Here is a 144,179-nt window from a genome sequence, read left to right as displayed (position 1 = left end):
AAAATACAGGAAACAATCATTGAGTCACTTTAAAAATGAATACCAAACTTGGAGGTCAAATTAAATACTCAATTTCCTGTGAAATTGTAGAGCTCTGAAACATATAGAATAATGTCAGTAGTTTAACACACATGATTTGTTTCACGTGTTTCGGTAGCAAATTTGGTGGTGTTCATTGAACGTACTGATACGAAATACATTATAATAAACCCAGTAATACCTCCATTCCGGACTACTAATACAAACTCAACAAAAATTAAAAAAAGGAAAAGAAGAAGGAAACAAAGAAAAGGATAAATGAATGAGTGCTATTTTACTGCTAATATCTATTAGAAAAAGTCAATATTAGAAGTCCAAACTGTATCATAATGAAAAGTTACAAATTTTGAAAACAAAAATTAGATGTTCTTTATAAACGTAAAAGACCTTGCATGTTTCACATTGAAAACGTGAATAAAATACATTGAATTATAGGATGGAAACGAACTTTTTGTCAAACTAATATAAATAAAATCTTCTCTTGAATCACCAAAAAAGGGACCATTTTCTAGTGATCTCTGAAGATTTATCTGTTCTGAACATCCAGTCTCGATTTCACCTATTGTGAATATAACTTTCTAATTCGAACAGATAGAATGAACGCGCCAGAGCTTAAGTGGACCATTGCATCAGTTGGGTGATGTGGATTGGTTATGGACCGACATTGCGTCGAAGATTCGAACCCGTACTGACCCAGTGATTCGATTGAGACACGGTAACCTGGAGGACAAAGAACAGATTTACGAGAGAGAGAGAGAAGCAATAATAGAGAGAGAGAAGTAATAAATAGGAGACGAAGATAAAGATGACTAGACACAGAGAGAAAGACGAATTTATAATTGAACACTACTTATCATTATACTGTATGACAAGGAACGCATACACTCTTTACTCGTATTCTCACAAGTGATGCTTTGTAAGTTCTCCAACGGGAGATCAATCTCTGTTTGTAGCCATTATTTTATGAGAAAAAGAATTTACTTGATGAGGAATCGAACCGAGATCTTCCAGTTGCAAATCCAGCACGCTTCCGCTACTCCACAGATTACTTTACCCAAAACATGTTTAACAAATGGTTTAGTGTTTCTTTCTAAGATCAATAATATGAAAAGTGGATACTTCAGGTTATTGAATGGGTTCGATCCGTCCTAGTAATTCCTGTAAATGTCTGCTCATCCACAACCAATATTCGTAAATTGTTTCCATCGTGATACAGGTGTGTGCATCCTCCTCCTTAACGATTCCTCATTTAGTATGAAAAGTCAATCTTCGATTCCTCACGATCGCTTTGTGAAAAAACAAAGGTTGGCCTAAAGAAGGTTTGAACCTATGTAGCCTAGCTGCACTACTCATGAGTCCCACACGTTACCCCTACGCTAACTTGGCAGCTCAAAACATAAGCCAAATATTACTAAGTTCAGCCGTGATGTTTGGAACGAACTAGTTTCTTTCTGTAATGCTATTTACACCACAGTACACGCCGAAATTAATTTATTCGACGACCTGGAGACAAGATAGTGCCTACCAATAAATTAAATAACACACAATCCAGGAAAAATTTCAGAAATAATAACAAGTTACGCATTAATTTCCCAGTGCACATTCAAAAGTACGCTAATAATAATAATAATAATAATAATAATAATAATAATAATAATAATAATAATAATAATAATAATAAAATCATAGCCATACCTTTATCAGAATTTCAGGCTTAGTCAATAAACGAATTCAACGTGGTCTCTATTCGAAGCTCTATTTAATCGAATCCGATAGAAATACAAAGAGAAACTTCGAGAACAGGTAAAAGAAAAATGTTACCTTGGTGGGATTAGAAGTAACTTTTAGGAGTTCTTTACAATTTACAAACAAATGCCTTAGACAGTTTTTTCTTTTCTTTAACTTTACTGATTCACCGAACGTATCTGAGTAACTTGTCTCTATTTTCTACTCGGTTATACACGTTTTCAATCATTTCCGTTAATCTTGAACGACAGGAACACGAATACAAAAACATCTAAGAGAATTAAGATTCCAAACTCCCCCACCGGGAATCGAACCCGAGACCCCATACACCTTAGGCACACGTGCTAGCCACTAGACCAGCGGGGAAAGCAAGTGAAATGCATTTTGTAGTATCTGAAGTTTACACCTATTTCATCCTGCTGTAATAATGTTTACCGTATTCGTTACTTTGAAGAATGATATATGTTATTCATATAGGTCCCATTACATATTCGTCCGTAAATATTATATAAATTATCAGAATTATTCATGATCTTCCATGGAAATTCACTGGCGCATGCACAGTAGACAGACAGTGTAATTGAAAGGTGAGTTTAACAGATATATATTTCGCCGACATTATTTAATAGCTATGTAGAAGAGATAGCAAAAATGAGTTTTCATAATGAAGATGGAATTTCGGTAGGAGATAGAATTATGAGGTGTATACGGTTTGGGGTTGATATCATTGTTGTTGCAGAATCTAAAAAGAAAATTAATAAAATGTAGAAAACTTGAGAAAGGCTTCTGAAGAATATGGGATGAAAATAAATGTTAGAAAGACAAAATCCATGGTGATTGAAACGAAGCGATCGGTGTCAAATATAGAAGTAGGAGCGGAAGAAACAAAAAGGTGACTAGTTTTTGATGTCTGAGTAGTATTATTAGTGATATGACATGCGAACGTGAAATAAAAGCAAGGATAGAAATGGCGAAAGAAGCCTTTAGGATGAAGAAAATACTAGTCTGTGGGGCCTTAGAGTTGAAAAAAGACTCATAAAATGCTTCGTGTACTGTATTTTACTGTATTTATAGGACAGAAACATGGACATTACGCAGAAATGATGAGAAACAATTGGAGGCTTTCGAAATATGTGCGTGGAGAAGAATGGAGAGAAATAGCTGGGTCGAGAGGAAAACGAATGAGAGGGTTGGAAATGGAAGGAGAAAAATATTATTAAGAAGAGGAAGAGAAACTGGTTGGAATATTGGTTAAGAAGGAACTGTATCATGAGGGATGTGCTAGAGGGTATGGTGGCAGGAAAGAGAGGGAAGGGACGAATTAGACTATATAGAAACATAGTTAGGCTATTGGCGATATCAAAACAAAAAAATCGTTTGAGAAGATGGAGAGGTTAACAGAAGATTGTGGAACATGGCAGCTTCTCAGCTGCGGTAAGTGACCCGCTGGTAATGGCGGAATAATTCTGACACAGTAAAAACAGAAAGATCCACTTTACTGTCATTTCTAATACGAACCACAATGCAAATTTCTACAAGTTGTTAAAATGCCTAGCTCTAAAGGCTGTAGAGAACTATCTGTTAGTCTGCGAGGAGAAATTATAGTCGAGTAAAAGTGGAACAAACTCTCTTTCAGATCGCTTGGGTTTTGGGCTGTGACAAAAAAGCAGTGAAGAAATTGATTTAGCGGTATGAGAAATAATAATAATAATAATAATAATAATAATAATAATAATAATAATAATAATAATAATAATAATAATAATAATAATAATAATTTATTTCACAATTCATTTCTGCCAGCAGCTTTCGTCCCCTTACTCCCACTTCATGCTTACTCAGAAGGAAGCTGCGCGTCCCCAGGTTGGGAACCACTACTTTCCATTAAGGAATTCTGATAGCCTGTTAGAAATTTGCATTCTGACTAATATCAGTAAACTGCATTCTTCTGTTTCTACTGCGCATGCACCAGTGAATTTCCATGGAAGATCATGATTAATTCTGATAATTTATATAATATTTACGGACGAATATGTAATAGAACCTATATGAATAACGTATATCATTCCTCAAAGTAACGAATACGGTAAACATTATTACAGCAGGATGAAATAGGTGTAAACTTCAGATATTACAAAATGCATTTTACTTGCTTTCCCCGCTGGTCTAGTGGCTAGCACGTGTGCCTAATCTGTATGGGATCCCGGGTTCGATTCCCGGTGGGGGAGTTTGGAATCTTAATTCTCTTAGATGTTTTTGTATTCGTGTTCCTGTCGTTCAAGATTAACGGAAATGATTGAAAACGTGTATAACCGAGTAGAAAATAGAGACAAGTTACTCAGATACGTTCGGTGAATCAGTAAAGTTAAAGAAAAGAAAAAACTGTCTAAGGCATTTGTTTGTAAATTGTAAAGAACTCCTAAAAGTTACTTCTAATCCCACCAAGGTAACATTTTTCTTTTACCTGTTCTCGAAGTTTCTCTTTGTATTTCTATCGGATTCGATTAAATAGAGCTTCGAATAGAGACCACGTTGAATTCGTTTATTGACTAAGCCTGAAATTCTGATAAAGGTATGGCTATGATTTTATTATTATTATTATTATTATTATTATTATTATTATTATTATTATTATTATTATTATTATTAGCGTACTTTTGAATGTGCACTGGGAAATTAATGCGTAACTTGTTATTATTTCTGAAATTTTTCCTGGATTGTGTGTTATTTAATTTATTGGTAGGCACTATCTTGTCTCCAGGTCGTCGAATAAATTAATTTCGGCGTGTACTGTGGTGTAAATAGCATTACAGAAAGAAACTAGTTCGTTCCAAACATCACGGCTGAACTTAGTAATATTTGGCTTATGTTTTGAGCTGCCAAGTTAGCGTAGGGGTAACGTGTGGGACTCATGAGTAGTGCAGCTAGGCTACATAGGTTCAAACCTTCTTCAGGCCAACCTTTGTTTTTTCACAAAGCGATCGTGAGGAATCGAAGATTGACTTTTCATACTAAATGAGGAATCGTTAAGGAGGAGGATGCACACACCTGTATCACGATGGAAACAATTTACGAATATTGGTTGTGGATGAGCAGACAACATTTACAGGAATTACTAGGACGGATCGAACCCATTCAATAACCTGAAGTATCCACTTTTCATATTATTGATCTTAGAAAGAAACACTAAACCATTTGTTAAACATGTTTTGGGTAAAGTAATCTGTGGAGTAGGGGTAGCGTGCTGGATTTGCAACTGGAAGATCTCGGTTCGATTCCCCATCAAGTAAATTCTTTTTCTCATAAAATAATGGCTACAAACAGAGATTGATCTCCCGTTGGAGAACTTACAAAGCATCACTTGTGAGAATACGAGTAAAGAGTGTATGCGTTCCTTGTCATACAGTATAATGATAAGTAGTGTTCATTTATAAATTCGTCTTTCTCTCTGTGTCTAGTCATCTTTATCTTCATCTCCTATTTATTACTTCTCTCTCTCTATTATTGATTCTCTCTCTCTCTCGTAAATCTGTTCTTTGTCCTCCAGGTTACCGTGTTTCAATCGAATCACTGGGTCAGTATGGGTTCGAATCTCCGACGCAGTGTCGGTCCATAACCAATCCACATCACCCAACTGATGCAATGGTCCACTTAAGCTCTGGCGCGTTCATTCTATCTGTTCGAATTAGAAAGTTATATTCACAATAGGTGAAATCGAGACTGGATGTTCAGAACTGATAAATCTTCAGAGATGACTAGAAAATGGTCCCTTTTCTGCTGATTCAGGAGAAGATTTTATTTATATTAGTTTGACAAAAAGTTCGTTTCCATCCTATAATTCAATGTATTTTATTCACGTTTTCAATGTGAAACATGCAAGGTCTGTTACGTTTATAAAGAACATCTAATTTTTGTTTTCAAAATTTGTAACTTTTCATTATGATACAGTTTGGACTTCTAATATTGACTCTTTCTAATAGATATTCGCAGTAAAATAGCACTCATTCATTTATCCTTTTCTTTATTTCCTTCTTCTTTTCCTTTTTTTTATTTTTTTTGAGTTTGTATTAGTAGTCCGGAATGGAGGTATTACTGGGTTTATTATAATGTATTTCATATCAGTACGTTCAATGAACACTACCGAATTTGCTACCGAAACACGTGAAACAAATCATGTGTGTTAAACTACTGACATTATTCTATATGTTTCAGAGTTCTACAGTTTCACAGGAAATTGAGTATTTAATTTGACCTCCAAGTTTGGTATTCATTTTGAAAGTGACTTAATGATTGTTTCCTGTATTTTCTATGTATTCGAATAGTCCTGAAGAAATATATAATCTAAACTTATATATTCCTGTTGGATTTCTGGAAACGGAACTTTATAATGTTAGGTTCTTTTTTAAAATACTTTTAAATTCCTTATTTTATCTGTGTTCAGTTTTTTTTTCTTCTTCTTCTCTCCCCTTTCCTCTCTCTATCTCAGTTCTGTATGTCTGTCTAAAAGGCATACACCGCTTTCAACTGTTCATTCTGTGTGTGTTTAAGTCTCTTCCTACATATCTTATTAATCTTGTTTCGTCTCGGTTTGATTGTTTCATTTTGTGTATACTAATATATGTATATTTTGAAATAAGAATTGCACTCATCTTTTTTGCTGATTTTAGTATGGGAGTGAGGAAAGGAGGAGTGAGATGGGATGTTTTTACCAGACACAATTATGGGATAAGAAGGGGTATATTGGGTGGCCTAACTGCAAGGCGTTAGGTGTCGCATTTTTTTTGATGCGGAGTGTACCATGGAAATTGTTTGGAAAAATTCTGTGATCATATAAGTTGCTTGGCTAGCGCATCCCTACATTGAATATCCCTTTGTGGAATTCTTGCAGTTTCCTTGAAAATCGAAGCATCGTGGTGATGATTGAATTCTTCCGTAACTTTTTCTGGACAGTTGTAGACTTGTTTCTTGCAGCAATTCCTTTTTATGCACTTCTGTTTCTGTCTGGCGGTTCTATTTTCTTTTAAATCAGTGTTGTGTTTCACAGACTGGAATTTCCCTGTAACTCTGGGTACTAGCACAAAATTAGGTACAATAATTGTCGATACTTTTACAATATTTTTCAGTTTCGTCACACATGCTCTCACTAACCGGGTAAAACAAGCTACTCTTATTGAAATTCTGTTCAGGTCTCTAATATTTGTATATATCATAGTCACATCACTACACTCATGGATAAAGTGAGTATTAATAACAACTGCAAAAGTTTCACACCATGCATGGGCAATAAAAGACGATCTTAAATTGCAACACATGTTATATATAATACTTAGAAACGTACATAGTATCAACTATTCTTCATACTATATTGTTCACCCTAAATATTATTCTACAAACGCGTTCAAATGACTAGACCCAACATTCAGTTTCTGAATATTTTACTGTTCGTACAATATTACGTGAGAAAATACGTTCACACTTAGTCCAAATAACTACTTTGTAAATCTATCCTAATTTCTAGTGGGTGTGGCATATGCTTTTCAATATCAATAAAACAAATGCGTACGTAACATTCAAATACAATTGCTATAAAGTGTGTATATCAAAATTGGAAACAAAAAATGAAATGGAATACTTACAAGAAAACTATTCTCTCACACAAAGATTAATATTTCTTATGAAATCCCTTATTCTTTATTAAGTCTTTTATCCTTTGTGGCATCCTATGTATGAGTTTAACACATTTTACCTTCAATTCAGTCTCGTGATACCATAAACTGTTGATCTCCTTGATCAATTGAAGTTTGGTTCTAATGTGTTTCTTCTCTAGCCTTTCTTTCTTGAAGCTCCAAAAGTTTTCAATCGCGTTCATATCAGGACTAGTGCCTGGCCACGGAAGAACATTAATTTCGTTGTCCTCGAACAATTTTGTCACAGCTTTGGCCCGGTGACATGGGGATCCATCATGCATAAAGATGAATTGTACATCATCAAACCATAGTGCAGTCTGGGAAATCAGTTCTTCTTGAAGAACTTGTAGGTATTGGTCGTGCTTTATTGTTCTCTCTACTATATACAGTCTTCCAGGCCCGAAAACAGATATCACACCCCAGTCCATGACTGAAGTAGGATGCTTCACGGTTTATTAAAGACATTCCAACTTGAATTCCTCCCAGGACAACGTCGCACATATTGTGAACACTCATCAGACACAAAAATACCTGATTCATTACTGAAACACATTATTCTCCAATTGTCAGCAGTCCAATATTCTTTGCCTCGTGCCCATTCGAGGCGCTTTTTGCCGTGATTGGAGTAGACTCTAATTTTTGTTTTATTTCTTGACCGTGTGCTTTTATTCCCTCGGCACAAAAACTTCTTCGAACACTTTCAAGCAAAATGTCTGCGCCATAGTTAGCCATTCTTATGCTTAAGTGTAATTAGAAGTTGCACTTCTGTTTCCCAGAGCCAATCTTTTTAGTTTTCGGATACCTGTTAGCTTTGGATTTCGCCTACACTTCCCAACCCTATTTTGGCCCTTGTTCATTTCAACAGAGATTCTACTCACAGATTTTTGTTCTATCCCAACTCTACTAGCAATGTATTGTAGTGTATCTTATTTCCACCAGCAGTATTTTGTTAACTTCCATTTTACGCGGAGAAAGGTCTTTTGCTTTTCCCATTATGCTGCAATTACAGGACTACACAGAATAAAAGATTGATACACGGAACACGTCACAATCATTTTAAACTGGCCCATTCGAACTGTTGAATGCTTTGAATGTCTTTAACTTCTTACGACAGCAACCACAACACTTCAGACTGTAACTTGTTGATAGGAACCTCAATAACTATCTACAACTGAAACACCACTTTCAGAATTTCCTTCATTCACTAATACCATCTGCTGTTCAACTTTGACATCACCACTTCAACTATACAGTAAACAAATGAAGAATCCTATATTGGTGGTTTAACAATTAACTCAAATGTTATAGAACTCTGAAATTAGGACTCCTATATTTTACATTTTTCGAGCGTGAGTCTGATAATTTGAACACGTCTGTATTATTCTTTAAAAAAAATTGTCAGTTAATCAATTTTCTCACATATTAATGTTTGCTTCAATCATTCATTGCAGTTTGATTTAAGTAACTGTTTCTGATGTAAGAGATTGGAGTTTCACTCTTTGTGGTAGCTCTTGTGGCTCATAAACCACGTAAGTTCATTGTCTCATGTCACAAATAAGTTCTAAGATTAAATCAGGTTAAATGTCAATGCAAATATCATGGTTGCAAGGTGTTATGTAGTAGAGATCTCAAAACTAAAAACTTAATATAATTTTAATAAGACCATGTACAAAATATAGTTTTTTCAGTTATTGGTTTGCTGTACGTTAGGTCCAAAAGCTACAGGATTTACACATGTAACCTACGTCTTTACGTTTTTTCCCCTCGGTGCAGATGTAAAGAAATGACGTCTCTGTTGATTTTGTCTTTAATGTTCCATTACAGCATAGGAACTAATACACATGTACCCAAGTTCATAACACCGACTCCTACCAGAATTATCGAAAGCTTGTACACTAACCACACAGCTGGAATCAGGGTCGGATTAAAGGGGGTTTAGGGAGGATAAAGCTCCAGGTGGACAGGGGCCTCCACTCGGATCAGAATCTCAACTGGCTCTCTAAAAAGAATCATGAAGATACAATCATCATCATAAAATAAAACATCCCAAAAAATATGAAACACTTTCCCTTGAATGATAAGGGAAATTATTACATCTGGTACATTCATCTACTAAATAGAAACCGAATAGTAATTTAGTTTCCCAGAAAATATTCAGAAATTTCAAATAAGATTTAGGGGTGAACTTCAGGTTCTCCTTCTCTTTAAACGAAAAGAATTTCCATGTTGTAGTAACTTATTCGTGAATAACTCTGCTATAAAAACAACGACACTGACAAACAAACCAAAAACAAGTATACAAAATGCACCTAATAAGTCTGAAGTACCAAACGCTCGAAATTGACATTTAGTTTTTCTCCTGGCTGAGTTCACAGCGATTAAATATAAAATGTCTTGGTGCCACTTTTCAATAAGACCAGCATAGTCGCATACTTTAATAATCCTTTCAAATACATCAACAAATGGAGAACCTCTCCGAATGCGGTATAAACCATGATAATATGCAACATGCTCTGAAACTATATGCATCAATGCATTTCCGTTATAATCAATAAATGAATCCGTTTGCATGATGTATTCTGAAACACCTTTACCCACGTGAAACCATAGTTCTTTGTTTTAATTACTTTTTCATATCCTTCCATCACAGAATTGACCTCTACATAGTTATCATATATGGCCGTGATAACCGGGTTTGAAGAACCTTGAAAATATTCATTAGTTCCACGTATTCCACCAATCATAATTCCAGACTTCACCATTTGCTCCAAAGTTTCAATTTCAGGATATTTCTTAGGAAATGTCAGGAACCCAAACAAGGCAGCCAGGTAACAATTAAAGAGAACAAAAGCTGGGAGCAACCATGCTAAAAATACAGCGCGTATTATTGGAATATTTTCTGGGTCTCTAATTGAAATTCCCAACAGAACACTCAGATTTCGTAGGAAAGTGACCATAATGGATTCCTTTGTACGCAAAATAAATCTTCTTGTTATATACATGGTAATAGAACACACTACGTATGAAACGAATGTTGCTGTCCAAGTGATGGGTTCGAATGGAAAATAAATATTCAACCAATGAGGATAAAAACCACCAGCAGGAACAACGAATACTCCATAAATGAAGCGTCTAGCAAGTATTTGTTCAAATATATCAAAGTAATTTCCAGGAGTATATAAAAACGTTATATCTCCTTCATATACTCTATTAATAAGGTCTATGACCGTGCCTGTTGCTGTACCGTTAGGAAACGCTTGATACCACTCCGTTATACTATTAACACGTTTTAACTGTAAAGAAAAATTGAGTTTCTCAGAGAATGTCTGCATGATTTTCCCACTCATACCTCTCAAGTGAAGTGTTCCATTGGCATTTATCTCAAGGACCTGGAAAGGTGGCATATTCATGCTTGTAAGTGCCAAAGGACACCCATGGAGGTTCTTCACTTTCTCTGGGAATAGGTTGACAGTAACGTTGTTGATATTAGGTTCAGATGCATACAGGAGAGTATTCTTCACTTCAGGACCACAAGTATCAACAAACGGAAAATAAGTGTAAGTGGAAAGAGTATGGTTAGATACTTCTGAGTGATAAACGATGACAATAATATTTATTATATCTTTCTGATATGATATTTTGAACATGTTATCGATATCATTTTCGCTGTAATTTTGAGTCATCAACACAATAATAAATTGAGATCGTGGATTCCAAAACGATAGGGTTTGAACACGTTCAATTAAAGCCGGGAACGCAGATATCTCTCGCAATAAAAATAGGTACTTCATAAAATGTCTCTCACTTTTTAATTGATCAAAATACTTCACACGTATTTCTTGGGTTGCATTCTCTTTAATACTTATTACAGGTTCTCCATATTTGCTTACAAATAAGTCACTAATTTGCATGATCTCATCCGCTGACGTCACGAGTATTCTACCGCTAGAAAAATGGTCTTTTACAATTCGCGTCACGTAGCCATTGATAGCATTCATTTTCTCTACATCGTCATTCTCTATTTGTATATTTTTCTCCAATGATTTGGCAGAGACCACAATGATAAGCAGGGACAATTGAAAATACAAAGTCATCATTTTCATGAAGCAAACCATCCTGCAAAGAAATTAATAATAATAAACATTATAGAGGTCATAAATAAGTAATACAAAGCTGTCTGATTTTTTGTTTACTGTAGCATTCCATCTTAACACTATTGAAGGAGACGTGTGACTGATAGAATGTTTTGATCAACTTTGCATCGAAAGTCAAATACTCTCTTATCTTGCAGGAAATAGAGGAAGTCAGTATGGTAATGAAACAGGTGTATTCTAATCGCTGGAACCTTACCCTTTGTCAGTTATAACTAAAACTGTATATTGAAACCTCGTTGTTAAGAAGATATAGGGAAAATGAGGTTAATAGGGAGTTACCGTGGTCCAGTATTGTTCAACTTTTTCGGTTTAAGGTGTAGATTTCGAAGAGCTGTCTCCAATGGCATCACCTTTAATTTCTGGAACCGATTGCTTTAAAGTCAAATTAGGGATCAAAAATAAAAAGGGTCCATTTTGGCAGTGCGGACCAGTGACTGACTGGGACGAAATGGGTGTTATTTGATTCGTGTTCACACATACATGAATAACTAATATTTCATTTTCCCGAAAATTCTATTTTGGACCCAAAAATTAATGAAAATCTGCAATTTTGGATCTTGGCTTTTCGTTAATTTTCCGGACCAAAATGGAATTTTTCGGAAAATGGCATATGAATTTGTCATATACGTGTGAATACGAATCTAATAACACCCGTTTCGTCTTAGTTGGGCACTGGGCCACATTGCCCACTGACCTCTAATTTTATTTTTGACCCCTAATTTGACCCTGAAGCGGTCGGTTACAGAAATCAGAAGGAACGCCATTGGGCACAGCTCACCGAAGTCTACATTTTAAATCCAAAAAAGTTATAAAATATGGGGCCAGCTCCCTTTTAGCTGAAATAGGTGTATAATCGCTGTTTCCTTTCCCTTTGGGAGTTGTAATACAAACTATATTTTGAAACCTCGTAATTAAGAAGATATGGCGAAAATGTATATTTTAAGATTATGATTAATCATTACATGCGTGAAGTTATTAACTAGAGATATTCTCCTCCACAAACTAATTAACAGTTTATGAAAGAGACTCTGATACAATGTAATAGTAACAAGTAGTCACAAGTTAGACATATATTAAAAATACAAGCGTCGATTTAGAATATCTTTAATCTATTACAGAAAAATCAACCTCATTTTGTTGGTAATCGATTCCAGGTAAACACTTGAACATATTTTTATTATGAGGGTCATTTAGAGAATCTTTACACACCGTGTGAATGATGAGATAAATTTTAATTCAGCTGCGACCAGAGTTTGGGTTTGAGGGTTGTGTCTGTGTTTACTGTTTTGTGTGGCTGCGTTGTGAGAAATTCAGTGTTTCAATGGAAGGCGAACCTGACTCAGGTCGGATTATAAATAGTAACCAGCATTCCTATATTAAAATCAAAACTCTGCGGGGAAAGAACCCAACTGAAATTTACAATGCTTTGCGGAAGGTTTGTGGAAATAGTATAGTGGATCGTAGCATTTTATCATGATGATCAGCTCGTATCCGTGAAAGTCGTGTAAGCACTACGAACAACCCAAGTTGTAGGAGACTGACTGCAACAGACTACACCTCTGAAGTTCTTATGAATGGCATTTCCAGAGAGGATCGACGTGAAACATGCGAGAAAATTACATAAGAGGCAAGAATGTATGTCACTTCAGTTTACAGAATCATTATTGAAAAGTTAAAGATGAGAAAAATCGCTGCCAAATGGGTTCCGCATCTTCTGAGTGAGGAACAGAAAGCATGTCGCAAGAGAATCGTAGAACAATTTCTTCAACGTTACCTTATAGAAGGAGATCAGTTTCTACAAAGATGTTGCGATGGATAAAACCCGGTTACGAGATTTTGAACCAGATCTGTAGTCTTAGTCTTCACAATGGAAAAGTGCCAGTGAGGTGACCTGAGTGATCAGATAGCTCAACAATGAAGGTGTCGTATCCGGAATACATATTTACCAAAACGTTGAGAAGCTGTCATAAGCAAGAATGGAGATTATATTGAAGGCCTGTAAAGGTTTTTTTGTACAACAAATTATTTACTTTCATAATATCTTTCAGTGTACAGAAGTTTCGAACTGACCCTCGCATTTTTTTTTGGTATGTCATCATCTACCGTAAACTAGGCTTATATCATGTTGTTTCCATTAATATGTATGTCCTAAGGGGTGCAGGAATTTGATTCGATTTTGGATTTAGCGCTCCTTTCAGCACTGAAGTTACATGAGACGTGAAACTGCAGCTTGACGTAGAAACCGAAACATATGAGCTCCCGCCGAGAATCGAACCTGGTTTTTCCATGCAAAAAGGCGCGGTCGTTAACTGCTTAAACACAAAGGGAGATCAAGGAAACATAATCATTCAAGAAATAATGAGTATAACGAACTCTTCAAACTAGGAACATGAACCTTGGTAATCTTCTTCTTGTTCACCTCAACCATAGGTTAGTGGGCAACATGGAAATTTTAGAACTTTTCTCTCGCTTGGGAAAGCTATTTTATGCTTTGATAAGGCCTCTTCTTCGTAACTGCATCTAGATATTCTATTCTTGCTTTTCCTCTTCCTGGTTCTCCTTCTGCCTTTCTCTCTATCAGCACAGTGATCCAATCGAAGTGTCGAATGAAATGGCCAGGTATTATAAACTGCTTATTAAAATAAATGGATACATATCCAGTGTGTTTTGTTTTTTAATATTTATTTATTTACTTACCGACACAACAGACATTACTGCCCAATTACAGTGGCTACAGATGATATTTGAATATATTTTTTAAATTATAATGATGCTAATACGTGAATGCAAAATATTAAATTAAAAGGATACCAATATTTGAAAATAGAATATTAAATTTAAATTAAATAACGCATTTTCCTTAAAAACCTTTTTTCACAAAACACTCAGTACTAGTTTCCTAAACTTTTCCCAACAATTGAATATATCTACATCTTTATAACCCTAAATGATTTTATTGTTATTTTCGCGAATTCTTTATGTAGGTGAAGTATGCATTGCATTTGTACGAGTCTTTCTGCAGTAGAACAGGCCAGTATTTCGCTGCGTGTTTTGAGAGACGGAACCTGGATCATTAGCTTTGTAATTGTGTTTGTATAATCTATTTTGTTGTGTAAAAGTCTATGTAAGAAAATGAGGTCGTTCAACATCCATCTTTGTTCCAGTGTCTGAAGTGTAACGTTACCAAGCAAATTGTCTTACGTTCATATTTGGAGTAAAATCCTCTCCTTTTGTATGTAAGAAAACGTAAATGATTGCTTTGTATCTGCTCGATTTTAAGACTACGTGTTTTTACATAAGTGTGAGACATATTCAAGTTTCTATCTTACGTAAGAAAAGTAAAGAGTTTTGAACGAGTTAACGTTCGTAAATTCTTTTTTTGTTCTAATAAGAAACCCAAGGTTTCTTTATGCATCCTTGGTGATATTTGCGATATGATGCGAAAAGGTTAATTTTTTTGTTAAATATCACACCTAGATATTTAATTTTACTTAAGTTTTTCTAATCTTATTCGGTTGATCGAGTAAGTAAAGTTACGTTTTCTTTTCACGTCTACTTTATGTCATAGTTTTACACTTATTAATATTTACTTCAAATCTATTCCTAGTACAACATTTTAGTATATTGGTCTGATCTTTTTGCAAAAATAGACAGTCATTTATAGATTTCACATCTACAAATATTTTTAAATCATCTGCAAAAAGTATTTTATGAGATTTATGAATATAACGTGGCAGATCATTAATAAATAATACAAACAAAAGAGGCTTAAGATTAGATCCCTGAGGGATTCCAGATTTTACAGGAAAGCTTTTGTTTTATATTCCTTATACATAACGGATTGCCTACGTTCTCGTAAATAAGATCTTAAAAGCATATCATAGGATGCTTAATATCGAACGTGGTAAGCTTTTGAAATAGTATGTCATTATCCAGAGTATCAAACGCTTTATTAAAATCCATTCATGTGACATCTACCTGTCCATTATTGTCCAAGAAAAAAGTCATAAAATCTGAAATGATACTTAAGTTAGTCATCGTGGATCTCTTCTGTTGGGAGTCATGTTGATATATTGAAATTGCCTGATTGTATATGACACTTAGAAATATTTTGTAATTGTTGGTAATACAGCTACTGAACAATCATTTTCTATACTACTTTTGTTGTCGGGAACAAGTATATTATTGACTCTTTTAATATGTCCGCAAATACATTTGTCTTCATCAGGAGGTTAAATAAGGTATATAGCGAATGTTTCACAATATTACTACAACCCTTCACAATGCAATGTGATACGTATATTGTCGGACTCGATTGCTTTATTCTATTTCAGTTTCTGTATTGCTTTTTCAATGCCTATTGTACTAATCTCCATGATATGAAATAAGTTTTGATTGATATTCCCCATGTACGTATTGTTCGTCATGTGAGTTAATACCATTTTTTTTAAGGACGTAGATTCGTTGTAAATAGACTGGAAGTATTGACCGAAAACTTTAGCACTATCATCATTCTTAGTCAGATTCTGTCTGCCATAGATCATGGACTGAGAAGAAAAATGTCACAATTGTTTTTAATGAGGCTGAAAGGTGTTGTGGGTCTTGCGTTACATTATTTTTTTAGCATTAGAGATAAAGAAATTATGTGCTGTTACTGTATCACACTTTATTTCACTATGTAGTTTGCAGTACTCGTTATAATGATATTGGTGATTAGTCTTTCCCTTCCCCTTAAACTACTTCATAGCATTTTGCTATTTAAGTTTTATGTTTTGTATTGTACCTTTAGTAAACCAGCAAGGGAAGCTTATGGTGTCGCCCTTTTCATGGAAAAACACTTCTTGAATGTCATAAATTACTTTAAAGAATGTTTATAGAATTCTTCTACTACTTTATTTGCATTCGCATATTTGTTTTGATATTGTCAGTCTATTTTCGCTAGGAGAAGAAACAAAATAATATTTTATATCTATATTATATGTAAATGTCTGTATGTATGTTTCCCCATAACTCAGGAATGCGTCGAGCAATTTCCCAACTTAGAACACGAATGACTTACAATCTCACTGTTCAACAACGAAAATGTAAATTGAACAAAATCAGCTAATTCTTATTGATTTTGTGGTGCTGAACACGAATTTGAAAGTTATTTTCGAATATTAGCTCTATTTTTCGTCTTACAGGCATGTCTAATAATAACGCTTTAAAACTAAATATATTCGCTTCGTTTGGGGTAAAATGTTACACTGATCCGGCAACACTGGAGAAACTATATGAACGCTTGGTTTCATTGTGTTCCTTATCTCAGTACTGTTCTGCTATTGTTAGAAAAGACAGGTTTATTGCAGTTATCAGCATTTTGTTTGTGACGTTTGTGGAGTGCAGGACATAAAAATACAACTACAAGTACGCAAAAATACTGGTATTTCGAATGTATATTTTTAAATAGTTGTCGGAACTATTTCAAGTGACATTTTGAGAATTTCAATAAACAAAAATGCCGCGAAATTGTTTAAACAGTGCGGATAGCTTCTGCTACATGTGTGGGGAAGTGACATTTTCCTCACAAAAGCAGACTATAACACCACTAATAAGAAAAGCCTATCAATATTACTTTGGTTGCAAATTGGAGACCAAGAAAAATCTTGGCACCCCACATTGTGTGTAACACTTGTGCCAGCAATCTAAGAAATTGGATTAATGGGAAGGGGCGCTCAATGTCTTTTGCAGTGCCCATGATTTGGAGGGAGCCAAGCGACCACATTAGAGACTGTTATTTTTGTATGGTTCCTTCCGTCAAGAAGTTAATTTCCACGGAGGGGAAGCGGGCCTTGATCTATTCTAACATTCCTTCTGCAATGCGCCCTGTTCCACATGGAGAAGGACTACCTGTTCCTGACTCACCTAAAGAATACGATCTTTTTTCTGATGATGATCAAGAATTTGAAGCTGCTGAATCAAGTACTTCGAAGGACCCTACGTTTGTTGTAGAAGAACCTCCATGTGAACCATATAGACTTACTCAAGAGGAACTAAGTGATCTAATCAGATACTTGGACCTCTCGAAAAGCAAAGCCGAAATTTTTGCGTCACGCTTAAAGCAATGGAATTTATTGCAGGAAAAAGTAAATATTTCAGTGTATCGGAATAGGGAGAAGATGTACACTTCATTTTTTACTATGGAAGACACACTTGTGGCATGTACAGATGTAAATGGTCTCATGAGGGCACTTAAAATTAATTACGAACCTACGGAGTGGAGGCTCTTTATAGATTCGTCCAAGGTGAGTTTAAAGGCAGTGCTTTTACATATTGGAAATGAACTTCCTTCAATTCCTGTAGGTTACGCAGTTCATATGAAGGAATCTTATGAAAACTTGAAACGTTTACTTCAAGTCATTAAATATTACGATTTTCAGTGGCTCATTTGTGGTGACCTTAAAGTAATAGCACTGTTGCTAGGTATGCAGTTAGGGTATACAAAGTATTGTTGCTTTATATGTGAATGGGACAGTAGAGATCGTGGATCTCATTACCGCAAAAGTGATTGGAGTACCAGAGAAACTCTTCAGCCGGGAGTAAAAAATGTGCAGCATGAACCACTGGTAGATCGTAACCGAATTTTGCTTCCCCCTCTACATATTAAATTAGGTCTTATGAAAAGTTTTGTTTAGAGCATGAACCAAGAGGATGAGGCCTATAAGTACCTAAGAGGACAATTCCCTCGATTAAGTGATGCCAAAGTTAAAGAGGGTGTTTTCATAGGGCCACAGATTAGGCAAATATTCAAAGATCACAAGTTCGACGAAATTCTCCAAGGTGAGGATAAAGCTGCGTGGGAAAGCTTGAAGAGTGTTTGTTCACAGTTCTTGGGAAGACACCGAGCAACAAATTACAAACAACTGGTAGCAAAGTTGTTATTGTGCTACGAAAATCTTGGTTGCAATATGTCTCTGAAACTCCACTTTCTTCATTCACATCTAGACTTCTTTCCCGAAGATTGTGGAGCAGTAAGTGACGAACATGGTGAGCGTTTCCATCAAGATATTGCAGCCATGGAGAAGAGATATGAGGGAAAGTGGAGTTCTAACATATTGGCCGACTACTGTTGGACTATTGCAAGGGATGCTCCAGATGTAACCTACAAAAGGCAAGCCAAGCGAAGACGCTCAAAATAAAATAAACATAATCCTGTACAAGGGATCACTTGAAACTTTTGTGTACATTGCAGTGTAATTCTTGCACAAAAAGATATTTGTCATATTTTTCATGTTTTGATGTTAGTACTGATTTTTATTACGGAATTGTTAATGTTTAAATTGACCACGGTTACTTTATTTTCTGTATCGCTGTGAAACTGGTATTTGCGCAATTTTGAAAAAGGAAGTACAAGGGTATAGAAAGCTATAGGTTAGGGTACTTCTTAACTCCCCAGCTTATCACATCACAGTGAAGTAGATAAAAAAAAGTGAAATGTAGGTTTTTACAAGGATTATGCTTAAATGTTCTATAAATATTAATACATTTGTATATAAACAGCTACTGTTGTACAAGGGCGTTTTTTTTCACAACCTGAGCTAAGAAAATTATTCTATTATCATTTCCTTTCATATTATGCTTAAATGAATGTAAAAATCACAATTTCAAAGAATTTACATACTTTCGATCAAAATTTGTTGAACAGTGGTATATAATTATTGCAGGGGTTAGATAGCCAAGGGTTTGGGAGAAGGTGATATGTAAAATGATCGAAAACTACCGATCATTAGTATTGAATCCATAGTTTTCTTTGTCGTTTAAGTGAACAATGTCACCAACCATGAGTGTAAGTTCAGTCTCCCATGGGCATGAACTGTGAGAATGAAAATGTCTCAACTGACCAAGATTAGTGTGGGATCCACGGTTTCTGAGATCGCTAAGCTGATTGTCGAGTCTCCCGATGACGTGTAAGCCCAAACAGAAATGGTCACGTCAGCTGACCTGGACAATGACAGAGAAATCGCAGAAGTCATTACACGTCGCTATTTATTCTGTCCAGTTCTTTATCTTGAGACAGGGGCAATGCGAAAAGCGTTGCTCATACCTCTCTCTATATATAAAATGGTATACATGAGGGTGTGAGTAGAAGTATTTACAATCTAGAAACAAGCATTGCAGGGGTTAGACAGACAAGGGGTTTCGGAGAGGGTAATATGAAAATAATTAAAACTTACCTATCCTTCGTTTGGATTCCACAATTTTCGAGATTGTTTACGTGAACAATGATACTAGCGATGACACTAGCAATGACACTAAGCTCAAGCAAGAACGGCCACGTCAGCTGGCCTGGAGAAAGACAGAGGAAACGCCGAAGTCATTGCATGTCATTATATATTCTGCTCAGTTCTTTATTTTGCATTACATAAGGCGTTGTTCATACCTCTATACATATAAAATTGTATACATGAGGGTATATATCAATAGAAGTGCAAAACACCTGGAGCATTCCAATAAAACTTGGGAAAGTATCACTTTCAATCTGAAAAAAATAACCTGGGGGTATTAGTGAGAACATTTAGTGATTGGAAAGGATTTATATATTTAAAAAAACAACTGATATTAGTACCTAATTGTTAGTTTTTATGGTTGCTAAAATTAAATACGACACTCTCGATATAGTTCAAGTAACTCTGCACGCTTTAGTGAGAATAAAATATCCCTAGCTCTTCTAGTGTTGGGGTTAAAGAGGATAACATTTAATGATATTTGACACGATGGATATTAGTGTAATATTTATAGTTTTCGGGTTATTGAGATGGTCAGTGACACTCACGATGTCATTTAAGTCTGAAAAAGTAATAAATTCTTTAAGTTTTACATCCTATGGTTATGCTATGTAGCATAATCGAGACGATGATGGTGAAAATGAATGAAATGGTGGAATGAAGAAACCGGGTATAAATGGTGTTCACTCGCCGTGAAGTGCAAACTGAGATCAGGGATAAACATACCAAAGATAAACGCTTTAACCAGTGAGTCGTCGTGGCCTCCGTTTGAGTCTAATTTAAACACCAATCAGCATTTGGGGTGAAAAGGGTTGGAAAATAAAATATCTAAATTACTGAGATTAGTGTCAAAGCATTAGTTTTTGTCATCCTGAAAACAGCTACCTGATTTTAATAATTTTGTCATGTAGTTAGACCTACCTTCGACTTCAACTTAGAGTTTTATAATACTTATTTACATTGTAGTTAATGCATAAATACAAGAATGAACTGCATAATGGTATTAACATTAAAGTAAACAAGAGAAAATACAATACATTGTAAATGTAAAAAGTACTTTTCTTTTATTCCAGTACTAGTAGTTAAATTAATTCTGGTGACAAGAAGCATTCTTTATATAACTGCTAGGAGCCCGACACATGGAAGTTCATGTCCATGAACCTGGCTCCGCCCACACCCGAATAATTTTAAAACATATGACCAAAATTAGTGCTCAATTAGTGCTGACGACCTGTAGTCTTTAAAAAAAATGTGCTGTTACACAAACGTCAAAAAACAGAAAATATTCTGGGTGGGGCTAGGTACAGCCCCACCCATAAACTGATTGAGATGAAATCCCCACACAAAGATTGCGTTGAACTAGTGCTGACGATACAGTATAGAAAGAAAATTAGTGCTCTTATCAGGAAGCCGAAAGATAGACAAAAATCTTTAATGGCGGCATCTTCAAAGAAAACTATCGATCCCTCATTTTTATGATAAGATAGATATCACTAACTTTCTTTCTATACGACATCGTCAGCATTAATTCAACATCTTGGCGTCAGAGACTCGGGTTCGATTCCCGGTAGGAGCTCATGTGGTTTGGATTCCACGTTAATCAGTAGGTCCACGTCTTTTATAGCCTTGCTGCTGAAAAGGACGCTAAACAAAAAAAAAAGCTAATTCAACACTAACTTCATATATGGTTTTAATCTCAATTGGTTGAGTGAGTGGGACTAGCGTGAACCTAGCCCGACATAGATTTTTTTTTTTTACATTTGTGTAATAGCACAATTTTTGAACACTACAGGTCGTCAGCTCAAATTTTTGGTATATGTTTTAAAATTACTAATCCAAAAACTTAGTATTGGGCAAGATCGCAATTTTTTTATGCATTTTTGGATCATTCCTAAACTGCTTGTTTAATTACAGATTACGGATATATTTGCTAGAGATTAAATATACAAAAAAGGTACAATTTACCTCAGTTCGAATCTCAAACGTTGAATAATGATGAGTCCTAATAGATTTTTTAAAAATATTTTTGAACTAATCTGACATCTTGTTTTCTACTTAAAACATTCCTTCAGAACACAGGGAGACCAAATTCCAAACTTGTTTTTCTTCAACTAAATGTTCGTAAAGTACTAATCAAGAAGCATGTTGTTGGAAATGGTGTTTGTGTGAGTAACTCCAATTGAAGTGACGTTCCCAGTGTTGAATATTTATATCAGCAGGGAACTATTATTTCCTAATGAAGGTTTTGCGCAATACTCCGCTACAAAGAATTTTTCCAAATAATATACGGGTTATGAAGGAATTGTCGCAATAGTTGCACGCGAATGGTTGGTCTCATGATATAATTGCCGTCTCAAACAAAATTCGTTGCTATGCAAGAGGTCACGCATATTATGAAATACTTCTAATTAGTTGATCTATGCATTTTCAGGTCAAGTATGTAACGGACATACTATGTATGTCAAGTATGTAACGGATCATATATCTATACCATGTGATCAAAAGTATCAGGACACCTGGCTGAAAATGACTTACAAATTCGTGGCGACCTCCATCGGTACTGCTGGAATTCAACATGATGTTGACCCATCCTTAGCCTTGATGACAGCTTCCACTCTCCCCAGACAGCACAATCCACGTACAGTACCCATATAGTACATGTACAATTGCATGGATGCAACATGTGCATCATCTGTATAAATGCACGCCTGCACATGTGATGCACATATACGTCAGAAGTCCTATTCAACATCTTCACGTGCACAGGATGTGCAATGCACACTTACACGTCCTGCACAAATGGTTTACACCTGCTGCGCAGGTGATTTACAAGTAGCACGTATTCGATTTACATGTAGTGCACAGGTGATTTACATTTAGGACAGCGGTGATTTACACGTAGCACACAGGTGATTTACATGTAGCACATAAGTGATTTACACGGAGTAACCAGGTGATTTACATGTAGGACAGAGATGATTTATACGTAGTACCCAGATGATTTACATGTAGGACAGAGGTGATTTACACGTAGCACATAGGTGATTTACAGTCAGTACCCAGATGATTTACATGTAGGACAGAGATGATTTACACACAGTATCCAGATGACTTACATGTAGGATCAATCACCGTTCTACATCCAAAAAGTGAAAACTTTTGTAAATTAAAACATTGTAGAGCTTATGGCCCAGCATTATGGAAGTTATCTGGAAACATCCAAATGTAAACTCAAAATCCTCCCAATCACATTAAGTTGTATGGAGACGAAAGAAAACCAAAATTGATTTCTTGATGAATTTAATTGATCTTTTTGTCTACAAAAATTCATTCCTAGAAACCTACAAGGTATGTATCACCTCTGTGACTATACCAGCTTCTATTGCTACATGTGAAAGATCATTCTCATGTTTGAAAAGATTAAAGACATATAAGCAATTCAACGACTGATGATACGGTAAAAAGTTTAGGATTGCTTTATATTGAAGAAAATTACTAAATCGTTAGATCTTGAAGAAGTTGTTGATAAGTTTGCTGCTGCCCGCAAGAATAGAAAGATCCTCTTTTAAGTAGAGCCATGAACCTATAAATTATTTTCTTTGTCTGTAAAAGTGTATTTCTCTGCTTCCACGTAAATCTGCCAGCCACACATATTTTAAACGCCGTGATTAAATAACTACTTACTTATATTAGAAACAAATTGTATTAATGTATCCTAGTTGTTTGAGGTAGTAAATTCTTGCATTTTCACTGTAAAAGAGTAAAATCATGAAGAACAAAGATTAAAACATTCACCTTGAACAAACACACACACACACAATTTTATATACAGGGTGAGATAGAAACAGTCCCAGGTTTCAAATTAGTGTAAATTTAATATGTGAAGGAATATTTTGCTGAAATTTTGAACAGTGATGTTTTTGTAGCAATAATAGAAATCACAAACACTCGATGTGCGCGCCACCTGTAACGCGGGAAATATCGAGGCGGTAATCTAGCTTCAACCACACGTTGTGAAGCATATCCGGTGTGATGGAGTTGACAACATCACTAATGCGTTCTTGGAGATCGTTCAGAGTTGCGGGTAGTGGAGGTGCATACACTTTGTCCTTCACAAATCCCCACAGAAAGAAGTCACAACCAGTGAGGTCAGGTGATCTTGGAGGCCACTTGCAAAGAACTTGATCATTGACTTCAGAGCGCCCTATCCATCGGTTTGGGAGGTTCTCGTTTAGAAACCTGCATACAGCACGATGCCAATTTCGGTGCTCCATCTTCTTGTAGAACGAAGTCGTCTATCTTTCCATTACTAAGTTGCGGAATCAATCAGTTACCTAGCAATGATAAGTAACTTTCACCTGTAATTGTTTGTTCCTGAAAGAAGAACGGACCGTGCACCAGATGCTCTGATACTGCACAAAAAACATTGATTTTTGGTGAGTCACATTCCACACTTACAGTTGCATGAGGATTCTGGGTTCCTCATATCCTTACACTGTGTATATTCATCTTTCCACTTAAGTGAAATGTCGCCTCCTCGCTGAAAATGATCTTCGTCAGAAAGTTTTCGTCGTCCTCCATGAAATTTTGTATAGTCTCACAGAACTCACAGAGCTTTACCTTATCTTGTGGGTATAACTTCTGAACCAACTGAAGTCGGTACGGGTAACATCGCAAATGCTTGCGTAAGATCTTGCTTACTGTTGTTTGTGGGATCTGCAACTCTCTGCTAGCTTTAGGTGTAGACTTCTGTGGGCTGTGTACGAAGGCTGCTCTTACGCGCTCCACAGTTTCCTCGGAGACTGGACGTCGCCCTGAATGTCCTTTTCTTTGATCAGAAATGTACTCCGTCCCAATAAACGTTCCGTGCCATTTCACAATGGATTTGTGAGTGGATCAGCATTAAATTGTCGTTTGAAATCACGCTGCACTCTCACAAAACTGCTTATTTTTGCAAATTGTAAAACGCACCAGCTTCGTTGCTGTGAGGTGAACGCCATTTTCGATGTTACTGCCCTCTAGCTGTCCTGGTCAGAACTAGGATTCTGAAAAGATAGATGGGAAAAATATATATAACGCGTGTGTGTGAATAAAAATTTTCATCCATTGGAGATGGCCCCCTCAAAATTTTCTTCGTCCCTTCATTGGCCCCACCTGAAAAAAATTCTAGCTACGCTACTGGCACCGAGATTGGTCTATACTTTTTGTCTGCTATGCAAGACGAGAATTCGAGTTAAAAGTAAGAGTAGTCCGTGGACTTGTATGGAGTTTAAATATTCCCCATAGATCTATAGATGTTGAAAATAGTTACAATACTTCGGTTTGACTCAAGTTATCCAAATGACAAGAAGAGTACTTAATTTACGCTTTTTAATTACAGAGTATGGACATTATATGCTACTGTATGTAAAATAGATCAAATATACTAGGAAGGTATAACTTACCTCAATTCGAATCCAACACTCTGATTAATGATAAGTGCTAATAGAACTCGAAAAAATGAACTTAATATTGTTGAACTAATGCGACAAATTTTAATCTGCTGAAAATGTTACTTGAGGTCATAAGGAGACCAAATATAAAAGGAGCTTTTCTTCACCTAAATATTCGTCTAGTACTAATATAGGAGTGTGTTGTTAGAGTATGGTGTATGTGTGAGTATTAATATCCACTATGTACAATTATTTTTTATTCACCATGTCAGTTATTCTTTTACTAGTATCATACACTCCAATTAAAGTTATGTTCCCAGTGTTGTATATTTATTATCGAAAAACAGAGAACAATCAATTCGTAATAAGGGTTTTGCGCATTACTCGACTACGAATAATTATTCCAAATAATGCACAAACTATAAAGACAGTGTCACAATAACAACACGCGAACGAATTGTTTGGTGATATAATTACATCTCAAACAAAAACTGTTGCTATACAGAAGCTCACACATATTTGTGAAATACGAATAATTTATGGGTCTAAGCGTTTTGAGGCCACACATCTCAAGGACGTTGTTATGTAGCGAAGAAAAGTATACCATCTAGTATTAGAAATAAAAACTGACAAGGAACGGACCTGACGTGCCATTCTGACATCCGAATGAAACCTAGTCCATTCGATAAACATAACAAAGATATGTTTATTCACAAGAAATTAGATGCCATGGACAACAGAGTAGATATGAGGGAAAAGCGTGAATACAAGCTTTTCCTTCATATCTATTCCGTCTATCAATACAAAACTTGGTACAGTCATTTCTTATCCCATATAGTATTTTTCGGGATACATTTGGAATGCGTGCTCTTACCAGGGGCCACTCCAGAGGGTTCCAAAATTGATGGGAGGGATTTCTGGAGGGAATTTTCCTGACATTCTCCTAATTTTCCATGTTCAAGTACATTAGGGCCCCAATGCGTAACACCTCTGGAAAGCTTGTTTCATGCTGAAGAGAATGAACTATAAACCATGATTTTCCAATGAACAGTGTAGATAGAATGGCTATTTTACTGCGAGTCTATGATTTTGTTTATACTGGCAGAGTTAATGGGCCCCAAGGGCTTACTCGGTTGTCCATGTCAACTAATGTTTGGTGCATAAACATATCTTTATCAAGTTTATCGAATGAACTCGGTTTGATTTGGATATCCGGATGATACGTTCATGTCCGATCCTTGTGAATTTGTGACTAAATTCAAATTCTATATATAATTGATATAATGTTATTTCGGGTCTCTCCTAGAACACCGAGTGTCTTAGCCGTCGCCTCAAATATCATTCTTTTCAGTGAAGAGCTAAAAGCTTTGTTGAACAGGGTCGTATGGAAGTTCACCTAGAAGAGCACATATTTGCAAATGGTGTATATTTACGAATTCATACTAACGTGGAAACCTTTTCTGGTGTCACACGAAATGTGGAACAAGACTATGGTCAATCGATTTGTGTTAGTGAACAAGAAATTCCATAGGCGGATAAAAACCCTCGATCGCAACCGTTCCGTACTTATGAGGGGAACAGTAGGGGCACTGCCAACACAACACGTTGTGGATAACGAGACGAAATATGGCGCGAATTCGATGAAAATATGCATAGAAGCACATACTATGAAAGAAAGTCAAAAAATATCTACACTTTTCATTCTACAGTTTATTTACATGAAGGGTTATACTATGCACATCATTTTTCTACGTAATCTCCCTCCTAATCAATGCACTTGGCCCAACGGTCAACGAGCTAACGTATTCCTTCCAAATAAAAGGCTTTCAGTTGGTCGTGAAGCCACTTTTGCGCCGCATTTTCCACGTCTAAATTTGAGGCAAATTGGTGACCACACAAAGCATCCTTGAGTGCCTCAAACAAGTGAAAGTCTGATCGAGTAAGATATGGGCTGTAGGTAGGCTGTTCCAATAACTCAAATTTCAGCTTGTTGATGGTTTCAATAATGTGATGAGCCACGTGTGGCCGTGCATTGTCATGCAACAACAAAACTTATTTCGACAACAAACCTAGTCGTTTGTTGCGAAATACCGGCTTCAGGTTCTTTTCCAACATTTCCCTTTAACTCGCACTGTTGATCGTCTTTCCCTTTCCCATGAACTCTGCCATTATGAGCCCCTGTAAGTCCCCAAACACAGTTAACATAACCTTTCCTGCGGATTAGGCTCAGTCTTGATTTTTTCTGCGTCGGAGATCCAGGATGTTTCCAGTGCATACTCTGGCGCTTTGATTCTGGCTCTTAGTTATGAACCCATGTTTCATCGCCGGTGACTATTCTGCTTAAAAATGCATCACCTTCGTTGTTGAAGCGAGTGAGTAAGCGTTGACAGACCCTAACACGAGTGAGCATGTGTTCAGCAGCAAGCTTCCTTGTTGCCCACCGTGCACAGACTTTATGAAAACCGAGCTCGTCGTAGATAATTTGTTGGGCAGAGCCATGACTGGTGTTCAAAGCAGATGCTACCTCATCGATAGTGATTCGCCTATTCGCCAGAACCATGTCTTGAGCTTGCTGAATGTTGTCTGTAGTGGAGGTTGATGGCCGTCCTGCTCCCTCTTCATGTGTTACACTTGTTCGACCACTTTTAAACTTCTCGAGCCACAAAAACACAGTTTTACGTGATAGTGCACTTCTCCCATATTGCGATGATAGTCTGCGATACATGTCTGACACTTTCACACCCTACGACCCAAGGAATCGGGTCACTGCTTGTTGTTCCTCTTTGGTGTAAACTTCTAATGGAGCAGCCATGATATATCTGCATCAGAAGAAAGAAAAATAGAGGAATTAAGATTACACTTTCACCGCATTACCACAACAGTATAACAATAAAATATGCGAGAACAGAAGACAATGTGCGCAATGTAAGAAAAGTTATGACAAAAGCGTAGATAATTTTTTATTTTCCCTCGCACAATATGACATTACATTCGACAATACTCTGACAAGTGAGGGCAGAGGCGTAGCACATAACGACAGAAGAGGGGGCGGATAAGAGCAAAAATGGTCATATAATTGAGGAAAATGAAGAAGCAAGACGGCGGGGGAATTGTACAGTAATAATACATGCCCAAGTAATCAACCACAAACTATAGACAACCTGTAGACGTCTACATAAGGCAGGAATGAAAGAAGGAGAGCTATAGAGGGAATTGACCATAGAGTCCGGAAAACTTCTCCACATAACGTCCGATATGAATATACTGTTGTAGTAGTAAGTGGATTTGAAACTAGTATCGGTAGTAGTACAATGTGCAATGTATTGCGCGGAATGTTGTATTGACTTCCGGTATGGTCCCTGATGAGCGGTTTGGACCGTGCAACACGACCCCGTAAGTTCATGTCATGTATTTCGTCGCGGACTGTGATTGTCGAAACAGGGTGGGGGAGGTGCTGATTGAGTTCCTCCGTCACTTGCTCCGCAGTGGCACGACGGTTCTGCGTGACAATGCACTTTAATACCCGGCGTGACCTGTCACTCATGATTTTCTTCCGCTCACTGTTCCGTTTCCCCGATGTGGTTTTCCCGTGTGTTGTGTAGGCCGTCATCATCTTCGACACTGTCCCACGCGACACACCTAACACAGTAGCCACTGCCGTCACACTCACTCCACATAACCGCGCACCAACAATTTGCCCTCTTTGAAAATCTGAGAGGTCTCCCATTTTACACTATCTCCGTCTGCTGCAGACACTGGACACTGCTGTTCCATTGCGCCTGATGTAGTATGGAGACCGACCTAACACACCACCACCAGCGGTCCGGCGCTGCGGGCGCCGACACCACTCCCAACCCATACATGTGACGTGTTGCCAACTACAGGTGTTTCCAATTTTCTGATCACCATCTGTATTACACAATCGCTTTAGTCTTCCGTGGCATAGGTATCCTACAGCATTGTATTTTAAATCTTACGTTTTCTTTATCTCTTTACTGACTACTAATCAAGATTTAAACACACAATTTTGCTGAAATGAAGTAGATCTATTAATTGATGGATACATATCTTATCTTTGGACATTTTTTTCCTCTATAGCCTAACAAAATTGTAAAGTTTGATCGGCTACTGTTAAGAAAGAATATGGGCAACATTGACACCGAGGAAAATATATGGAATGGAAATGAACATACACACATCGAAAGTCATTAGAATATTCTGCAGAAACGCGCTTTTACGGGTCAGAGAAAAACAAAGTGAATGTAAAGAAACCAATAATTTCAAATATTTGGGAAATATTTTTGACAAAAGACTCTTACTGCACCACAGAAATAGATCATGAATTGCCATAGCCAAAGAAGCATTCACCAAGAAAAGATCACTCTTAACTGACAGGCTTAATATTCGATTAAGGAAGAAATTGGTGAAGTGCTATATATGGAGTATTCGACTGTATGGTTCAGAAACATAGACATTACGGAAGTTAGAGAAGAAATATTTGGAGAGCTTAGAAATGTGGTGTTGGAGGAAGGTGGAGAAGATGAAATGGACAGAAAGATAAAAAGCGAAGATGTTTTAAAACGGATAAGAGAGAACAGGATGCTACTAGTTGCCATCCTTCGTAGAAATGCAAATTTTATTGGACACGTCTTGCAAAGAAATTGACTTCTTTATACGGCCACAGAGGGAAAGGTGGAAGGAAAACGAGGAATAGGAAGAAGAAGGACACAATGATCGATGATTTGAAAAACAGAAGAAAATATAGCGAGTTAAAAGAGGAAGCTGAAAATTGAGAAACATGCAATAAACATTTCTATGCCCGAACCTAGAAAATAATAATAATAATAATAAAACTCATTAGTTTCAGGACTAGCAAGCAGGCAGAATCCTTACTACTACTACTACTACTACTACTACTACTACTACTACTACTACTACTAATAATAATAATAATAATAATAATAATAATAATAATAATAATAATAATAATAATAATAATAACGCGCAACGTGTTTCAAACAACATATCTACTTTCAACATGGAGCGATAACAAAAGGAACTATAATTTTGATGGAAAATATATGAGTGTAATGGAGGATAGAATAAATTATTCAAATACAGCAAGTCCTAGATCCCTTTAATTATTAGATGAAAATGATAACAACTCTCTATATGGTATTGTTTGTATGAATAGGTTATTAGCTTACAAAGTAAGCAAGTATTGATGTAAAGCCCGAGCAAAAGCAAAATATTTTTCTCTTTGTCAGTAAGTTCAGAAAATGTAAACTGATTTGACATTTTTTGGGTGTTAGTGGACAGAGAATAACGTTCTTGTTAAGGCTGTATTTTCCAACTATTTATCATATTACTTTGAAAAAGGCACTTAAGAGGTGAGTATGATCTTTTCTTCGGGATCGTATAGACTCAATACTTCGAAGTAATACGCTCAAATAATTATATGGGTTTCTACTGATTTACAATACTGATCTCTTATGAAACATGTATTCTGGGACGAACTACACATGATAAAATTACTCTGAAACGTGTACTGTATTTCTACACACTATGTCGCAAAAATGACTGGACTTTTTTTTTCTTTACACATAGCTACTAGTGCCATCTATTGAAGCTACATATCATCGGAAAGCTGGATATCTGCCCAGCAAAAAAAGACTACAATCATGAGAACCGATTATTGGAGTCTCAAGATGTAGCCAGAACCGTGAGTGTATCTGGTTCCATCTCGTCACATCCAAATACAATGGAGCAAAGTGCTAATTTCGTTTCAAACTAGGTTAAACATTTACACAAACATTGGAAGTGATGAAAGAAGTGTATGGTAAGGAGTGCTTATCTCGTACACGTGTATTCAAGTAGTATACGCGATTACGTGACGGTCAAGAGTCCTTGGAAGACGACACAAAGCCAATTAGACCGATAAACAAAAATTGCGATAAGTTGGTGGAACCCGTGCGTGAAATGATTACCGACGATGGGAATTCGACTGTGAGATAGATGGTGGAGGAATTAAATGCGGCGAAAGACATGATTCACGAAATTTTGACAAAAAAATTTAAAGAAACAGAAAGTCTGTGCTCGATTTGTTCTTTACATCTTACTGCAGACCTGTCGCAATTCGTGACTTTCTGGTTTTAAAAAAATGTGTGCTTCCACATCCTCCGTATGCACCTGATTTAACGCAGTGTGGCTATTTCCTATTCCCAAAATTAAAATTGGAAATGAAAGAAACATGTTATGACAATGTTACACACGTCAACTCAGGGTGACGAGGATCATTCAGGCGATTCCCAAAAAGACCATTTGAAACTCCATGCTAGCGTTGGTTGAATGTGCCCAGCGTTGTATTGGTGCGGAAGGGATGTATTTTGGATAAAAAGAACTAAAATTGGTATCCGACGTACTGTATATATGTATAAAAGAAGGTGTTCTGAGTTAATGATGACTGATGTCAAGGTCTAATTGGAGGAGTCTGCAAAGCTTGCCGTGTAGAGTATGAGAGATAGGCATACCCCACTGATCCCGAAGAGTCTTTTGTCTTGTTTTGTATTTTTGTTGTTGTTTTGTTTATGTTCAAAATCTCCCTTTTATTTTCCAGTACGGGAAGACGAATAAAGAATAAATTATGTTTCAAACTAGCAAAATACATGTTCTTTGCTTGGGGTGAATACGTTTCATTTTGGACATAAAAGGCACAGAAATTGTCACTAACCAACTTATGGACCCCAGAAACATAAATTCGACACTACTATACGCCATGTTCAATTATATTTACCCGTCACCAACTCCCCCTTGAGACTATTAAAGGGTTATAAATTCGGGTTTAAATAGCATTGCAAGTGTCATTCTTCATCTCAGCGACCCCAAAAACTAGGGATTCCACACTATTATGGGACACTTTCGATTATTAGTATATCTCCACCTTCATAAGTTGCGGGCCTGAATTTGGTTGAGTTGAGTTGAATTTGAGTTTAATGTCTCTTTCAGCAGCGAGGCTATATGAGACGTGGACCTACTGATTAACTTGGAATCCGAACCACATGAGCTCCCGCCGGGAATCGAACCCGGGTCTCCCACGCCAAAGGCGCGTACGCTAACCGCTTAGCCACGAAGGAGCTCAGGGCCTGAATTTGGATTTAAACGACATCGGAATTGTAACTGTTCATCTCAGCGACCTTGAAAACTATGGATTTCACACTAACATCGGTCATTTTAAATTATATATATATGGCCGGGTTTAGGGGGTGCAAATGTGCACGTGCACCCCTTCGCCCTTCGTTGTAAATTTCCACTACCTGAAGTGAGAAGCTAGCAGTGAGTTGTGCAAAATAAACAGTTTCAGTCTATTTTCTGAAGGTTGAAGGAAAAGGATTCATCGAGAGCAGATACAGGGCAACTCCTCATTCACACCACAGATGCCTAAAGGCATTTAGAAAACTCAAATTTAATTCAAATGTACTGGTTGTTATTTGGTACACCACCCTGTATATATATATATCCTTTCAATTTCCTAAGTTGTGAGGCTGAATTTGGATTTAAACGGCATCGGAAGTACACTGTTGATCTTAGTACCCCGAAAACTATGGATTTGATACTAGTATCGGTCATTTTCGATCATATTTATATGTATATATATCTCCCCCACCCAGAAGTTGTGCAGTCAAAGGTAAATACTGAAAACCATTCTATGCCCCAACCTTATGTACGTTGAAAATTTAATCGAGATAGGTTGGGAGTTTCAAGCCAGAAAATATATATATTCAAACCACAATCGCATATTATCATACTAGGTCACAAGAGATCACCACTACAACCCAAATTTTAGTAATTAATCCGAATGGTTGATTAGTTGGGGTTTAGCTTCCTTCTCGCCGCCGAGGTTATATAAAACGTGGACCTATAGTTGAAAATCAAATCCAAGCCTTTCTAATGCATTCAAAGTTCAAGGATTTCCCACATCAATAGAACCACGGTCTAAATAAAGTTGTCACAAGACCAGAGGGCAGGGCTCTCAAGCGTATGGAAATTAATAAATAACAATTCTTTTGATTTATTTTACTCTCTTACATGACCTGATTATTACAAGCGGAAGGTCACAAACCACAATCAGCGCATTGAAATACTTTGGAAAATCGTGACGGAGAAATTCAATGTAATTATGCACTTGAACGAATCGACTACGTATGAATTCTGAAACTCCACCATTTCTAATTCATCTATTTCTCATTTATTGGATTGATCAATAAAGCTGTTTTCCGGTACACATATTGATAAGAACATTAAATATAAATGATCTTACTTCAGTCATTATTCTCATGTTACGTACATATGTGTTACCTACAAAAGCAAAGAGAATTATATATGTACCTGGATTTGAATTATAAATAAGTCAAGAAGCTGAAATTAACACATAAGGACCGATGTATAAAGAAATAATGTAACGTGGTGTTTGCTTATCATAAGTCACTTCGCGCATTGAGCTAAATCAATCTGACCTCTACTAAGTCAATAAGTATGGATTAAGATATTGATAGTAATTAGTTCAGTATTCGTTGATGAATGGTAAGTTATTTGTCGTTTTGTCGTTTTGCCTTTCGCTAGAAGCTTTGCATTTTAAAATTATAGCCGAGATTAAAGATATAAGCACTAGTAACTGGAAGCCAATGGAAAAATTTCGAAATGTGATTTGCCATGATTTCGAGGACAAATAATGGAGAACCCCAATACACCTCCTGGAACCTATTCTAATATTCATATTCTAATCCTTAATTTCATGATTATAAAATAAATGTCTTATTTGCGATTCATGATTAAGAGAAAGACTCTGTAAAACGGACAAGACGATACTTGTATTCAGTGGCGTATTTACGATTTTGTTTCGGGGGGGGCTTTGCTAACTTTCGGGGAGGGCTTTGCTTGAAAATGTGAAAATTCTGCAAGATATTTCATATACTTTACTATAGTAAGTAAGATTTCGGGGGAGCCCCCCCCTAAATACGCCACTGCTTTTATTAAATTTTCTATATGTATAGTATTGATATTTGATTTAGATTTGATTTTGAGGTGAGTATGTCATTCAGCAGCGAGGCTATTTTAGATGTGGATCTACTGCTAAAAGTGGGAATCCAACTATCAAAGCTCCCGTCAGGAATGAGTATTATATAAATTTAATTGTGTGCTATAAAATATCAGATCTTCTATGGAAGAAGGTGACATAGAAAAACTATTATCGATTATCATATATTGATGAGATTTTTTTTTTTTTTTAAAAAAAAGAGGTTATTGAAGAAGTATGTTTAGAATACTCTTGCAAATATGGTCTACATTTTTTGATTAGCAATTTATTATAGATATACCACATTGACTTGATACCTAGTCTTCCGTTCCAAGCACTGCTATCGGCTGAAGGAATTCCCTTCCCTTTGGCGTAGACAGCTGCAAGGCTCTCTCGCTTAGCAACAGCTGTACCCTTATTGGCTCAACACATGGATGTGTCGAGGGTGTGAGCTTTAGTTCGCATTTTTGCCACGGCTCAAGACATTTTGGCAGCACTATAGTTCCGGGAGTAAGATACCAAATTACTTTTACATGCACAGGGCGACTTTTAAACTTGAGACTGTAAAATAGCTGGACACATAATGATTGGACAAAATAAATAATTAAATAAATAAATAAATAAATAATAAAAATAAAAGTTATTATTTTGAAGGCTCAAATTCATCAGTCATAAAATCAGCGTTTTGAGAGTGAGGTAGTCGGCAATTTTGAAAACAAATAGGAATCCGTATTTTCTATACAGAGACTGACAAAAACACCTCTTGTATTTGGAGAAGGCGCTGTGTGAGTTGTGGTGGAGAAACGGCGCCGAAGAGGGTACTTACTGATTGATACCGGTACCGGTATACAGTGACGTAAGAACAATGGAGTAAATGCAACAGTTGCTCCAGGGCGCAGAGTAAAATGGCGCAAGGACAAAAAAAAAAAAAAAAAAAAAATACCGAAAGCTATTTCTTATTCAAAGAACGTTTGAAAACATTTCAAAAGATACGCTATCACAATTAGCAGTTAATTGACAACAGCGATATCGGATGCCGATTCAAGAATTTTTGAGGGGGGAGGGCGCCGGTTTGATAAATAAACTTGAAACTTTTTTTTTTTTAATATTTAGTTTCCAAATTAAAAATGTGGGCTGCAGTGCTTCATAATTCGTACCGGGTACTGTATTTTACGGACTATAAGACTCACTTTTTTCTTCGAAAAATTGCCTCCGACATTCAGGTGCGTCTTATACTCGAAATTAATATAAAAGTGTCCAATGTTTCATTTAAAATTCCCGCCAGTCTTAAAAATGGTCATATATATTTGATTTACGGGAAAAGTATCTATCTGGCAACATTGAATTTTCAGATGACGATTTTCAGGGATTTAAAAGTTAGTTCGATTTTATTAACTAAGATTGTTTTTTTAAGTCTTGGCTTTGCAATCTAATAAAAAAAGTGGTAAAAATGTTACGGTATTTTTTAAACAATTAGGGCCTACTTAAAAATGGAGATGTGTCTTATAGACCGTAAAATACAGTATTTGTCTCTGCTCTTCTGAAGTCGGCATTGAGGAAAGTAATGTTGTTCAACACGAGAAATCCAGAATTATTATGATGTGGAAACGCATACATTATTATCTGCAGTGAGTGGAGAACGCACTCAGAATCTTCTTTTGCGAGAAATTTTAAAACTTTTTGCCACAGCCTTTGAACAATCGCTTCATTAAAAACTAATTTATATATTTTACTCCTCATGGAGGGGCGCGCGAAAACTGCGCTCCGTTTCTAGATCCCCACTGGTCGATACCCAGGCAATCGTCACTGAAATGTTTGTCTAGCTAGCTGCCTACTGAAAGTTTTGCATAATCAGTCATGGCAATCAGCGCGCCGCGCCTCCTCCCTGGTTTCACCCCCACCCGGGAATAAAACGAAAGTTGAGCCCGTTTGAAACGTAGTTGACACATAAAACTAACTTGCACTCAATACTTATATTATAAACAATTATATCACTCTAGCTTTAATGTATAAAAGTAGCAGTTTGGATTACGTAAGTACAGTAAACCATTTTTAATTTAATTTTCTATGAAGATAATTCATATTAAGTATGTAGTGATTATTTAGGAGAAAGATAAGTAAATATTTTAGGTTTCTTAATAAAAATAACTTCTATGGCCTATGGAACCCGGAGGTTGAAGGCCGCGTTCACAAAAGCTCTCCACTGACTTCTATCCTTAGCTAATTGCATCCAGTTTCTACTTTCTATTTCAATCTCTGCGAGACCCATCTTAATATTGTCCTCCCATCTGCGCTTAGGTTTTCCGATTGGGCTTCCAGTCAAGACTTTGAAAGCGTTTCTATTTTATTCCATTCTAGCTACATGACCTGCTCACCTAAGCCTCCTAGAGTTGACGACCCTAACAATGTTGGGTAAACCGTATAAATTATGTAGTTCTTCGTTATGAAGTTTCCGCCATTCCCCATTCCCATTCCTCTTGGATCCAAATATTCGTCTCAGGATCTTGTTCTCAAATACTTTCAGTCTATGATCTTCCCTCAGAGTAAGCGACCATGTTTCGCAACCATACAGAACAACAGGCACGATTATTGATTTATATATTTTAAGCTTCAAATTCCTCGACAGAATTTGCGACAACAAGAGATTTTGAACCGAATAGTAACACGAATTCCCTGCTTTTAGTCGACATTTAATATCTTCGTGGATATGATTTTCCTGTGTTAATATTGATCCTAGATATTTGAAACTATCCACTTTATCAAAAGTATTATTTATTATTTTAACGCATCTATAGTTTGCTGTATTACGGTCCCGACGCACTTCCATGTATTTAGTTTTCTCTGCATTTACTTCTAAACCCATGTCCTTGCAAGCGTTTAATAAGATCTCTGTATTTCTTTCTATTGCTCTCCTATCGTCCCCTATTAAATTTACATCATCAGCATATGCCATAACCTGGTGAATACCGTTCAACTCTAGGCCCTGGTTGCTATCTTTGATTTTCCTTATAGCGTATTCCAGAACAAAGTTCAATAATATATATCGTGCGTTTGTTGTGGTTGAGGAGTATGTTCGTAACAGTGTTTCTGTGTTTTTCTACTCAGTGACCACTTCGCATTCGGTTCGAACTTGGCCGATATGATCCTGTTCCGAATAGAAAAACTATTCCAGTTTTGTTATCAACTTTAGAGCAACAGATTCTGCACTGAGAAAAAATCGCCTGTCTGAACTGAAGTGCTGAACATTGTTGGATGGACGGTCTCACATGCACCACATTTTCTTTCGTTATTACTGTCCGAGATCGGCCAGGCGATTTTTTTTTTCTCACTGTACAACCTGTTGCTCTAATGTTTCATACTCAAACTTGAATAGTTTTTTTTTTGTCCAGAACAGAGTCATGTCGGCCAAGTCCGAAGTGGCCGTTGAGTAGTAATCACAGAACCACCATTACCAATATACTCTTCCACAACAAACGTACAATGTTTTCCGCGTCACGCCATTGCGAATACTGAAAATGGTGCGGTGAGAAAAAAAATGTATGTGGCGCAGCTAAATCATATGTTACATTTGTAAATCCTATAGCTTTAGGACTTCACGTACAGCAAACGTATAACTCAAAACGCATGTTTTATAATACTTTCTGTATAGGGGAAACCGGAGCTGGTTGGCAGCAGGGGCTGGTTGGCGAACTACACATAACTCCTCCATTAATTAACATAATGCGCTGTAGCTGATATCATAAAAAGGCGACCTGTGGATGCTGCTGCCACCTTCATACGGAATTTGTAACCTACATATAAGGCCGTCTATTAGATAAAGTGTGTTTATGCCAGTCTGAAGGTTTTTTTATTTTAATTCTCTGTTATAACATCGTAGAATCATCACTTCTTCCAGTATACAGAGGTAAGTAATATAGCATTAGTTAGATCTGAACTTCTTTTTTATGAATATTCAAACAATAACAAGTAAATGCCAAGCAATTGAGGAGCAGTTACGACTTTGTTGCACAACATGTGCTTGAGGTTAGTTGACATATAGCGTTTGGGGCTGGTTGGCAAGTGCACCAACCAAACCTGTGCGGAATTTTAAGTTCTTTTACTTTTATTGTTACGTTGTTTGTTTAATGTTATGTTGTTTACAGTTCTATTAATCTTTTACTTTCATGTTATAGAATAACATGCATGTATTGCATTACTGTCAAACTTTCCACATCGATATAAGACTGGATTTGGTCTCTACTACCTCTGAAACGCAAATGGAAACCATATGCGGCTTAAAGTCTCTTTGTGTGTCTGTCTGTCTATAGATATTTCGCTTACGATAACTTCCGTAAAAATGAATCAATTTAGTTTAAATATGGTAAAGGAGTTTGTGTTAGTGCCGACACAAGAACTCATGTTTTTGGTTGAATTTGGGCCATTAGGTCACTTCCGGAAATAAAGAGCGCGTAAGTGTTATTAACATTTAAGAATCGTCCATTTCCGATAGCTGGCGCCAGGAAAAAAAGCCTGTGCTAATTTCAGAAGGAGAACATCGGCTATCTTAACCGATATGCCTGTAAAGGATGCCTTCGCTGAGAGAGCAGTAAATTGAAGGCAAACCAAAGCTACTGTTCCTTCCATTGAAGCAAATAAGAATCTTTTTGGGAAGAAAAAGAAAAAAAGGAAAACAAAAATCTGATAAAGAGGAAGATTTCTACATTGTGTGCTTGGATGCATACACCAACAGCCGTGGAGGCGAGAATTAGATCCAGTGTGTGTCTTGCAGAGCATGGGCGCATGTAGAGTGCACAGATGATTCAGCATTTTACACATGCCATAATAGTGACTCTGAATTTTTGAATAAGCCTAATTCTCAGTGTTAAGCAAGGATATTATAAATAGAGACTCTGCCCATATGTATCTTAATCCTACTAAATTGATGAAGCCAAAAAACAACCGAGCATAGGCACGTCTGATTGGCTACTCTCGTTTCCGCCATCATCTGATTGGCTACTTTGGTTTCCGCCATGATTGTTGGCTCGAAACACTGCGATTCTATTGGGCGGAGTGGGCAGAGTAGGGGTGGAGAAACTGTGACGTATGGCTACAAGATTTTCTTGTAAGGGCAGATCCTCTATTTTATAAGATCCTTGGTGTCAAGCATAATTTTTTATATGCTCTTTTGTTACAAAAACATAGGCCTAGCCATTGCTTTCTCTTTCTTTGTAAAAAGTAGGAAATAAACTGCGTTTCTTAATAATTCATTTAACAACTATCTTAGTTTCTCTTAACTACTTTATTACAATGTGGTTTGATAATCTTGTAGCTTTCGATGTTATGACAACTAAGCTAGAACGAAATAAAGAAGTTTCATCCTTCGTAATAACACTGATTCTTTTAAATGTTGTGAATAAAAGCCATTTCAGAATTCAAACAAATTACAATGTTTGTTACTGATAAATCCAATCTTTTGTCAGTGTTTTGTTGCTTACGGTTTTCGAGAAATACAGTGTGTAATTGAAAAGTACCGGAACTTTTCCCGCCGCGCGGCTCCCTGGCGTTCGAAAAATGTGAAGGGTGGGGGAAAATGTGCACGGGACCTTCCTCTTTTAAGCGGAACTTGGCCCAGTGCGCTGCGAGCGGCGGTTGAGAAAGCATCGCTGTCCGCGCGAACGTCGTTTTGGTCGTCGGTCACGTTTTCTGAGCGCCGAAAATGGAGTCAAAGATTGACCAACGCTACCCATCAAGTTTGTGTCAAACTAAAAAAGACCTTCACCGAGACCCAGGACCTGCTCAAGGAAGCCTTTGGGAAAGATGTGATGTCCCGTCCGACGGTTGTCCTACGATCCAGGTTCAGGTATTCGCGAACTCGGTCGACGTTTTCATCGGTTTTCGACGTCGACGGCCTCCCAGAGCGTGGTTGGTCATCGGCGTCCTCTCGGTCTTCCCTGAAGGCCTTGTGCCACTCAAAGATCCGAGGCTTCCTTGAGCAGGTCCTGGGAGCCGCGCGGAGGGAAAAGTTCCGGTACTTTTCAATCACACCTTGTATGTTTAAAAAGTATGCTAACTAGCCCCACAATACCAGCCAACCTTTTTTTTAGGGATTAGTTAGCATACTTTATTTTAAAAGAAAGAAAAATTTATTTCTCAAAAACCGTAAGCAACAAAACACAAACAAAAATTGGATTTAGCAGAGGAAACCATGGTCTTTCTATACACGTCCACTACATTGCAATACAGTGCACTTCCTGCTCAGAAAAAATGAAGAATAAAAAGTTCGCCAACTAGCCCCGGTCTCCCCTAAGTGTTCCAACTGTACGTCCTTTCCGTATGAAACAATATAGGCGGTCAGTATCTCACATACAAATGTACATATATAACATATGGCTGACGAAGGTAACTTACATATACGTATGTAATATAAGGAAGACTGTTAGATAATGATTTCTGTAGTAAACAAAAGGATTCCGTATATTTGTAAAATTTACCACTGTGCGGTGACCGGATTTTTCTCAGTGTATGTATACCACTATCGATTGATGCTCCCTCCGCCAACGTAACCCCACCACAATTCCCACAGCGCTCTCTCCAGAAGTGGAGGTCTTTTCGCCGGACCCTGTATATATGTATATTCACAAACTGGAAGAAAGAACAAACAAATAAACACATGCAAGCAAACTCATACGTATGGGATATTGATATTCTGCGTAGAAATAAAGAGAGACATGTGATTGCATGTTTACCTCTTCTGAAGTTTCATGCAGCTGTTATGCAGTATGTTAATAGAGCAATAATACGAGTTTCCAAAAAAAGAAAATGAATAAAGGTAGAAATAAATTATGAGGTAGGACTAAAGCGAGGAACGTAACAGCATTTATTGATACAATACTTTATTGTCCATATTCGATGTTTGACTGACGCTATTTTCACAAACGAAATTCTATTCAAAGTGTACGGTAAGTGATCCTTTCAGACGCCGAAATGTTCAAAAGAACAGCAAATTTTTACACTGTAGGTGAGTCCAATTACAACTTACTAAATATAGTCCTGTTAATAGAAATCCTTCATTTATAAGTACAAGAGTATTAATTGGCAACTGTTGCGTTACTCGTAAACAATTTGGAATCGCCTTGTGGTTAAAAGATGTCCCCTTTGTAACGGGATTGTCCGTTTTTATACAAAGTCATCCGGTGTCCTGCAATAAATATAAAGGATGATAGAAGGTAGAAGATACATTGGCGGGTAGTAAGTGTTGGATTAGCAGAAAGTAGAATAGTGATGGGCCAACCACTTCATCGTATGTAATTGTTTTCTGTTCTATATTATAAACACGTAGTTCACAATGTTATAATACTTTAGCACAGGGTTGGCTAGTTTAAACCAGCTGGTTTTTACAAAATAAAAACTGGTTTAAACTAAGAACAAAGAACAAAAAATGCTTTAAATTGCGTGAACTGCATGGTGACGTTTCTGCATATCAAACCATCTCTGTTAGTTTTATCTCCTTTTTACCTTTTAATCAAGACACCCCATGTTCAATTCTCGGTCGAACCACAACCCTTGTTTCAAGTGTAAACCAAGTAACATTTCGTATGTTACTTTAAGTGAAAGTCTTCTCCTTGATAACCTCGGTAATACGTAAGAATTTTAAGCCTAAACATACGAAACAAAACCAAATTTTATATTTCTGTTTTCCTGAATGCCTATTCTTTTATAAGAAAGCAAAGGCATTTAAATATATTGACAGAAATTGGTAAAATTTATCGACTGCCTATGTAGCTTCTAACATTAGCTTGGATTGGACTTTCAGTCTTAATTTTATTGAATAATATCTACATACTAAACTTGTAATTTAATACCTCAATATTAGCGTACTGATTATTATACGTTGACTGCAAGATTTTACATGCAAAACAATAACGGGATTTTTCCTGTTATTGCTTTGCATTTAACCCTTAAAAGTAATTTGTATCTCCTCAGATACTTCTACGTCATAGCCCAGCATTCGTTGTGCAATGGAAATTCGTGCTTTAAGATGCAATGTATCTCTTCAGCTACGTTATCATTCTGAATACTAATCGGTGCTGCCATCGTATGAGTTTAATTTGGAATGCTATAAATAAGGGACTGTAGTGTTTTGTCAACATGGCGGAAGAAAAGAAAAATACTGCCAGTGGCTCGATAAATAAAATAGTTTTTAGGTGCTATAAGTATTCCAGGTACTATAGGTGCTATAGGTGCTCAAGACCTATTCGTGTATAGGTGCTATAGATGCTCAAGATCTATTCGTGTATAGGTGCTATAGATGCTATAGGTGTATAGGTGCTATGGGTGCTATAGGTGCTCAAGACCTATCCGTGTATAGGTGCTATATGTGCTATAGGTGCTATAGGTGCTTAAGACCTATAGGTGCTCAAGACAAATAGAGGTATTATTTGCAGTGTAATTGGGTGAATTAAGGTCATACTTAACGCCTTGACATCCAACATGATTGTCATCCAACATAAACTTGAGAAATATTTTATATGATTCGATCGATACAAATTTAGAACACAGTAAAGCAGTGATCACCAAACCGTCGATCGCGAACTACTAGTAGCTCGCGGGGATATTTCCGGTAGATTACGTTAATGCTCCGATTCCCTAACATTGATTGTCTAAGTTTATAGGCAATAAACAAACTTAAGATTTATTTTGTTAAAAAAAATGTTGGTAGTTCTTTTGGTTCGTAGCTCACAGTAGAATTTAGAAACGGCTGAAAAGCTTCGTAAGTTTGGCGACCAATTCTCTAAAGAAATGGGAATATATTCTTTGGACATGAAGGAGTTGATACATAACTTCGAAAATTATTTGTCAATAATTCTAAAGCTGTGCCCAAAAATGTGGCTAATGGTTTCCAGTGTTTCTTGCAGACATGTTTTTTGGGGGGCACTGCCCCCCGGAGCTCTGAGAGTACCCCCACCCGCAGAAAACCAAATTAATACCTCTATACTATAATAATAAACAGAATACTACCAGCAGATGCCCCCCGGAACACTAAGTGTGGCCCCCCTGAAACATTTTTTCTGAAAGAACGACTAATGGTTTCGTCAATAAATCTCGTTCAAATTCCAAGTACAAAATAATTACTTAGTCATTTGATTCGATGCTATTTCTCCTATAACTATTTTATCAATGAAGATACAAGAAATAAGGTTATTATAGATTTAATAATCAATTTTCATACTGTACTCGTATGTTGTAGATGAAAAGGAATACGTTACTGAATGTTTTCTATGATTCCGTAATAATAAATGTAAAAACGCATACGTCGATGGAAATTACAATCTCAATACATTTTTTTGTTTCCAATACTTGTTCTTATTAACACATGATTTTAGAAAAAAAATATTAAAAGCTATATTGTACACTGTAACCAATAACCGTGAAAATAAGTGCCTCCTACCATGAAAAATATACGGTTTACCGTTTTTCTAAAATAATGGTAGAAGACCGTTTTCCTGTCACATGCTTGTGTCGGGCATGCGCATTGGAGAGAAAAAACTCATGTTCGAAGCGTGGACTGATGGCGCGTAGGTTCGGATGTGTTGTGCTTTGTTTTGTTTGGTTTCTTTCTTTTGTTTGTTTGTTTGTGTGTTTAGTGTGTGGTTTTCTGGTGTGATATATACAGTACTAGTATTGAAGATATCCTGGAAATTCAACATTAAGCAAGGTATTGTATGAAAAAGCACCATGTTAATATTTGAACTTTGTTCGGTGACAAACAAAACTTTAGTTACCTATCGTGGCAAGCAGTTCGTTCCAAAGTGCAACGATGCGAAACCTAGAAGCTGCTGGATGTATAAACTAAAGTTCTTATGATAATGTAGCCAACTACGAGTGGTGGTGAAGCTAGAATTAGAACCACAATGTTGAAATAATAATAATAATAATAATAATAATAATAATAATAATAATAATAATAATAATAATAATAATAATAATAATAATAATAATAATAATAATAATAATAAAGTGCTTCGTAGTTTACCGTACTTAGTACAGCATTACATAAATTGTGTTGCATCAACTGGAATTCTTCATGTTACAGAAATAAAAGTATACTGTCACTCATGTGTACCCGTAGGAGGGGCAGGGGGTCGCTCCCATAGCTAATGAAAACGTATTAAATTTCTTAATACAAATAAAAAAATATCAAATGTAATAGGGTATATAGTAACCAGGGAGATGAGCCCCCTAGAAAATTTTCATCGGGCGCCCATGCTGTCATTATTTTTTCTGGATAAATGAATTGGTAGATTTGAAAAATATTTCTGTAAATGTTTTTATCTTTAATTTTGTTCTGAGTACCTATAATCTGTTCTGGTGTCTTGTTAACACATTTGAGCGTTTAATAAATATGCAAAAGTTCGATACTCTGGAAGTTTGGTGACCTTTTATTTTTTATTTATTTATTTTTTTGAGCATTGATTCCACTTTTACATAATCATGCAAACACGTATTTATTAATTTGGGATAGCGGATACTAGATACTGTAGGCAGTGTTGTGAGAAGTCATATGGTTTTACACTTGTTTAGTCGTAGTTCTGGTCATTCTAAGTTGTGTTGTCGGGCACCTGCTAGGTTATCTGAAACCGTAATAATGTAACTAGTTGAATGAATCGTTGATTACAATATTTGAGGACTATTAGTCTACTGGTACTCATAGCGAAAATACATGCGATAAAGCTAGTCTTAACACTGCAACAGAATAAAAGGACATGAATTATTGTTCCAACTACATTTTCAAAGCGTGCGAAAACAGCTATGAAATTCAAGATGTAATTTTTTTTGTTTCTTTTTTGTATGTAATATCGAATCCTCTTCTGGTGTTTTGTTCAATACATGACAAAATTGGTAATTTTGAAAAGAAAAAGCAATGTATGTTCAAGATGATATCAGAACAAGGGTTCGACATTACAAACTATGAATTAATTTCAACTTTTATTCTTATGGATATGCACTAGTGCTGTCGAAATCGGTTTTTGAAAAAAACGAAAACCGGTTTTTGAAAAAAGTGAAATTTCATAAAACCGAAATGTCGATTTTGAAAACCGCATTTGCGGTTCCGGTTTCGAAAACCGCTTTTGCGGTTTCGGTTTTGAAAACCGCATTTGCGGTTTTCGGTTTTCAGAAAATCGGTTTTCTCAAAAACCGAAAACCGCAAATGTCACAATAATTCAACAGCACTAATATGCACGTCGTAGGAGCAACGCTTCTTTCGTTCACTTTTGTGTTTTCTTTTGTTAAGTAGTCTTTAACACCAGTGGACCAGCGTGCAATCTAGTTGCATCCATCCAGGAAAAATTATTGCTAGCTAGTGTGTGTACTGATACAGTTTCCAGCAATTCGATGAAACTTGGGTCAATATATATTGCCCAGCAATAATTCTTACTGGATCTAGCAAGAGGGCACGCTGGACCACCAAGGACCTCTAGATAGGAAATCTGTGTGATAATTACTTTAAATCTTGTACGGTAATTACACACCTGTGCTTTTTTTTTTTTAAAAAAAAAAGCGATCCCTAAATTTTATGGTAAATTACCTTAAAATATACAGTACCAAATTTGTTTCTAAACACGGTCAATATTATTTTGCTTCTAAATATACGGTCTGCCGTTTTTATGAAAAAACGGTGGTCCGTAAAATTTAGGGTAATCGGATGGGAGCGAGAGTTGACGGTAATCGGTCAGTAAATTTAAGGCGAAATTTTTTACAGTCTATTTAGAGGTGCTACACTGATTAATCCGCGAACTTAACATTCCTTTGTCTACAAATTATAGATCAACCATTCTCAAGTTGTCGATGTATAACATTGAATGGCTGGTTTACTCTTTAAGGGCTACTGCTCATTGGCGACAAATCAGTTGCGCAACTAACTTGTCACTGTCGCCTACAGTCAGCAACTTCATGGAGACAAAACAGTTTTGTTGCGATATTCTCGCTCACTGGCGGGGGCAACAGAAATGTTGCCGGCATTTGATATAATTTGGCGGGTATAATTATAGAATTTGATATAATTATAGAACTATAATTTGGCATTTTGAAGACAGTAAGATCGACTTCGAAAAATGTGCTATTGCTTGTGTGCTAATGCTGAATTTAAGAAGGGACATAAGAAGAAAAAAGAAGCACTGAGTGTGTCCTATATATAGTGAGAGATTGCTGAAGCGAAAATTTTACACGCTATATAGTGATTTACGCAATTATTCCTCTAATCTCATTCCAGTTTCTTATAACAGCGAAACACACTTTCTCCCACAATTCCTTTTTTAAATCTATATCTGAATATCCTTGCAAACCTATTTTTTTTTTACGTTTCTTATGGTCGTTTCTCTGTTTAATCAATTCATTTTTCATTGTCTTCATCGATAATTAAAGACATATTAGTTTCCATTGCAAACACTTCTTCTCACTCGTTGTACACGGAACGAACTGTTGTGCGAAAAAGCTTATAGAAAACATGTTTTTATCTCGCTGATTGGAGGCACCTCGGCAACTTTTCTGTCGTCGTCGCCTCAGTGAGCGGACTTCTATAAGACCCAATGCTTTTTTGGTTGTTGCGCAACTGTTTCGTCGCTGAGCTGTTGTCCTGCTTGGCGACACCTCGGCAACTTTCCTGTCATCAACGCCTCAGTGAACGAACTCCCATAAATCTCAATGCATATTAGCTAGGGCAACGAGATAGTTGCCCGACAAGAACTTGTCAGTGAGAGATAGGACTAAGGAAAGAAGACAGTAATACAATAAGAAGTGGAAGAGAACAAGTTTTGCCGGAATACTCGCAGTCATTATGGATCCTGGAGTAGTATGTCTAAAAAAAAAAAAAATCTACCGTAATTTCTGTGTTTGTTTCATCATTAGCACTGCATTTTTATCAACGTCAGAGAGTTATGATTTCGCAGGGTTTGAAGTGAAAATCTAACAGCTATTCGAATTTCTTCGAAAACCATGTGTCCACCTCAGCTTAATATGGATTATCAGTATTTTACAGAACCATGTTTAACCTTTCGTGTGTTGAAAACTCCGTTCGGAAAATCAGGCTGCCAGATCCTTCCTCTCTTTCAGTGAGTAGCGAGTATCACCCTGTGAAGTCACAGAGCAGTCATTTTGAAATGAGTGACAAACGAGTTGCTATCGTTTTCTTTTATTTTAAAATCTTTTCTCAGAACAATTTCCTACTTTCATATTACTAGGTATGAATTTCACAGAGATTTCACTATAAAATGAATGCTATCTGTTTGTTTTTCCTAGTTTCAACTTATGTATTTTCCAATCTCTATTTTCCCATTGATTTAATTTCAGGAATGAAAATTGTCAAAGAAAGTTCACAATATTCTTTTTCATTTCAGGGATGATCACTAGTTAAATGATTAACAGGAGAGGTTTAGAACACGTCACTAAAATCACTGTTTGTTTCTTGCATGGATCCAAATGTAATATATCTGACTAAGAATTTGCCACGGCAAAAAGATAAATTACAACCAACACCACCACCGTATTCTGGTCCCAAACCAGAAGTGAAAACAGTGAAACGCCACATATGCTATTATTTCCAAACGACATCATTACATGGTTTCAAGTACATCACAGAAGAAGGAAGGCATTGGACAGAAAGGTAAAGTCTATTTTTTTTTAATTTACAAATTCTGATTAATGATATTTTTATTTATTTACAAGTACTGATATGACACAATTTTACTTGCACGTTAAAGCATGGGAAGTTATTTTCCAAAAATGTGAAACAAGAGCTATATTTACAAGGTCTGTCCCGAAAATAATAGTGTCCCCATTTTTTTTTATTTTAAACAATTTATTGAACCGATTCCTACAATTACTCAATATTCTTCGAATTACATCCCCCCTGTTTCAAAACACTTGTTCCAACGCGATTTCCATGCTTTATATGCGTCCTGGAAGTTATAAGGTAACTCTTTATACACAGGTCCTCAGTCATAATTATAGCTAGATTAAATTACTAAAATCACTTAAAACTGTTTATGCTGCGTTTAGCTTTCCTGGTTTTTATTGTGGCATACACTTAAGGAAATAAATACACACCCTTTTTAATTATACGTACATCCATTTATGATGGACCCTGAATTATATCGTTTATTTTACAAAACGTTGTTATCACAACATAAAGACAAAAACTCATCACACATCATCAGATTAGAATCAATGTTGATTCTCTTTCTTTTTTTTCGTATTTTCTTCTTCTTCAAACTGGTTAGTGCATATTTTAAAATCATACACTGCCTAGAAATATAAGAAAAGATATTTAAAATTACACTGAAAAAACAAGATGTTGAAATACAAGATATCGTTACATCATGTCGCCCGAACTATGGGACTTTTTTATTGGGTTTACAATTAAAAGAAAAGAATCCTGGATCGTTAGGTAATACATATTAATCACTCGAGTTTTCGAATGCACCTCGTATATGTAAAAATTACAATTCATATAAATATATATATATATATATATATATATATATATATATATATATATATATATATATATATCATATTTATTTTATAACAATATTATTATCATATATATTTTAAATTTTATCATTGACTTCATTTCTTATACATTTCAACGACGATAAGGCACATTCGAAATTTGATTTACAAGTTATTTAATTTTAAGTCCTTTTCGGGTCCATTAAAAAGTTGTTACAAGTTAATAATCATTTACTTTTGCATAATGAAGAAGGTTTTGTAAAAGATGTATTTACGATATTTATATGGTTGTTCTTTGAACGAAAAAAAAAGATCAAGTACATATATTATCAAAAAAATTATCAATGGTATCCACGATAAAACATGATGATTAACATCATAACAAAAATTAAAGTTACAGTTTGAACAAAACAAGTTCTTATCAAGATCATAAACGTACGAATGAATGATCATAGAATTCAAATGAAATGCAAATAACAAACAATATCATAACGATATTTGAGGCGAAATAAAGCAAACATCAATTGAATATATTGATTCAGACGCCGCAACATTAGCTTAAGTTGTCACAAAGTTACATGACCAATGAATTCATTCAAGTTCCATTGGAAGTCACAAACAGGAATACAGTCTTGAGCGTTATTTACTTCTACCGTTCTTTGTTTCTTATTTTGAGAATTTGTACCATCTATGAAATTTTTACGAAATCCAATTCGAACGAAATTAGATCTAATGAGTAAATGCTTCTTAAGTATACGATTACTATTACTGTTGCTACCAAGATTAGGTTCGGTTAAACGATTACTATTACTGTTACTAATAAGGTTAGGTTCGGTTATCTTACCGGTAAAATTAGGTTCAGTTCTCATTCGTTTTACTAGTGGTGAGATGTCGTGTCTCCTAACGGATTTGTACTTGTCCTTTACACGATATTCACGGTAGTCTGTCCTACCACGCTTTCTGTTTCTTCTGTAATTAGGATCGGTTACATTACCGGTACACGTGAGTTTAACATCACCTTTTACATTGAGATCACAGTTTAATCTTATATGGACACTTCGAAACTTGGTTTCGATTAAGGTTGGTTTGATTCAAGTTAGTACTGTATTGCACCGTTAATGGATTTTCGAAATTTTGCAATGTCATGACTGAAATCAACGCACTGCATCACGTTATGTAAAGGCATCATCGAATTGTTTACTAACATCATTTTACTCTTTTCGTTGAGAACATTACAACAGATTCAACTCAATCGGCCAATCACTACAAACATTGGTAGGAACACACGTTCTCTTACTGAATTTCACGAATACTGGAATCAACTTTCTTCTTGCTACATGAACTAATGTCGTATACACATCATTAAACGACTCTATTACCATTACTTCATTTTCGGGATTAATATCATGTTGAATATATCGTGAATACAAGCAATCAAAAGCATTCACTAGATGAAGATGATCATAACTTTTGATACATATCAAAATCTTCATTACACGCAGCATCAATAAGACAATCAAAAACATTCGAATGAAGAGAAAAGTTAGGATAATCTGATCCAACCAGTACCGCAGTATGCTTTTTGCGAAAACTCAAAAAAGTTTATACACACATTTAAATCAATGACGTCACATTCCTTCGTCGATGCAAATTTATTTATTTATTTATTTCATAAGGACAACACAACAGGCTTAATGCCCAGTTATAGTGTTGTATACAGAATTATTTAACATACACTATTAAACATACACAAATATACGTTATCTAATTATACGTAAGTTATTGCATGATAATTCTTTTGAACTTGTTCTCTGACATACTAAACACATCTACTACATGAAATCTAATCATTTCATTATACGAAGCACACATTCTCCACAGAGGAGACTTATGTAATATTTTTGTTCTTTCTTTTCTACAATAGAATGTCCCAGCGTTTGCTGTTCTAGTCTTACCTGTTAGTACACGTAATACTACTTCTGAAACTCATTCTGGACAATCAATTTTACCGTTTAACAATTTATGTAAGAACAACAGATCAAAAACACATCTCCTTTTTTCTTATGTTTGAAAATTAAAATTCCTTACCAAGTCTTCATAGGAGACATACTTTGGATAGAAACCGGTTTTTTTTTTTTTGTATTTTTAAGAATTTAAATTGTATATTTTCTATTGCATCAGTGTATTTAGTGACATTTGGTGTCCAAACAGTACAACAGTATTCTAATTTTGACCTCACATATGAAAAATATAACCTTATAAATGTTGATTGTTTGCAGAAATCCTGTCCTATTCTATAAATTAAACCTAGGTTTCATGTGCACTACTCCTTATCGCGTCAATGTGTTTAGGATCTGTATTCTCCATAATTTCCGTGGAAGATTCAGGTTCACTTATTTGGGTAGTGTGATCATTAACTATAGTTTCTACCACTTCGATGGAATTTTGCACTTCAATGAATCTATGTATAATTCGTTCCATTTTAAGATCACTTTGTTCAACTCGTAGAGTTGTTTGGTCGATTTTACTATTGAGTTGTGTCATCTGTTCACCAAGATCTTGCTTTAATTGTCCCATCTGTTGATCAATTTTACTGTCAAGTTGGCTCATTCTTTGATCCATTGGGTCACCAAAATCTTGCTTTAATTGTTTAATGAGATCGGCCAGTCAGAAGAGCTCATTTCCCTGTCGCCATCTATTTCAGATGTATTTTTCATACCAGTGAGACTCATTTTAATATTCCTCTTAATTTTTGTGCCACTTCTCAACACAGTAAATTCCGTCTTGTTATCTTTTTAGTGAAATCACCTCGCAGCCTTATATACTTTTGAAATTTATTATTTAGGAGATTGCCTACTTTACTTCAACGAATCACCTAAAGGTTCCTGGCAGCAAACCACCAAAATTTTATATGACATCTTCAATCCTGGGGCGAGGACCACCAAAATTTTATAACATAACTCGTTATACACAGGTCCTCAGTCATAATTATAGCTAGATTAAATTACTAAAATCACTTAAAACAGTTTATGCTGCGTTTAGCTTATTGTGGCACACACTTATGGAAATAAATACACACCCTTTTTAATTATACGTACATCCCTTTATGATGGATCCTGAATTATATCGTTTACTTTACAAAACGTTGTTATGACAACGTAAAGACAAAAACTTATCACACATCATCAGATTAGAATCAATGTTGATTCTCTTTCCTTTTTCGTATTTTCTTCTTCTTCTTCAAACTGGTTAGTGCATATTTTAAAATCATACATTGCCCAGAAATATAAGAAAAGACATTTAAAATTACACTGAAAATACAAGATGTCGTTACAAAGTCCGTCACAGGATCTCCTTTAGTAACCTCATCGTAGCCGCCTTCATGTTCTCTAGGGTCTCCAAGTGCTGTCCTTTGAGAGATAATTTAATCTTCGGGAACAAATCAGGACTGTAAGGTGGCTGGGGGAGCGTTGAGATGCCGGCCTTGGTCAGGTAGTCGGTCGTCAAAAAGAATTGTCATGGTGCAGCTTCCGGAAATTCTTGATGTCTCGCCTGACACGGTTGACCCGCTGCTTTAGATTTTTCAGTACTTCGACGTAGAATTTGGAGTTGGTTGCTTGGCCAGGTGGAACAAATTCCAATTGGACCTCTCCCTTGGAATTGACGCTGTGCGACGGATAGTCGAGGCAGAAGAAAATGGGGCCCATTAATTTCGGAACGAACCTTGTATGACCAGTTTTGTCCATGAGATGAAAAAAAATTCTCGTACCGTCTCGTTTTCGAGATCAATATCGTTTCTTTAAAAATAAATCTACACGGCACAAAACGAGACGTATCTTTATTAATGTTTAAACATGCGCAAGTCTTTACTCAATTTACTTCAATAATAAATATAGTTTTAAATTGTTGCAGCTATTAGGGGACAAGAGAGGTAGTTGCCACCCACTTTTTAAAAAGTGATCCCTTAACGTATATAGTTTAATTTGGAAACGTAATATTTTTCCATGTAATTCTGGTTCATAGAAAAAAATGGTGCAGTATAATATTTGGCGTTGTGTGAGTACGTATTGGTTATTTATCTTCCCACGAAGTTAAGAAAGCTACAGGAATTGCGCCTTAATTGAAACGGAAAATGATCCAAAAATTAACTTATTGGAAACACAACAATTGCACAGTACTTTCATTTCTTCTTACAAGGGCTTGATATATATTATTCATCCGCTTTGATACTAATTGGAAGAATATTTCGCAAAAAAGGGAAGTCTTTCACAAGTTATTTTCTTTAATTGGATAAAAATCGACAGTTCCTAAAATGTCAGTCTTCATTACTATGATTAATATTATCGTTTCTATTTATTTGTTTTGCAAATTTGTTATTAAATAATTTGATCACACAATTTACTAGACAGAATTTTAAGATGTTCATGAGCAAGGAATCGTGCACTTTCGTTGTTTAAGAGTACAAGGGGCTAGTACCTACTTGCGTTGCTGTTATCAATTTACTTAATAAAATATGAAATATACTATATACGGATATTAACTGAAAAATATAGTATCCTATTAGTTATACAACCTTTCGTCAAACGAAGTGTTAGAAACAACCAGGAAAACTAACATTGATATAAAAATATTCAGATCATGTCTTGCCCCTCCCCATTTTAACGTCCGGTTGCCGCCACTGGTTTTAAATGTTTTTGCACCAGACGATTCGTGAACCTCTTATGACACAGAACTCTGATAACATTTAGATGAAAATCAAGGCATAAAGGTTGCACATTCAATACGAGACAATATGAGACAATCTTTCCATTAAGCGAGATGAAACGAGAAAAATGCTTTGAGAATCGAAATGACACGACTTTTGAATCGAAATGAAACGACGAAATGAACGTCTATTTTAGGTGTGGCAATTCCACAACAAAATAAACTGTTATGGAAGTTATATTATTGTGTTTTCGTTCCAGATTGTTCTGGATCATATGCTGCGCATCTGGAATATTTTTTGCTGTAACACTTTCCTATAATATAGTCGAAGACTATATCAAAGCCTCAACATTGACAACGGTTGCTTCTACTAACTATCCGATATGGCGAGTACCTTTCCCTGGAGTCACAATTTGCAATAACAACAAAATCAATTTATCAGCGGCCAAGACGTTAGTGGAGAAACTGTGAGTATTTACTTTACTATAATAATAACCAAGCCATAGCTATCTGTTTAGTGTTCAGCTGCTTTTAATGTTTATTAGGCTTTGAGTGAGAGAACTCGTAATTTAAAGTTGAACGTATTCTCATACTGTTTTATATCAGTTTCACAAAAAATATACTAATTTGCGGAGTGAATTACCGATGTTAACTTTGTTAATATAATTTTATCTTAGCCAAGAGGACAAGGCCAGACTTCTTGCCTTCTCACCCTCAATTTTAGGTGCTTGCCTACAGGCATTACCTTCACACAACCTAGCACTGCATTTTCAAACAAAAGTTTCCGTATTGCAGTTGCACTTCGACTATGGATAAACGTCTGTGGATCACACGGCTTCTCTAAATGTGGTGCATCAGTCAAACAGAAGAATCTACACGGTTTCTCTTCTATCAGTAGCTCCGGAAGACATGTGAGACATTCCGAACGTGAATGACATTATTTGGAGAGTACTTACATTGGCCGAAGTTTCATCTATTCGTGAACCTGCGGGATGTAACAGATCTGACGGCAAAAGGCCAGATGGCATGACGCTGGTACTATGGAAGAGGGGGAAGATTCTTCTGTGGAATTTCACTTGTTGTGACACTTTCGCGCTATCCAAACTTACTCGTTCTGCATCACGAGGAGGAGGTATTGCAGCCAGCAGAGAATGTGAGAAAAGAAGACAATATAAAGAATTACGCGATGGGTACATGTTCGTGACCGTAGCCATTGAACCGAGTGGCACTTGCGGTTTCGAAGACCTAAATTTCATAAAAGAAGTAGGCCAACGTATTACACACGTTACTGGTGACAATTGGGCTACTAATTTTCTGGTACAAAGTATGTATCATTATAGCAGTTCAGCGTGGCAACGTGGCTTCCATTCTGGGTACGTTACCTGCTAACAAATTATTAGAAAAGGTTTTCCTTCTATGTGCAGAGTTAGCTAACTGTGCAGAATTAGCTGTTTTTTTTCATATCATTTTCTCTCTTTTTTTCCAACACACCATCTTTCTTTACCTTTTTACCTGTTTTTACCTTCTGTATTTATCTTTTATATTTTTCACAATTACCTCATTATTTTGTATATCCGGAGATATATCAGGAAATAATATGGTCCTAATGGAATATTAAAAGATGATTCTTTGATGAATTTAATAGTGTAACATATTAACAACTTTACTATGGAATTCCAAGAATGTATTATCTTAATGTATACTCTATGAAAACGAAATATCATTTAAAAAAAGGAGAGATTTTATCTTATGATTACATCAAGTACAAATTCTATCTAAATGTAGGTGACGTATTTTCAATATTAACACAAGTAAGTTAAAGTGGTATGATTCAGAAAATGTTAAGGTAGAACACGGGTGGATACATGTAGGGAGTAGAGTAAGCAAGCCTACGTTCCGTGTTCCATTGACCCTAAGGCCTACCGCTCACTGGCGACAAAACAGTTGCGCAACTATCTCGTCGCTGTCGCCTGCAGTCAGCAACTTCACGGAGACAAAACAGTTTTGTTGCTATACCCTCGCTCACTGGCGACGGCAACAGAAAAGTTGCCGAGCATTTGATATCACAATTTACATAATCGGCAACCGGAACAGTTCACATAATCGCTGGTTTCGGACATTTAAAAAAAGAAAAAAAAAACTACCGCCCATTCCAATGGTTAAATAAATAAATTTAAATAAACTTTCGAAGGTAGCGTCAACAGGTGCGTTATTTCAGACTTCACTTGAGGGGGGCAGGGGGGCAAGAGCACCACCGACATAAGACTTTCACGTTTTGTACTAGTATATTAGTAGACACTTGATTAAAGTATATGTATTCCTCAAACTCTTGTGGAGCAATTGCACCTCCTGCCCCCCTAAATGACGTCCCTGAACATCAATGAGTGACAAAAGTAACAGCATTGTGTAAGCTAATATGAACGGGAACAATTATTCGAATCAAAGGATAACAAGAATAACGAAAATATAAAACGACTGGAAATAAACTAAGAGAACGAAACTAACAAAAGCGGCAATCCGACAACACTGTACCGTAACTGTACTCTCAATGTTCTACGTATAGCCATAAAATAAAAATTGGCTTTCTTCGTTCTTCCCGCGTATTCTTCACGTTTTAAAATCGGCCATTTTTATACAGTATAGTTTTTTCTTTTTTATATTTCAAATGGAAAGAAAATTGAGAATGATAATTTTATCTGTATTTTTTTCTAGTTGTGGGAAATTAATGAAAGTAGTAGTGTGTAGTATGACAGCGATATGTCATTATCGAAAAATGTACCTACCTGTGTTGTTTTTTCTTGGCTGGAAACCTCATTCTAGTTTCTTATAACAGCGAAACACACTTCCTTCCATAGTTTCTTCTTTATATATATTTCATTTTTAACGCTGAGCGTTTCTCTATATCCTCAATTAATTTTTTATAGTCTTTATCACTAAAGACATGCTAGCCACTAATCAAAGAATGTATTAGTTTCCATTGTACAACGAGATACTTTGTATCGGTTGATAATTACTTGTATTTTGGGCAGAAAGTGCTTTTACACAAGCACTATACCTGATATAATGTTACTTAAAAATAACAAAAGAAGAATGTTTTAATATATGTAAGAAATATACATTATTATATAGTTGGTTGCTATGTGGTTGTTTATGGATACATAATTAACAGGTATGATTGCAAGACAGTTTGTGTGAATATATGTTGAAAGAGTATCAACGAATAAATTATCTAACACTTATCATGGACTTGTAATTTCAGTATAAAAACGTGATAATACTAGTGAATATATTTACGAAAGATATTTTAAGGTGCAAATGAGTATTGCCACTAAAGATATACTTATATTATTAGCCGAACCAGGGTTGATGACTACCTTTGGTGAGTCGTTGTAAAATTTTTGGTTTACCTCACCCGGGATTCTTGTAAATTCATATCCCGAAGTTTAAAGTAAGGGTGAATTTACCTCTGTAAGAAGGTTCATGTATACGAACTCAACTATTCTCAGAAGTGGCAGAGTAATCACAAGAAAAATTATGATCAGTGAGATAGTAGAAAATGAAACTGTTAACAGTGTTAACAACGAGCAAAATATAGCTCCCATTACACCCGAAATGTTGACATTGGAAGACAAAATTTTAATGGCATTACAGCGACAGGAACAAAGCCGAAAAGACGATTTAGAAGCCATGAAGCAAAATTTGGCTCAGATGTCCAACGAATTAAAACAGACGGTTCAGCAGAAATCCCAAGAATTGAGTAGACGATTGGAGCACATAGATCAAAAGTCAGAAGAATTGAGTAAAGGATTAGAGCATTTAGATCAAAAGTCAGAAGAATTGAGTAGAAGATTAGAGCAAATAGATCAAAAATCGGAAGAGACGAAACAATCTGTTATCCAGGCGATGAGAGACATCACGTTACAGTTTGATGAAAAGCTAAAAAGATTATCTGAAGATTGCCAGGATAATTACAACCATGTAATCCAAGAAGTCAATGATGTAAAAAAGGATTTGGAAGTAATAGAATCTTCTGTTCGTCAGCAAAAGATCCAGGTCACAGATAATTCTAACCAAATACGTGCAAATACTCAATTGATATCTACCTTACAAGAGGAAATTAGGACGTCACAGATTAAGGACAACGCATACCACAACAACATGGTTAATGATCGTTTGGAGTTCCCTTGTTCACGAGAGATGACCTCGCATTCACCCGCAGCAGATCAACGTGGACCTTACGTTATCTCTTCTTCAAGTAATCCATCCGATGAGGACATTATTTTGGAAAGAATTCATCCAAGGAATACAGATGGGCGGAAAAGAGATGGTGGAACCACACATCACGCAGTAGGTAGGAATTGTCACTCAACACGAACACGAAATGGTGAAAGGAAGGTAAAGTTAAGTGTAAAGATGAGCGAAATACGTGCTATGAGTAAGTTTAGTGGTAAATGTAATGAAAATGCTACCTCTTTCCTAGAAAAATTTCAGGACGAATGCAGTATAATGTGTATAGATAAATCACAATATCTGAAACTAATCCCTCATTTATTACTCCCACCATGTTCTTTATGGTTTAAAGCAGTACGGGATCATGTAAATACATATGAGGAATTCAAAGCAGCGCTGGTTGCAAATTACGAAAACGACTTTTTACTTGCAAACAGAGATGCCACGATTAGAAACCAACCTTTTAATCCTCGCTTGCACGAATCTGTTGTTGATTTTGTTGTAAATACATATAATGAATTAAAAGTCGTAAATCCACTGCAATCGGAATCTAGAGTGATTGCATCTATTCGAAATTTACTACCGTTTAAACTACAACAGATCCTGTTTTCTACGCAGTGCATGAGTTTTAATCACCTATTAATGCTTGTCCAATGTTATGAAACTCAATACCATGCTCAGAATCATCAAGCGGGATTAGGCAAAATTAAAAACAATTCAGATCACCTTGTACCTGTTCGTAATCTAAATATCCGTAATGTAAATGATACGGAACATAACTTAATTCGATCAAATTTAAACAATCAGAACGAGCAAAATAGGCAAAGATATGATGGGAATCCACCTAACCTAACCAATCGTGACAATAATTATGTCAGATCACTTAATCGAAGTAGACTCAAAAACAGTCGAAATACATGGCGAAATTCCAGAAATACAGTAAACTACATGGATGGACGTAATCGTAATTCAAGAGATGGCACTCCGTATCAAAATCAAAACAATGACGCAATTCATGTACAAAATAGTGCGGAACATAATCATGATTGTGCGGTACAATGTACTTTATTAGAATCATATGCAAGTACGAATTTAAACTGACTGCAGTTGATGTAGTGAGGGTTAAACCCATATCAGTTGTAGATTCTTATGAACATTTATCTTCAAATTTATGTGTTAATATTAATAATGAAAACAACCCTTGTGACTTTTAGATACTTTATCACGTTTGTTTCGACAAATGATAATTTTCAAATGATTTTAATTCTTTCTTGTTAATGTGAAGAATTATAATTCGCTTCATGATTGATTAAAAGCAAAGGTTATTTATATTATATTGATTTGTGTTGAAACTTAATTATCAAGGATTATCTTAAGTATAAGGTTCATTCTATCAAGCTAGTTATTCGACGACTGTCTACATGCGCCACCTTATATGTTACTCGAATAAGATCCTTTTGTATCATGACGCGCTATTGATATAACGTATATTTTAAAATATCATCTAAAGTAATTACTATATAACGCGCCCTAGAAAGATCAAATATTGTTTATATCACCGTTCTTAATGATAATTGAAACTGTTGATCATTGTAATGTGTTTTAAAATGAAATTATTTCTTACGTTTTTGACTTCGCACCCTTCGTTGATCATATTAGTAAGCGACGACGTTTTTTATAATAAAAGATAAATATTAATGAAATAAAAGACTTATTATAAATGTATTTATATGAAACTTAATAAAGTTATATACGAGGGTCAATCAAAATGTAAAGGACATAATTAATAGGATATCATCATTATAAACGGACCAGTAGTTCTTAAATATAAAAGCCAAGCTCGCTTGTAACTTTTATATTCAGTCCCATCATCGGGCGACATTTTATACAACGAGATACTTTGTATCGGTTGATAATTACTTGTATTTTGGGCAGAAAGTGCTTTTACACAAGCACTATACCTGATATAATGTTACTTAAAAATAACAAAAGAAGAATGTTTTAATATATGTAAGAAATATACATTATTATATAGTTGGTTGCTATGTAGTTGTTTATGGATACATAATTAACAGGTATGATTGCAAGACAGTTTGTGTGAATATATGTTGAAAGAGTATCAACGAATAAATTATCTAACACTTATCATGGACTTGTAATTTCAGTATAAAAAGGTGATAATACTAGTGAATATATTTACGAAAGATATTTTAAGGTGCAAATGAGTATTGCCACTAAAGATATACTTATATTATTAGCCGAACCAGGGTTGATGACTACCTTTGGTGAGTCGTTGTAATTGCGAACACTTCTTTTCACGCGCTACACACGGAACGAACTGTTACGTGAAAAAAAATGTAGAAAACATTTATTTTTTACCTTTCTGTTTGGAGGTACCTTGGCAACTTTTCTGTCGCCGTCGCCTCAGTGAGCGGACTCCCATAAGACTCAATGCATTTTTAGATGTTGCGCAACTGTTCCGTCGCCGAGCTGTTGCCCTGCTGTCGCCCTGCTTGGCGACACCTCGGCAACTTTTCTGTCGCTGTCGCCTCAGTGAGCGGACTCCCATAAGACTCAATGCATTTAGCCAGAGCAACAAGATAGTTGCCCGACAAAATGTTGCCAGTGAGCGGTAGGCCTAACTCGTCTTAGATTTCTCCAGGTAATCATTTCACAAGAGGCCTGATGAACAATGACACACTCTGGAAAGAGAGTAAAGCGGCACATCATGCTTAATGTTAGTAGTATACAACGGTATATCAATTCTGCGCTCACCAGAGATTGAATCTTAGCCATCGGTTGGAAAGAGGATGCTTTATCGATACGCTTTGAGGCTACTTTATTCAATAGTGATATAATTTAGTATCATCAACAGATAGTGGACAACACACGAGATACGTAATAAGAAGTAGATAGTCCTTGTGGTTCTCCTGAATTAATTAAATACATTAAGATATATTATTATCAAAAATTTAATTGGATTAAATAAACAACGAAACAAATAACAAAAAGAACTAATTTATGTACGTGGTTACATCTTATAAGGTACAATGTATCTTAGATAACGTTTAAATCAATTGATATATAGTCAGGATATTAGCAAAATCCGCCACAATTTCTGACTTATTTTTAAATACTAACCTACTTGCTATTCAGGGCAACCTGAGATGATATCGAACACCAGGAGATAGAATGCACATTTAGATCTTTAAAAAGTAGGATAATAATTTATATTTAAGCTTCTTTACAGGGAATTACCAAATGATATCAACAGAACTGAAGCTTTTAGATTGTTAAAGGAGCTGCGATTGCTTATTGAACCTGATTTTACGGAGAAAGACTCAGCGTACCGACTGGATGAAATACTCAAAATCAACAAACTAAGTGTTTCTGAAGTCATGTTAAAGGTAAGGTGTAACTTATTTTCGTATAAAATATACATTTAATCTTACATGAAACTAAATGTATTATTTCCCTAATATTATATCTTATTAGTACATTACCGTTGGTGGAATACTAATATAAATTGTTGACTTCTATTGACCTAGATACATTTAATTTGAGTTGTTTTGAAATTGGCACAGGAAATACAAAAGCGCCATTACGAGGTAGGATTTTCACATATACTTTATTTATCACGACAGTTCATATTTTACTTAATTCCCTAAGAGCTCATATATATATATATATATATTTGCATCCCCGTATGTTCATTTCACTTGACCTAAGTTTATGATCTTACTAATACAATTGAATCTTTGCTGCTTTTTACTTTCGCCCAACGTTAGGAGAGAAATAAGAATATTGCTTGTGAAAGAAATCAAATTCATATTCAAGAGATGTGCTACAAGTTTCTTGACTCCTATGTGCCGGAAAACGAATATTTGAATTCCTGTCCGTCTGCTTGTCCGTCCGTATGTCCGTTCACTCACCAACAGTCCACATACTATAGAGACCAAATTTTAATTTTGAGGGATTTATAACATTCTTCAAGGTGTTCCTTTCTTTTTTAGAATTTTTGTCCTACCTTTTAAAAAATAAAGATAGTTTATTCATATTTCATTAATCAATATTTCATTACAGTCGCCCAGTGGCGTATTTACGATTTTGTTTTGGTGGGCTTTGCTAACTTTCGGAGAGTCGGCTTTGCCTGGAAATGTGAAAATTCTGCAAGATATTTCATTTACTTTACTATAGTAAGTAAAATTTCGGGGGGGGGGGGCTTAAGTACGGAAGACCTCCCGTAAATACGCCACTAGGAGTCTCACAATACGATGTAGATTGGTTTTTTAGAAATAATTTGTTTATTCTTAAGGTTGATTCTTTCTAGGCAGAACTTTTTCCAAAAGGACTCTGGCAATGTTGTCCATATTTCGTTACCAATTGTTTCACTATAAAACTCATAATCTGGCGTAACTCATTTGTCCTGAAAAATAAACACGAGGGGTAATTTTCTTTGGTGAGCTGTTTTGGGGTGACTTTCTAAAAAACATGACTAAGGCGATTTGGTTCATATTCCAAGAATATATATTTCAGTACTAATCTTGAAATAACTAATAAGTAATTGGAGGAGTAATTAATTGGTAATTGGTGGAATAATTAATTGGTACAGGAAAAAATCTAGTACAGGAAAAAATAAAATTAAGCGTTGGAAGAGCTTACATACCAAGTGGAGAAGCAAGAGTTAGAGTTGAAAGTAATACAGAAGAAGAACAGGGATGAAGCAAATTAATATGAAGAGAGTTTTGGAATTTATATATATTTATTAGTTTGCCCAGTGTTGTCAGATGTTTGAGTTATAATTTTTAATATGGGTTGACTGTTGTTCTAACTGTATTAAACTCAGAAAACGAGCTCTATCGTAGTTAAGATAGGTTGGTGATAGTTTAGCTAGGTTGTGGCAAGTGTTGAGGGTATTAAAGAAAACACTGGTTGTCAGTATTGCTAGCAGAAGAAGTTCATTTCAAGAAGAGAAGGATGCTGTGGGCAGAAAATCCTAAAGTTTTCTGTTTTTTTACGTCCCACTCTTGTGTCATGTAGGCTAAAGGGAACGGTGTAGATGAAAAATGAATGAAATTATGGAATGAAGGAAATGACAGAAAACGGGAGAAAACCAACAAAATTCTGCACACACACACACACACACAGTGTTTGTCCACCACAAAGCTAATTTGGCACGAGCTTTGATGAACAAGGAACCTCACACACCAGAGGTAAACTTTCTACTGCTGACCCATCGTGGCCACTGATGCATGTTTTTTTTTTTATATATATAACAAGCTCAGTAGTAGGATGGGCCGAAAACGGCCGAAAAATTTTTTTTTAGAAAATTGAGATTGAGTACCGTGCAAAAGTTGCAGAATGTTATATTATGTTTCCTCACCAAAATAGAGCCAGAGATAATGATATTTAACCGGGCCCCAGGGGCCCGAAAGAACGCTAATTTTGAAAAAAGAAGTAGCGACTAATGAAAATATTATTAAAATATATTTTTAGAAAGTTAAGTGTCAGTAACGTGCAAAAGTTGTATAATATTATGTTATGTTTCTTCACCAAAATAGAGTCGGATAAAAAATATTTAACCGGGCCCCGGGGGCCCCAAAGAACGTTAATTTTGAAAAAAAAAATAGTTTCGAGTAGTGAAAATATTGAAATAATCTTTTTAGAAAGTTAAGTTTGAGTACCATGCAAAATTTGTATAATATTATGTTATGTTTCTTCACCAAAATAGAGCCAGAAAAAAAGATATTTAACCGAGCCCCAGAGGCCCGAAAGAACGGTAATTTAAAAAAAAAGTAGCAACAAATGAAAATATTATTAAAATATATTTTTAGAAAGTTAAATTTCAGTACCGTGCAAAAGTTGTATAATGTTATGTTTCTTCACGAAACAAAGCCGGAATAAAAGTTATTTAACCGGACCCCGGGGGCCCTAAAGAACGTTTATTTTTAAAAAAAAGATAGTTGTAAATAGTGAAAATATTATTGAAATATTTTTTTTAGCAAGTTAAGTTTGAGTACCATGCAAAATTTACAATGTCATGTTTCCTCGCCTAAACAGAGCCGGATAAAAAGATAAACCGGGCCCCGAGAGTCCGAAAGAACGTTAATGCTGAAAAAATATGGTTGTGAGTAGTGAAAATGTTATTGAAATATTTGTTTTCAGAAAATTAAGTTTGAGTACTGTGCAAAAGTTGTATAATGCTATGTTTCTTCCCCAAAACAGAGGCAACTAAATATATTTTACCAGGACCTGCGGGTCCGAAAAGTGTTATTTTGTTTTTTAAAAAAATATAGGGTAAAGGCACCGAATATGGAATACTTTTTGTTTCTTCTTTATTTCTCAGAAATGCGTATTCCAGCATAAAAATATTATACATCATACTACTTGTGGTACCTTTGCAAAACAAAATACAAGTATGAAAGTTTGTTCCTCATTAATGATTTTTTACAATATTACAAAATTGAAAGAAACTCAATTTTCCATATTAGGCACACCCCGCTCCTAATATGAAACACTACCTGTTCTTAAAATGGAATACTAGAACAAAACATGCTCATTTGTCTACAATGCGATATTTGGATAATTCGAGGATGGGCACGATCCCTGCTCAGACCGCCTATCCTGGCACCGGCCTTTGGTGCAGTTTTCCCTGCTTTTCCTTAGTATCATTAGGCGTATGCCGGGATGATACTTTTCCTTAGGCCAGGGTCGAGTCCTTTCCAATTCGTAGACTTAACTTAAAGGCCGATGTGATCTCGGAGTTGGAGGACCGAACACTTTCTTTGTTCCTTTCCTTAAGCTAATAAATGTATTCTTTTTTTTTTTTTTTTGTTTTGTTTCTTTAAGAGTAGTAGTTATCATAATTAGGAGTATTCGATATTAGGATTCTGCTAGTATTCCATATTAGGAAAATCGCCATTTTGGATAGTTCTCTTCCTACACACGCTTGTGTGATTCTCTGTGTACTGAATCTTTATGCCTTTATGGTACACTATATATGTAATCTAAATATCACAAACTCAACAATAATACATAACTCTTTGCGTACATTCAGCAGTCTGGAAAGATACGTTCGAAAAACTCAAGTTCTTCTGAAAAATATTCTGCAACGAAAGAAAATGGCTTGTTATCGTTCGGCAGCAAACCACTCATGCGCAGACTGAGGGTGTCACTGTGTACAAGTTTACGTACAGTCCACTCAGTGGCAGAACATAGCAGACAAAATAATCTGGTATTTCATATTAGGAACGTATTCCATATATGGTGCACCCACCCTATATACGATTATTTTAGTATGTATAGAAAATTCGTTTAGATTCCTAATACTTTAACTTGACTCCAGGACTTTAAATCTTCTGATCTGATGTGTAGCTCTTCGTCTGATTGGTGTTTAGTAGATATAATAGTACGGACACAAATACTTAAGGTAAGATTGAAAAATTGACCAACAAACACCAAACCAGCCCAGAACTCACCACGTGGAGATGACTACACAGCAAGTTCCTCCCACCCACCTTCCTTTTACTTAAAGCTCCTTAGTTGAATCTTGGAACAAAATATTGAGATTTATGTTCGAAGCTTGGTAGATACTTTCGTGCTTCCAGTTTTGCGCGAATATAACCGTCTCGTGCAACACTACCGCATACTTCTGAAGGAGATTATGTTACTACCTTTACACACACCTCCAAAGCCTGTGTGTGGAAGGGGAACATGACAAACTGTGGAACCTCCTCTTTTCCACAATCATTTCGGTTAGTTCTTCTGTTAGCCAAAATTGGAGGTTTCGTTACTATTACTTCTAACCAATCGGTCAAATCGATATAATCCACATATTATTCAGTACTTTGCCTACTGCAATTTTCAATTAGAACTATAGTTTGGTATTTTCGGTCATCAAAATAGACCCTTAAAATTAGTAGCTTTACACTGTAGACGGTTTCTTTTTTATCTTTCTTTTTCTTTTTTTGCTAGTTTCCTACGGATTTTGTTTTTATCTACTACCTTGTCTTGGTTAGTTTTGTTCAGTAAATTAATATCCTCTAAAACAGCGGATAAAATTTTAGCAGCCGACGAGACACCTGTTAACTCTTTTGCGGTACTCATTTGTTTAGGGCTCACTATTGTTTATTTAGGTTTACTTTAGACTTTATTCTATAAACGATAGCTCCATGCAAACTCTTCATCGTCTGAATTCGGGGTGTATGTTCCAAGTGCGGGATTGTGGCTAACGATTGTAACACTCTTGTGTTTGGTACCGCAGCATCATGGGTTTCTGCTTTATCTACATTGCAACTCGTCATTTGTCTCTGATTCCTCTGATCTAATATGAGCTCCCACGGCGGTATTTAATTAGATTTATCGCACTTACAGGTTAATCTATCGCAGCATTTGCAAGAGAAAATATCAAATAACTTGTGAGCACCGTTCTTAAATTTCTTTAATTTGGCTCTTAATGGAGGTCTCTTGTTTCTTAATGGGGTTAATGATCGTTTTGCATTTTGAGTTGTAATTCAAAATCATATCCTTAATTCGAGGGCAAGACAATACAGGAAGAGAGGCTCGCAGCCATATTGTTTCTAGATTATTGGAATTCAGCAATGTAAGCGCCGCCTTCGGAAAGCTAGTGTTGTGTATTTTGCATCCAGATGCGAAAAAGTGATATTCTCTTAAAGTTTGAGAGTTCTGAGCTGGGCTCAACATGAAGGTTTTTCGTGTGTTAATATGGTAGTTATGAAAGTTAGTTAAGCTCTTAATAGTTATTTGCGTATATTGAAACCATGTATTTCATGTTTTATGTATTAATAGTATTGTCTGGTAAAATGTTCTTAAACCTTAAATCATTTTATTTGAACAAAAAATTAGGCATTTTAGGGCCACGGGGGCTCGGTTAAATATTGTTTTAAAATCAACATATTTGACATGGCTTCATTTCGTACCAATGCACAACTTTTGATAACTACTCAATCCTGAATATCTGAAAAAAAAATTCGGCCCACCCTACTCAGTAGTCTAAAAACGGAAGAACATATGTTTAGATTGTTTGTTTAGATGTTAATAATTTTTTTGTGAAATATGGTTCATGTGCATTTGGGTTGCAACAGACAGTGTAATATTGTAGTTAGTAAGGGAATAAACTATTGTTGTTCATCTCATTCATAATATGTGGCGTATCTTCTCATGGCTAGATGGAATGGTATAGTTTCTAAGTCTGCATCCCATATAACATTAAATAAATGGCTTAGTTTGTTTTGTGTTGGTAAAATATTGGCGAAGGTTTGCAATCCATTGTTGGTGAAATTTTGGTATATCTGAGATACCAATGCCTCTTTCTTTTCTGAAAAGTATCACTCTCTCTTTTATAGCTTTTAGGATTTTCTAAATTTATTATTATTATTATTATTATTATTATTATTATTATTATTATTATTATTATTATTATTATTATTATTATTATTATTTTCTTACGTATTCAAAGTACTGTATGTATTAACTATTATTCCTTCATGTTGGGAGATGGCAGTGTGATGATATGGGTATGTGAGACAAAAAAATATATCCTATTCGCGATGAAGAGTAAAGAGAAAAGCACAATTTGAGAGCAAGAAAATGAAATCTTGGAATAATTGTTAGAATGACAATGTTGAAAATAGCATAGAAACTACGAGAGAACTCTCGGGCATCACAAGTTTACATAACTGGGATCTAACCAAGGACTCTTTGCACGAGAGACAATCAAAGTACTGCTTGGACTTTAGTGCATCCAATTTATCTCTGGAAAATATGTATGAAATGAAATGAAGTATTTCAACTTAACGCCCCATGTTTATGGCCTTTAGGCTAATGGAGACGGGTGATTAAGGGAAGTGAACGATGACGGAAGAATACGTGGAATGAACACGTGGAAGGAAATGGGAGTATCCCGTGAAAACTCACGGAGACGAAGTTGTCCACCACAAACTTACTTCGCTGGGGCTTGAACCACAGACCCCACTATCAGAGGTAAGCATTCTATCACTGAACCACTGTGCACCCCCCCCCCCGTCTCTGGAAAATATATGTTCTAACCTGAACATGAGTAATCCAATGTGGACATTTGAATTTGAAACTACAGTAGAGAAATGTTACAAAGTTTGTGTTCGATAGTTTTTTAAATATCATATTCTTTATCATTCTATTTTATTATGGATACTTGATTAACTCTATAGTATACACCAATTCGGCTCTTACAATATCCAAAATACAGGGTGTCCGAGAAGTCCTTCCCTGATTACAGAAATTGATAACTCAGGCTAGAAATAAGATAGAAATATGAAACTGGTGTTGAATTGTTTACAAACTATAAAAGTTTTTGTCTGTGTTAGGTTTGTTCTGTTTTACCAAGTCTCATTTTTTTTTTTTTTTTTTTTTTTTTTTTTTTTTTTTTTTTTAGGTTTGTAGTACGTAAGTAAGAAGCCCAAGAAGCCATGCCAACCAACCAGGAGAAGGCACAGTGTGTCCTGTTGTACCATGAGACACGATCACCAACCACGGTGCAGAGACAGTTCCAGACAACATTTGGGAGGACTCCACCTGATGTCAAGAGCGTTAAAGCCTGGTATGAGAAGTTCAAGAACACAGGGTCGGTTGCTGACCTTCCGAGGTCTGGTCGACCTCAGCAGACACGGTGGAGGCTGTGCGGCAGTCTTTTCTGAGAAGTCCTAAGAAATCGGTGCGCAGGGCCTCACATGAATTACAGTTGCCAAAAAGCTCTATCCATGACATTTTACAGAAACGTTTATTGTTTCGTGCTTACAAAGTGCAAGTCGTTCAGGCCTTGCAGTCGTTGCATCGATCCCTCCAGTGATGTTGGCTAATGTGTGGATGGAAATTGAATATCGCCTAGATGTGCTACGTGCTACCAAGGGTGCTCATGTGGAAGTGTACTGATGTGACCAAAACTTTTATAGTTTGTAAACAATTCAACACCAGTTTCATATTTCTATCTTATTTCTAGCCTGAGTTATCAATTTCTGTAATCAGGGAAGGACTTCTCGGACACCCTGTATTTGCTCCAACAAAATAAGATTCTTCAGACAGCGCAGTATGCAATGGGAGGGAAGGCAGAGCAGATGTGGTATCCACTGAATGTAAACTAGAAGTAACAGTTTACATTTCAAATGAAAATGAAATGAAATGAAATGTTTGAGTTTTACGTCCCACGGTTATGCCAGTTAGGCTAAAGAAGACGGTGAATATGAGAAATGAATGAAATGGTGGAATGAAGAAAGTGTGACGAAACGAGAGAACCCCGAGAAAACCCACGAGCACGGTGTTTGTCCACCACAAAGTCTACACGGCGCGAGCTGGGATCGAACCAGGGATTCCAAGCACCTGAGGTGAACACTCTACCACTGAGCCACAGCGTCCCCTCAGTTTACATTTGACTAGGAATAAAGTTGTATTGATTTTAATTCATTATGGTTCACAGCTATTAAGGTAAGAAAACATTTTCAATTGCTGCGTATGTAGTATATTTTCTAACCCCTCTTCCTCTACTGAGTATGCAATTATTTCATTTTATTTTAGTTAATTCAGCCCTGTGACCAGCTGTTGCATCATTGCACGTACCAAGGATATGACACAGATTGCAACAAAGTGTTCAAAATGATCAGAAGCGTTTATGGATTTTGTTGTGGCTTTAATTATCATGTGACCGGATCTGAATATGATATGTAAGATTAAATCTTTTAAATTTATTATTTTAGTTTTATGTCTATCTCTTGTGTTTAGTAAATGAATAACATTTATCTAACATAAGATAGTGCACCATTTTCGTAGCCATAATAGGAGAAGTTGTGTTTAATTTTTTTTTTTTTTTTTTGAATGAGAGGCTTAATTTTAAGTCCACCTTATCTTGAGAGTTTCTTTCTTAATATATAGATGCTGTATTATGAAATACGATTTCTCTTAAAGGATAAAAACATTTGAACTGTATTGAACACTAGGATAGTTTAATGTAATGTTGACAATTTCTGAAAGTGCAAAATTCTTACAAAATGAATATGTAGTCCTTTCAAACGAATATATAAAATGGCTGTCTGCAGATTACATAAACATACCGTCGGATGAGAACCAGAGGAACCTAACTTCATTTTTGTAGATTTACAGGCGACAGAACAAAAATATTATTTTTTGAGAGAGATTTATTTTTAATAGCACGGTAGTTGAGCTACATTACAACAGATGATCGACAAGGAGAACAGATGGCGTTACGTTCCATTTACACCAAGTGGGGCTTTCAAAATTATGTCCAAATATGAAGAACACGAAAACCACATTTTTGGAGTTACGTTCCTTTGGTTCTGATGCGACGATATGGAGCTATCATAAAAAGAGAAACAACAAGATACCGTAACGCCAGATTAATACAACAAATGAGGTAACTTCGGACAAAACTAATAAATTTCTGAAAAGAAATAGCCGAATACATCTTCAACAATCACTCATTTTCTTTTAATCTTTCAGTTTAACGTCCCACGATTATGTCCTATAGGCTAAGGAAAACAATGATTAAGATAAGTGAATGATGATGTTAGAACTGGTGGAATGAAAATAGAGAGGAAACGGGTGTGCTCGAGAAAACCTACGGACACTATGTTTGTCCACTGCAAACTTACTGGTCTGGGAATTGAATCAGGGATCTCAAGCACCAGAGGTAAGCATCCTACCACTAAACCATCATTTGAAGGAAATACTATGAAAAGAAACTGGAAAATGCTTGGAAATAATATATTTACCTGAGAAACATACCATAATTGAATGTAATCCGTAGTAATATTTAATTTTATACATTTGCCGAGCAGTTTAGAAGAACGGAGGTGATACTATGTCAAAAGGCGGTACAAATTTACGAAATAATACTTTCATCTGACAAGGTACATTCGCGAAGTGTCCTCTCAGGATTCGTGTAAACTTGATTCAAATGCAATGTTCTCCCCGGTCCAATGTGTGTTGTACTGATTTTAGCGGCCCATGCCGACAATTTGCATGTTTATGAGCCTTCGTATATATATATATATATATATATATATATATATATATATATATATATATATATATATATATATATCGAATTCAATCATACACTAACGCTTAGACACAAAATTGATTTTAGTTTCTTTAGATGTAACTGGATATGAATGTGGGCATATGCCAAGCAAATTGGATCAACTACTGCTTCTCTGACACAAGCTACCCACCCTGATCTTCATCTTGGATCCGCCTTACTGGATTCAGCTTTCGGTTTTCTAAATAGAAATAGGTGCAAGTGATACATCAAATTCACATATAATTTTCTCAGAAATTCACTGGTGTAGTGATTTTTACCATAGCTTGTACCGTTTGGAAGGTATTGCATATTTAATCCATCCAGGCACTTAGCGAATAGATATTGCAGAGTAATACCAGTTCGCTTACTATTTTGATGTTGAAAAATCAAAACAATTTCTAACTGGAAAAATACTGTAGGTGTAAACAAACTCTTTACAACATTGGTGTCATAATTCTTATTACATTTCTGTGAGTGATTGTTATTACTTCCATGTTATACTATAACAAGGAAGAATTGTATTACAGTCAACATGCCTAATGTAAGTCCAGATAGACCAAATTTGGGTGAAGACCTACCATTTCCGTATTGACGTCTGTATGTCTGTATGTTCAGAGAACATTTCATCAACCATACATCACTTAAAAGATTACATATACACACGGGGCCCTGCACAACTTTCTATTTGGTTCAGCATGCAATACTTTCCAAACGGTACAAGATACGGTAAAACTCACAGCACCAATAAATTTCCGAGAAAATTGCACATGAATTTGATGTATCACATGCACCTATTCCCATTTGAAAAACCGAAAGTTGAATTCAATATGGCGGATCCAAGATGACGGCCAGTGTGGATAACACGTGTGAGAAAAGCAGTACTTGATCCAATTTATTTTGCATTGCCCACATTCATGTTCAGTTACATCTAAAGATACTAAAAGCAATTTTGTGTCCAAGCATTAGAGTCGTGAATGATAGAATTCAGAATATATGAAGACCCATAACAGGTATGGGCCGCTAAAATTAGTACAATACATATTGTGCAGCGGACAACTTTGAATTTGAATCAATTCTACACGAATCCCGAGGGGACACTTCGCGAATGTACCTTGTGAGAAATATATCATGAGTGACAGATGAAGACTTATTTTTTATACACTACTGGTTTGAACAAATATGGAAGCAGAACGTAATAAAGTGACAAAAGGTTTGAAATTGTTATATTTAGCTGAAAAAAAAAATAATAATCTTTGCTTTCCATATAATTAGAGAAGAAAGTTTGATAGAACGTAGCAGGCAAAATGAAATGAAGTGGTAGGACGTACTGCCTTTAGCGGAGAAATATATCATGATAACCTCATAATGCTATATATTCATACAACATATCTTTACAGATTGTAGGACATAGTGAACGGCTACATGATGCATTCACAACGCGTTTTTATGCATCATCTTTACGCTTGAAATACGCTGACCATATATTTGAATGTAGATGGCTGATCACAATGCGTCACAAAGGCGAAAGCAATCAAACGTGCAGAATACATCGGCTCGAGTGTATTTGGTGTGTTTCGGAACAATAGACCGCCTGCTGCGTTTCGGAATCAGTAAAAGATGTCTAAAGCAAGGGGGAAAAGGAAGGACGCAGAAAGGGTATTTTTAGCAAGAAACAGCTGCTTTGAGCAGATTATTGGAACTCTGCTATTCTAAAGTATGTGCATGTATAACAAAAGAAAATTCACAAAAATACAAGAAAATTCCGAAATATTAGCTAATCACAGAAAAATCTACGTAACACAATAGGGTTATTTCTCGTGATTCGCATGAATGCGAATAAGGGTGTGGCAGTAAGGCCTGCAAACCAAGGACGCCGGTTTCTCTGTAAATTTGGGGGGCATTCACATGCAGAAGGTTTATATATGAGAATTTTAAGACAAATTGCATTCAAATTATGCCAAATTTTATATATTCATAAATACAATAGGGGGGCTCACATGAACTTTGAGGGGGGTTCCCCAGGATCGGCGCCATTGCTGTAAAGTCTGACTGGCTCACTGTATGATTTATAATTCTGGCGAAAGTAAAATTACCAAGTAGCCACCTAAAGTTCATTCTACGAACCTTCTGATCCTGATGTAAACATTGTACAATGGCATTACTCCGCCAGTCATCGGATGATTGGCTATCGGTCACCGCTTCTTTCGAGAAGCACGTGCTTGTATCCTGTCGGCGTTTTGCATATTCCCCGCACGCAGCCATATTGTAAACTGTGATTCGCGCATAATGTGGGCCAAACCCAGTTTCTACGCATGCGCATTCTCTTTTATTGCATTAATTCAATTTAGTTCTTAGATAGAGTGTTACTTCTGTTATTTTACTGTAAGTAAATTGTATTTCTGGTAATGAGTCTCATAAGCAACAAAAACATTGAAAAACAGCTTACTTGACAATGGACTATTTTATTCTGCCGCATGGATGCGGCAAGGCCAATAAAATGAAACAATCACCACGTGTATTTGTTTACATGAAGTACTGAACGTTCCTTGAATGAACTATAGGTCGCGTTCGCTGCGGGGGTAACGCATCGGAAACGCATCCTCGTTTAGCCATACACTAAAAATGGTTATCAAAATAGAATGGTAAAAACTTTTAAAATGTTATTTTTTTTTTACCTGAGAAACCGCATCTATCCTAATACATATTCTACTATTTTGCCTGTCTATATATGTAGTATATTGAAAGCAGAAAGGACCCGAAAGGACTCAACAGAGGGAGAAGAAGAAGAGGAACCAATGAGAGTCAGTGGTTCAGGACCCCAATCAGGACTGTCAGTCATCATAGATCCCCAGGTGGACGAATACTACGCACCCATTTACCCGTTTCAAGGTGTAAAGGTATGTTACTATTTAGTGTGCTTATCGAAGTTAGTGAAAATGATACTTTAAAAATTCTATATTAGTAATAAATAAATAAATAAGTAGATAGATAGATAAAACATCAGATGTTTCTGAAAGGTAACTAAGGGAACAATTGTATCTAGAAACATGCCACAATATACCCACTAGATATCCTCTGCACCACATATTTTGTGCACTTGTCCCGGGATCTTCAGTAGAAAATGAAAGGATGGTTTAAAATATTTAAGGGGTTTACATCGGAATTCAATGGGCTTTATCGAAGATCGTCTTGTGATTATCCTGTAAAGAGCCCAGAAAAGTCAGGGTCAGACTCTAGCCGAATTGACTGATTGCTTCTAATCCGGCCTTGCGTTAGAATGCCTTGACAAATGCCCATTCTATTGTAGAGATATAGAACCTTATGCAGAGTCGTAATGACGCATGATTAGTGCCATACTAAAGTGTTCAACTAACGTATGTTTCCTGCAGTAGTCAGGCCTTTAGTATGACACTAATCACACTTCAAAATGACTCTGCATACGGCCTATAATGTCTATAAACGGTATATGCCTTGTGTACTTGCTCGTCGCGAATGTGTTAAGGAGTAGGGTTGTGACCTCTTTGCAGACAAGAACAAAGTAATTATAGCTTCGGTAGCCATATATTCATTATCACATGAAAGTTAATTGTTCATTTGATATAACTCACTCTTCCTTTGTGAAAAAGTAGGTGTGTGAGTAGGGCAGTGGAAGTTAAATAATGGTGATTATAATAATTAATAAAAAATAATAAGTGCCTCGACAAACAATCCACTGTCTTGTGCGCCCAAAATTTGCTATATACATATCACTTAAAAAAAAAATACTGACGTAAGAAATTAATTCATTACATTTCATTACGGAATCCCAATGGAACCCCAATTATGAAAAGCAGATGTAAAGTAGCCATCTGTACACACTATTTTCTATTCCCATACAAATATAACTACCAATTTTTAAGCTATACTAAACCAAACCAAAACCAACCAAACTACTTGGGCCTGAGCCGCTCCACTGCCATCTGTTAGCGATAGCTGGAACTACGTCCAGCCTAGTGTCGTGTCGCCCTATCATTAACCGCCTTATCGGAAGCTTTTTTTAGACCTAATGGCCGTCACGTCTTTTGTTCACGTGACTCCCCAGTTTGCTTCACGATGCCGAGTGGCCAAAGAAAATTGGGGGAAGCACTGGGAATCGAACCCGGGACCACGCGGACATGAATCCAAGTCTTTAACCATTAGAATATAGTGTCCCCCAATTTGTAAACTATACATTTGAATATTCCAGATTCGAGTAACCCTTTCTTCGAAATGATTTTACGTAAATTGTGCGACTTAACTCGTAACCTGGAATATTTTTTTTTTTTCTAAATTATATTGTGACTCAATCTTGGGTGCGAGGTATTTTTTTCCCATTAATAAACATATGCAATATGTCGAAATCTAACACTTTGCTTTAACCTTTTAATTGGCCAGCATTGATAGCATTACCATTAAAATATTTAGTTTGCTTTTATGGTTGAATCATGTCTTCCTGATCATAATTTCCTAATTTTTAAAGTATTTTCATACTTTGGTTATAAAATACAGGGTGTTTATTCCAAAGCAACAAGGCCATAAAATAGGCGTTACGTGTAGCAGCATTGCCCTATTATGGTCAAATATAAGAATACTTTCAATAATTAGCAACAGTTTCGTTGAAGAATTTTCCTACAGAGCAAGAAACCAGAAATTAAAAAAAAAAAAAAAATGAAAAAAGGACTTCTGCGGAACGTAGCAGATAGAGCTTCTACAATACTAAATTTGACTGTCCCCTGTTGACGAAGATTAGAAGTATATAGAAAAACGCGACCCGCAAGTCATGTATATAAATATTGTATGAAAGCAATAACGCCAATTAAATGATCACTAAAATTATAATTCATGCGGATAACGCAATAGAACGCGATGTTGCTTTAGAGCAACAGTGTCAAATAAAGGGTTAAACATATATGTTATATCATTCTAATGTTACAGATATAACCAAATTATTCCCTTGGTGTAAGTTTTTTTGTGATTACACACTATATCATTGAATTACAATATAATATGAAAGAGGCTGCATTAGTACTACCCTATGTGCCAGGTGACAGGTTAAAAAGTTGTACGTGTATAACATACGAGATACGTGTAAAAGAAGTACTAGGTTTTCAACCTGCAAATATGACAAATTAAGGTACGTTTGAATTTTCTAGGTTCTTGTTCACGACGGCACTGATTATCCGGAAGTTTCGGCAATAGAGACATTTGTTCTCCCACGAGAGGAGATGTTTATATCTGTGACCCCTGCGTCTATATTCAGCACAGACAGGATTCGAAATATGGATATAGAGAAAAGAGAATGCTTGTTTGCGGATGAGGGAAGTTTGAAGATATCAGATGACTACAGCTACCAATCATGCATCACAGAGTGCAAAATTGATTATCTAATGAAAGTCTGTAAATGCACTCCCTTTTATTATCCAACTATAGGTAAGTATAATAATAATAATAATAATAATAATAATAATAATAATAATAATAATAATAATAATAATAATAATAATAATAATAATTATTATTATTATTATTATTATTATTATTATTATTATTATTATTAGTAGTAGTAGTAGTAGTAGTAGTAGTAGTAGTAGTAGTAGTAGTAGTAGTAGTAGTAGTAATAGTATAAGTATTAGTATTAAAATTTGTCATCTGTATTTGTAGAAAAATTATTTGACAACCAATATACCTCAAACTATATTTTTAAAAATGTTGATTTTAAAGTTCCAACACATGGTACAATTTAAAAATTTTATTCCAACCGCATAATAGAAAACATGTTTTAATCTGTAGGATTAAAAAAAAAAGCTATAATGAATGCATATCTTAAAATATGATTTTATTTTAGAATTTTCTATATAACTTAGAAGTTTCTTTTTTTTACTTTTAATTTTTGACACTTCTTTGTTTTAATAATTGACGTACAAAATACACTGTCAGTGTTTTTATTATTAATAATTTATGTTATAGATGTAATCATAATTTTATTACTTGTACTATATTGCTAAGTGCTGTATTTTTGCTATATTTTACGTAGCTGTTCTCAGCACGTAAAAAATAAAATTTATTATTATTATTATTATTATTATTATTATTATTATTATTATTATTATTATTATTTGAAGTTTGCCGTCAATTTTCCATCGTTGATGCTTCTGATATGTGGATTTACACTCGGATGTGAGTTTAGGACCGTGTTGCAACTGAAAAAGCTATCTGTAGATCAAGTATTTTGTTGGGGATTCTTAATAATCTAAAACTAAAGCAACAAAAACAAGTGGTGGGCAACCTGCAGTTTGCTACTTCTAAGATTTTAAGTTGAGCCTTTGAATATATATATTGTAATGTGGCGTAATTGCCTTTTTTTATATATCTGATATTTTCACAAAATAATATAAAAGATAAATAAAAAGGAAAAAAATGAAATGAAATCTTGCAGTTTAATGTTCCACGATTATGCCGTTTAGGCTAAGGAAGACGATGATTTGAGCAAGTGAATGATGATGAAAGAATGGACGAAATGAAAAAGTGGGAGGCAACGGGAATACCCCGACAAAATTCAAGGGCACAATGTTGTCCACCACAAACTTACTTGGCCGGGGAGCGAACCAGATACCACCAGAGGTAAGCACTCATGAGCCACCTTGCCAGCCAAATGATAAGAAGAAATGAAAAGAAAGATAAAAGGCAACGCGGAAGGGTAAAATAAAAAGGAATGTAAAAGAAAGTAAAAGAATTAAAAATTAAATAAGATAGAAACAAACATAAAATGACACCCGAAAAAAGAATATAAAGAAATAATAAGAAAAATAAAAAGTAGAAAGGAAATAAAACGAAAGAGAAATGGGATATAAATGAAAAATGAGAAAGGAAAGTTACACATCAGAAAAAAAACGAAAGAAAATATTAAAATAATAAATGAAATAAATAAATAAAGTAAAAGGAAAGAAAAAGAAGAGTGAAAACAAAGGTAAATGGAAAGGAAGAGAATGAAAAATCGAAAAGAGTGAAAAAGTAGAAAGTAAAGAAAAAATGGAAAAATTAAAAAATTGACATGAACGAAAAGCAAATTAAACATAAAATGGAAAGAAAAGGAAAAAATAAATTAAAGAGAAACATAATATGCCACACACGTATCTATATCATCTGCAGTCAACAGGCTCTTCTTCGTTTCAATTATACACTGTAAAAAGTAAGTTTACAAAGTAAATTTACAAAAGTAAATTTTAAGTTAATTTACAAAAGACGTTGGCAATCTGTTTGCCAAGCCTCTGTGTAAATCAATCAACACGTATAAAGTTAAACTACTAATAGGAAATAGTGTGAAATTATATTTTTATCAATAAAAATATCATATTTTCCTATAAATTTACTGTAAATTTGTAAAAAAAAAATAACCAGCAAATTTTATACTTTAATCTAAGGAAGTATATATTACAAATTGAAGGACAAGTGATTTTACGTTGATATTTTGTAATTTAAACTACAGATTTTTTTTTCCAGTGTAAGTAAGTAAAATGGAACAGTTGACAAAGGTTGAACTACCTCATATAGTGAAGACTTTCTACTCTTTCTCAAAAGTCATAATAACATTTCGAAGTTTAGTTTGTAGTTTTTAATGTTTACCCTTACGTAATAAGTAAATCTTGTTCACTGAATACTCTAACTGATTTCATATGAGGTAATATTTGATACGAAAGTTATGTGTGTTCTGCCTGTTAGGAAAATTTCTGGATCGCGGACACTGTAAATGCTGTTTCATAATTCATTTACCAGTAGCATGAACGAACTTATGTCAGCATCATTGTCTTTACACTTTATACCGCACGCTTCACAATTTAACAAATTCACAAACCCTGAGTGAACCCTTAAGTTAGGGCTTAAGTTAGGACTTAAGCTAGGATACAACAAGATATAATAATCTGTGCCGTTCGGTTGGTAGATAAAGGGTTACTATGCTGCCGCATATTTACTAACGGACGGTGTCTCCAATTTTAGAGGTGCTGTTGGTCACAACCTTTTCTGATTACAGTTGAGTGAAAATTGCTGCTTCTTTTATTTCTATGTGTTTGCGTACCTGACAAGTGAGATGTTATATTTTTTACTAAGAAAGAATGAACTAAAGAAGTACAGTGTCATTTTTAGTTACTATAATACCTAGGTACGCATTCACTCAATCGCTATATTTTACTCAGCAAGGTTTTGGCTATAATGTATAAAGTAAAAAATACTATATGTTAAACATTATCACAGTTCCGCTATTGTTTAAAAATGTATCATTCAATATCATTGCCAAATATCAGAAAACCTTTTTAAAAACAATAAAATGTCAGTGACACAATGCTAGACATAAACATTTATGTAGTATATGTACCACATGTATAGAGTTGTAACGAAGACGTAGCACCAAGTCTCACCACGTCAGAAAAACAACGTGTGTCTCTAGAACTATCCAAATAAACATGTCGGCACATGTTCACATAAACTGTTTGAATGAAGCCAACATATTATATGCAAAGTACTCCTACACCATTACAAAACCTCCATTGTTTGAATCACCCCTTGAGATATTGGATTTTGATGCTTTATTGAGCTGTCAGTGCACTCAGCATTGCATCATTCTAAAACAATATAAATGTGACTCCTCAAACCACGGTGCGATGCAAATCTTATTTCTTGATCAGGCGTGAAACTTGTCACCGATTCCAATGTATTAGAACATTTTACAGATGTTAGTTACGAAACTGTGCTGTATTTGCATTCATATTAGACCATTATATATAGAGATGTTACATAGCACACTTTGGTAAGCCAAGAACTTCTTTACTCTAATCCCATGGAAACACAATGGTTCATTTTTGCAAACCTATTTCATATCTCTTTCCACTCACCGTGACAAGCTATTTCCATAGAACTGATTAGCAAACTTATTTAAGTGAGATGTAAAGGTTGTATGTAAGCGATCGTGAGTCGTATAACGAGATGTTATCAGTGAAATAGTACATGTATATGACAAAAACGCAGCAATGCTAGGTTCAAAAGGATTACTAATTTTCTCATCTTATGCTGTTAATACCTACGGCTAGAGTAATCAATTTTTCTTAATTTAATTTCAGATGATGCTCCAGTATGTACCATGAAGGATGTTGAATGCATACGTAGGAACAAACGTAAGTATAGTGACATTGTGAGTGCATTTGTTTACGTGTTACATACGTAGCTTGTATGATTTTAGTTGAAATCGAAGTTTTGTTGCCTTTGGCTTATACATTCTAGCACACTTAATCACCATTTCGATTTCTATCAAGGCGTTCCTTCTCAAGAAATTGTCTAAAAGTTTGACTTTAATTTTAGCACAAAATATTAGGTATGTAAAGATTTGTATTATCAAAACAATGCTATCGCTTTTGTTTCGCCAATATATGATGTGTGACATGATAAAATTAACGGTGTATGTTCACTCGACTCCAAAATGATTTTCCAATATCTATAACTGTCTTCTTATAAGAATATAATTTGATAATGACTTTGCAGGGTACTTTTCTACTATGCGTATAATCGGGAAATGTATATTTGTGGTAAATTTCATAGAAAAAGAATTATAAATACGAAAATTAGAATGAATAACACAAAATGTTGTTAAATGGACAAGAAAGTTTTATTTTCGTTTTATTATTCTTATTTACTGCTCTTTTGATGAAATTTGCCACATACATGCCTTTGCTGATTATACACATACTAACATTATAAGAAAATAAGAGTTGAGTTGATTTTAGTTTAGCGTCCCGTTCAGCAGCGAGGCTATATGAGACGTGGACCTACTGATTAACGTGGAATCCGAACCACATGATAAGAAAATAAGAATTCGTTATCGAATTATATTCTTACATCAACATATTTATAGACATGCGACAATAATTTTAGACATGAGTGTACATCTCATTAATGTTGCTTGTCGTGTGTTGGGTGTCTGTAGCTCTTCCGTTGGGCTAAAACGTTGAAGTATGTTCAAGCGGAAAGATGGTGGTGATCAATAGCGTACGCAAAAATTATTTCAGGAGGGTCCAAACGAAATATGAGGGTATTTTATATTGATATTCCTAAAATTGTCCCTAAAATTACGCTCAATTTACACAAAAGTCGAAATTTCGGCGGAAGGGTGTCCGGACCACCAGGACCCACCCTCTGCATACGTCCCTGGTGGTGATTCACAATGGGAAACTTCTCTGAGTTTGAAAGAAGCCAAATTATGGATGCACGGTGAGTTGTTGCAAGTTTATAAAGGTGGGCGGCATCATAAGAAGAGTTCTCGAGAGGAATAGTGTCCTTGATCATGACGCCTATAGAACCCATGTCAAAATAATATAGGCGGAATTAACAGTAGATGGTGGGGTAAGTTATAGTGACAGGACTCACAACACTAGTGGTCGAGTTTCTATAACGAAATTTCTGATCACCGCCAGTACTGCTTTAGCATGAAGAAAATGGTGTCAAGAGCATGCAAAGTGAACCAACGATAATTGAAAATGCCAATGAGTCCTCTTTCACTGTTTTTTCAAAAAGATAGTGTGTTCATGTATAGTAGATGTTCATGAAAGGCTATGCTCAGAATCGTTCCTAGCGTGAAACGTGGCTGTGGGTTTCTGATGTTATGAATCGCATTTTGCTGGTAATCGGTGCATTCTGGAATTGCATTCACAGAGAGTACTAGTGCCACTGTTTATGTGGACTTTTAGGTGACCGTGTCCATTTTATGACTCCGAACATTGTTTCTAGCTAATGAAGCAACTTTTTCAAGATTACAATGAAACAATTCACAATTTTGGATCTGTTGAGGGTGTTTTCATGGGCATTGAGATAAGCCTAAACGTATCCTCTGTATTTTCCAATCTCCAGATTTCAACACTATTGAACACATGTGGTAAGTTTTATGATTCAAACTACGGAGTACATATTCTTCCTGACATAATTGAGTGCTGTAGTGCGTGGAAAAAGCTACAATATTCTTCTAAGTTCCATTTGTCTCAGCTGTTCTCATTATTTTTATAACCATCTGTATCTAAGTAAATAAAAATGATTTTTTTAATCATAAAGAAATAACATAGCATAGTAATTTATTAACAATGAACGGTAGTTCTATTTGCTATATAAAATTCAAGATATGCTTAAAAATGTAGAGATTCCTAATTACTTAGATATATATATAAGATGTATAATGCAGCTAATATGTGAGTTGTATAAAAAGGTGATAAATTTGAAAAGATTTCAAGCACTTGCATTTATTTATAGTAAGAATATTGGAGATAATATTAAGCCAACTAACATTTGGGTTATTCACCACGGCCTCACATATTTTCATTCCCTATCTACGGTCTCAGTAAAGTCCTGGCAATTTGTTAATTGCAATAGTTAGGTGCTTTGACTTCCTACAAAGATAGAAGACGCAAAAGTATGGTTAAAAACGGCATTCTTGTGCCAGGACTCATCACAATATGTGTCAGGATAATGTGTTACTATTTTAAACAAAGAATAGTTTTGTTCAACATATTTTTTTTCTCCTTGGAAGGAGATGATGTTTTTACCAGATTGCTAGTAGCTAAAATTGATAGATTTCGTTGGCAGTATATATTTGACATAACTTATGGAGTGCATTGTAGCATATATTGACAGGATTGCTAAAAATCTGGAACCAATCAGAGGTCTAATAAACACCACATTACCTTAATGGAAAAGCTGACATTTCCCCCCTGTATTAACCGCCCTCTATTCTAGTGTACGAGTGGTTTGCGTGCACGATACCTCAGGTTCGATTCTAGTGTGGAAAATAATACAAAATCAATTCAAAGAATCAACATTAGCCACTGCTAAATATGCATTTCTTCTAATGTCCAATCCTATTTCTTTGAATTTTATTCATTTACTGAAAATATAGAAATATAGTTGCCATTCTCACCCACATTATTAGCAATGACCTACGTTTTCAAAATTCCTCATATGGGAAGCCCTAGAATAAAGGTATGCGACTCCAGTGTCCCCTCTACTATCATACATCAGTGAAATATCACCCAACCATCTGGTATGTGATTTCTGTTTACTACGATACCGGTATTTGTTCTTCCAAACTTTAACGTCAATTTTAAAACATTTTTTTGTTATTTCGAATTGCAGCTGCAGTGTGTAAAATGAAACCCCCAGAGAATATCCCTGGAATTGACTATACTCGGAGTGAGGGATTGGAATGTCAGTGTTATCCACAGTGTAGAGATAAGTCCTACTCTGCTAACATGGTTTCAGTTCCGTGGAAATCAAAGTTTGCCCAGGATGAAAAATGGTAAGTAAGTTTTAGTATAATTTAGTGTGTTAAAATCGAAATGCATACGTCTAGAGAGGACAAGATACATATCTTGAGTGGAATATGTACGAATGATATAGAATTAGAAATGCTCAATAAACGAAATCTTTGAGTATATCAACAAGGTATGAAGATAAAATAAAACATTATGTGGGAAGTGAGTAACAATAGCCTACAGCCCGTTTGATACAACTAGTCCTTTCTGACAGTTGCTTTCCTCTGTTTTTTCCTTCCTGCACGTGATCGTAACAGTCAGGCAAAAAGAACTGTTTCTATGGCAACAGCACGTTCAGCCAATTATAGTGGTTCATTTCTCCCGCGCTGCAATGGTAAACATTCAACCCTTTCTGCACGTTGCCAATTTGAATATAAATAAATGCACGTTGTTTGAGTCGAATGTTAACTTTAATAGTGGACCTGCTGGTTATTGAGAGCATTCTTTTTTGTTCTCTTCTGTGCTTATGTGTCATTTAATATTATAAAACTAAGATTTACTTGCAGTGAATAATTTCGTGTTTCAATACACGATGCAAAAACTGGCAACACAGCATTGAGCACCACGTGCGCACAGGGAGCTGTCAGAAGGGACAAGTAGTATCAATTGCAGTTTTTACAACTGGATGAAATTGGAATTAATATCAGTTAATGGATGATTTTTTGTTCCGATGAACGGATTGTGTCAGCTAGATAATGTACAGTTGTATCTACAAGATACTCGTATAAAGTATCCATGAAGGATAGTGGAAGATTTGAAGTTCTAATGTTGTACGGTAATACATAATTCTAACTTATGTACTTTTCATAGTCTATCTGAGAGCTTATGAACGATCCAATTATAAAATTTAGATCTTCTATAGTACAGTCACGTGAAAAGTAGATAAACATTTCAATATTTTATTATAGATAAATATTTTATACTTTTTTATCACAACAGTGTGAAGTTATCGGATACAGTTTAACTAAATTTGCTGTGACCTGTTGATAATCATGTTCTCGTTAAATTACCAAAACAATATTCTCAAGGGATCGTTCATTTAATTTTGAAATCTTTAAGAACTGTATAAATCAATACACATTTTCCTTTCCGAATATGTAAACTGCTGTTTGTACTCAAAGGTAGAGCAGGAAACCCTCGAAATTCGCGTGCATCCTAACGTGTCATGGGCAAGGGCGCCGATCCTGGGGGCGGGCCAAGGGGGCTCGGCCCCCCAAAGCTCATGTGGACACCCTATTGTATTTATGAATATACAATATTTGACAATTTGAATGGAATTTGTCTTAAAATCCTCATATATATACCTTCTGCATCTGACTGGGGCCCCCCAAATTTACAGAGAAATCGGTGCACTTGATCATGGGCCTCGCTGGTATTCATGATGGTAGAAAGGAATTCTCAGAACATAGTGCAGCAAATGTTAACCCGGAGTACCAGAGAGCGGATGCATAGAAAGAAGTCTACATTCCAGCATTTCTCCCACACCTACATCTGATCTTCGCTGATGTTAGTAGAGACTGCATTGGTGAAAAAAGTTGATGATGGTTGATGATTCAGCGATAAGAGTCGTTTCTACCTTGCACATAGTGACGTTCATAAGCGTGTTTGTGTACGCATAAGTAGTATGACATTCCATTATGCCTTTCCACTCCCTATATTGGACCCACATTTAGCGCTCTAGTAATTATGATCAGTTACACATCCAGCTGTCTTAGTTGTTTATTCATGGGAAAATTAGTAAAGTGTGTCTTACATTTATGACTAGATCAATCTTGTCCTCCAAATGTGTCCAAACACATTGTAGAAAAATGTTCAGAACCATAACTTGGGTCCCGATAGTGCAAAGTGTATCCCGATTTCAGTATACATTTTCTATCCTGCCCTACTATGTCTTCAAACCTCTATCGAAGACATGAAATGAAATGAAGTTTTACGTCCCACGCTTATGCCCATTAGGCTAAAGGAGACAATGATGATGAGAGATGAATGAAATGATGGAATGAATAATGTGAAAGAAAACGGGATAACCCAGGGAATACTTACGAGCACGGTGTTTGTCCACAACAAAGTCCACACGGCACGAGCTGGGATCGAACCAGGGACCCCAAGCACCGGCGGTAAACACTCTACCACTAAGCCACCGTACCCCCTCTATCGAAGACATGTAGGATATGGTAGAACTACGTTTGTCTGGAAGCAGTTTCCTGACAACGATCATCGTCGAACTGCAAACCGAGTGTGAGATATTATACAGGGTGTTCTGCAAGTACCTATACCTTTAGCTTTGAGTACGACAGAGAATAATATCAATGCAATTTTATTTGTGGCATTGGGAATACTGCTTTCATGGACATGAACAACGCTGTTAGATAATTCTTGTTTCAGACACTGTCTGATATTCTGGAAAATTTCAATGATGATGTCATGGTTGGAGTTTCACAGTTCAGAAACGTTTAGTGGTATGTTTTCGAGTGTACGGACGATTACACACGTAGCAACAAAAGCACAGAAAAACATTGCATTTAAAAGTCGCTGAAGAAATAAACTAAATTTACACTGGCAATGCTTTCTGTGATACTCAAATAGATATATGGGGATGAAGATTTTTCATACACTCTGTGGAAAATCTTCACCTTCTTCACCTTCTACACGAATGGTTGTCCGACGGAATTGCTTCTTTGTGACCGTTTGATTTGGTTGTACATACTAATTAAGGAAGTGCTGTATGTTTGTTCATTCCCTGTATAAGATGCTCAGAATGTTCTGTTTGTTTCGTGATAACATCATAAAATCACTCTTGTTCTTGTCCAACCATTTCTGTGGAGATCCTTGGATTTCGTTCTATTAACTTTTCCTACCAATTTAGATATGAGTTGTTACACACTCAGAAACTTGCATTCTAAAAGAAATTGTGTCTATAAGTTACTAGTTTCAAGTAGCGTAGTTGCTAGCGCTCTCCCCTTTACTGCGAGCGCTAACGGGTGAGGACACTCGGTTGAGAAGGCGTAACAGCTTTTTCAGGCCTGTCATCCTGAATGAGTTTTTGTCTTGAGTTTTCCTCTTTCATACCATCCAAATGATGTGATAGTACCCAACGTACAGGTCCTAGGCTGCTTCTTTTCTTCCCTTCCCCATGACTAGCTTCTGACCATAGATGCAAGCAATATTTAGAAATGTGTATCAATAGGCTAAATGTAAATTTTCACTTTAGTATTTTTTTATTTGTTTGTTGAAGTGTACCAGTAATGTTGCATGAGAAGTAGATGGATTCCAAATCTTTGTAATTGTTTTAAATATCAAGTCCTCCCTGCGATCAAACTGTGTAACAGAAGCACTAGCCAATAGACTAGGCAAAAGGCAGTTTTTTCAGTTCTTTATGGCATCAAATTTAGTATTTTCAAGAATCCTTTGAAAAAGGAACTGTAATACATTTCTAACACTGATTACCCTGATGGACCTAACCTATATTCCTGATGGTAATTCAAATCATTCCCACAATGCAACGAAAGTGATTCTGCGACACTGTCGGCTAGAGTTGTAACTAACTGGATCGTCTGCTACTTGCAGTAGCTAAGTGTATCATTGGCTGATTCCATCAGACTAACGCGCTCTGAATAATTTGATTCGTTCTTGGTTTTAGTAGTTCGTAGTACCCAACTCCCTTGTGTGGCGGCGCCACAGTCTCCACAGTTCCAGCGGGAAGAGCAGCTGAAACCTCTTATACTACATCCTTACTCTATGTTTCTAATCTAGTTTGTTCTGTCAAGGTTTTATCGAAGAGGGGCAGATTCGTGGAATATGGTGTAGTGAATTTTTGTGAGTATTATTATGTCCAACAAAATGATAAACTCTCTTTGCAAATGGGTCGAAGCATTGTTGTGCTGCAGGTAAGACAATACGAGTGTCCAATTTGGAATAGAGAAACGGAGCATAGAATTAGTGAAATTAGATCAATCAATTATCTCGACAAATCATGTTTTTCATTCTTTACCTACTTTTCACCCTTCTTTGATAGTCATTTAAAATACGTTAAAAATACGCCAAATTTCCATCTCTATATATGTGTCCTTTTGTATCAAATACAATGTTTTTATTTGTTTTCAGGAAAGAGTTAGTCGTTCAAAATCAAAGTGTAATACACGTTTTCTTTCAAGATCTTGTATCCGTTCACTATCGGAAAGATATTGAGTCATCATGGGATGCTTTACTTGGTAAGTTCACTAGAAAATCGGCTCAAGAAACATTTATTAAGAAAAAAAGCATAATTGAGGAGTTTGATGTAATAAGGGCGAAAAGAAGTTTACTCCCTTTTTGCATCAAACGCATTTGTGACTTTTGTCATGCTTGTTTAGCTTCCTGGTAACATTTCAATTTAATATCGGAATAAAATGCTGCATATTACATTGTTTTATGTAAGAAAAAACACTACTTAAATTTTCAACATCGTTTTTGTCCAACTGCGTGTTTCAGACTTACGCCCTTTTTGCATCAAACACCTCAATTATGTGCGAAAATGTGCATGCGTCGAAGGAAAATTGCAGAACCTTACATAAGTGAGAACAAACAATGGGCAAAATGACAGTTATTATCTGCATGTTGTTATGTTCCTCATTACAGACGTACCAAGTGACATGTTGAATGTAATGGTTTATTGTGATAGTTATAAGGTAAATTGTTTATATTAGGAATTTCTTAGTAACTAATAATTGTCAGTTTTTCGCTATGACGCTCAAAGTTAAAACCGGAAAAGATTGCACTTCTCAGTTTGAATATAGGGCTAAAGGGATAAAGTATTATTAGAACACTGAACGCGTATCAGAAAACATTTTCTCGTCATCTCTTTCGGCGTTTGCTTCGATTATCGACAGACAGACGAACATACAATTTTCCAAATGCAAGGGAATTAAAATAGAAAATAGAACAAGCGCCTTTCGTTCTACACTGTGAAACTAAGAAAGATTTTCAAATCAATGGGATTTAATGTTAAAACCTAGAGTAGCAAGTAATTCTGCTATTCTAGTTGCAAGAGAAGGAACGTTGAACACGGAGTGGAAATCGTCTTCTGGGCGAAGAATTCGTGTGGAAAAAAAGTTTGTTTCTTTTGATTATCATTTTCAATCTATAAATCAATATTGGAACCGGAAATTTTAGTAGATTTCTACAACTTTCCTTTGTACTAATTCATAGACGAGGAGATAAAATTTGTTCTTCTGGCTTTGATTCCATAACAAAAAACTTGTTCCCACCATCTGCTGCCGCTTTTTCTTTACAACTAAACCGGGAATCTACCGATTTCTAGTGATTTTGTTCGATTCATTGTTAAGTGACAATATAATACATGTTCTTAACAAGCTTAATCCATATCAAGTAGTTATTTCATCTTGTTTAGTCCTATTTTTGCTGAATGGAGATCTATATTGTAATACAAAGTGGCCTCGAATTTCAATCACTTTCCTGGGATAAGAATGAATACGTAACCCACTCTAATCTATCACAAGAAACTGTTTTTCGCTATATAACACCAGTTCTGCGTTGTGACGCTTAAAGTTGATCCGGAAAATGTTGATTTCTGTCATTTTCGTGTTGAATATAAGGTTAAGGGTGGCAATGACGTTTATTGCTAGAACGTTCATTGCAATCAGAAATCATTTTTCGGCTCTCTTATTCTGGTTTTACTCTGATATTTGTCGACAGATTGACGTTTGGATAGCCGTTCTATAACACTTGTCATTCTTGTGCATAATATGAGTTGGAAGAATAACAAAATTCTATCGAATAGTATAAATGAACAATAAAGCGATTAAGTCTATCGTTTGGATCTGCCCATCGTATGGTTATTTGTTCATTATCCTGACAAGTCTTCATAAAGATTAATGAAAAGAAAACACTCAAAGTTGTGTAGAATGAATTAACAGTCTGTTGCGTTAGAAAATGGAATAATTAATTATGACAAATAGTCAAGCTGTTGTTTCGAGTATTATACTCAATCATTTTGCAAATCTCGTAAATCGATGTAAGTCCAATGAAAACACAAAAAACTGGAACTAAAATTAAAGTTTCCGGGCTCTTTTGGCTGCAAAGGTTTTTACAATGTCCTCAAAAGATAGCTTTGAAGCTAACTTAGGCTCTATGGATATGATCCTAAGGTTGATGAATCATTGTTGTTCACTTAAGTTTCTGATGTTTTTTTGTTTATGATCTTTAGTTTGATAACTCCTTATAGTAAAAATAAATATTTGTCCAGGTTTACTTCCCCCAATTCGGCTACAGGGGGCACAAGCCTCGTTTGCCCCCCTTAGTTACGTCACTGTATCTTTGTTTTTATTCATTCGAAATCAGTCATATTATGCCCATGAAATATACAAATTGATAAGAGAAGTAAAAACTGAGTAATATAGAAAGAAAACTTCTGAATTTAAAATAATCTAAGTAAACTATGAAAGATTCTCTCTGATATTATTAATAACAATGATATGTACAGAAAATCATGTTATTAGTCAATACCCTCAATGAACACAAGCATCATTGAAAACTTAAGTAAAAAACATCAGAGAAATACTTAAAAATGAAATAAAGATACCATCTTTTTTTAATCAGACCACTGAACAGAGAATTGGGAAATTATAAATGAACTAAAATCAAAGTGATCTCAAAATTAAGACATTCAAAAATTAAAATATTCCAACTTTGTCTTTAAACACTGCTCTTTTAAAACTGTGCTCCGTCTCCTTTCCGTGCACTTTCCTGACAATTCGAGCTACTTTATGTTACGTCACTGTTACAGAGCATTTAGTTGCAAATGACTAGATTAAATTATTAAGTTTTTTTTTCTGTTATGACTCTTTTTTTAACGAATTATTTATGTTCTTATTTTATTCCCCAGCCAGCTTGGGAGGTCTGTGCAGTATGTGTTTGGGGTTTAGCCTTCTGAGTGTTGTGGAATTTTTCTACTTCTTCACATTGCGACTGTGGTGTGTGGTCATTAGATGCGATCGGAAGCAGAGCCCTGTAAAGAAAGTCAACAAAGCTACAAGTGAAAATGAGAAGTCAAAGACAAGCCAGACAGGGTCTGTAATGACTGGCAATAAAAGAATTCGTCATCATCGCTTACGACACCCTAATGCTAATCTGTTCCTACACGAATTGTATCCGTCAGTCTACTGCCCAATATCTGACTAAATGTACAGTAAGTACACTTCATCGAGTTTAAGTAATTAACAGAACCAATTGTAACAGGAGGGGAAGAGTTTTGTTTTCTTAGATGGATTGAGGTCCGGAAGAATTATTCTTTCAAATATCACTATAAAATATATGATAAATGACGTTCCTGATTCCAACAATCTACAAGGACAATAATAGAAGGCTGGAAGGTTTCGTGCATCGGATTGTCACTTCAGATGAAAATTAGATATGCTAAGACGATTGTAAAATGCCATGACAATGCTTAGATTGTAATTAATGTTCATGACAGTTTCCGAAAGTGGCAGAATGTTTAGTTTTTTTTTGTATTGTGGCCAATGGGATGAGTTATCAACCATGCCTTTCTAATGCGAGATGAAATTATAACGGTGAATCTTTATAATGCTGAACGTGATTAAATGCATGGGAAGTTTGCCCTCAAGCAGCCACTAATGCTCAACAGACAATATGTCCTTCTGCTGCACGGGAATGCACTCTCACATATATCGCTCAAACGACGGAGCACTTTCTCCATGACTTGCAACAAGAGACCATTCCTCACGTACCGTATTCCATCGATGTCTCTCCTATTGACTACCACTTCTTCTGGTATCTCGATCACTTTATGACAGAAAGAAGACAAGAGCGCCGATTTCTCTGTAAATTTGGGGGCCCCATTCAGCTGCAGACGGCATATATATGAGGATTTTAAGACAAATTGCATTTAAATTATGCCAAATATTGTATAATTACAAATACAATGAAGGGACCCCATGAGCTTTGGGAGGTTTCACTTTGTAAATACCAGGATCCACTTTGTAAATATAAAAGAAGTGAAAAATTGAATATATATTCAACTAAAACACATACACACAGTAGTATATTTTGTCTCAACTAAGAATACGAAAAAATAAAGCAAGCTAGAACTCTCAGTATGACCTTTCTAGGCAAACAAAGAACTTATGAGGTGTGTGTTACAGTGTATTACAATTTTTACTAATTGGCATCTTATTACGTTTTAATCATAATTGCATGGCTAAGTCATGATATGATGCATTCACTGCAATAAGGAGTGAAAAACCAAGACACAATTGTAAGCTAAATAGCCTTAAATTTATTTAATTTTGCTGCAATATAATAACAGATATATTTGATGTTAAATAAAATGTAAAAAAGCTATTTAGCAACTAAACATCTGAAATACTTCTTAATAATGAAACTTACGTAAAATAAATACTTTCATAATTAAATATGTAAATATTTTTTCTAGTGTTCTTGCTTTTATGTTTTATGTCAAATAACGTAAAACAGCTTTAGTTTTAATTTACATGGTAAATTTGTATATAAATTGTGTTGTTTTTTATGGTGTGTCTTCTCATAAAAAAGATTTTTGTCCCAGGAACATAAGAGTCTTGTTTAATGGAACTTGACGCAATGCTTCTTCGGCTGAACGAAAGTTCGATTAAAAAAACAATGAAATCTTTAAGTTTTACGTCCCACGATTATGCCGGTTAGGCTAAAGGAGACTGTGATTATGAGAAATGAATGAAATGAAGAGTGGGAGGAAACGGGGGATCCCCGAGAAAACCCACGAGCACGGTGTTTGTCCACCACAAAGTCCACACGGCGCGAGCTGGGATCAAACCAGGAACCTCCAAGCACCGGAGGTGAACGCTCTACCACTGAGCCATCGCGACCCCGAAAATTCGATTAAATCAGAATAAATGTTTCTTATGTAAAGTTAGATATTAGCTGTTCAGAATTTAATGCAAATCTCAACTGGCAGATGTGACTTAACCTTTACAATGTGCTAAAACTGGACGGGGATGCAGCGGCTCAAATCTGTCTTCAATATTGTGGGAGGGGGTAAAACTATTCCCAAAATCTTTTTCATCTTAGTGAAGTTCAAAATATTTATGAAGTTGAAAAACAATGCTGGGGAGGATCAGGGTAGCAGAGTTGCCTTCAACATTGGGAGGCAGGCAGCTTCGAGGCTTATTCTAGGGGAGGGGGGAGATGAGATTCATATTACGGTAGATGAATCTAATTTCTCAGCCATGACCACCAGAGGAACGTAACTCCATTTTCGTAGGTTTACAAGCGAGAGAACAAAAATATTATTTTCTTAGAAAGATGTGCTTTTAATAAGATGGTAATTGAGCTACATTACAACAGATGATCGACAAGGAGAACAGATGTCGTTACGTTCCATTTACACCAAGTGGGGCTTTCAAAATTATGTCCAAACACGAAGGAAACGAAAACCGCATTTTTGTAGTTACGTTCCTCTGGTTCACATGCGACCATATATCAGGCGATGTAGATGAAGTAGTGCTATATATCAGTATTACAAATCAGTGCCGTAAACACATTCTGAAATCTGAATATATGCATATTTTTAATTAGTATGTTTCTACTTAGGCATCCAGAATGATCCACATTAAAATTTTATTACGCTTGTTTTATAATAATATAAATAATGACTTCCGCAAAACTATGAAGAAAGGTATAACGCAACAATACTCTTATTTAAGCAAAATGATGATGATCTCAATAGCGTTACAGGAATTAAAAGAATAGTTGAAAACAGGCCCGCAGGGAGCCCAAAAATGTAGGGGGTGGCCGGCTGAAGATAGGGGGACCCGATCCAACCATATGATAGTTCATCACCATATTATAGTTCCTTTGCAAGCCTACTGTTTAGAGGGCCAGCAAAAATTTACGGGGGCCCGGCCCCCTAGACCCCTGGATACGGGCCTGGTTGTAAATAGACTAACAATAATTAATGACATGAAATATTAAAGAATGCGATTCTTTTTTTAAAAAAATTAAACGAGCCAAGGAACATCAATTTCATCTCACTTTCCTTTGTGGCAGTCGGACACAAATCATTACATATTTCAAATCGAATGATTGGGTGAAAAGTCCCCCCCCCCTGTTCCAAGATCGGAGCGACATGTTTCCATCATCCTCCCGGGATTTGCGCCAGTGCGGAGTTGGATGAGCTGCTTATTTCAGCCAACACATCATAAGAATGAACTTACTTTTTGATAAATGTTACATCAAATTAAACACTGTACTCATTATTGGTGTTTTAAAATAATAGTACGCTGTAAAAGTTTTTCTTCGAGAGATTTGGTTAACAAGAAATTCGGTTAGTTTGGATTCGGTTAAGCGTACTTCTAAATCATTTGGTTAAGCTCACTGCAAATGACCTTTGATTGAATTATCATACAGATAACTAAGTTATGAAGATCTTATTTCCAGTACTCAGGAACACAATGTTGATATACGGGAATTAAGAGGCCTCATCCCGGCGAAGTTAAAATACCGCTGATTTTACAGTAATTATGTCACATCTTCAAATAGATAAAAGATAATTGAAATATGGAACAAGAGCGCTCTAGACAATATTATTTTGCGTGAGGTACCGTTATCACAAAAGTCACCTAGTGGCTTTCCGTTTTCAGCCGTTTAGAAACGCGAAAATAAATGCCGATTTTCAAAATGGCTCGAAATCGTAAGCACGTAAGTGAGTCGTGATAACGGTATCCTATGGAAAATGATAATGTCTAGGGTGCTCTTTTTCCACATTTCGATTATCTTTTATCTATTTGAAGATATCACATAATTACTGTAAAATTAGCGGTATTTTAATTTAGCCGGGATGAGGCCTCTGTTGCCAAAGAGAATAAGCATATGTATTATTATTTGTATTTCCTTGTAATGGATTTGACACTTTAGTATGAGAAAAGTGTGTGAGAAGAGATTGATGGAGATACTTATCACAGATAATGATATATTGTAAGGAGTATGACGTAATTAGAATATCAGAGTCACCCTGTGAAAAATACTGTATATAAACACCAGAGAAGAGTCATTGCCAGCTCATTGGTACTATTGATAGATGTAGGGAAACACATCAAAGCTGCCGCCTCTATCCCAGGTTACTAGGATTTGGTATTCAATAAAAGTTCCACTGAATTTTGCTCAAGATATATGTTGTGATATTTTTCAATAACAATTACTTAGTGAATTATAATAACTATCAATCATTGATTACTTATTTCAATATATATATATATATATATATATATATATATATATATATATATATATATATATATATATATATATATATATATATATATATATATATATATATATCTTTTTCGAAATTATCATGTGAGCATTTCTCACAATTTCTGGCATTTGAAATGTTTGACTTTAATATCTGACTTGTTGATTTATTCAGATCTTGCAGATCTAATTCTGTACATAATGTTAGAAATATACATTACATTTGAAATTGTTAAAAGAGACTAGTGCTTCGTGGAATGTATATATACTGTATATCAGAATATTTGACTTTATTTAAAATTAAATACAGTGTGTTTGAAAAAGAACTCCCTAGGTTTAATGTGTCCTAGAGTCTGTACAAAGTGACATACACTATTCTAGTTTGTGGTGTTTGATTCATCAACTTTCCAAGTTTGGTTCCCCTGCAGTTGGCAGGTCTGCTTGACCTTGAGACGGCACCAGTGCTGTTTTTTCCCTCTGTTTCGTCAGTTCAGTCCAGGCATGCGTGTAGTGCAGAACAACTCAGCAGCAATGTGTATTAGGCAACAGAAAGCGCAGTGTGTTATTTGGCTTGTAAAAACTGAGTCAGTTATAACAATGCAACGTAATTTTAGACGTCAGTATGGTGGTGAACCACCTACAGCAAAAACTGTCCGTCATTTGCTAACGTTACACCTGAAATGTTGTTGAATACGTGGCGAGAAGTGGAATATCGTCTCAACGTGTGCAGGGCCACAAATGGATCCCACGTTGATGTCTACCAACATTAAACAAAACTTGAAAGAATTCTCTTTCATGATATGTACTCATTGATGTAAGTTTTCATTCATTTCTCAATTAAATTTATACTTAAAACTAGCGAGTTCTTTCTCAACCACCATATCTTCTGCTTCATTGTTGCCTTATTTGATGAACTCTGCTTTATGTAATATTTTAAGCCTAATAATCCTCTAACATTAGAATGTATGTTGGATATGTTTATTGAACATTATTGTGGTTATGACAATTTTTCTTGAAAATATATTTGTCTTTGAAAGTTTAATTTTCTTCTTACTCTTATTTTTAAACCTTGTACCACTTTCATTTCCTCTATTAACTGAAATGATCCATGTTGTTTTCGTATATGTGAAAGGAAGTGATACAAAGCATTTCTCCTTCCCAGATCGTGAAATGGTGTATTAGGTAATGGTTTGCTTAAACGACACACACACAGATAGTTATATTTAGTTCCAGAGCCGTAAACTGCCCATCAGGTAAATATTATTGAGTCAGAGAACATTATCAATTGTAAAACCTGAAGATCACACTTCTGTAACTAAAATGCGTTTGAACGGGCTCGGACGGAGTCCACGGATTTGAGCCCGACCTGGCCCGCGGGCCGGACTAGGACCTACAATGCATTTATCATTTCGGGCCCCGGGACGGGCTCGGGCCGTAAATTTTTAAATATACAACCTTATTTCTCGGGTTTTTACGGGCCTACCTTTGTAAATGTACTGTACAATGATATCTATTGGACGTTTGAACCGTTCTTTCTGGAGAACTTTCAAAGCAAAAAACTGCAAAATCAAACTTCTAATTGCTGTAAATAAAAATACGATTTTGCATAAATTATTAAGTTTCCTGTAATTCGGGCTTATTTCGGGGCTCATTTGATTATCAAACGAGCTCTAGTCGGGCTCGGGCCTAAATGCTAAAACATATTTCGGAGTCGGGTCGGGCCTCACATTAAAAATTCACGGGCCGGGCTAAAAATTCCGGCCCGTGAAGACCCTTAGTTTGCAGTAATGAAAAACACAAAGGCGAAACGTGCATTATCTACATACCGATATTTGAATTGTAGTGCGCATTGCCAGTAATATATTGTGGTCTGTATACTCAAGCTTCAGGGTTGTAAAGTGATATGCATTCCGCAAAACTCTTGATCAGAGAGCACCCTCTCAATAAATTCAAAGTAAAGGGCGGTAATAAATTCATACCTTATGTCCCACCAGAATATCAACGCTTCTCTCCCAAAATTAACTGGACTCAAATAACAACTGCTTAAATAACAATTATTCTGGAAGTGAATTGCGTTGGTTCCAGACCATAAGCGGTATAACACACATATTACCTATTCAATTCAAGATACTTTAATACTTAATTTCAATCGTCGAGTTGTTAAAGAAATATAGGTAGTTCTACATAGGCCTATACTACTATGTTAAATGACATTTGGAATATATAGCAAGAGTTTTAAAAATGGACTTCAGAGCACTATTTTACAAGTCAAAATAATCGAGTTCACCGCAGAGTATATCTACGAATCCATCAAATAGTTACATCGATTCTTTCCAGGTGGCAAATAGACGTTGATACTAGTACCACATATCAGTGTGACAATCAACGTAACTGCTTGATGGATTTGTATAGCAATCCTAATGGTTCCAAGTTAATTATACAAGGTCGCAACGGGTAAAATGTTTCATTCCCCATAATGGGGCGTTTACACTTGGTCGATTTAGTCGCACGGCTAAATCGACTCGCTGCATTTGCGACTAAATCGAAGCAACTAGACCGAATGAGATCGATGGATGTGTTCAATTGTTTCAACCGAAATTGAATGCTGCTTGTCGACTCGCTCTCCTCTGGTCGATTCGAAATCAACTGGTAATTTTCAAGATGTCCAAGCAAAAAGTAATTGGTACAATTTGCTGTGTTATAGCAGAAGAAAATAGAATCGACCACAGAAAATAGAACGTCTTTCAATTCAGTTGCTAGTCGATTAGTCGCTTTCGATCAACAAGCAATTAAGTTGAAGTCCTGTTTACACGGTCGATTAAGTTGAAAGTGACGTCAATTCAACTGAATCGAACGCAAATCGACTAAGTGTAAACGCCCCATAACAGGTGGGTCTAGGCCAAAACCCCCACAGCCAAAACCCCCACACTCAAGAAATGTCAAAACGCCCACACGATCGGTCATAACTCCCACACAAATGGACAAATCTCCCAAACGCACGAATGGTCAAAACCCCCACAGCCAAAACCCCCACACTCAAGAAATGTCAAAACGCCCACAAAATCGGTCATAACTCCCACACAAATGGACAAAACTCCCACACTTAGCAACAGTCACAATCCCCACATAAATGGACAAAACCCCCACACAAATGGACAAAACTCCCACATGCAGAAATTGTCACAACGGCCACACAAATGGACAAAACCCCCACACAATCGTACAAATCACCCACACTCTGAAATGATCGTGATTGCACGTCTTTGTCGCGGCTCTTTACGACGCCCACTTTAGTGTTTCTGTCATTACAAAACAGTGCAAGAAGAATAGTTGCAACATCAGTTTAAGTGGAATAAAAATGTTATTAAAAAGTACAAGGGCAACATACACCAGGATCATTTCAGAGTGTGGGAGATTTGTCCGATTGTGTGGGGGTTTTGTCCATTTGTGTGGCAGTTGTGACAATTTCTACATGTGGGAGTTTTGTCCATTTGTGTGGGGGTTTTGTCCATTTATGTGGGGATTATGACCGTTGCTATGTGTGGCTGTTTTGTCCATTTGTGTGGGTGTTATGACCGTTGGAGGTTATGACCGATTACCAGTGTGGGGGTTATGACCGTTCGTGTATTTGGGAGATTTGTCCAATTGTGTGGGGGTTATGACCGATCGTGTGGGCGTTTTGACATTTCTTGAGTGTGGGGGTTTTGGCTGTGGGGGTTATGACCGTTCGTGTGTTTGGGAGATTTGTCCATTTGTGTGGGGGATATGACCGTTTGTGTGGGCGTTTTGACATTTCTTGAGTGCGGGTGTTTTGGCTGTGGGGGTTTTGACCGGTTCCCTAACAGGTGTAGTTTGGCCTACCGGATATAATATTATATAGCATATTCACTTAATTTCTATCTGGAGACTAGTGCTCTGTTGCTCATGGGAGCCATTTTTGTAGAACGCCTTATAAATAAATAGATAGATAGATAGAGAAAGATCTATTCTTTGTTTAACTAAGAAATACAATTAAAATTTTCAGGTTTCTCTCCAAAGCTCAATGTGTCCTCACAAGGAACAAGTTTGATTTACAATTCACAAAATAACTTTATTTTCCCCATTTATGAAATACATTGAGACATATCACAGTAACGGAGGGAATACTTTTAGGAACATGTTATACATTTATCATATTCATTGGTCAAAATTAATGATTTAAATGATCATCTTGAAATATCAAGGAATATAAACTTAGATATTATAGTACAAACAACAGCGATGTTTTGTCAATGTATATGAAACATTTGTCATAAATATATAATGTTATATAGTACAACATCAATTTATTACGTATTATGGTTTAAACTACACCAAACGTAGATTTGACTTTTCGATATCCGAATTTAAATCGATTTTATCTTAAATCAAGTTGTCTTTGCAAGGAACACTTTTCATCTGTTGAAAGATGTTACAAAATTTGAAATGTGAATTTAGCAAACAACTTCAAAGATGTGACTTTCCCAAAATTGAAGCTGGAAGTAGTTGAAAATAACAGTTATGAGCAGTGTTTCTTCCAGTCATGTTTCGGGGGGAAGAGGAGCCACTCTACACCGGAGTTCTTAAAGTGCCCCCCACACACAACACCAAAATAGTACGTGTATAAGATAACAATAAATAGAATAGTACCAGCAGTGCCCTTCCGAATACTGTGTGCACCCCAGGAACATTTTTTTCTGAAAGGAATACTGGTGGACTCGGTGGACACCTGAGAATCGTGAATCCAGTTAAGAATAAAGATATGAACGGCATCCAGATTATCTCCAGATACACATACATAATCAACGAAAAACTTTGGAAACATAACGAGCACAAAATAAGCAGTTTGCAGTATGTACACCTTGTCTCAAAAAGGTTGAGCGCATTCTTTACTGGTGTTTTGAGGCAATAATTTTCTAAGTCCAGCTTCGGGTATCTTCGGGAAAAAGTAAGCCAGGTTCGAACCTCCAAGCCAGCCTTTGCAATCGGGAAAAAGTTTGCAGATGTGTTTTTCTTCTTTTAAATATAATAAGACTTGTTACCAAGTATTTAAAAAAGCAACATTGATTGAAATACTTAAGGATACAATATTTCGAAACCTTTTTTTTTTAATGTCAGCACATGCTTGTTTGTCATTTAGCTCTCCATACGTAATGGAACATTTAAATACGTTAAAGAATCTTTCCATATATAAAAGAATGCTCAAAGTTAAGAAATAGAACATAATTATCGCCTGAGTACTAAAATGAAAGTCAAAGTAGAACAGAAACAGCGTTTGTAATGGATATGAATGTCATAATTATCTTGAGATCCGTTATACATCGCTAGAAGTATAGTTCTAGAAGTCCTTGTGTTAGCTCATTGGTAAGCTGTCGGATTTCAAATCATAAGGTTGAGAGTTCGAATTCCGTCTAGGTTAATCATTTTTTTAAATTATATTTTCTGCAATGCATGAAAAATTATATAAAATAATTACATTAGAATACATAAGTTGTGTATATATAACATAATCATTGCAGAACATAGTAATTATTATGTTTAAAATATAACATCTGAGATAATTTTCACAGTAGATCGGTATTATATATAAGAATGTAAATACAAGTTAAGAAACTCGTTCAATAGCAATAAATAAATCATGTAGTGTATTTATTTGCAGCTATTTGTCATATAGAGGGTAATTCTCAACATTCATAATACAGAATGTCATTTATGTTCTTGAAAAGTTATTCGATGCATAAACAGAAGGTATAGACAGAGAATCCAAAGTCGGAACGCTCGCCAAAAAAATTCATGAACCCCAAAGGTCACGTGAGCAGACTGGAATTGTCCTTACGAAGCATGCCACAGCAGAAAGTCTTTACATAGATTTTCAATTCAATTCCTGATATATGCTTTTGCAATGTGGAAGTGGTGGTGCCTTGAGTCGCCCTCTCTCGCTCGCTCGCTCGCTCACTCTCTATTTATACAGAATATAAAAGTAGATTTATGTGTGTATTTCAACATAATTCTGATATATCTAGAGCAATTTTAACTATATTTCTTACAGTCTGGAAAAAGAGTACTGTCGGGATACATATCAAAAATGCTAGAAATGGGTCGATATTAGTATCGAATCCATAGTTTCGTGGTCGCTTAGGTGAATAGTTCTACTTTCAATTCAAGTCCAATTAAGCTCCCATTAGCACCCAGGGTGGTTACGTAGCGACATAAAGATATTGAAATCCTTCGATATTAGAATCGAATCGTAAGTTTTCAGCGCCGCTAGCAGTGCAGCATTTCCCATTAGTCCACATTAGTCCACATTTCACATTAGTCCCATTGCCTAATTATTATTATTATTATTATTATTATTATTATTATTATTATTATTATTATTATTATTATTATTATTATTATTATTATTATTATTATTATTATTATTATTATTATTTGTAGTAATAGTAGTATAATTGATGATAGAATAATTATTGTCTATGTATTGTCTAGGTAGGGCTACACACAAGATTTTGCTCGTTTTGGTTCGACTTGACTCTAATCCGAGTCGAGTTGGAAGATATTTTTCGCGCCGAGTCCAAGAGTAGACCTCAAAGATGTCTGTTTCGAGTCGAGTCGAGTTTCAAAGAAAAGTCGTTCGTGCCCATCCCTATTAATGAGAGCTTAATCGGAGTTAAGCGAAATTGAAAGTCTCACTATTTATCTAAGCGACCCCGAAAACTATGAATCTAATATCGATCATTTTCTAGCAATCTTTTATATGTATCCCCCTCCCATTCACCATAGGTAACCCGACAGCACTCTTTTCGAAACTATAAGAAATGTGGTTAAAATTACTCTAGGCCAGTGGTTCTCAATCTAATTCCTATCACGATCTCCTTTTATCACACGCTCTTGCCAGCGACCCACAACTTCCCACAACTTCTTGACCAAATAATAGAACGATCATGCGACAAGTCTTTGCAACTGGTTTTTTGTAACGAAGACTTGGACAAGTTCTGCCTGATGAGGAGAGAAGAATATCCTGGTCTGGGGATTGCAGCTTTAAAAGTAATAATTCCATTTGCTATATCGTACTTGTGCGAAAGTGTGTTTTTTATGGTAAACATTAAAACAAAGATAAGAAATCGCTTATCAGTTGAAAATGGCTTGATAATGTTCGTCATGAAGATTGAACCGGACATTGCTGAACTAGAGAAATTACACCATGCTTAGGTGTCTCATTAGGTTTTAATTTTAATTGTATTTCAATGTGCAGGTTTTGTTGCATGTGTATTTTTCTAGTATTTCTATATACAGTTCTCATTAGTTTTATATCATACCTCTTTGATTTAAATTCATTTTTAAACAACTCTACTAACTAACTAACTCTATGGCCTATGGAACCCGGAGGTTCAATGCCGCGTTCACAAAAGCTCTACACTGACTTCTATCCTTAGCCAATTGGATCCAGTTTCTACTTTGTATTCGTATCTCAGCGAGATCCATCTTAATATTGTCCTTCCATCTGCGCCTAGGTCTTCCTAATGGTCGTTTTCCGATTGGTCTTCCAGTCAAGATTTTGAAAGCGTTTCTACTTTCTTCCATTCTAGCTACATGACCTGCCCACCTAAGCCTTCTAGACTTGACGACCCTAACAATGTTGGGTAAACCGTATAAATTATGTAGTTCCTCGTTATGAAGTTTCCGCCATTCCCCATTCCCGTTCCTCTTGGGTCCGAATATTCGTCTAAGGATCTTGTTCTCAAATACTTTCAGTCTATGTTCTTCCCTCAAAGTAAGCGACCATGTTTCGCAACCATACAGAACAACAGGCATGATTATTGTTTTGTATATTTTAAGCTTCAAATTTCTCGACAGAATTCGCGACGACAAGAGACTTTCAACCGAATAGTAACACGAATTCTACACCCTTTGAAAATGTTCAGTAGACTTATTTTTTATTGTTCTTTACAGTGTGTATAAAAAATAAAAGTATGCCTATCAGAACAAAATTAAAAATAATATTTAAAAATAATTTCTGGTATTAGATTCTTACTATATTTATCTCTTCCGCCTATCTTCGCGATCTCCTAGGGGCCGCGACTCCCAGGTTGAGAAACCCTGCTCTAGGCATACATGAGTTATGTTGGAACATCCATACATACACTTTTATGTGTATAAATGCAGATAAGAGAGAGTTGAGAGAGAGCGATTAAGGAATTACCGCTCTCAATCTCTTCACTTTACTTTTGCGATTCGCGAATTTCTTACGTGACAGTTTGGGGCTAGCTAGTTTTTTGTCTTGGACCACGATCCGATTTTCGATATGCTCTACCTAAATGCTGTAGTGCGAATATTGAGAAGTTATCTGCGATGAAAGTAGCTGCAAATAAATACATTACATAACTTATTTATTGCTATTACACGATTTTTTAAATTTGTATTCAATATTCACACATAACACACCGACGTTCTATCAATACCTCAGATGTTATATTTTAAAGATAAGAATTACTTATGTCGTGAAATGATATGAATATATATATTCAACTGATATATACAACTGATGATATGAATATATACATTCAACTGATATATACAACTGATGAATTGTAATGTAACTATTTTACATAATTTTCATGCATTGAGGAAAAGTAGAATATCATAAAAGAATTTCACCTGAACGGGTATCGAACTCACGATTTAAACGCTCGGTGGTGTACCACTGAGCTAACATGACCGCTTTTCGGAAGCTGCTTCTGAAATATAACTGAGCTCATACGTAAATGCTCTTTTCCGTATGGAAATCACAATGACGAAACGAAAGTGTGAATACATAGTCTCGAAATATTGTATCATTAAGTATTTCAATGTTACTTTTTTCTACACTTAATACCATTTCAACATGTCTTATTATATTTAACAGAAGGAAAAACATATCTGTACATCGTTTCCCGATTACTAAGGTTGGCTTTGGAGGTTCGAACCAGCAGCTTTAGTTTACTGTTTTCCCAAGATACCCGAAGTTGGACTTCGAAAGAGTTTGTCTCAAAACAGCTATCATCATATCGCTCAATCTGTTTGGTATATGGTATATGTTTTTATACGCGTAAAGTCAGTATAACAATTCATTCTTTAAACAGCTTTTCGTATGTATTAATATTCCTTTATAAAAACTGTTTTTGATATTATTATTACGGCGCACCATTTTCAGATTTCTTTCGCGAGTCGTTGACCAAGTCGTTCCCCACCAGCGTTGCCAGACTCACAGCTCGGAATTATTCCAAAACCTGATCGAACTTATGCTAGATTCGGTCAAATTATGCTAGATCCTCATAATTACTAATTCAGGAGTTTAAAAAAACGAAGTTGAGATACGATAACGTAACTTAAAACACACAGAGAGCAAGAATGCATGGATAGAACTCAATACTTCACGCACCAAAATTTTAACTCAACTAAATTAATGCAGTCGTTGCCAGACTCAATGGCGTATATATCGTATAAATGAATGCAAAGTTTTTGTTTACATATTTTGAAAGAAAATTACTTCGCAGCATAAGGGGAGTTGGGAATCGTCTGCTGGGGGAAGGGGGGCGGCAGATTTTTGGTCGGTCTCGGAGCTGTCATTTCAGGAATAAATATGATCATGAAGTCAGAAACAAAGATGGTGAAGTTGTCAAAAAGTTGGGGGGAGAATGGCCCCCATAGCTCCGTCCATGCCTCGGAGTTAAAGGATTAGAAAACCCTGGGTGGAGCCACAAAAAAGCCCAAAGACGTTTCGAACTTACTTCGGAAAATAAGACTGCCTGTATGGTTTACCGACTGTATGAATCAATGGAAGAGGATACATTTCTGCCGTTCTTTTTCTTCCCACGACCAACTTCTTTCTCATCTCCAGGTTTTACGGCTTTTTGATAAAATTGCTGAAATTGTGCTAGATTTGGGCAGGATGCTAAAAGCAAGCTGCTAGATGCTAGAGACATGCAAATTATGCTAGATCTAGCATCATTATGCTAGATCTGGCAACGCTGTTTCCCACAGTAGGCGTGTCGTGCAAGTAACCAATCACACGTCAGGTACTAGCTTTTACCTATTGCTTCCTTCTCACAGCTCAGAACATTGGTAACTATGGATAGACGTACAGCAGTAATTACTTTATGGAAGTTGGAAGGTTATTCTGCAACTGCAGCTAGCAGGCGAGTAGGTGTCCCGGCCTCTACAGGAAGGCGATGGATTCGGAAATATGGTGCTACAGGTCAGACTGATAATTTACGATCTCCTGGTCGTCCGCATGTGTCAACCGAAGCCCAAGATGCGAGATTAGTAAACGAAGCCCGGTTAGACCCACTAAGGACGTCTATACAGCTAAGGGAAGTTTCTCTCTATCCTGGTAGTAAGCATACAGCTCTGCGAAGGCTTCGTGATGCTGGGTTACGTGGCCGTGTTGCTGCCGTGAAGGAAAAACTCTCAGACGACCACAAAATTTACCGTCTCGCGTTTGCACAGGTGAATGTGGGTCTCAATTGGGAAAACGTAGTTTTCTCAGATGAATCCATATTCAAAACATCAAAGGAGGGACGCCGTTTTGTGTATCGTCCGTGAGGCACCCGATATGACCATGGATATGTGGCTGATTGCAATCGCAGTGGCCATGTATCTATTTTATGTTGGGGTTGGATTTCCAGTCGCGGAGCAGGACAGTTTCATAGAATTGAAGGACATCTGGACAATGCTCAGTACTTAGACATTATCAGTAATATCATGGTGCTATCTGTACGAGTATTTCAGCCTGATGGTGTAATTCAGTTCCAGCAATACCAGTCGCCAATACATACTTCCCGTGTGATTCAGGAATGGTTCGCAGGGCACCCTGAGATTGATTTAATCGACTGGCCGCTCGTGGAGCAGACCTCAATCTCATGAAAAATATGTGGGCAGAAGTGAAGTGTACTCTAAGGGAAAGTTGGCCTGAGGCAGATCCACCAAGAACTCAGGATGACCTGTGACATCTTGTTTCCGAAGCATGGCTGGAGGTAGGGGAAGGAGATAGATTTGTCACCCATGTAATAGATTCCATGCCCAGAAGAATGGAGCGTGTAATAAATTCAGAAGGGTCTTGGACACAATATTAATGTCCCCGCCTTAACTCCCGAAAACAGCCCTTTTCAGGGCTACCTAAACGCTTCTGAAAATATTTCTAGAAGTAAACCACTCCTTGTATCCGATTTCTGTGCAATCCTACTAACAAAAGAATGATAATTAGCTGTAGGCTTTGAACTCAAGACCTCTTTAGTGGCAAGTCCGTACTCTACCAGTGAGCTAACATGAACACGCAAACCCAACCTGAAGAAACACGACTTTCTATTTCTGGTATTCGATGACAATGATGCTCATATACTTGGCAAATGTTGTATTCAACTTGGGATATTCCGCAACACACACACACACACACACACATAAACAAAGCGAAAGAGAGAGAGAGAGAGAGAGAGATGAATATACAAAAGCATATTCAACGTATTCGAATGAGACTCTAAGTAACGACATTCCGTTCTAAAGAGAGTTTGTGTTTCTTTTCGTGACGTTAAGGGGATCGGGAAAAGTTATGTGTCTTGAAGCAGGATACGACTTTGGATACTCTGTTTATACACTTTCTATATCCGTAGGAATATATTGTATTTCACGAATGTAAATGACATGCTGTAATGAGAATATTGAGAAGTTACATCTGTATGACAAATAGATGCAAATAAATACACTACATAACTTATTTATTGCTATTAAATGATTTTCCTAACTTGTATTTACATCCTCATATATAATACCGACCTACTGTGAAAATTATCTCAGATGTTATATTTTAAACATAATAATTACTATGTTCTGCAATGATTATGTTATATATACACAACTTATGTATTCTAATGTAATTATTTTATATAATTTTTCATGCATTGCAGAAAATATAATTTAAAAAAAATGATTAACCTAGACGGGATTCGAACTCTCAACCTTATGATTTGAAATCCGACAGCTTACCAATGAGCTAACACAAGGACTTCAAGAACTATGCTTCTAGCGATGTATAACGGATCTCAAGATAATTATGACATTCATATCCATTACAAACGCTGTTTCTGTTCTACTTTGACTTTCATTTTAGTACTCAGGCGATAATTATGTTCTATTTCTTAACTTTGAGTATTCTTTTATATATGGAAAGATTCTTTAACGTATTTAAATGTTCCATTACGTATGGAGAGCTAAATGACAAACAAGCATGTGCTGACATTTAAAAAAAAGGTTTCGAAATATTGTATCCTTAAGTATTTCAATCAATGTTGCTTTTTTAAACACTTGGTAACAAGTCTTATTATATTTAAAAGAAGAAAAACACATCTGCAAACTTTTTCCCGATTGCAAAGGCTGGCTTGGAGGTTCGAACCTGGCTTACTTTTTCCCGAAGATACCCGAAGCTGGACTTAGAAAATTTTTGCCTCAAAACACCAATAAAGAATGCGCTCAACCTTTTTGAGACAAGGTGTACATCACGTTTGAATATTACTTAAGTAATAAGAATGTTGCCAACCTGATAAAAACTTGTATTTTCTATTAGTAGTAATGACTAAACATTAATGACTCTATTCTCTTTGTGTTACTTGATATCTGAGAATTATCTTCTGTTTGCAGCATTCTTAAAGCTGATTTTAACAACAGTGTTTTTCTTAGTTCATGCGAAACTTAAGTAGTGTAAGAATGATCCACTTTGGAAAGAACGACTTCAAAGTCGATCATTTTTTGCTAGATATTTTACGTCTGTGGGTCGAAGGTGGAGCAATATATACCACATTATTTCTACCAAAGAAAGTAAATTAATATTCCTTCATGCAAAACGTATATCTTACTCATAATTATACAGGAATTCTGATTCTAACATTATGCCACTCGAAAACACTAAGTTACTACTGAGTTGGTGACACCGTTTTGTGTATGGCATTCAGAATAACAGACATCTAAATAAATTTTTCATTATGTTGGCAAAGGAAACTATTCGATAATTTAGGTATAAGATTGGTGAAAATGAGTGTGCATAGCTTTATAAAAATATATTTCCTAGATATGTTAACGAAGTTTTCTATCAGATTTCTCTATATTTGGATTTGGATACAGGGTCAATCCATGCAAAGTGATCGAGAAAAAAGAAAAATTCTCCAACTCGGGCAGACGTCTCCAACTCGGGCAGAGCTAAAGCTTTGATCTCTTAACATTTTTGCCTAAAACCGGGGTGAAATCAGGGCCTACAGTAGCAACATTTTTGGACATTTAAGACATGTTTGGGAAGAGGAAACAACTGACGTAGAGACTTGAATTTGTGTATGCGTGTAGTCCGGGGTCATAAATTAATACACAAAAATTTACAGACCTGTAGCTGTTCCCAAAGGCCTAAAAATCGTAAATTTGGGGAATTATGCCAATTTAGCATATTTTACTGTCCAATATCTCCAGTGGGTCTGGATAAAAAAAAAAGTCTGACATTTTGGGAATAGTTAGTTCTTTAGTATACCATAATACACAACAAAGCGCGTTTTGTGTTTTTGAGCAGAAGAGGATAAGGAATAACGTCATACTCAAGGGGGTGTTTTGTTCATAAATTCAACTGGAAATTCATTGTTGTGAAGTAAAATAAAGTAGGATGAATGGTTAGTCCAGTCAAGGCTCTCAAACTCGTTTCTTTCCTCTAGTTGTGACTTACTGTCTTCTCACACCCCCAGCAGCACTGATGAAGAATGCAACTATCAGCAGAAGACGAGGAAAGTCAAAATGCACACTTGGCAAAAAAAAAAAAAAAAAAGTCCGTAAGAACTCATTGCTCTTGCTGCTTGCTATATCAATGACATTCAATCATGTTTATTATTGTTTTAACTGCCAACTCATGCAGGTGATTATTGTCCTTTCGTTTTATGTGTATTCCCAAGTTAGTGAACACTTACTCGCTGCAAACACTGGCTGGGGTTGGAGACGTCCAGCAATTTTCAATTTGGTAGGACAAAGATATTCTGGAATATTCAAAACAACATAAACGCCTATAACCGAAAAAACGCAAAATGGCGGCAGTCGCTGCGTCGCCATGAAATATTGTGAAAAATAATTAATTGTTTTTTATGTATTCTGATATAGGATAAACATTCATGAAAAAATTAGACTTTTTTGAGATTGTCGAGCGGGACATGCTTGATCACTTAGAATGGATTGACTCTGTATCTGTTTGGATCGTTAATGCTTATTGCGGCATAGTTTTATTATTTCTAGAGATTCCTATCTATGATTCGGAAGAAACTTACAATTTCTGACGAGTCTGCAAAATCCTGTTTATCCCTTTGTCAAGTCCTGTTTATCAGCTTTGTACTTTCTTTTGTCAGTACACAGATGATGCGGGCATATCTAAGGATTTTACGTCCTTCAATATGAATGTGAAACGAAACGAAAATCTCTTTATGTATCTACTAAAGTATTCGGGAATTTACTTGACTCAGCTACACTAAACAACACAGTGCTGATTGCTATCTTTCTTAAATTTTGGCTTTTTAGGTAAATTATAGATTTTGAGTCAAGCAGCTACAGCAGGATCATAGTTTGTATCTCATTCTCTACCCTCTCATGGCTGCGTCTTGATCCTGAAGGTAACCTATCCCATATATCTTGCCTGTGTCTGGATCCTGAGAATCCCTATCACTCTATTGGCTGCGTATAGGCCCTGAAAGTAACCAACCCATATATTTTGGCTGTGCCTGGGCTCTTGTGAATCATTATTACTCTATTGGCTGCATCTGGGTCCTGAGAATCCCTAACGCTCTATTGGCTGCATCTGGGCCATTAGAGTTCCATACTTCGACCCTTCTGCCCTGGGAGCTCCGTACACCGACCTCTTAACTCTGTCTGGATCTTGAGGTTCTCCTGAACCATTTCCTTGGTTGTGTTGGGCCCTGAGACCACTCTAATCACTCCCATTTATCCATTTATCAGATGTGGGGACATTATCAAGTCTTCGGACCATAATTGTAAAGGAACTTGTAACATACTATTCTATAACAAGATTTTGTAATAAAACGGTTTTAGAGAAAGTCCAAATCACGCGCACCATTTGGTCTCTATCTGGACACATTCTACAATATTGTAAATATATAGTACAAAATTAAAGTGTGACTAAGTGAGTGACATTTAGATACAGGATGTTTCAAAAACCATGGCCAGATTTTATAAAGCTATATCTTTTACTTGATCATAAATCCTACGAGAAACATAACTGTAAAAATATAGCCGAGCTCTCGTACATTGATACTTCGCTGTGACAGAAGAGAACTTAAATGATTCCAAGTCCTACGAAATTCGGAAATCGGAATATTAAATTTGCATCTTCAGTGTTCAGAACAACTTGCCAAGCAAAAGCCTCTCGAGGTCTTATTGTATAGAACTTGTTTTCAGCACTAAAGCTGCAAATTTAATTTTCCAAATTTAGCACCATTTCAGAATACTTACACAGAAGTGTTCAATTCTAGAAATATGGATCAGTGCCAAGTTTCAGATTTCTATTCTCATTTTAGCTCAACGAAGTGATAAATGTACAATAACTTGGTTCTATTTTTACATTTATATACTTGGTGGGATATCAATAATTAAAAAATATTACAATGATTTATCCAGTATCTACAGTGGGACATAGACCAGTAGTAAGCAAGGGCGCCCATGTTGTGGTTTCCAAGGGGGGCAAATAAAAACAACGTTTCAAGTATAGTTTCATATTTTGCTGTAACTAATGTAAGAATTCTATTGGGTTTTCGATATTCCCAAGTACAATTTCCTCTTAGGTGGGGGCGAGCGCCCTACCTTGCCCCCCCTGATGGGCGCCCTTGGTAGTAAGTGTATTTAATAATGATAATTATGAATATCCAATACTGTTTTTTTTTCTGTCAAATTCCTGTCTGCAGGAAAAGTATGAGGAAAATAAAACACAGATGGTTACATTAGAGCAACTTTGCTCTCAAGACTCACAATGCCAAAATTTGATTTTAAAAAAATCTGAATTTAAGGCAACGTCCTTGACTAAATCAACATAATTTAGCACACTTTAATTGGTAGGATGGTTGGGTAGGGTGTGGTTTGAACTCGAATTGCCGCCACCTCCTCGTGGTGAGTTCTGGACCATTTCATGAAACAAAAACGTTGAGAAATGGGCTGAAAAACTACAAAATCATTATGAAAATAAAATGTACCACTCACATTAACGAATTATTAACAAACATGACCATACACAACTAAAACAAAGTACTTAGAAGCTATGGAAATGAAAAAAAAAGTAATCTGTATAGACCATATTTCTTAGGTAAAAGTAAATGTTAGTGCTTTTTGTCCTTTGTTTTTCAAACTTCGGACCGGCTGCCAGGCCCGTAGCCAGCCCAAAAATTTAGGGAGGCCTGGTAGAAGTTAGGGGGGCCCGACCCAATCATATTATACTTCATCACCATATTATAGTTCATTTGCAAGCCTACCGTGACATTTTATGGAGGCCAGCCAAAATTTAGGAAGGCCCGGCCCCCTTGCCCCCCCCTCCCCGTGGTTACGAGCCTGCCGTCTGCACGAGCTGAAGATCCAAAATATGATTCTTTCACTTTTTTCATTGATTAGCATGTAAATACACCCCTTTTGAGCCCTATTAGAATTCTTTACTCGAAAATCTATGTTTTTTTCGCTCCATCCTACTCTACATGCATTATTAGAGAAATGTGAAGAAAAGTATGCCTAAGTAACTTTTGTATTTTCTGTCAACATTTATATGAGTAGTGTCTTATGTGCCATGTGTGTCTAGTACAAATAAACACATGAGGTGGAAGTGACGCTAAATGTGTATATACTGTCCGAAAATTTACATTGACAACATTTATTTCGTGATGGATTAAAGAAAATATAACACGTTGTATATTACTTGGAATAAATATCAAATATATCGAGTAACGATTTGTTTATGGTAAAAGGTAACACCTAATACCAACTCTCACAATCAGTTCTGATTATTCTAGATTATTCTAGAATGAAACTAAATTATTATGATATGGGTACAACTATGAATCTTTAGCAAGTTCCAATAACACATGCCTACTGTAGTGTTCTTTAGACCTCCAAATAACTTAAATTTGTGCCAAATTTTTACGTTTCATGTAGAACTGCTTTATGGATCTTGAATCATGTGACGTATTTTTGCCTTTGTCCCATAATTTTTCTCCTTGGAATTAGGAATTTCCAGTTTTCTGAAATTTTTCTTTACTTCCATCACAAATGCTTGTGCTGTTTTAAATCTCTACGTGAGCTCCATCGTGCCTAAGCGGTTAACGTACGAGCCTTTGGCGTGGGAGACCCCGGTTAGATTCCCAGCAGGTTCTCGTGTGATTCGGATTCCACGCTAATCAGTAGGTCCACGTTTCATATAGCCTCGGTGCTGAACGGAACGTTAAACTCAAAATCAACTCATCTCAAATCTCAGTTTACAGGAAGTGCCCTAAGCAGTGGTTCTCAACCTAATTCCTATCACGAGCCCCATTTTATCACATCCTCTTGCCAGCGACCCATTTATAATTTCTGTCTTGTAATAAGCTTGTGTGGGAATTTTAATATACCTATTGCGGAAATATAATATCCATCTATTTCTATAATAGCAGAATCCATTTCTTATATATAGTGGATACAGTAACAGTAATATAATCCCTATGATGAAAGTGCTGGTTCGAGAAGGATATTAAACCCCTTCATTGAAGAGGCCATCAAAATAACTGATCTAAACCACAGTTTCTTGAGAAACTAATAGAATGATCATGCGACAAGTCCTTGCAACTGGTCTTCTGTAACGAAGATATAGGCAAGTTCTGGCTGAAGAAAAGATAGTAATATCCTAAACTGGTATCTGCTGCTTTAAAAATAATAATTTCATTTGCAACATCGTACCTGTGTAAAAGTTGGTTTTCTTCCTTGGTAACTCTTGAAACAAAGACAAGAAATAGCTTATTAATTGAAAATGTGCGTCACGAAGATTGAACCGGACATTACCGCTCTAGTGACATTACACCATGCGCAGGTATCTCATTAGCTTTCAATTTTAATTATACTTCAATATGCATGTCCTGTTACATTTGCATTTTTCTGTATTTCAATATGCAATTCTCATTAGTTTCATATGGTACCTCTTTCATATAAATTGATTTTTAAACAACTCCGCACCTGTTGAAAATGTTAAGTGGACCTATTTGTGTTGTCCTTAACATTATGTATAAAAATAAAATATGCCTACCAGAGCAAAATTCAAAATAGTATTTAAAAATATTTTTGGTATTAGATTCTAATTATATTTATGTCTTCCGCTTATCTTCGCACACTCCAGGTTAAGAAATCCTGTCCTATAGGTTTTGATTTGCAGACTGCCAAAATTTGATTTTAAAAAAATATTTCATGACGCTTTATCTCGTAAAGATTTGAGATAAAGCAATGTCAATTTATATACTAATAGGATATGACCTGGTGCACATTAGTGACGCACCTTATTTTAGTTGCACTATTGTTTTGATGGGAAGCAAGATTGCGGATTTTCGAAAAATACCTGAGTTGTTTCTTGTAAATATACACACGGTGTTCTACCAAGAGAGCTTGACGCACTCCTATACGTCTTGATAGAACCTTGCGACAAATATTAAAATTCACATCGAAATATTTTTTTCCTTGGCTCCTGTTGCAAGTCACTAGGAGGTTGCCGTTGAGAGTCTATCTGCGAAGTGTATGTGTGTGTGAGAGAGAGACTCCATCTATGTGCAAGGACGCCGATTTCTCCGTAAATTTGGGGAGGCGTATTGGATTTTAAGACAAATTGCATTCAAATTATGCCAAATATTGTATATTCATAAATACAATAGGGGACCCACATGAGCTTTGGCCCCCGGCCCTCCAGGATCAGCGCCCTTATCTATGTGGTTCGTCGTCTAATAACTGTGGGCGAACTGGGACACTGCATAGCTGTAGTAACATCAGACGTGCTCGCTCAGGTATGAGATATATTTGAATATTTTCTGTAGTGTATCAGAGAGATCCTACCGACAACCTCGTGAATAAGATACTTGTAACTAAAGCCGATTTTTTTAAACTCGATGTATATTTTAAAATAGACTTCAAGGTTCTATCTTCATTCACGTAGAAGATATAACCTTTATGAAATTGAGCCATTCTTTTTGAAAGAGCCCGTATCTTTAAAAAAAAGGAATCAGAAAAAAAAAAAAAAGAATCGAACTATTAAAATTAAAGTTCAAAGAATAAAGGAAAACATAAAACCAACAAGCTATTATTAAACGATAGCACACGACTTAATTCGCGTAGCCTTACCTATATTCTAACCCTTGGACCTATGTCTGTCCAATGGAGTGCTACCTTTACTTTTACATTTAATATAGCCTATACTTAAATTATCTTCTAGTCAAGGGCGCCGATTGGTCTGTAAATTTGGGGGGCCCCAGTGGCGTAGGGAAGGGGCGGCCCGGAGGGGCCGGCCCCCCCCAAAGAGGTCCAACAATGTACTTTAGTACTTTGATGTTTGTAATTTTTTATATATTTTTATGTTTATATATTTTTTTGTTTGTAATTTTTCTATATGTACCTATAACAGCACTTGGGCCCCCCCCAAACACAAATCCTGGCTACGCTCCTGGGGGGCCCACTCAGATGCAGAAGGCATATATGAGGATTTTAAGACAAATTGCATTCAAATTATGCCAAATATTGTATATTTATAAATATATGCGGGGGTCCACTTGAACTTTGGGGGGCCCGAGCTCTCTGGAACCCCCAGGATTGGCGCCCTTGCTTCTAGTTCGTTACAAAATAAATATTTATATTGTACAAATTATATATTCCATAAAAATATGAAATTTTACAGTCGCAAGCAAAAGTACCGGTACACGCCATCCCAGTGATGCACTTTTGGTTAGGCTACAATGATTAAATTCATTCTTTCTAAAGTACTGTCGAGAAACCATTAATAAACATGGGGTAAATATAAACTTTTGCTGACGACTGTACTTTTTATAATAGACTCTCATTAAATGTTTTGCTTTTCCCTCTTAAACCACTGGGTTCTAATTTGTACAAAGGTTCTTCAGAAAGAAACGCTCTAACGGATGTTCGACGAAACGATTGGATTCCGTTACTGAACTGTCCATTTGTAAAATGTCCCATGAGCAGTTCCTCTTCGGCCTCTGATGATTGTTTTCGCAGACGATCTTCATTAGATGACTCTTCAATAAAGCGTGGATCTGGACTTGGAGAAAGTGTCAGTCTTTCAGACATATGTGAAAGGCTGGTCTCTGACAACTGCAAAAGATAAAGACATGTATCAGTATTTACGACTCCTGTACAGAAATGCATTATCTTGCATGTAAAACGGTAAATAAAACCCGCACCTATATAGACGTGATGCAGACTTTTACTTTTACCTGAGATCCAGAGTTCATAATATAATAAGTTATTAATAGCTCATGTACCAATCATAAGTTTAATACGTTTTAAGTAAATAAATATTAAACGTAATATATGACAGAGAACCAATTTTAATATATTTGGTGTAAGACTGTAATCTGGCGTAACTGAACTTTTTATCACAGTAAGGTAGCATGGAACAATAATCGAACAACAATAATCGAGCAGGTAACAATAATCGAAAACGAACGATAATAGTGTCCAACCCAATCAGTATTTCTTTCAGAAGAATGTTCCGGGGACACACACAGTATTCGGAGGGGAAAATATTGTTTCATACGGTACTATTTTATTTTGGTCTTCTCCGGGTGCACTCTCAGAGTTCCGGAGGGACAGTGCCCCAAAAAGCAAGTTTGGAAGAAACACTGAACCCAATCCTTAATTTTCTGGATTGCTAAGTGGAAAAGTGACACTCCTAACGACACTAATATTCAAATTTAAGGATCACATGTACCCTATAAGTAAAGAAGTTATTCAAATAGTTCTCATAAATCTATTCTCCATGTGTGGACAACGGCCATTTTAGCTAGTATAACATTAAAACACAAGTCTGCGCATAAGCAAGGGGCAGGCTGTCCTATAACAGTTGACGCCTAAAATACCATTGGACCAAAGGCTGATATGGTGCTCGTTCTTTTAATTCTTAGGAAGTAAGGGAGACATGAATTTCCTTAGCAAATTATCCTAGTTATAATTCCAGAGCTACGACACATTTTTGTAACCGTCCGGTGTTCGGGTCGCTGTTCGGGCTCCCATTTATTTGTAACCGCCCTGAATTCGAGTCACTGTTCGGGCTTCCTTTTATTTGTAATCGCCCAGCGTTGTGGTCGCTGTTCGTGGTTCCTGGCCCTACCAATAAGTATTCTCCTGAGGCTGGAACTTACCTGGACAGGACGACGAAGGACCTCTCCAAGAAGAGTTACAAACTGTTCTCAAATCGCTCGTCGGTCTCAATGATGAGATGAGCATTAGGCGCCGAGAGGTTCGGGTGTCTCGTCTCGAAAACCTCACGGACGATCAGACGGTCATCCAGATCATAGCGCACACAAACATCACTCATACAAACAACGAAAACACACTGGATTAAATGACACTATACTTATTTATTAGAACACTATCATATATATATATATATATATATATATATATATATATATATATATATATATATATAAAATAGCGAAGAGGGATGAACACAACACTGAACACTGAATATGTAAAATAATTTTCGTCACTGAAATCACACTTTGCCTATTCAGTGCGCGATAGCCCTTTAAATATATGATTATATTCGGATTTCACAGTAAATGCTTCACTCACACCATTGACACACTTGGGGGATTAGCACTGGGGAAAAGTTGTCTGGATCGTCCCACGATGAATCCAGTTGCTTTGCTGACAACCCTGCAGCGTTAAGATGAGTCTTCAGCAAATTAAACAAGAAATCCTCCAAAGTGGAATGCTGATGTTGGAGGGCGCGTATATAACTTTTTAGCGCACTAGGTTTGTGAACCTGGGACTTCACTAGTTGGGGGCTAGCCGTAAGAAAACGTCCTTCACCGGCTAGTAACTTGTGCCCCTTAACACAACTTAATACTTGATTTCCAACGCAACGTGCGTGGTGGCTGCGTACAACACCAAAGTCGAACTCCCTGAGCACCCAAGCTCAAGGAACGGGTTGCAATGGTCAACTGAAAGTGTTGGCAGTTCATTTCAAAAATCACTCAGTTAACTCACCTGTATGCACATACAAACAGAATACGGAAAATAATTTGTTAATTTTAGTCAACTGCCTATAATGCACCAGACACGGCGATAACTTTGGCGTGAGAAAGTACAGATAACGAGTACGAAACAACCCAGTTGGTGCCACTTTGGTTGCTGAAACATCTGGTCAGCCCGTATTTCTCTAATCTATAGTAATGTTTCCATAAGCGATTAAAGAAAGCACTTAATTCAGTTCTCAATAACTATAGAATATATACTGTGCATATAATGAGTCAGGGAGAAACACTGAAATGGTTCGTCGCTAACTGAAATATTCTCACTAAAAGCAATGTTTTAAATATATATATGAGAAAACGATGAAAGACTTCTTTGTCCAATTGTGTGGGAAAGAAGCAATTCCCACCGAAGAAAGAACTTATATGCGTCGCAGAATAAAGTATAAATCGAAAATAATGATCACTGTCTTTACGAAATATACAGTGTCCACAAAAAAATCCTTCTATAACCTGGTAGCGGTTATATTTTATTTATCATGAATTGCCAAAACTGCAATGTAGTATTTTAGGAAAGCCTGCCATGAGTGTACTGTAATCAAAATACCGTAGCGTTAGCAAATAACTGAAGGGTGGGTGCAAAAGTAAGACGTTATCAAAATAACTACTGGGTCACTTATTAGTCGAGGCAGTCCATTTCTCTCATTGGACTATGCTAGAGAGATTTTTTTAAACAACTAATTACAAGCTATATAGTATGTTGTGTAAACTTTTGTCGCTTTTACAAAAGTTCAGTCACTGGGATCTGCAACTTTAAAACAAACCATAATTCATCAACGCTTGGTAATATAAAAAATTGGACAGCAGCATTCCATTAATGATCAACAGAAGTCTTAAAACATGTGCCACATACCTACCTTCAATTTAAAACTGATATTCAAAATGGCATATTTCAAGATGGCAATCGTGGTGATGACGTGTGTTTTTTTTTTAGGTTCCCTCACCCTCCATTCATCATCTATGGCCAATGTGGACCTCTAGTTGAACAAACTTTTCTGTTACAGGACTGTCACCTGACTTTTGGCCCACCCAGTATTTGCTTAGTTGTGGGTTGGATTTTTTTTAAATCACACAGTTAAGTGTCAATACTGTGGTACATAAAATGTCATGTCAGAAACACCCAAACAAAAGTCCAAAAACAGAGAAGAAATGCCATTTTGTTGCGGTGCCATTTTCGATTTGGTTATTTTGTTATAGTGCCCTTCTGACATGGAATCATTTGAACGAAACAACCGAGTATATCTATTGGTTAAAATGAAAATTACAACATTAATCGCCAACCTCTTACCGTTAGATATTTGGTCAGTTGTCGCCTCTGTATTTTGGGAGCATGGACTTGCTCTTCGTGCACGGGAGATCCATTCTTGTCCAGGATAAAATCAAACGTTTGTATTCTAATCTCAGATGGTTCTTGGAAATCCAGTTCAGAAGGAGATGCAATACTCAATCCTCTTTCTAATCTCTCCTGCGTTGCTGATTGGACAGAATTAAACGAGCCACGCCCCTTACTGAAGTAAAGGCGGGAGTGCGTGAGAATACTGGTAGGTGTCCATGTACCTTCAATCCGATATGGCTTCCAGGAAGACCATCTATGGTTGATTTCAATTCTCACTTCGCCATTAAGCAAACAGTAGAGTAACGACACGAAGAAACCCTGCAAAATAAAAATAAATAATTATTGTATTAAATATTATTCGAAGCCCTGACTACCATTTTACAATTTCATAACACGTTAAACTGGTTACAAACCAGAGAAATATTATGTTTTGTTTTCTTAGCTGTACGGTGTATTTTGGGATTACTCGAGCAAACGGTTCTATAAAATTTTGACATATTTCTTAGATTTTCAGGTTAGGTTAGAGATTTTGTATTTCTTTTTAGCAGAGCATTCTCTAAATGAGGATCTCCATTACTACTTGTATATTGATTTCAGCAGGGCTCAGTATAAATACAGTGTGGGCGTATGGCATAAAAACTAGTGCATAAAACGCGAACCAACTTGTGCTAGGTTGCCTTTAAAATGCACAAATACTATCTAACCGAGTCAGGGCAGGAGCGCAGCAGGCGGGTCCTTGCAGTATCGAGGAGGTGCGTCCGTATTGAGCAGGCACGTCAGAGATGAAGGTATATGCATAAACGAGGATAGTAGAAGAGCACATTTACTCATACAATATTTTCACTATTACTCAAAATTCATTTCAGTATGCTTTACACTGATAGTAATTACTTATATTCACACTCTCATTCCTTCGCAAAAAATGTTTCACATTGTATTTTACCTATAAATTTTCTATTTGGTAGAACCGTCTGCTCGAGTGAACCCTATTTTTTTTTTCATTCATTTAACCTGCGTCAAAAACTGTAACTGCTTAATAGAAAGAAACTCCGATTCGCGTATGAAAACAACGCTGGAAAAGAGGGAAATAACAGTGACTTATAATAGTTCTGATACACTTTATTAGCTGAAATGATCGTTATTGGAAAAGGGAGAATAAGTTTATGGAAACAATAGATATTGTCAATCTTGCATATGTTATTTTCAGTGTTGCCAATTTAGCGACTTTGTCGCTAGAACTAACGACTTTCGGAAGTGTCTAACGACAAAAATTTTTATTTAGCGCCTAGCGACAAATCTAGCGACATTTAGGAATTCAAATATTTTGTTCTATATTTATATTAAAGTTTCCAAAATTTTGCAGTTTGTGATACTAATAATTACTTTTACGCACTCGGTTGCATTACTGCTATGAGCGACTTACTTCGTTGGATTCATCGCTGCTATGCGAAGATTATGCCCTTCTTCCCTGCGGTTCGGAAATCCGGGAATTTCCCGTATCTAACTAGTTGCGTAATAGCTGGTGACCTCTTGCATTGCACAGTGCGTACAGTGACAGTGATGTTGGAGAACGTTGTGCTTTTCTGGTTCAGTGTAGTGCGTGTGATTTATATATTAATTTAGCGTTGTTCTTAATATAAATTATACAGAAATTTCGTGGGGTGGGTTCGGTGAATTGTTCCGATTTGAAAGCAACATGAATTTCCCAACTCCTCCAAAAAATATAAATATACGGGCGTACTCTATAAAAAGAAATGGGAAAAGGTGATCCAAAATTTTAAGTATTTGCAAACTTTTAATGCTATATTTATTAATTTTGTATTCTTGAAAGCGCATAGTGCAGTGGTTTTGTCAAAATGGTCACTTTAAGAAAAAATACTCGAGTCTTCCATTGTACATGAAAAAATATTTAAATTATTTTAATTCCTTTGTAAAATTATATAGCGACTTTTTTAGCGACTTGGCAAGAGGCGTTTAGCGACTTCTAGCGACTTTAGAGTACTAAGCTAGCGATGTTTCACACTGGCGAGTTGGCAACAGTGGTTATTTCCCCCCTCCTTCCCATCTGCCACGAGAATAAAACCTTTACGTAAACTTGGACATAAAAGGCATTAGGGGTGTCACTATTCAGAGCGGTGACCCCTAAAACTATCGATTGTAAGCTAATCTAAGTCGTTGTCGATAATTTTGAATCCCACCCCTCTCTACCCTCTCTCCTATTCCCGTACGGATGAGGAATGAATTTGAACTCAAAGGCCATAAGGAATGTCACTATTCATACCAGCGATTCTGAAAACTATAGACTGAATGCTAATATTGTTCTTTCTAAATTATTTTTACGTCACCTCTTGTCGATAATGTGATAAAAATTTAAGTTAAGCTAGAGTTCACCCATGTTCCAAAATAAAGAAAATCAGAGGACCGATGTAGGGGGATTTAGCTGTGAAACATTGTTATTTTAATTCTTAAGGAGTTTGCTTTCTTAAACTTCCTTTATACATACATGTCCATCCCTCCAATTGTTCATGCGTTCGGGAAAAACAAATTTCAAGAACCAAAATTAATGAAAATGTACACGGCCAAACGTCAGGAAACGACTTCTTTTTTGAAGTCGATACCCAAAACGAAAGTGATACAAATTTACCATTTCCAGTTTTAACATTGATCGCTATTAATGAAAATGATAATACAGAGATGCGCTGTAATCGGTTAAGCGTACCAAGAATACATTACAACTTCATTCTTAGTTGGGGGCGTGGTGGCTCAGTGGTAGAGCATTCACCTCCGGTGCTTGGGGTCCCTGGTTCGATCTCAGCTCTCGCCGTGTGAACTTTGAGGTGGGCAAACACCGTGTTCGTGTGTTTTCTCGAGGTTCTCCCTTTTCCCCCCACTTTCTTCATTCTACCATTTCATTCATTTCTCATCATCACCGTCTTCTTTAGCCTAACTGGCATAATCGTGGGACGTTAACTACAACTTCCGGTTTCAATGTTGATCTACCATAGAGTGAGAACGATAAGAGACAGCAAGAAGTGACTTTTGGAATCGATTTCGTGTTCTAAGAATAGGTGTTTTCTTCTCTCTCAACCCTCTATTGTAGCCGGAAATGGTAGAAATAAACCACTGTCCGTGTTAGTGTTGATCGCCTTAGTATGAAAACGATAATATATGGCGATTCTCTGTATTCAAGATATTTTGTCTCTAGTCTAGTTTTCTACTGAAGCCGGAAGTGGCACACATCAACGACTTCCTGTTTTATGTTGATCGTTATAGAATGAAAACTTTAACAGATAGCGAGAGAACGTTTTCGGCAAGCGAGTAAGTGCTCCAAAAAGAAATCCATCGCTACCCTAATCTATCTACTAAAACCGGAAGTGGTACAAATCTACTATCACTTCCGGTTTAAATAATAATTAAGAAAATATGACATCATACATATGAAACTCTTTCACGTGGTGCACTACTGATACTTGTTATTAGGACTCATGAATTGGGCGCAAGGTAAAGAAGGTTGGGGATCACTGGTATAGACCATGAAAAGTTTCGAGATAGTTATTAAAGGAACGATTGTTAGAACTTCATAAGATTTCCTTTATTGAGCTCAGGGGTGGATCCAGGACGGACTTCGGGGGGCGGTTGGTTGTAATACTGCTACTTAGATCTACTTTTAAGGGCTCCAAACTCTGGGATGGGTTTTGTTTATATATATATATAAAACAAGAAAGTTTTCCTATTCTGGGAGGGGGGGCCACGCCCCGATCGCCCCCTGGATCCGCCCCTGATTGAGCTTTGAAAATGTTGTGGCAAGAGTGTATTATTTTCTCGCGCAACGACCTTGATAATTAATGAAATTGCTTATAAATTTAAATCAACATTTAATTACTTAAATTAAACAAAACTGTGGTTAAGAACGTAAATTTTGAAACACGAATTAAAAAGGTTGATGGAAGTTTCCGTTTTCTGCTTAAAATAACATTTTAATTACGAGGAGGGTAATGAAGTACTAATAAATCAACAAGCTCAGTAATCTTCTCGGTAGAGGGTTCTAAACATGTGGAACTTTCATAACAACAATTATTTTCTTCCTTCCATTTTATGTCGTTAGAAGAAAATACATGGTAACTTGTAGAAGTGTTCTAGCTACAACATCTTATCTCCCAGTCACTCACTTTCTCTTTTACTGAGCCAATTAGAAAGCTTAACTTTCAGAAGTCGCAAGGATATTTATAACCTTTGGTTAATAAAGATATACTTATTTGCCAAGGTGACAACTATGAGAATTGTCTGATAAGTTGCTCCTAGACAAGAAGGAATGCAGATAGGCTTACCTGGTCATAAGTGCTTTTCGATGTCCTTCCCAGTGTTGCCATACTTGGTGCGATTGTACAATCCGCGGCAAAAAAACCTGCAACATGAGCATATAAGTTTATTGTGATATGACGAAGTCTTTTGCTCCAAAATAAGTGTGCACGGGAGGAGGCTGAGGTTTATCCTGACGTGATTCGTTCCACTTAGACGTTTTCATTTCCTGTGCTGTTAGGCGTAGTTTCACAATAAACTTACATCCTCATGTTGCAGGTTTTTTGCCTCGGATTGTACCAAATTCAGCCCTTTTTGCCATACTTTGGCCCGTTGGTACCACGCTGACATTTTCAGTCGCTTTTGTGAAAAACTTGGTACAATTCTACACAATTTAGCACCATTTAACAACTACTTGATACATTTTCAGTAACAGTAAGTGACAATAAGACTTTCCCTACACCTCATGTTACTCATACTGTACGTTGACTCTTAAAAAAATAATGCTGTTGAAGATTCATACTGTGACATTGCAACAAATGACGCTACGAAGTTTGTGTGGAAAATTCGTAATTCGAACTTTATCGGGAAGCAACTAACGCTAAATGGGTGCATCCGCGCCACGCATGGAGACGAGAAAGAAGCAATGTAGTGAAAATTTTAGCTGGTAATCTTAAAACAAATGAAGAAGAGCACACACGTTGAATCAAATGTTGAATATTCTGAAGAAGACCATCGAGCAAGAAAAGTTTCATCTACTTCTACGGTTATTCGGTTCATCCTATTTGGATGTTTTTAAAAAGGAATTTTTAAAAAGAGTACTTTGTTGATTTGGACTCTTGGAGAGGGAGGGAAGTTCTAGAACTTTACATCTTTTACTTTAGTGTTATAGAGCCTTTTATTACACTGGTGTATGGTAAAATAATGACTCACCCCTTTTTGTTTTAATTTGGTACTATTTTTCAGCCTATTCCAGAGCTAGGACTGTGGCAACACTGGTCCTTCCCATGGAGGTCTATGCACCGTCACTACTTTATGGGTAGCCAAGAAATCCCAGAGGAAAAAAAATATATATATATATTTTATGTCATGGCCTGCAAACCACTGGGAAACAAACCACAGAAATGCCAACCTGTGGGAAAAATCTCAAATTGTGGAATTTTTTAAAGAATGATTTCTCGAAATGGAATAAAGGGAATTTTCGTTTAAAAGATGACCAGATTTATGGGATTTTTCATATTCTATTACATTGATGCCAATAAACCTGAAATCAATGACTGGTAATTGTCAAAGTTTGTTACTATAAAATGCAATTCATTGTATCCTTTTTCTTTTTTTTTTTTTTTAAAAAAAAAGAAAAGACAGAAAGAGCAGTATTAACGGAAGAAAATAAAACAAGAAACGTCCAACTTGAAAATCGTTCCATTCGAATGACTGAAGAATAATGTTTCTCTGGTTTTTATTATATTCAGTAGAAAATTATGGCACAAAAGCGTGGTGAAAATATTAAACTCACAATGAAAATATATTTATTTTTATCAGCATTTCAATTATCTCTTTCAATTAAGGAAAGTACTTGTTTATAAACTGTTTGATAAATGTAGACGATCAGAAGTTCTAAATAATTCATTCATATTTTTTTTTTAAAAAAATGACTGATATACACTAATTTCACTGTTTATATTTTCTAAGTTTACAAAATTTTGTTATTTAGTATAACGTGTGAAATTCAGGAGCAAAGTGGGATTTTTTGTCTCTCAGGGATGGGATTTTATAACATTTCAGGTTGGCATCACTGGAAACAGCCTGTTACACCTCGTTGGTGGACCTGGATGGACTCCTGCTTGCTCTTATGATCCCAATGGTGGATCCAGGATTTGTCTCCATCACTAATTCAGCCATGAATTTGTCCTGGTCCTCCTCAAAGAAGTCTAACAAGTCTTGGGACAGCTGCATGCTCTCAGCCACTACGTTGCTCTGACGCACCTCAAATTGCGCAGCGGATTCCCCGCACTGAAATTGGCGTGCGTGTCAGGTGTCATTATCTCCTCCCCTCCTTTCCTGTCTAGGTAGATAACTTATTGGTGGCCCCTCGTATGTAAGTAAATAGATCTTCACCTCTCTCACTCTAAATATCAATGTTTTTAAACTTTTGGTCAAAAACTTTGAGCTATTTGGTTTTCTCTTCATATCAGGGGCATACCCTCATAGGGGTCGAGCGGGTCCGAAACCCCCTCCAAAACTTTCTATTCTGTATACATTTGTATATTTTCTTGTTTAGTAGAGGAATACTTCATGTAGCTTGGAGAGTCGATCTTTTAGTTCACATCTACCCTTCCTTTCGTTATAAAAACAATCTAGTTCTATGTTGCTGTTTTTTCTGAGGGTATAGGTGGCTGTACTTAACATTTATCGCCTTTTTGGGTGCAAAATACCAGCGATTTAATACTACATGCACGTAGTACCTTGTGGTATTGGGCCCTTTCCAACACAAAAGGTTTTTTTTTTTCTTTAAAGTATGGCATGAATGATATTGAATTATATTTTGGAAGGCAACCAGACATTTGGAGTCCCAAAAAATTCGTACGAAAACATAGTATTCAATATTAGAAGCGAGGTGTACCTAATAGATAGTAAATTGAGTTTCTTTGTTTTAATTTTGTAATGTAAGAACAAAACATAATGTGGAACAAATTTTCATACTTGTATTTTGTTTTGGAAGGATACCGCAAGTAGGGCCTATTATGATATATAATATTTTTATTCTGGAATACTCATGTGTGAGAAATGAAGAAACAACAAATATATATTGAAAATATAATTGAAAATTTCTATTTAATTTTAATTTTTATTTAATTGAAAATTTCTATATTTTTGAGCATTGTTTTAAGTAAAACTGGCCTTATTTTCCACATTCATTAGTTCCACCTTATTAAACAAAATATTTTTGATGAAATCTTTTTTAATTTATAATATAAGCTTTATTGATGTTTTACTAAATATACAGATTCCTGCATATCCTAATCATTTAGATCTAACCATATGGACTGTTAACGTTTCACTTTCTTTACTTTCTTCCAGAGTGGTTTAACTCCACTTTTATATTTTTCATATTCATTTTAAATTAAGTTTTCCTCTTGAACATAACCTCTTATAAATCTTTATTTTTATTTCCTTCTCCGTTCGAAATTCTAACTTTAATATAAACCTAATATCTATTATGAAATATATTCTATGAAAGTTGTTCAGATATTTAAACAACATCCTTACCTGAAAAGAGGCGAAAAATTGGTCGCAGAATAACCAAACCAGCTCCACTTTCTCATTAATTCCCATGGAGTAGGACATTCCAAGAAATATGGTATAGTGAACACCAAACAGTGGTACCAATACCAGCGTAGATTTTGCCCATTGTCTAAGCATAAGAAAAGTAATTATAATTAGTGAGACACTTAAGATCTTTACCATAAAAGCATATTTAAAATGAACTCAATTAAACCGATTATGAAAACATAATCCAGGTGTGACTCTTAAACCAGGAATTTGGCTACAAAATGCTTCGGAAATGATATATAAATGGATGCGTAGATAGGTGACTGAACTCCCGTATCTTCAACAATCTTCAATAACTTTTGAACGTCTCACTTGTTTGTTCAGACAAATATGTATAGAAAATGTAAGTAGTCAAGATATTCTTGTACGTTATTTGGTAGCTAGCAACAACAACAACAATTTTGTAGGGGTCGAAATATATAGAACCTATTTTAAAATATTAGTATTTACTGTGCTGCTTGTTGTTTCCTCCGAGAGAAGAATACGCTTCCTCATAATTGACCATCGGTTACTCTGTGAATGCTTCTGTTCCTATTGACTCTTTGCTGCTCTGAAAGATGGAAGAATTTAGGTACAGTAGAGCGTCGATTATCCGAACGTCGGTCAACCGAACGACCGCTTAATCGAACTGTGTACTCGCTCGCACCTATTACTCTCCCACCCTGCCGTCCATCATCCCCCTCACTCCCAAACCAAGTTTCCCACAGTAGTCGCCGCACTGAGCCACCGCTGGCGGAACATTGCTTCTAATGGGGCCTTCATAAGGCGCTGCTGACCGGCCAAGCCGCCAGTCCCTGTGTTTCAACAATCAGCACAATTCTGTCGGTTTGGCACTGGCTGTAGAAGTAGCGGCAGTATCAAAGCTGTTCACAGCAAGTTCGATTATCCGAACAAACCAGTTTTCCGAACACCCATGTCCCCCAATCACTTCGGATAATCGACGCTCTACTGTATTTCTTTTTGCAGAAATTAAAAAAATTAGTTTCTTCTTTTGCTCAGCCTAATTGTTCTAATTAACAAACCGCGTTCTTGTATAAAGTCAAAGTTAAATACAATCTTATAAATTAAATGCAGACGCACACAAGCGCTTTACAATGTTAGTTAGGGGAAGATGGCAATATGTTGCTTATTGCAACCGACCAGATATAAAAAGGTTGGGAGATGAAGCACTATAGTAAGGACTCGGTAAACAAAATAAAACAGCCCCGAACAAGGTTCAAATTTGCCTTCATCCTCTTGACTCATTCTTCAGATAAGTATTTCGTAGGTTTCGAGACGTACTGTTTTAGAAACCTTCTTGCACTGTTGGGAGCAAGGAAGGAAGGCAAAAAAGTTGAAAAAGAGAGTCTCTTATATGGAGGTGTAATGTAAGGGTTTTCCAAACTGGTTTTTAAAGAAAGATTTCTGTTGTGTACTTTTTATGTATTCTGGCATTTTTGTCTGGTGGTTCTATGGAAATTCTGTGAGAAAATTTTAGTTATAATGGCCTTGCCGGATCAAATTCGGAAATGTCTTTTTAATGTACTCCTTAAATTTTTATTGACCCACCCCTTACACAAAAGTCTGAATTCAACACTGGAGTGAAGTAGGGTATTTAGCTTCGGATCACGAGACGCAATTCATCGCGAGTTCAAATCACAGCGAATACGATGGGTATTTCAATTCCTCTCGAAGTTTCAGTATTTTTTGTTGTGTTGGATTAAATAGAATGTTGACACTGAGATTATTGTAAGATGCATCAAAGAGCATGCAGACAGAAGTCCCGCTACCAATATTTATTTTAATCTGAAAAATTAATTTATAATTTAAACATGAAGAAGAAAATAATAAAAATAGTGGATACATTACATATTTCACTCTTTCATTACCTTAATGTATCATTCACTATTCATAGATTTAATATCAGAAACGTCATTTCAAATTTTGCTTGGGGCTGCAAAACCCTAGATATCAGTAGATTGTCAGGTTTCTCATTGATATATTATTATCTTTTGGATTAAAATGTATACAAATGTCAAACTTATTGGGACAATTTCCCTCCTGGAGCCCAAAATGACACCCAAGTATAGTGTATTGACACTAGATGGTTGCATAAGAAGAACTGAGCCGCTCGCAAATTGAACGAAAGTTTTCTGTCTTACGAAATTTCACTGCTCTGAAACGTGGTAAGGTTCCTTTACAAGCCACACCATATTTGTATCACCATGAGAATCCGTTGTTCCCAATAATGTTACATTATGACATAACAAAATATTGTTTTGTGGAATCTAAAATGCTTGTATACTTAAAATGTATAGAAATTAGCTCTAATAGTTTAATACTAAAATGATATAGGATTCATGACTATCCAGAAAACAATCTTCTGCTATACTTGACATCTCGTGGATTGATTTCACAGTCCATTCAAATTGCATCTAGTTCCTACTTCTTCAATGTAGCCTAATTAATTATTTTATAGCTACTGTACAAAATTACAACCTGAAATATAATTATTATATAATACGGATAATTCGAGACAACATTAAATATATGAAGGGTAATTTGGATAAGAGCGTATAAACCTATTTCCGGTAAAAATTCCGGTATATATTCTGCCAGTCTGAGAATGTCAGTGTGTGTCTAGGTGCTGTTAAGGTAATATGTCTGCTCCGAAGCCAACGTCTGTCTCCAAAAATAGTGTTAATTGGATAAGGGCGTTTCGGCACTTTTGCTAATATTGGAGTGTAGTGCTTTGAACCAAACCAACTACTAAACAACAAACAACATTTTACATTGGTACTCACTTAGCTACTTCTAACCTTTAACAATGGGCGACAAAACATTGTAGAGTAAAGAAATACGAAATATTTTTGAAGTTTCGCTCACTCCAGTGAAATCTTTGTGTTCGAGAACCGAAGCTAAAGAAGCCCTAAATGAGCATTATCATTTATTAGGAAGTGACCCAACAATCGAAGATCTAATCATAGTCTCCTGTGACATCTGAAAAAGGTCAGATTGACAATTTTGATGTTAAAAATAAGTCGGGGGCTCATCAAACATCGAGTTCTTTCCCAAAATGGAAGCTGACGACTAGTAACACGTCACCGGGAGGAAGAAACATAAGTGTCAGTAATACAGAATCCGGATCATGCAAATCTTCTGAAGAAACAGTTGTACCAGCAGACTGCGGTTTTTCAGAAGTAACATATCTTCCAGGTGATAGAGTAATAATCCAGACAATTCATACAATGTCAATTGTGTTTGCAATGTTCGATGGACAGGGACATTATCCTGAAAAAACATAATTCCTTTTTTCAAGTTTCCGGGCGTTGCACTTACAATTTGTCTTTCAGTTTTCTGACAAGTAAACCTTACGTTTGGGTGAATCGAGTTGCTGACTGAGCCACATATGAGAAAGTAGTACTAAATGTGGTCAGTATTTCAGTTAAGTTGTAGGTGCGAAGCTCTAGGGGTTTAGGAGATACAGCTACCAGAACATCACATGGAAGTTCAGAATAGTCTTCATACAGTTGGAGGTAAAAGCCCTGTAAGACCTCTTGTAACGACAAAAGGTGAATAACAAATATATGGGTACATATTAGGACTAGGGGGAAGTCATATAGTAAGGGTATACCTGACGGCGGCCATCTTGAAATCCGCCATTTTGAATTAAGGTTAAGTTTTTAAAATAGGAAGAGGGTCATGTGATACATGATTTAAGGCGCAAATTTAATCAGAAGAACAATGGTGACGTTAATTTTGATTTACGCGTAATTGGTAAAAAGTTACAGGGAAATTAAATATTGTTGCAGAATATGTATTAGTCCTTTACCCCACCTTGTAAAGGTTGTATTAATGATAATAATTAGATAAAAAGCAAGTGGATAAATATTAGGTCTATGGTAAGAGTTGCCTTGATGGCGGCCATGTTCAAATCCGCCATTTTGAATCATACAAAAGTTTCAAACAAAACGCACAACATTGACACCTTATTAATAGCAAATTTTACCATAAATCCAACGGTATAACGCCACAATTGTATTTCTGATTAACTTCTAGCCCGAAGTCGTCTATTGCATTACTTTATTCCCATTTAATTTTGTGCTGGTTAATGATAAAGCAAAAATGGTTATACCGTTTTTACTTTTTTACCCAGTAACTTTTTTACCAATTGCGCGTAAATCAAAATTAACGTCACCATTGTTCTTCTGATTAAATTTGTGCCTTAAATCATGTATCACATGACCTTATTCCTATTTTAAAAACTTAACCTTAATTCAAAATGGCGGATTTCAAGATGGCCGCCGTCAGGTATACCCTTACTATATGACTTCCCCCTAGTCCTAATATGTACCCATATATTTGTTATTCACCTTTAGTCGTTACAAGAGGTCTTACAGAGCCTTTACCTCCAACTGTATGAAGACCATTCTGTACTTCCATGTGATGTTCTGGTAGTTGTATCTCCTAAGCCCCTGGAGCTTCGCACCTACAACTTCACTGAAATACTGACCACATTTAGTATTACTTTCTCATGTGTCTCAGTCAGCAACTCGATTCACCCAAACGTAAGGTTTACTTGTGAGTACTCAAGAGTAATACTATGTAGTAAATGTCTGACCCTTGGGCAGGTAGTCCATGAGTATGAGAACTTCATTATCCCAAAAGAATGTTGCAAACACCTTCCAAGTCGACTCCTGTTTTTTGAACTACTTGGGACAAGGGAAACCTTAGTGCCGCCACTCCATTGGAACTTGTTTCATTTCGAGATCGTTGTGGTAGAACCATGTTATTCAAAAATTGACGCAGAAGAAAATATGTCGACCAAACACTGTGTGAGTAATCAATTCTGTAATTTTAAACAAAATTGCAATAACAAAAATTTTATAAAATCATTTTCTAAGTGTCAATGACTGTGATAGATAAAAAAATAAAGAATTAAATTGTTTCGCGGAGAAATAAAAATGTATAACGTACGTAACAGAAAACCGTAAATCTCACTGGGAAAACGTAAGATCTGACAACACTAATTTCGTCGTACACCATCCACTTTTAGTTTAGAAGAAAAGAACTATTATTTTGCTTTTCTCGAAACCTACACATGAGAATGTACAGTATTCTCACCCATATAATTGTTTTTAAATTCAAGTGGACTCTTTGTTGTTGTTGTTGTTGAACGATAAGATTAAAATGTATAACTCAACTTTGTTTGGATCTATTTCAATTTGCGGCAAGATATTTAAACTGCTGTATCATTTGATTATAATACTTCCGTGTAAAGGATAAAAACTACACCAAACTTCTGGTGCAAGAGCCCTTATGTGCCAGGATCTACCCTGCCTTTGGCTGTGATGTATGGCCAGAACATCATATCTTTCGCTGTTAATGTAGCTTTTTGACTGGGTACGCCACTTCTTTGCAGTGTTGCCTCACTTGATACAATTGTACCAAATTCAGCCCTTTTTGTCATTCAACGGCCCGTTAATACCAAGCTGGGTATTTTCAGCCCCTTTTGTGAAAAAGTTGGTACAATTCTACCCAATTCAGCACCATTTAACAAATACTTGTCATATTTTCAAATATGTCACTAAGACTTCTCCTACATCTCACGTTGCTCATACTGTGTGTTGGACTCTTAAAAATGCTGTTGAACATTCATTTTGTGACGTTGCACCGCTTAACGCTAGAAACTTTGTGTAGAAAATTCGTAATAGGAACTATATCGGGAAATAAATGACGCTACAATGGCGCATCCAGCCGTGTATGAAGGAGACGAGAAAGTAACAGTGTGGTGGAAATAATTTCTTGAAATAATAATAATAATAATGAACACACACACATACGCAAACACGTTGAATCAAGTATTTAATATTCTGAAAGAGACCAGCGAGTGCTGAAGTAAGTCTATAATTTATCCGTCGTTGCAAAGATTTTACACCAAACGATAATAGCGCGAAAAATATATTGACGCAATTGCTTGGCTTACCAGGGTAAGTTGTTTCTAGTTACGCCATATTGGCGTATATAAAGATACCCGAACATTTCTGCGTTTTATAGATCTACATCGACGCGTTGATTTGGACTCTTGAAAGAGGCAGGGGGGGGGGCGTTCTAGAGCTTTACCTATTTCAGTTTCGTGTTATAGAGCCATCTATTATACTGATATAAAATTCAGCCAGTTTGGTTTCTACTATTTGGTACTATTTTTCAGCCCACTTCAGAGCTAGGACTGTGGCAACACTGTTTCTTTGTTTCAAGTAGCTCTTCAATTGTCCTTACGATGGTGCAATGTAACCCCATCTTAGTAAGTACAGAAGATAACTCATCTTTTCTGACCAGGGCAGTACTTCTTGGCTTAGCAGACCTCTTCTAGTGATGGGTCGAGGCAGTTCATTTGGTGGAGCTAACTCATTCGCTCCGGCACCGATATGGGAGTCGTTCAAAGGTGCCAGTTCCTTTTTGAACGGTTGGGAGTTGTCGTTCAAAAAGGAGCCTGTTCTTTTTTTGAATGGTTGGGAGTCGTCGTTCAAAGGTGCCAGTTCTTTGTTAACTGGTGTTGTGTCATTCAAAAGGTAACGACTACGTTCACTGAGTTCCCTGTATGCATTCTTACTGGCTTCTGGCTATATCGGTGTCGGTAGGCGTGTGCGGTAGTTTCGTGCATTCTTATTGGCTGTTTCGGAGCGGAGTCGTCGTTACTTTGAACTGCTGGAATTGTGTACGGTGCTCTCATTACTCAACTGCTGGTGTCGTCTGCGGAGCTGTCGTTACTTTGAACGGACAGTTCCAAATGTATGAACTAGTTTCATACTAGTTCACATGATGGTGTCGTTCAAAAGAGTCAGTTCGTTCATGAACGACCCATCACTAACCTCTTCAAAAGCAGTATTCCAATGCGACTAGACCATTAAAACGTGTACATGATACAATTTAGAATATATAAATATGGTTTTAATTTGTACCATACCTGTATCTGACTTTTCTTCTTTCCACGTACATCGAGGACTGTATCTTGAGAAAGAGCACACGCACGATGTTCAGGAAAAATATAAAGTTGAGCTGTAAAGACGAGAAAAACAAGTACGTGCATGAAACAGATAATATTCAACCTAAGTTACAGATGATAATACATAAGATAAAGCAAAGGAAATTTGTCACCAATATTTTTAAAGAATTGAGAGAGAAAGACAAAATTTATACTATGCAAAACCTAGTGAGTGAGCTTTTAGTTTAACGTCCCGTTCAGCAGCGAGTTACTGTGTGATATGACAATATACGTAAAATAAATACCCAGTATTTATTTATTTATTTATCATTATTACCTATTACAGAGCTATTGCTCCCTTTACAATAGGTATTACAGGTAAAGTTTACATTATTCTTGTAATGGTACACAATAATACAAAAAAAATTACAAAAGAAAAAAAGAAAGAAGCAAGAACAAACTTCTACAGAAAAATTAAACAAAAAATAATTGCAAGAAAAAAGTGTAAGCTGTAGTTGTTCTTATATAGCAATTCTCATTTTTTTTTAGTATTTGTAAATTATAAATTTGCATGGCGCAAATTGCATTGCAAATTAAAAACTCATCATTGGTTACAAAACTACTGTCTTACTTGTTAATGTAGTCTTTTATTAGAGTTATATAATGTCCCACATTCATCGTAAAGTCAACCTCACAACAGCTTCTCATTAATAGATTGTGTTTTCTGGTTATCCTTATTATTGGTGAGTTTTGATAAACAAAGTGTTAGATTTAGAACAATGGAAAGGTAAACGTACGCGTAGACTATGCTTCCTAATATTAAAATGAGACTATGCTTCCTAATATTAAAATGTAGACTATGCTTCCTAATATTAAAATGTAGACTATGCTTCCTAATATTAAAATGTAGACTATGCTTCCTAATATTAAAGTTTAATGAATGTAAGAGTTGCTGGCTATCAACCAAACCATTAACTATTTTGTATAAGAACAGGTGATCCCTCATATCACACAAACTATCATAATTAAATTTCGTTAGTAGGGTTTAATAATATATTCTCTCTAGATATGATGATATTCTATACATTTAATAAAACAGATATCTTAAAAATTTATTTTGTACCCGTTCAATCCTATTTATATAATATTGATAATAAGGTGCCCACACTATACATACATATTCTAACTTACTTCTTACAAACATGTTATACAGACTAAATATTGCATTTATATTACTGAAATGAACCGTATTTCTGTTTATAAATCCCAATGTTCTGAAAGTATCGTTAATAACAGATTCAATATGATATTCATACATAAGACGGCAACTTATTGTCACGCCTAAATCTTTTACTTTATCCTCTCTTCGTAGTATTTCGTCATTCATTTTGTATTCGTATTTATATGTAACTAACTTCCTAGAAAATGAAATGACATGACATATCCTTACATTGAAAAACAGTCTGTTTTCTATGGTCCACATGTAACAGTTATTTAAGTCAGCCTGCAAATCTAAAGTATCATTCATTTTATTGACTACTCGATATATTTTAAGGTCATTTGCAAACAGCAAACAATGAGACGACTTAATGTTTTGCGACAAATCATTTATAAATAACATAAAAAAATAATGGTCCTAAATTGGAACCTTGTGGAACACCTGATTAAACTACATACCATATTGAATCTGTCTGATAATATGAAACATACTGCTTTCGACATGATACATAGGATATGATTAATTTCAGCAAGCTATCAGAAAAAACATGCATAGCTCATTTTCTGATCAGGACAGAGTGATCAAGTATGTCAAAAGATTCAGCAAAATCTGTATAAATGATTCAAGTGAATTTTCGCTATTAATTGCATTAGATACAAACTGCGTAAACGTTGCTAAAATTTCATATTGTCGATCTTTTAGGACAAAAGCCATGCTGGAATTCAGAAATATATGATTTTACATGATTGTATGTATATTCTTTTATACAAAATCTGTTCAAATATTTTAGAAGATACTGAAATTAATGATATTGGTCTGTAATTCTCTATCATATCAGGGTTTCCTGACTTATGAATAGGGCAATTTTTACTCAATTTCCATTTGTCAGAAAATATTTGAGTTTTAAAGATAGAATTACATATATAGTACAGGGGTTTCAATATTAAATCACATCATATATATTGAGGTATTTGATGAGGTCCACTGGATTTACTTGATTTTAACCTCATTATAGATTCCTTACATTCGTCTTCATAGATGGTATCAATATTTAAACAATTAGATATTTCTAACCCTACTGTGCTTGGAATTTCGTATGATGGAGGTTCTGCAGCATACACAGTTTTAAAATATTGTGCAAAACTATCTGATATTTCCCGTGTAGACAATAATTGTGTAGGGGACGCGGTGGCTCAGTGGTAGAGCGTTCACCTACGGTGGTTGGAGACCCTGGTTCTATCCCAGCTCGCGCCGTGTGGACTTTGTTGTAGACAAAAACCGTACTCGTGGGTTTTCTCAGGGTTCTCCCGTTTCCTCCCACTTTCTTCTTTCCACCATTTCACTCATTTCTCATTATCACCATCTACTTTAGCCTAACCGGCATAACCGTTCGACGTTAAAGATTTCATTTTCATTTTTTTCAATAATTGTCTACCACGATTTGTCATGGTATTGATATTTCGATAAATTAACTTATTTTACTTTTAATGTAATTCCAGATATAATTAGGATTATTATTAAGATTATTTTCGAGATTGTGTATATATAAATTATATGCCTTCTTTTATAATTTTCTTTAACTTCTTCCGCAACTCTATAAACATAGTTTCATTATACTCAGAATATTTTCCCTCTTTCTAGAATATTCCTTTTGTTTCAAAGTTTTACTTATATCAGTGGAGAACCAAGGAGGAACTGATCTTTTCTTATACAACTTTCTGTTAGGAACATTCTTCTCGATAACGCCGTTAAGCAACCTATAAAAATAATCCAATGCTTCATTCGGATCTTTAAAATTATGTCTATCATCCCAACTAACTATTGGATTATTTTTATATTATATTCACAAAGTAACGTTAAAATTACTAAAAATGGGAAAAAGTAGCGAATTTGTTCCTACATGCTGGGAAAATCGACATTCAACGTATTGTCATTTTAGCGTCAGGGATGAAATACCAAGTTGTTGCCAATAACTAATACAATAAAGTTTAAAAGAGCTAGAACTTGTAATACAAAGCTGTTTGAAAACATAAAGTTCAACCATGTTTAATAAAACCGTATATCTAGATCTGTATACTAGCTTAAGAAACACTCATTTTTATCAGATTCTGAATTGGAAGCCAGTTCATCGCCATTATCACGCATTACACTACATTCTGGTTGATTATAAAAATAGTTTGTTCTTAGCTGTCAGCAAATAGAACGAGATTAGGGCATATGCATTAATTATTTCGCTGTTCTTCAAATTCTTCCCCTTATTGGACACCTGGGGGCGTATTCAGAGATAATTCTTTAATTAAGAATTAATCACGCGATTAGTGTCGTATTAGCCTTGTACTAAGAAGGGTATACTTTTTGGTATTCAGAGTCTACTAGGAGTTCAACTAATAAACTGATTTGAGTGTGATTAACTAATATAACTCCAGTACAACGGGTGAGAAAAATAAATGTGGCAACTAACGACCCGCTCGGGAGAGTAATACTCCCGGAAGTACGTTTTTCACGCGCTACTCTAGCCAGCTGTTTTATGCGCTATCCTAGCCAGTTTTAAGTTGGTCACAAAATCTATATCATGGAGTACAAGGGGAACAAAACGAGCCTTATATCCTGGAGTACAAGGGCAACAAAACGAACCCTGCGGGGCTTCTAACCCGTTCCTACTACTACCACTACTTATCTGCACAAAAGTAAGTAAATCACATTTTTGAGTATTATTTTCGTATTATTTTAATTTAAAAAATATTATAAAAATGTAAAAAAAAACTTTCCTCGGGCCGGGTTTGAACTCACGCCAAAAGAGATTTTCGTTACTAGCATATAGCGCTAGCCCACTCGGCAATGAGGACCGACTACAACAATCGTCTGAATTCTGCTATTTGAATGCAATGTGGCAAGACATAGATAACGCCAACCAATCAGAACTGTGTTTTTTGTTCCTACTTCCGGGAGCATTACTCTCCTGAGCTAGTCCTGGCAACTACGGAGATTTAGACGTGCGCATGCGTAATCTGTAAAAACGAAAATATATGAAATACGAAATTCGAAATGTTTTCTTTGTGTTTTAACATCAAAATAACTTACAAAAAGTTACTAAATAGTTACAAAATTGAATTATAATTAAGTTATTCATTTCTGAGGGATGTATTTACGGGAGGATTAGATAGAAGTCAATTAATATTATCGACAATAGAAGGATTATGTTGTAATTAGACTATAAGGGAAGGTAATTTATCGATCAGTTGTATGTATCCCTTACAAAACTAGAAATTTTCTACTCATCTTTCAGTTTTCACTTTAAGAAACAATTCTGATGTTGTAGAGGACTCGTCTTAATAGCTGCTTCATAGTTAACTCATTCGGTGAGGTGAAAGGTAAGAAAGAAAGAAAGGTAATTAATTTCCTTTCTTTCTTATAATGTTAGTTTATGGTGGCTAAACCGTGGTTAAACCAGGGTATCCTCTGTTCTAAACTAACTAGTCACATCTTATTAACTTACGTGCTAATAAGAGATTACATTCTAATCAGAGATTCTGAATACACTTCTAATAACCATACGTTAGTCAAACCTATAGTATGGCGCTGGCGTCAAGCTCCAAGTCGATGCAAAGTGGTACTCTTATTGTTAACCTTTTCTTCAATATATGAGTGAATGATCCAAGAATTCCGATTGTGTATGCTTATCAAACAGTTTATGAACACATATTTTCCTAAACTGAATGAGACAAGTGAAAATGCTGATGAAGTAAGTACACTCATGTCCAAAATGTTTGTCGCATATCGATAACTGTCTTCTTGTAAGAATATAATTTGATAATGATTTTGAAGGGTACTTTCAATACTGATACTATATGTATAATCGGGAAATGTATATTTGTGGTAAATTGCATAGGAAAATAATTATAAATACGAAAATTAGAATGCGTAAAACAAAATGTTGCTAAATGGACAAGAAAGTTTTATTTTTGTTTTATTGTTATTATTTTCTGCTTTTCTTGTATGAAAGTTGCCACATACATGTCTTTGCCGATTATACACATACTAACATTGTAAGAAATACCGGGCGAATTCGTTATCAAATTATATTCGTACAACTACATATTTATAGACATGCGACAATAATTTTGGACATGAAAGTACATTTTGTTGTGAGTTTAGTATTACTATCACGCTTTTGTACCATGATCTTCCAATGAACATAATAAAAATAGGTAAACTTAATTTTGCAGTCATTTCGTATGGAACGTTTTCGAAGTTGACGTTTCTCGTTTTTAATTCCTTCCGTTAATTCTGTTGTTTCTTTCACTTTTTGAAATACCAGAATACAATTAATGTTGCTCGGCGTTTGTGTTTTTTTAAACACTAACATGCATTTCATAGTAACAACATTTAACAGTTAGCATTAATTTCACGTTTATTCACGCATTAATTTCACGAAGACTCACCTACGATAGACGTAGGCAGGGCCGGGATTGAACAATTCCCTTCGGGCATTGCCTGGGGCCCCAAATTTGGGTTGGACTCTGCCGGGCTGTGGTCATACCGTGGGATTCGGTAGCTTGTGGGAACCAATCCCAGGAATCTGGGTAACGGTGAACACGGGCAGGAGGCGAGTTTGCCTTATAACGCTCGGGCGCCATGCCTGCAAACTCGCTCGCTAGCAGTCTGCCTCAACCAGTAGGTTAACTGGTAGTCACCAAGGACTTCGGTCTGGCCGCGCAGTGGGCGTATCCCTCACAATCAGAGAATGGAGGTTACATCCCTTAGGCGAGTCAGGATTAGGGAACAAATCCTGACGGTGCACCACGTGCATGAGGATACAATACCAGTATCGACGAACTACGCGCGGGGTGCTTTGTTTGGCGGAACCCGTCCATTAAATAGACCGAACGGTCGAGGGCATGCTCCCCATGCATGCAATTAAGCGTGGCAATAGTAGACCACTAGCATCAACTATGTCTCTTCAACCATAGACAATTTTGTTGACGTCAATGGGGTAGATATGTGAAAAATCCCATAAATCCTGCCAATCTTTACAAAAATTCCCTTTATTCTATTTTGAGAAATTATTGTCAAAAATCCTACAATATGGGATTTTTCCCACGGGTTGGCATCACTGCCCCGGCTATTACAAATCAGCCATTCAAAAGTACGTCACAACTTTTTTTGGAAGAAAGTCCCCTGGGGTGACATCTGTCAGGCTATCGAACTGTTGCCTTGATGTTTGTTAGAGGCAGGAACTGTTGACGAAGCTGTGGACCTATTTACTTCTGTCGTTTACTCAACCATAAAGAATTTTGTTCCTCTAAAGGCATGAAAATCGAAAAAGTTTTCCGTCTGGTATGACAGTGAACTACGTGATCTTCTTAAAAACAAAAAGCTTTCCTGGAATCTATGGAAGGTTCATCCGAGTGACCACACTTACAAACATTTCGCTAAAATTTGATTCCTTACCAAGAAGTTACAGCGACGTAAGTTCTATGAGTACATGAACTCAATTGGCGATTTTACTGTTAGCAACTCTAAACTTTTTTGATATGTAATTAAATCTAGATCGAAATCTTCCGGCATACCAAGAACAGTTCAAGACGAGAATACTGAAGTGAATGATGATAATAGGCCGACCTCTTTAATAACTACTTCTGCAAAGCATTTGCTTCCCTTCCCCCTACAATCCATCTTCACCCTCTCCGCCTCATCTGTTCTAACACCTTATCTAACCTCTCTACTACCCCGGACGAAGTTCTGGCTCTCTTGCAATCGCTATCTTCCCATACATCACTTGGACCCGACAACATTAGTTCTCTCTTTCTCAACAAAACTGCTTTAGTTATTGCGGTTCCTCTATCCATTTTATTCAATAGATGCTTCAAGGAAGGGTATTACCCCACCAGTTAGAAACTAGGTCAGGTGACCCCAATATATAAATCTGGCCATAAAGATCATGTATCCTCTTATACACCTATATCTCTTCTTTCTGTAATATCAATTATTTGGGAAAATAATCAAGGACAGGCTTCTTAAATGTGTCTCATTTTACATTCACAGTCCTCAGCATGGCTTTCTACCGAAAAGTTCAGGTCTCACTAACTTAAGCACTCTTCTTTCCCGTGAAGTTAAATGTATGAATAACAATACTCAACTAGATGCTATCTACTTTGATCTCTTCAAGGCCTTTGATTCTGTCAGTCACATTCATCTTCTCCACAAGCTTTCCAATAGGTTTAATGTATGTGCAAATTTCTTTTTTTTTTAATCACCAGCTACTTGAAAGACCGTAAACAGAGAGTTATTATTTCAGGGGGGACTTCTAATCCCAACCCGTGATCTCAAGGGGAGTGTACTTGGGCCTCTGCTATTTGTCCTATATATGGATTACCTCTTACTCTCACTTATCAGCACATCCTAGTAGTCTTCTACTATTTGCTGACGACTGTAAGTTATACAGAGAAACATCGTGTCTTCAAGACACGATTGTTAGGTGGTGTAAAATGTGGCACTTGAAACTTGACAGTAAGAAATGTGACAGTATTACCATTACACTGAAAAAGTCTCCTGTTCCCTCCACATATCACATCAATTCCCCCATCACACATTCTGCTAGTCATAATGATCTTGGTGTAATCTTTGATTCGAAACTCACATTCTGTGATCACATCTCCTCAGTACTTAAGAATTCAATGCGCATGTTGGGACTTCTTTATCGTTAGCAACTTTTTATGACACTCTAATAGCGCCCAAGATCGAATACTACTCTCCCATGTGGGCCATGGCCTCACCAACATACCTCTCTAGACTTGGTTCTATTCTTAATTTCTTTATTGCAATAGTACGCTTTCGTAATCCCTCACTTTGAATATTACCTAAGGAGGAACTCTTGGAATATCTTAATATCCAGAATCCGGGAGTACGCAGCGGAAACATTACTTCAGGAATTATCCTTACGTGTCCTTCCCCGCATAGCCCGGAAGACCCACCTATTTCATCTTGCCCGACCTAGGTTGGCAATTATACAGAGGTCTTTTTTTTTTTTTTTTTTTTTACAGAATACCAAACTGTAATACAGTAGAGCGTCGATTATCCCAAGTAATTGGGGGACATGGGTGTTCGGAAAACTGGTTTGTTCGGATAATCGAACTGTACATGTTTATTTGCCAAAAAGAAGTACTGTACAGTAAATTTATTTATAAAAACAGGCATCTCTTTAAGTACAGTATTACAAAGTAACGTACAAAGCAACTTTAGTAGGAATATATAGTATGTGGTACAGTTTATTAAACAAAAATATGTACATATTACATACGCATTTTGCATGAACAATACACACAGTACACAAAATTGCTGATTGTTGAAACACAGCGACTGGCGGCTTGGCCGGTCAGCAGCGCCTAATGAAGGCCCCTTTAGAAGCAATGTTCCGCCAGCGGTGGCTCAGTGCGGCGACTACTGTGGGAAACATGGTTTGGGAGTGAGGAGGATGATGGACGGTAGGGTGGGAGAGTAACAGGTGCGAGGGAGTACACAGTTCGGTTAAGCGGTCGTTCGGTTGACCGACGTTCGGATAATCGACGCTCTACTGTAATCATTTAACAACTGATGTGGACATTTTTTTCGAGCTATCCGGTGTTTGAAAGAGCAATTAAACGAGTTTCGGCGAAATAATATTACTTTTGCGCTATTTGTTGACATTGATGTTTTCCTTTTTTCTTTCTTTTTTCTGTTAACGTTTTCCTGTGTAAAATGGCAAAGTTATGCTGTATCTGGGAATTTGTTCAATAAATAAATAAATAGCCTAAAACGACTCTGCATAAGGCCTCTGATGTTTTAAGAAAGGCTTAGTTTAACTGCATCACCTGAAAGTATTAGAATAATTGCAACACAATGTCTAACACTATTTTGTTCATATGTAGTGTGAACAAGTTGTGAGTTACAGGTAAAAAGAAAAATTTGCCACATTGCAGGTTACAGTGGCGAACTTATCAGCCTATGCATAGTCGAATGAAAACTAGTTGCACGCTTTGCAAAGCAAATGTTTTCCTGATATTAGTACGGTTTGAGTTTACGATATCAATAATTAAAAGAAAGAATGTTCCCTGCCTGCCTAGGAAATGACAATAACCAACATAGTCTCGAAATTAGGCACCTTTCTTTGTCTTTTGTGTTAATGAAACTTCCCAATCAAAACTGTACTAGTTGCTTTGCCAGTTAGGTCACCGCACTGCAGATGTCATCAGAAACATGGCACATGTTACTTGATTTTGCGTTTTGTAACCTATAACTTTTATCTACAAATAGAGAAAACATAAGTATGACAAAATTCAGCTCATAGCAAATACTCCTTCATTTAAACTTTAAAGTTTGTTCTGTAATTGTTTTTATATGTTTTTTGACAGAAGTTGCGAGTATACATATACGTTGTAAATTTTAAAAAAAAATCTCTGAGGTTTTAACTTGGATCACATAAGATTGGTATACCAGTCACTGGTAATTTTGTTTATGTTAGAGAAAATTTAACTCTTGAGTTCAGTTGGTTTTGGGTTTAACGTCCCATTCAGCAACGAGGCTATATGAGACATGAACCTACTGATTAACGTGGAATCCGAACCACATGAGCTCCCGCTGGGAATCGAAGCCGGGTCTCCCACGCCAAAGGCGCGTACGCTAACCGGTTAGCCACGGAGGAGCTCTGTTTTTATTAACTTTTGTAGCTATTTGGCTACATAATGCAACATACACTTCGAACCCCTGCCACAATATCTACTTTGTGCTTAGCATTAGTTTTTAGTTTTAGTGATATTAAATGCTAAAAACTTCTTTTATACATTCACAGATATTATACCTGTATATATAGCACTATAAAATAACTAAAAGGTAGGACATAACTATCACTTCACACACACAAAAAAGGTTTTGTAATGAAAGAAAAGTGAGTTCTTCTGTGCTTCAGATACCTTCAAAGTATTATTCAATATGGAATGCTTGAGAATATGAATATGACATAAGCATTGACCAATTTTCATACAAAATTGACTACGTTTTATAGTTGATAGTGGTGTCCTTCCTTTTTCTTGCTCGTCTATAGCTACAGAATCCATGAGTTCACAATTCCCATGTCTAGAAGACGATGGAATAGCCTAATGTACCACTTTCGAAATCTCAAAAGTAATGTGTGTCTACCCATAATGGTATCAAACAAGTCAACCCCTCGCATGTGTCTGTTGTAAAGTTTGATTTCTTGTGGACATTATACATTAAAATTCAACACATGAGAATTATGTTGCATTCTAGCGACGTTTTCTTGTAGCACTTGCAAAAAAAGAATGTATATAAGCTAAAAAAAATACACGTACGACAACAAACACCTATTGTGCGATGGCAAGAATTAAGGGTGTAGCTAACTAGCTACACGGTGCATTGAAGAGTAAAGATATCTCCGAATGCAATAAACTTATGATATTAGATCTAGTGACTGTTGTGGCCACGAATTTGGTAGAATAACTCTATTGTGAACAAAACTTGAATTCACCTTGTTAAAAAAACAAACAATTGAATGCCGTCTACTTGCTGGCAAAGTTCGTAAAATATCTGCTAACACCGGTCTGTGTTCAGTAGAAGTTATAAAAAGATGAACTACTTGGTATATACACTTGTGCTCCATACTCTCGCCTTGATACGGACTAGTGGCGTGTTAAGGTGACCATGTGAGTGACTTGTGTCCCAAATAAGCGTGTTTCGTGAGATTACATTCATAGAGGTGCAACTAGAACTCCTCTGTGACCACCATAACGCTTAAAACGCAATTTAATAAATCTTTAAACAAAATACATGAAGTAAAAATAAATACCTGTATCTCGTTCACGCAAATACTGAATAGCAATTACAGTAGAGCGTCGATTATCCGAAGTAATTGGGGGACATGGGTGTTCGGAAAACTGGTTTGTTTGGATAATCGAACTGTACATGTTTGTATTTTGCATGAACATATGTACATATTACATACGCATTTTGCATGAACCGACAGAAGTGTGCTGATTGTTGAAACACAGCGACTGGCGGCTTGACCGGTCAGCAGCGCCTTATGAAGGCCCCATTAGAAGCAATGTTCCGCCAGCGGTGGCTCAGTGCGGCGACTACTGTGGGAAACTTGGTTTGGGAGTG

At 36.0% G+C, this 144,179-nt stretch overlaps 1 protein-coding gene across 1 annotated transcript; it reads left to right on the top strand.

Annotated features, from left to right (window-relative positions):
- Positions 1-47,840: 47,840 nt before the first annotated feature.
- On the top strand, positions 47,841-90,590 carry LOC145667960 (sodium channel protein Nach-like). Its single transcript, XM_081735385.1, has 10 exons — positions 47,841-48,034; positions 53,847-54,053; positions 61,067-61,223; positions 69,385-69,530; positions 73,641-73,803; positions 76,078-76,354; positions 80,038-80,091; positions 83,090-83,252; positions 87,373-87,479; positions 90,152-90,590. The coding sequence occupies exons 1-10, from the start codon at positions 47,841-47,843 to the stop codon at positions 90,445-90,447; spliced, it is 1,764 nt and encodes a 587-aa protein (XP_081591511.1). The 3' UTR covers positions 90,448-90,590.
- The last annotated feature ends 53,589 nt before the right edge of the window (positions 90,591-144,179 follow it).

This window comes from Thermobia domestica, chromosome 13, assembly GCF_964235325.1.
Source record: "Thermobia domestica chromosome 13, izTheDome1.hap1.1, whole genome shotgun sequence".
In the NCBI taxonomy this organism is placed as follows: Eukaryota; Metazoa; Arthropoda; class Insecta; order Zygentoma; family Lepismatidae; genus Thermobia; species Thermobia domestica.
This window is presented reverse-complemented; position numbering and strand designations above follow the sequence as displayed.

Bases quoted from the DNA above. Each gene is read 5' to 3' on its own strand.
- LOC145667960 (XM_081735385.1), top strand. From the start codon at position 47,841: ATGGATCCAAATGTAATATATCTGACTAAGAATTTGCCACGGCAAAAA. The intron at 48,035-53,846 runs GTAAAGTCTATT...TTTTCGTTCCAG, and splicing joins GGAAGGCATTGGACAGAAAG to ATTGTTCTGGATCATATGCT. The intron at 87,480-90,151 runs GTAAGTTCACTA...TTTATTCCCCAG, and splicing joins ATCATGGGATGCTTTACTTG to CCAGCTTGGGAGGTCTGTGC.